This window comes from Mytilus edulis, chromosome 7, assembly GCF_963676685.1.
Source record: "Mytilus edulis chromosome 7, xbMytEdul2.2, whole genome shotgun sequence".
Classification (NCBI taxonomy): domain Eukaryota; kingdom Metazoa; phylum Mollusca; class Bivalvia; order Mytilida; family Mytilidae; genus Mytilus; species Mytilus edulis.
In genome coordinates this window covers 79,104,274-79,248,452 of record NC_092350.1, presented here as the reverse complement: position 1 = coordinate 79,248,452, position 144,179 = coordinate 79,104,274, and the positions used below count along the sequence as shown (strand labels likewise).

Here is a 144,179-nt window from a genome sequence, read left to right as displayed (position 1 = left end):
GAAAATTAACAATAGGGAACGAAATATCGTCCCTTTTGTCGTAAGTTTTAGTGTGAAGTTTCCCGTGTAAAACCGAAAGTTTATCTCATTGATAATTGTGTTTTTCACTGTTGTTTCGCTGCTGTCTTGTAAACGAATATCTGAAATCTTCGTGTAACAATGATAATATTTAATTTAATAACAGTTTTATATTTTATGCAATTCAAACACTCATTGTTTTGCATAAAAACAAATCTTCGTTAATCTGAGCATTGAACGGATACTTTATATCACGGACTATAAGTGTGAATACAAAATATGAACAACTAAACGAAATTATTTATCACACAATATATGAAAAGTGTGTTGTATTTCAGTTAATAACACGTGCTCTCGGTTGATCGTAAAACATGCATTGTTAACCATTAAGTGGATTGGTCAAAAACGCAGTTAAAAAAGACTTTGCGTCATATGTAAATAAACAATAACATGTACAAAGACATAATTGAGTATGCTAGTTTTTGCACATCCATATCAGGTAGTGTTCTCGACCTGTATAACGGGTCCAAAAATGACTAGTGTACAACAATTTAAACTGGAAAATCAACGATACAATCTAAATAAAAAAGAAGGAACGAGAAACACTTAATCGTTAATTAACTTTAGGTGTTCGTTGTTATTCTGTGGTGAACAAGTCGGAATGTTCTATTATATTATTTATTTGTGTTTTCCTTTGTCCTAAATGTTCTTGCATTTATTTATACTATATTCCTGCCATGTAATGATTTAATTTTAGCGGTATATTAAACATTGCAATGAAGCGCGAGGTTTGGCTAACCACAAAACCAGGTTCAATCCACCGTTTATTTCTTGAAATATCCTTTACCAAGACAGTAATGTGGCAGTTGTTATCTAATAGTTCGTTTCTATGTATGTTAAAGTGTCGTTTGTTTTGTTGCACTTCAGTGTTTTTATGTTGTTTCTTTGTTTTCCTCTTACAGTTAATGTGTTTCCCTCGTTCTTAGTTTGTAGCCCGGATTTGTTTTCTCTTGAACGATTTATGACTTTGGAACAGCGGTGTACTACTTTTGCCTTTATTTATGAACCATACTAAAAACGACAGTCACTGAACACATATTTATGTTAACACAACATTTATACTTAATTTTAATTTTGAAATACTAAGGCTTTTCTGCCTCAGGAATGGATTACCCTAATTAGCAGTATTTGGCAAAACTTTTAAGAATTTTTGGTCCTCAATGTTCTTCAACTTTGTACTTTATTTGGTCTTTCAAACTATTTTTTCCAGCGTCACTGAGAACTCTTTTGTAGACGAATCACGTGTCTTGCGCAAATACAAAATTCAATCCTGGTAGCTTACATCATTGGTAGTTGTCTCAATACTAGTATTGCAAATTAAAAAAAGCTCACAAAAGATACCATAAGTGACGTTGGAATAAAAAAAGCTAAAAGGTCAAAAAAGTACTAAAGAGAAAAAACCATGTCAATTCAGTTGAATGACTTCGTGCGTCAAATTAATGGTTGGAAAGAGTCATTGATGTCATTTCCCGCTATTGCAGTCGGCGTTTTCATTATATCTAAATATTTAAAAGAGTTTGCTAGAAGAAAAATAGAACTATATGGAACAGGGGGATTGTCAATTTTGAAAAGTTTTTTTAACCCCATATATTCCTGTAATGGTTTCATAATGGTCAACAATAAGTCTATGACTCTTCTTATTTTTAGAAATAAAAAAGTTTAAAGAACTGTATGTTTTTAATTCAAATATATGAGTTGCAAAGATATAGATTTATATTCTGGTATCGTTTCTGTCCCGAATATCTATAAATACATATATCTAAAACGTATACACTATTTATTTATTTACATAAATATCTTTTTAATTATTATTGTTTGGTTAAAATATATCGTTATTATAAGTCATATAAACGGAGTAAACTGTCATGTGTTTTGTTTTCTTCTTCTAAGAACGGTCATAGCTGTACAAATTGTATGCTGCATTCAGAGCAGATTCTATCGCGCCTTGAACCCATCCATTTGTGTACGATAGGGCCTCACCAGCTAGGTAAATAGGATGCTTTTGAGTCATCAACGTTTTCATTCCATCAACGTATTGAAAAGGTAACATACAGGCATAGGCACCCTGTGCAGCAGGGTCGTCGAACCAAGCTTGGACCATACCAACTTCAAACTCTTCTTTCATTTCTGGATGAATTTTGGTTACTTCTCTCACAGCGCTGTCAATTGCTTGACTTTTAGTTTGCGAACCAAAGATAAGTGCATCCTGTTCCCATGTATAAGACACTAGTATTCCTCGTTTGTTTGGAGGAGGAGGGTCTTCCGGGCTTGGATAGTGTAATTGACCAATTGGTAAATTTGTTTTTGTGAATCCACCAGTCCCTACTTCTTTTTCCCAAAACCGTGTCCTGCATTGCAGAGCCACCTTCGTAGAAGGTTGATAGTGGATATAACCTAATGCTCTTCGATAATGTCCGGGAAGATCAATATCCATTTGACGAAGAATGGTCAAAGGGACTGTTAAAATAACGGCATCCGCAAAAAAGTATTTGTCCTCGCCTGTTATGATATTTTTTCCTTTGACCTCAACTCCATCTTTCTTGGTTTTTCGCACTTTTGTAATTTGTACACCAAAGATAATTTTTTTGGATAAATCAATTGCCTTAGATTCAAACTGGTGTGGCTTTATGAAATGTTTGGCTATGGTCTCCATACCATCGATTGGAGTCTCAAGCAATTTTGTCCACCATTGACCCAACTCGTCTCGTAAATGTTCAACTAAGCTTGTGTCAAAAGCTGGAGAGTATGTGCCAATCTAAAACAGCAAAGGTGATGAGCAATTTTAAACGTTGTAAGGTTTTCATTTAAAAAGGAAACTAAGGTTTACTGTAAATCGAGATTTTAGGTTATGGATTCAATATTTGTAACGAACACCAATCATCTGTTTTGTCGATTTAATACAAGCATACGTGAATTAACTATGTCTCGGTTAGAAAATCAATACATTATATTATGTTTACGTCATTAAAAATTATTTGATTCGGAATCATTGTATAAAATTTACGTAAATGATAGGGTGTAAGAGCTACCGTAAATTATGATTAATGATATTCAAATGTTCAATAGAATATGATAATTATACTTATTTAAAATGTAAAACCTGTACTTTTTATAACAAGGAAAAATTACAAAAATTTGGAGAGCAAATATATGGCTTAGCTATATCTTCTATCAACCAATGAAATTGACGTCATAGAATTTTACCTGATATCCCCTAATAGCAATTTCTGGCCAAGGCCTGTATATGTTCTCGTCGTCTTCACTTTTAGTTCTCAAGAAATAATTAACAGAAAGCTTGCTCCATTTCTCAACCCATTTTTGCCAACCAGTGTGAGGACCATTTTCTTTACACAAATTCTGAAGATCAGCTTTCACAGGCTCAAAAGTTAGTTTGTACAAATCCACTAAAAAGATATAGTACTTCATTATATAATGTTGTTATCAAAGCAGTTCATATACTTTTAGTTTTGACGAATCATCAAGAAATTTAAAAAAGAAAGGTGTAAAAACTAAAGAAAAGTCATAGTAGTCGTGACGCTCGAATAAAAAAAAGGTTAAAAGTTAATTAAAGTACAAAGTTGAAGAACATTAAAATTAAAAGATACTGTTAACAAACATTTTCTGAATTTTCACATTTGGTTTAAATCCTTCCTTGACGGATAATTCTTAATTGATTCTTGCTAAATTTTAATCTACCCTTAAGCAAGTACCCTATATAATCAAAATTATGAAAAAATACAAAAATCATCTAAATGTAAATCAAAATACTATGACATTGACAGTATTTATGTTACTGTATTGTATTCGCGATCCGGCAATCAACGTCTTTTCAGTCAAGCTCGAACCCAAAATATTAAAAAATACATAAACCGAAAACTTAATTGTGTGTTGATTCACTTCCGTTGGTTATGTGCTTTGGTGTCCAAATTTGAATTGTAGAAAATCAAGCAAAGTGTTAACATAGAAACAATTTGGTATACATATTTTACATACATGTTAAAAGACAATTTCTAGTCCTCCAGATTCAAAATCATTGTAAATCATAGCAGTACAAAAGTATTTGTAATAAGGGTAAATGGAGGGGGGTCGACAATCAAAAACTGTTTCTGACGCTTACAATTTAAAATGTTTTACGTTCATTGTTTTAACGGAAAATAATACAGACAACACAATCAACATAATGGTGGACGAGGAATGAATATACGACAAACAACAATTCATAAACCGCGTAATGAAACAATGATTGAGAAATAGGAATTTCACATGACAACAATGGGGGAAGGGTGTATTTAGTTGCTCTGGTACAGAACGAAGTGTCTAATTTAATAGTATCTCAAATATTAAAAATATCTCATTCCAGGAGTGATTAAACACCTGAAATCATGTATTATTAAAGAATAATTACCTCAAAATATCAACTAAAACAATCGTTGAGCTGTATGTATGATACATATTGTTTTCAAAATAAAAATCCTCGAATTTAAAATAACTATTTTGTACATGATCGTTATTGTATGCATCACCAATGCTTTTCCCTTGTGTGAAATGCTCGAAAATGAATGTAGGGCAAATATCTAAGTTATTCTCGTCTGGAATATGTTTAAAACATTTGCCCTTGTATGTTAAAATATTAATCGATCATTTATATCGGAGAAGATATTGTTACTCTGTGTTATTGCAGTGTAATGTGTTAGCTTACAAAACATAACATAAAATGGAATTTTTTTATCATTTATGTTCATTTCTAAACGTTCGAAGGTTAAAAATTCCCATGAAATCCAATATCACATTTGAAATATGTGCGGGAAAAAAATATCGTTTTCTAATACCACTATAGAAACTTACATATTCCATCTACTTTATCCTTTTTTTCCTTTGGTAGGTTATCATTCCATCCTGGAAAGAATTGGGTAGAATACTTCTTGTTTTTCCTTTCCCATTCTGAAAAAAATTAACAGGGACATATTGTAAAGCCTTCCTCTTTCAGGTCACATTTTGTACAAGACATAATTAACATTTTCAGGAAAGTAATATATAATATATATCTATATAAAATTAACAAATACGACGAAGATGAGGTATATATCTGGTTTATGTTAAAAAAACGACTTTTAATCTAACTGCTAAATTAGTTCAAGTTCCATGGAAAATCGAATCTTCAAACTGTTCGATTGAACAAAGGCAGAATTCTGACAAATTTCGAGATCTTTATTAAAATCTGAAACAATTCTTTAAATAGTGGATCTTTACTTTGTATGATATGTCAGCTTGAGATGCGTTTGAAACGTAGGGTCAGCAACCAACAAATATTACGAATTGCTACAAATCTATCTTTTCCTTTCTTTAGAAGTACATAGACCTTTAAATATAAAGTGGACCTTTTTGGCAATTTGTAAAGAATCAGGATACAATTAAATCATCTATATCTGTATTCATTTTTGTACTCATAAAGTTGAATGCTAGCATTAAACGTTATTCCAGTCTTTAAACGAAATTGAGAGAATGATCGTTTTGACCGTAATCATGCATTCATATATGTAATGATTTTTTTTTACAAAAATCGAAACTGTTTTTAATGAATATGATCCTTCTGAAATAAATATCACAAAATAAGCTTCAGACAGTGACTAAAGAAAGTTTTCTTCATAAATTGTTTGTCAGATCAACTTCTTTCGATATTGACGTTGCTAAATTTTATATTTTATTTACATCTTTTTTATTTCATTGAATTTGTTAGCCTATCAATTTTTATAAAATTTAGATCTTTTATTATTTTGACATCGAGCATCACTGAAGAGATATCCTAGCCAATTAAAATTGGTACCATCTATGTTATTTTTAATGTTTATTAGAAAGCTAGAAAAATAGATAAAATAATATACGATACATTACCCTCAGTTGTTATTTTGTCGAAACCATCCAGGTACAACCATGTTTTGCTGTTGTAATTTACAAAAGTTCTCGTGCCAATTTCAAACTTGTTTATGTATCCGTGTGTGCAGTAATGATTTTTAGGAATTCTCATTGCACCACCTGTATGACAAAAGAAATGGTGTGGTGATTAAATATTGTATAATTTGAAAGTGGTTTGTTGTCAACAAAGGATTTTTTTAAGTTCCTTTAAAGGTAAGCTTCAAAAGTAAACTTTTTCAATTTGTTACTTTTTAAAACTGAAAAAAAAAGTTTACATTAACCTTACACTTGACGTACCGCCAAATAGATAGTGCCGTATCGATGAAAACCATATACCAATAGCTGATAGCAAGTCATTAAAACAACTCTTTATAAAACACAAAGGAAGGTACCAGTAAATAAATAATATCACAAAGAGTGATCATCCTGCCTCCAATATTACCTGATATATAAACATTGACAAAGAGGATTGGCTAACTTAAAACTAAATTTTACACCAAAAGAGAGGCGGAACAAAGGGTACAAAAGGGTATTGAAAATCACATGCCAAAGACAAACAGACAACGCCATGAAAAAAAAACGAAAAACGGTGACATTACAAACAGACTACAAAACTCAACAAAATACAACAAGAGCGACACAAATCAAACAATTTTTTTTAGGTGGTACAGCTTAACACAAATTGGGGGGTGTTAAATTCAAAGACAAGTGCATGGGTCAGTGGTTACATCAATTGGAACATCTACGTCGTCATATGTAAACCAGACATTCAACTTGTGATGGCGCTTTTAAAACCGTAAAATGATGTCTTCTGTTTTGTTTGCCATAGTTTAATAGTTTCCTTGTTAGCAGTAACCATCTATCAGGAAACGCAGACGAGATGGTTAAGTCTGTTGTTTGGCAAGATGACAATCATATGTTGTTTGATTTAAAGAATCTTTGTCTGTTATTAGCCTGCTGCAATTGAAGATATTTGCCGCTGTCCAATATACATTCTTTTTCGAGATCCATGTTCTCTATGTCAGCTGATCTTATTTATAGAACTTACCAGTTGGACAAACTGTTATTTTGTTCTTGTCTCAAATGTGTAGCAAACAACCAATCTACAAATTTATTATTACTTTATCACCACCATTTTCATTAAGAATGGGTCGTTTTAAAACATACCTTCCGCATGCAATCCATCAGCGAATCCAGCTCTGAGAGTTTTTGTCCGACCACCAACTCTGTGTTGAAGCTCTACAATTTGTGTCTATATAAAAAAAATATATCAGAAATTAAAACCTGACTCAGATTTGTTTGTGATAAATTGTTGTGTTTTTTCCAGTTATCAATTAATTAAACTAGTATCTTATATCATTTATAAATTTAAGTCAAATTTTTCAAATAATATTTTCGTGCGACAAAGTTTAAATGAGAGATTTAATTTAAATACAAAATATGATTGATACGTTCATTTAAAATATTTTTTTGAATTACTTTACATTTGTGATTTCGGGGCTTTTATAGCTGACTATGCGGTATGGGCCGTATGGTGCCCTATAGCTTTTAATTTTTGTGTCATGATATCTTTTGTGAAGCGTTGTTTATTGGCAATCATACCACATCTAATATTTTAATATTTACTCCTGTAATTCAAACCACTAAGATTTATCCAGCACTGTGTATATATAAACAGCATTGGTCGTATTTTGCACATCTTTTCGGAAGTTTTTAGTTCCAATACGCTTATACATCGTTTTTTATTTTGCCCTTTATAAAATTTTTTAGAGCGTCACTGTTTCGTCGGCAGCCAATCATGCCAAACTATAAGCCTGTTGATACATTGAATGCGTTTTTCTAAAATTTACATTTCCACATTTGTAAGTATAAAGCGTTAAACGTCCGTACGATTAGGACATTTAGTATCCCACACAATTTGTCAGCTAGCTTGTGTGAATTAATCCCACGCAAAACATAAGAGCTGTAAGAGCAATACTGCTGAAGCAATAAATGAAATGTAATTATTTGATGGAAACTTGTTTGATGTTCAATTATTCATGTTCTTATGATTTGTTTTATTGTCCAACACAATTTTCTTTAAAAAAGGGAAGTATAAATAAATGACGAAATATCTTACATCGTATCCTACTTTTTCTAATTCAAAAGCAGCAGCCAACCCAGACACCCCAGCACCGATAATTAATACTGTTTTGTGTTTCCCTAAGCTCTTCTTATTTTTTGGATTTTTTTTATTGAAAGTTGATTTCAGGCTTTCATTGATGATATTGGTATAGAAATCCTTGCAGATATCATCTTGTTGTACTGCATTTTGCTCTTTACAATTTTTCAATGGCAAGCTCCCAATGTAGGGACAACTGTTCAGTATATCTAAAGGTAGAAAAGATATGACTAGAATTGTACTTTGTGTTTCTAGTTTCAGAACAAACTTGCACGAGAAACTTCCATTACTAAATATAATGCAAAATTAAGAAAGCTCCATTCCCAAATCCTGAAAATCAATTTGTGCGCAAATATAAACAAGTTTTTGCTTTTCTAAAAAGCTATCCGTCTTTTTTGCAGTATACGATGCTAAGTGTTTACTAAAAGAATGTAACTATACAGATAAAGATAGTATACCGCTGTTCAAAGTCACAAATCGTTTGTTAGAAAACAAATCCAAAACTACATAGCTCAGACATTTATATAAAACGTTCGCACACAAGTTGATGCTTTTTATAGAGTAAAAAGCTTTCATCAAGTTTTGTCTTTTAACTTAAAACTTATTTGAATTGATGAAAAATATGATAAAGAAAAGGGGGGTAATGTGTAATATGTGAATGGTCTGAATTAGAGCTCCGACAAAAAAAACGTTGTGCGCTTATTATACCATAACGTGACGGTACCCAAATTGCACCTATTTTGATAGTTTTTTCAACTACGTTTTTTTATGATTAAGACACACTTTTCCATTTTGTGTTTATTTTGTAGCCGTGTCCTTCTTTATTATTTAGGTACACCAGTTTGATTTTCAATCCATATGGAATCATAGAAAAATTGGTCTGAACTAACCTCCAAACCATCAATAATTCTGAAAGGAGGAGTACCCAAATTGCATCCATGCTTAAATTCGCATCGTTAAAAGTCGAATAACAGAGCTTTTGTTTAATTTTTTCAAATATTTTGAACATTTGAATATTTGTCCATACTTACTCTTCATTGTTTAAGAAATGGATACTTTCGTTTCGGTACATTTTGCTTTTTCAGTAAACACTTCATCTGTTGATAAATACTGTGAACGTTTTGTGTATATCTAAATAGTTTTACCTATGTTGAAAGACGTACATAGTATCAAATAATAAAAATACAAATTGTTTAGTCTCTAGGAAATATTGTAAGATTTCCGCTGCTATTTTTGCTAAATATGTGCAATTTGGGTACTCGGAGCAATTTGGGTAACGTTACGTTATACGTTTTCTTACACAGAGTTCTCATGATTTGATCCAGATGAAGATAGATTGTGTTGCATATACGTATACCAGCATGTTAATATATTAATATAATGTTGAATTAAACCCTGTTTTGAACTCAAATTTTATAAAAGAAAAAAGAATAAAGCCAAATATTGATTTGTTTTAAAATGTTTATGTTTTTATAACAATTTGTTTTCATTTCAACATGCTAATAAAACAAGTTTTCAAATAAAACATGTCGTTATCATATTTGACATTCAAACACTATGATGTTAGCATAATATTGCAATACAAGAAATTTATTAACCAAGGATCTGACAATTAATTGGTGTTCTACTTGGAAACATTTTTGGAGCTCTGGATGGTGAATTAGAAGGATTAATTTAGGGGACAAAATATTGTAAATGGTTCTTCTACGCGTATTATTTAAAATTCTAGATTTATTTTCTTTTTTAAGATATATGTTTCATTTATCTACGAAAAGTGAAATTGCAATATAATTGGGTTTTTTTTCTAATACATTTTTTTGTTGAACCATAGATAGTACTAAAGTAAGGAGTTCAAACCAAATATCATGCGGGATTGGTTGACATTGACTAGTTTTGTCTCAACCAATTATCATACTTGAATGATTGATAGCTTCCAATCAGGTGGCAGACAGCATTCACTCAAAAGTATCTGCACAGCTAAACTCTTAAAACGGTTTCGCGGTTGAAAAGTGCACCGTATACAAAAAAAATAATTACTAGTTAAATTTTATGCTGAAAATCTAGAGTGTGCAATGTATATTTCTGTCCTTTGGGATATTTGTTTCAACGATTTATTTTGTTTTTCAATTGGAATATTCATTATGTGCTAACTGAGTACTGTAATGATGAATCTTTGTTTAAAAAATGAACTACTTACCCATCACAGTTTTACGTTCTCTTTTAATTTATTTAACTGACTAATTAGATTTCATAGAAATTTCAGATTTCGACCAAACAGCGTATTCTGAAACAAAAAGTGATAATATTAAAAAAAAAGGGGCGATGTTAAATATATAGTTTCAGGTTAGAAATCATAATTATCTTGTATTTATTTATGAAAACAAATATTTCAACACAACCATTATCTTGTGGTTTGTCCGACCCCGATGTCAGAATAGGAAACACGTTTTGAAACAAAGGATAGCCAAGACTAATACTGTTACCGGTAGAAACAAAGCAAACATATATAAAGTAAAAAGCATTGAAAAAAAACACTTCAAAATTAAGCAAGAACAACACAAACATCCTTTAAACAAAACTAGGGTTGATCTAAGTTGCTCCGAAGGAAGGAATCGAATCATTTTCATCGATGGCACTCTTCTTGTTACCATAGTTAATTCGTAATACAAGTGATTGTGGTTACATTTGAAGTATATCCGCTACAGGTAGGTTAATTCAAATTAAATCAAAAATTAAATTGGTTTATAAATACTTATACTTCTACCTCTTTTCAAAGACCAAAGTTGATATGCACGTGTTCTCTCTCCTTTGTTGTTATGTTGTTTTGCAATTACTAGAAAAAAATATCTAAAAATATCAAACTCCAAAGAAAAATCAGACATGGAGAGGTGAATACAACATGACGAAACCAAACGCCCAACTGTTTGTGATATGCAAACAAAGGGGTAAAATGAATTTTAGATAATAAATAATAGTGTCCTACCCTAAATGTCTGTCCATCCTCTATAGATCAAGTATTTGAACTAACTTATATAATGTACCCGCTTAGTTTAAAAGGTGTGGGTTTTTCTAAACATTGTATTGCGCATGTTTTTAAACAATATTTTAGATATGCTATTGTGTTTTGACTTAAACTGGCTTAAACAGTACAAAATCGTATACCATGAAATTCGAGGTAATTCCGTTTTCCAAACCTATCATTTAAGTTTAATTTAATCCTATTATTTGACACAATTTGAACAAAAATCTTTTCCGAGGCGGATAGAAAATAAGATACTGCCCAATAAAATGTAAAAGTAGAAGATTAATAAAACAATCCGTGGGAAATACCCAAAGTATTCTAGCTACAGCTGAAAATAAAAACTTGTATTACGTCGACGAAAAATCATTTTGCCCCGCCTCTCGAAAGTAACATGATCGTTTCCCTTTGGTATAGTGTATAAGGATGCAAATATCATCTTAAAAAACACTTAAAACTTAAATATAAAAATAAGAGGATGTTGTGAAATTGCAAATGACACACCATAATATCTCTTTTATTTTAAAAAAAAAATGTAAAAAAAAAAATTTCATATTTAAGAAAAGTACACAAAAGAAAATAGACACAAAAAATTCTGAAATAAAGTTTTAACACCCAAATTGTTGTTTGTTGGAATATGTTGTACTGAGTAGCGATGGAGGATTATGACAAGTCCAACTATAATGAATAGTAAAATTATTAAAGCATGTCAGATTGATGTATATTATCTTATTCATAAATGAACAAGTTGATAAAGTTAGGAGACGCAAATGAAATGAATAATGTCAATACGACAGCTCAAATATATCGAAATATAAATATTTTATCATCAACTACAATTTTAACATAGATTAAAGTCATCAATAGGTGTTAAACACATCAAAATTTGTCGAAATCCTAACTCGTCATATATTCATTTGGTAAAAAACAGACATGTAATTGACTAACATTTTAAGACTGGTATCTTAGATGATTAAATGAACATGGCCTTCCCAAAATTTCCTGTATAAAAGTTTAGTAACATAAAAAAAAAAACTAACTCCACAGAGAATATAAAACGGAAATTCTCTTAAAATGGCAAAATTAAAAGTTCAAACACATTAAACGAATGGAAAACAACTGTCATATTCCTGCATTGGTACAGGTATTTCCTCATACAGAAACGTTTATAGCTAGCTAACGGTGCCGTCAATGTTTTTTTTAATGTCATCATAAATGACCATTAGTGGTGGTATTGTTGACAATAATAATAACTATTGTATAAAAACGAGATATCACAGGAACTGCACGAATTCAACGTTAGAGCACCGTGTTTAATACCTTTCAATCGTTTATGGGTAGATTTAACATACATTTCATTTATGCTATGTGCTAAGTGCTTTGTCTATATTCTTTTATTGATGTTTTTTCGTTACATATATCATGTATATGACGTGGCTCTGTACATATACTTCCCGTCATTATGTTATTGTACTATGGTAAATTTGTTTAGTCTGGTCTTAAGTTTTTACTTAATATATGCTTGGTTTGTATGCAATTTTGTGCTTCATTGTTACATGTTTGTGTGTTTCTTCTGTGATTAGGATTATAGCACAATGTTGACTGCTGTATTATTGACATTTTTACCTATTATGTCTGTTTGTTTTGTTCACTCATCGTTGTCAATATAATGGAATTTGATGCGACTGTCGTACAAGTCAGAGGTTTAGCTAGTAATAAAAACCAGGTTCAATCCACAATTTTCTACATAAGAAGTCAGGAATATGACAACTGTTATCCATTCGTTTGATGTGTTTGAGCTTTTGATTTTGCCATTTGATAAGGGACTTTCCGTTTTTAATTTTCCTCGGAGTTCATTATTTTTGTGATTTTACTTTTTTCTATACATTTTTACCTGGTCTTTTTAAAATACAATCTCTCTAGTTGGAGGTTAAGTATTATACAATGATAAAATATATGAAAGGAACATAATCAGATAATGACAACAACTGGTTTAATATATTTGTTTATTTCTAATGCAAAGACCTTATGAGTGAATCAATATTAATACTAAAATATGCCATCTTTAAAAACCTGACAACTGTATCGTAACTTCATCCAATTTGAAAAGTCTGTTTAAAGGTTTGGTAAGCTACCGTAACAAGACATATTCCCGAATATGGCTGTTTTGATGAGTCTGAATTCGCATTGCTTTCAGACATGTCAAGTATTTGTTTATACAACATTCATGTATTTAGTTATGATGTTGTATTTGTAATTCTGATCGGATATTGTTAAATGTCTAATCGTTTGTAGATGTTATTCTATTTATTTTTTTCATTTTCAATTCGTATGTAAAGTAAATATAATTAATCACCCAGTTCATTTATAAGATTTTAGTTAAAAGAAACTATATGCACAAGATTTATTTGTTGTACAGGTTGATATAGAAGAAATACCGACATAGCTAGATAATACAATTAATTATCTAATTACTTACAACATTATATATCAATATTCTTGTAATTGTTACAAAATACTTCAAATGACATAGTTACAAACCTGATTTTGAAATGTGTCAAAAAGTTTAGAAATTTACCTATAACCTCACTTTTGTGGCGTTGATCCAGTCGTGTGAAAGACAGTTCATGGTTCTGTTGTACTGTTTTGTGTGCTGTCCTTTGTTGTTTTACGTGTTCCTTTTTATTCTGTGGTTAGCATGTCAATGAACTATTGTATTGTTTATTTGTGTATTTCTCTGTCCTGAATGTTCTTGCATTTATTTGTACTGCATTCCTGTCATGTAATTTTGTCATTTTAGTGTTATATTTAACATTTCCATAAAAGCGCGAGGTTTCAACAAGCACGTTATTTGCATGATTCGAGCGAAAAGCTTCATCTTGAGTCAAAACATCAAAATACGTTGTCTGTATTTAACGACACCTTGTTTTACTATTTATGAATACATATCCACATTTTGAAATTTAGATTTATACAGATTCATGTTTTTATTATAACAACACAAAAGATTTATTACAGCACACATTCACATGATGTTACGTGGCTGGATAAAGACATGTTTGACGATCTGCGAGCATTAAATGGGCACTAGCTACAATATATATATATAAAATTATAAAATATGATTTGTTTTGTTAAATCAATAATGAAAGTGAAATATTGAAATAATATATCGCTTTTAGCACCAAGTGTAGTTCAATTTTGTCAAAATAAGCTTAAAAATATTGATGATGAATTATTCACTTGCAAGCTGAATCCGTATTCATGTGAATTTTAAATTAACCCCTTAGCTAGAGATGGGTAGCGCATGCTTTGTGTGTATTCAATTATGTAAATGAAAAGAATGTCAACATTGAAAGTTAAACAAAGGTTAATCATTTGATTGACTGATTCGTTCCACAAAACAGGTAAAACTATGATTAACATATATTTTAATCTATAGTTTGAAATTAAACAGACATAGAAAAATCTAAATGCACGAGTCTATTATCTATTTATATCTAAATTTATAGAAAAACTAATTGAAGTGTTCGACTAGAGAAAAATATTCAACTAGTGACCGAACAACACATTGATTCACGATAGCGCATAGCGCATGAGTTAATTATCAGTGTTGTTTTGTCACACGTTTAATATTTTTCGATATTGGAATTTTTTGATAAGCTATTCTTTTTATTACATTGGCAAATGCCTATCTTTGATGAATCAAAGTAGAAAATGAAAGGAACTATATCTTATTCTAGGCATTCACAATTTGTTTTGATCCGACGCCATCGACAACGTCTGGAAAACGCCTATTGTTGTTTGACGTCAGAAGAATGAAATATCCCAGTTTATTTCACATGTGAAATAATCGGTTTTACTTCACTGGGAAATCAATGTAATTAAAGGCAACAGTAGTATACCGCTGTTCAAACTCATAAATCCATGGACAAAAAACAAAATCGGGGTAACAAACTAAAACTGAGGGAAACGCATTAAATATAAGAGGAAAACAACGACACAACACTACAACGTAACACACACAGAAACGGACCAAAGCATCCGACAAAATCCCACGAGAAAAACAAATATAACATCAAAACCAAATACATGAATTTTGGATAGACAAGTACCGTGACACGTCTTATCGCAATGTGAATTTACACTCAAAATTAAGAGAAAACAAACGACGCAACGTTAAAATGTAACACACACCGAAACGAACTATAATATAACAATGGCCATATTTCTGACTTGGTACAGGACATTTTTAAAGAAAAAAAATGGCGGGTTGAACCTGGTTTTGTGGCATGCCAAACCTCCCTTTTTATAGCCATGTGAAATATAACATTAAAATAACAACTCAACACCACAGGACTACAATATAAACAAATTGGAGAATACAATTGACAAAGAAACACACGAACAACAGCCAACAAAAGGCAACAAGTTAAAATGTTTAATACGCCAGAAGTGCATTTTATCCACACTAGATCTACTAGTGATGCCCAGATACAAAAGTTTTAAAGCCGAAACAAGCACAAAGTCGAACAGCATCGAGGACCAAAAGATCAAAAAGGTTGTGCCAAAAATGGCCAGGGTTTTCTGTTAGTTACCAGAACATCCTTATTATTTAGAATAATTTATACTTTTGCAAACAGTAAATTTATAAAATTACTAAACAAAAGCTGTACATGATAAAACTGAAATATTAACTAATTACAGGAAACAACTGAAATACATTACATAACCAGACACATCCGAACAAGCCCAAACCCCAACGCTAAGTGACGTCATATTTGAAATTGTAAAAAATGACAAAAAAATGATGACGTCATTTGAATTTGCAAAATAATTCATTGCAACCAATGTTATATTTAGGTCTTTCACCTTTCCGTGGAAAGAACTATTGCTTATGTTCTGATTATTTGTTTTTCTTCCGCCTATGAAATGATTTTTCCTTCGCTGTTTGGTTATTTCTCAAGATGACACTTAGACTTTTGGTATATGCTATCAAACAGTTAATACGCTTTTGAAACTGACACCGCTTAACCGAATACTTGTCCATGTAAAAGTTATCTCTCCTAAAATTGTTTTCTTGATTTTCGAAAACTTCTCAACCGTAAAAGATTACGACAAATTTATTTTTTCAAATTGCTCGTTATATTCTCAGGATGTTCGTTTAATTTTGACCGAAGCCGTATAAAGATTATACATGAGAGATATTTCCCTTTTGTATTTGATATAAGTGAAATGTATTTGTAACTTGAAAACCATCAGTGATAGAGACCTAGGGTCTTTTCATTTGAGGTCCTTGGTCCAAAAAACTGAAAATGAGGTCAAGGTCATGTTTTCAAAATTTCTAGTTTGCCTTGTTGACTGACACTTACTTTTTAAAAATCTTCATTTAATATCGACAAAATATTTTTAAGAAACTGTTAGCTGCGACATGTTGTAATTAGAATTACAGGTATGGGGATATAACTCATTCATAATATATAAAAAAAAAAGTAAAATCACAAAAATACTGAACTTAGAGGCAAATCAACTCGGAAAGTCCATAATCACATGGCAAAATCAAATAACGAAACGCATCAAAACAATTGGACAAGAACTGTCATATTCCTGACTTGGTACAGGCATTTTCAAATGTAGAAAATGGTGGATTAAACCTGGTTTTGTAGCGCTAACCCTCTCACTTTGATGACAGTCTCATCAATTTCCGTTATATTTACATTGATGCGTTAACTAAACAGACACAATAAATAAAATAGTCAGAATATGGGTACATCAGTCATAATTAAGACCGAGGATCTTTGTTTTTAATATGTTTATATCGCTCATATGGCAATCGGAGGTCAACTCGACATCTAATTAGATGGCGTCTAGACAAAAATACACACGAAACGAGGCTACATATTATCGAGCATACGCCCGGTATATTGTTTATTTTAGACTTTTTATAATTTGAATAAATGTTTTACATTGTTATAAATCAAATATGAAAATTTAAGTTAAATCCGTGAACATGAATTTGACAGCTAGTGTTCTTTCAATAGTGATATTCGTAAAGAAAAGGGGAATATGTTGGTTAATTTCCCTTTAGTAGCATTGATAAACAAAAACTATTTTAAGCACAAGGTTACCAGACATTATGACATAGGGTAATTTTGCATATTTATCCTCGTCAGTCAACGGTATACTTTAAAAGCAAGCAATGAAAATTTGATCTGGCGAAATAAATAGATAGATAAAGATCATCTTAAATTATTTTGAAAATTAAAACAAAATATTAGAAAATCCTTCATTTGACATTTTGAAAAAGTGTAGATTTGTAAGATATATTTGCTGATTAAATAGACTGACATTGATATGTCTTTTTTCCGGATTGTAATAAATAAAATGCACGCAAGCATTATTTTTTTTGTGTGTAAAATTACATATTAAAGCACAAATTTTGTCGTATTTTACGCATAAAATTCCCCTTAAAGATCTAGAAAAACCGTGTTCTTTAGAAATCGATTTGATGTAACATAACTAAAGATAATAATCTTGTTTCATTTTATTTTAACGAAAGCTGTTATAACACATAAGGCGTTCACTCAAAATATACATAGCAGTAATTCCATTTGATAATAGATTAAAATACTTCAATTTACAAATTTCCCTTTCAATCTAAAAAAAATTATCTAAAATCGTATCTTTAAAAAGAATGCACGTAAAGACTTATGGAATACAATTGCTTTAATTGACAGTAACATAAATCAGAGGCAAAAAATGAGTTGATCCCGATCATTTGTTAATACAAAACAATGTATATATGCTCTCATTTTATGCTGCTTCATGATACCTTTATAAAAGAGGAACGAAAGATACCAAAGGGACAGTCAAACTCATAAATCGAAAATAAACTGACAATGCCATGGCTAAAATTGAAAAAGACAAACAGACAAACAATAGTACACATGACACAACAAAGAAAACTAAAGAATAAACAACACAAAAACCCACCAAAAACTATAAATTGCTTGTTCAAAAATCTCTAGAGAAAGAAGGGACCTTAATTGAACATATTTATTTAGAGTCCGATTTACGTAAAATAAGTTATATATGTAAAATCCTTGAAAGGAAAGCGCACGGAAAGCACATATTCAATTCATAATTGTCAGATATTGGCCTAAGTAATGCTCCATCACAGATTATCGACAAGATAATATTCAGCTTTTTTTTATGAAGCTCATTTATTTATAAATGACTAAACAATGGTAGTTCATTACTAAAATTTTGAAAAATACTTTCTCTTTTTTTTCTTTCAAATTTCTATATCAGTGAGAGCAAAATGTTTCTCTCTATTAGTGAAATATCTGTTCTCGGCAAATTATTGGTAGGAATTTTATCCTGACGTACATTTTTTTGTTTCTTATAAATTTATTTATGTGACGCCACGATCAAAGGCGACCTTGCCTGATGCCGTCACAAAGAAAGAAAAAAATTTTCTGCAAATATCTAAAAAGGAAGGTAAAATTCATTAGAAAAATAGATTCCATCATTATTACTCGTGTATTACGATATTTCTCAATTGCTAACAGTTAAATTCTAATAATAAAAAAAGCTTGGTAAAACTCGCGCTTTACATATTAGAATTTAACAATTACGACTGAAGAACTATCGTAACACACTTGTTGTAGTGGCATAATCTATTTTTCTATAATTATTTGGTCCATCTGTTATTCTTTTTTTTTTGCTTTGAAAGTAAATCTGCTGAAACCAGGGCCTGGTCTTCAATTTCTCATCGGAACTCCTGACTTTTTATAAAAACAAACCCCTGTCCCAAAAGTGTTTGTCGATTAAAATATCATTTTTACTGAATAATTCCTATTTTTTACGATAACCTCTGTGTTTGAAAAAAATTGATTGTAACCGAAATTACGAGTCTAGAAAAAAGTCAGTTTTAATTAATGTCATCATAAGTCGATTGTCTGAATTTAAAACCCCATTCAATGTGACTGTGCAAGTGCGAAACAAAGGGGGAAAGGGGGGGGGGGGGGATCGGCGGTATAAAGTACTACTGTAAATTCAGAAATTATTGCGTGCATTTATTATTGCGGATTTTGAAGAATGGACTCAAATGCGAGATTGATCATTGCGATTTCATGAAAATCTACATAAAGTTGTATGCATCATATATCAGATTTCAAGTTTTTATTATTACGAGATACTCATTCAGTCGCAATATTCGCATTAATAAATACCTCGCAATAATAAGTGAATGTGCAGTTACTAAACAAAATCCATCTTTGTTTTAAATATATAATAGTAACTTGTTCTTGTCAAGTCATAGCTAGGAAATTGCACACAACACTCATTCATCCATTTATCTTATATTATTGCAGTTTTTAAGGAATTTTCACGGATGCTGTACCGATTCAGTTAACCATAGAGTATATTTGTCTCAGAGTAGCCATATGTTCGCCATAACCTCTGTTTTTTTTGGAAATCACTTCTGTTCCAAATGTTAGTTTTTTAATCGTTAAGCATGTACAATATTCAAGATATTGTACTTTTATTTGTCATTAAAATGTTGCCCAAAAGATGGTGTTTGATTTCATCTCCCGAAGTACGAAAAGAAATTGACAACTATATACTTTGTTGAAATGGGAATCCGATTTCGATAAAATTAATAGCGTCTTTGATAAACACCGCACTCAATGTTTTTTGAAGTTTTGATATGCATCACAATAGTTATGAAAGAGAAATGTTGTGCTTAAAATATTTCCATTTAAACTATTTCGTTTTAAAAGATAGCTGTTTGCTCTCAAACATATACGGAATCATAACATCATATCATTCTTCTTGTGTAAACAATATGTTGATCTTACAATCAAGAAAAGTCAAAAAGAGTATCTTAACATTTATCTACATATTACTGAGAAGAATAAATATACATTAAATATCTGCCTAAACGGTCATACTTACGTAAACAATAATTTGATAGAGATACACATACATATGTATTCATGCAATTCATTCGTATGTGAATGTAATCTTCATTAGGAAAAAAGAGCTATCATGTATATGATGACATTGTAAATAGTATAACATGTTGTAATGTTAGTCACTCAAATGTGACGTCATTTTTGTGTTGTTTCAGAATTTCAAATATGAAGTAATTTTTGTGCCTTTTCACCTCTTCGTATGTGACGTCACTTATTTCACTTTTCGCGTTGAGGCCTTGACTATATCGGGTTTGTCTATTTTTGAGTTTGTCTTCGTAATGTATCCGGTTTTTTTTCTGTAATTAGTTAATACTTCAGTTTTATCATGTATATCTTTTATATTCATTTGATAAAATTTACTGTTTGCAATAGCATAAATTGTTCTAAATAATAAGGATGTTCTTATCCCAAGCAGAAAACCCTAGCCGTATTTGGCACAACCTTTTTTTTTTAACTTTTAATCATCAGTTCTGTATAACTTTGTACTTTTTTGACTTTCGAACTTTTAAATCTGGGCGTCAATGGTGAGTCTTGTGTGGACGAGGCGCGTTTCTGACGTATTGAATTTTAAACCTAATGCCTTTTGTTAGCTATTATTCATGTGTTTCTTTGTTTAATATGTTCTCCTATTTATTTGTATTGTAGTCCCGTAATATTATGTTGTCATTTTAATGTTATATTTAACATTGCCATTAAAGTGCGAGGTTTGGCATGCCACAAAACCAGGGTCAACCCACAATTTTTTTCTTTAAAATGTCCTGTACCAAGTCAGGAATATGGCCATTGTTATATTATAGTTCGTTTCTGTGTGTGTTACATTTTAACGTTGTGTTTCCGTTGTGTCGTTTATTTTCTCTTATTTTTGAGTGTGAATTAACATTACTATAAGACGTGTCACGGTACTTTTCTATCCCAAGTTCATGTATTTGGTTTTGATGTTATATTTGCTATTCTCGTCGGATTTTGTCTAATGCTTAGTCCGTTTCTGTTTGTGTTACATTTTAATGTTGTGTCGTTGTTCTCCTCTTATATTTAATGCGTTTCCCTCAGTTTTAGTTTGTTACCCCGATTTTGATTTTTGTCCATAGATTTACGAGTTTTTAACAGCGGTATACTACTGTTGCCTTTATTTATAGTTCTAATGAATTTTGAATATTTAATAAACTTGTACTGAGACTGATGCTATCAGCAGCTTTCTGATATATAGCTATATACATGAATAAGAAATCTGCATTTACATTTATGGAAGTATTTACAACACATTCCTTTAACATTATATGGCTATATAATTGACCCGTTTGACGATCTGCCAGCATTGACCGAGAAATATCTTAAAGAAAAGGGGAATTTAGTCGGCATTAAAATGCCAATGTATATACTTTTATTAATAGGTATACTCCCTTTCGAAGAATTCATAATCAAAATAGCTATTTTAAGCACAATGTTGCCGTACATTTATGACATAGGTTAACTATGTATATTCTTTCTCTTCTTTCAGCAATAACCGATATAATTCAAAAGTCAGCTATACAATTTTATCTGGTGGAGAAAAATTTATAGGTAAAGGTGTCATCTTAAAATATGTTAAACATTAAAAAAAAATATACGATTATTTCACTTGACATTTTTAAAAGGTGTAGTTTTGTAAGCGATATGGGCTGATCTGATAGGAATTGTAAAAAATGGAATGTAAGCATACGTTCATAATAGAATAACATTATGAGGCTGAAGATGTCGTTTCTGATATTTAAAAAAAAATATTCTAAGATAAATCATGGTTTTTTAAAATTCTATTATGTTTATAACTTTTCTAAAACTATTTGAAAGATTTTAAAAACCGTGTTCTTCAGAAATTGATTTGACCTTACATAACGGAAGATATTAATAATTTTGTTTTAGTTTCATTATAAAAAAGGACAATGTTATAACCCAATGAATGATGAAGTAACACATAAAAGAGGGACGAAAGATACCAGAGGGACAGTCAAATTTATAGATCGAAAATAAACTGACTAAAAATGAAAAAGACAAACAGGCAAATAATAGTACACAAGCCACAACATAGAAAACCAAAGACTAAGCAACACGAACCCCACCAAAAACTGGGGGTGATCGCAGGTGCTCCGGAATGGTAAGCAGATCCTACTCCACATGTGGCAACCGTCGTGTTGCCCATGCTATAACAAACCCGATAAATAGCCTAATTCGGTAGGTCACATGAAACGGGATAGGCATGGACCTAAAAAAAAAAAAACATTAATTCTATTTGATAATAGATAAAAGTTATATGAAACTTTAAAATTAAAAAAAATTAAACATATATTATATATTTTAATGGATATGTTTGATACTTAAAGAAGTGAACGTGAACTTTTTTTCGTAAACAATATCCTTTATGCTATCTAAATCTTCATAAATTACCGACATTGAACTATTGGCTTCCCAGTCATTAATTCGTCGGTACTTTCACGTATGCGGTGACTTCAACTATGCAGCCCTTCGTTATAGCTGCGGCAACCGCACAGCACAAGTATGAGTTGGAAAACCGTGAAAACAAATGATGCAACAACTGTCAAGAATAGTTTATTTAAAAATTGAGAACGCATGGAAAACAAATATCATGGCTCTTTCAATTCACTTATATGTTGCTTCTATCACATTCTCTGTTTTCATTGTTTATCATTATCACGATCCGGTAAACTTCGAAAACAACCTCTACAGTTCAACAACCACTGAATGAAAAATAATTTGTTAATAAGACGTTATAGAAATGTAATAAATTTTAAAAACGTACATTGTTTTCGTTTCTCGTTTTTTATATAGATTAAACCGTTGGTTTTCTTGTTTGGATGGTTTTACACTAGTCATTTTGGGGACCCTTAACTGCTGTTTTGGTGTGAGCTAAGGCTCCGTGTTGAAGACCTATAACGTTTACTTTTATAAATTTAGACTTGGATGGAGAGTTAATTTCGATAACATTAAAATTTTAAAAAACTCCTTTTACATGACTTTAAATATGACTTTAAATAACTAAAATTCGAAACTGTCTCATTCAATTTCAAATCAAGATAATCTTAAATCGGTTGTTCTTTCATAAGTATTGAATGCACAAAAAAGCTTATGACTGAACATTTTATTTTTACTACAAAGTACAGATGATGAAAATCACCTGGTATGGTGGGATATCATTAACTCCAATTCGCTGTCATTTTACCATCGTAGAATATTTGGAAATAAGTTTCGACAAAGATCAGTGGTTAAAGAAAAGAGATTCAACATTGTTTTTTTCAGTACTCAAACTAAAAATGTATTTTCTACAATTGCTTGGTACAGGCAACTGATTTTCTGTTTCTGTTTTGAAAGGACCTCCGGGATGTCATGGCCTATTCTTCATTTTTTTTATCAGAATTCCTGACTATATTCAACAAAACAAACAGCTAATCTATCCACTGCATTTGACAGTATAACATGCTGAAACTAATATTTCATAATAATACTCTAGAGAAACAGGTCAACTCCTACTGTAAGTTAGCTTCTATCGGGTCCGAAGTGTACACGTTTTGCACCCTTAAAACAAAAACCAATGAAAGACATTTTTAAGTGACAAAACATCCTCTAAAGGTTGAGACGCACGTGTTTCTCCTTCAATCTGTACAGAATGTATTTCAGCATTTTAATTTTTTAACAAGACCTACTCGAGACTTTTCTGTTGTGACCAAATTTACAGTTAACAAAAACTAATAGTTGTTCCTGAAGATTCCTTTCTCTTGAGAGTGAAATACTTAGATACTAAATGTCGCTTTCCCTTACAATAATTACAATCAGGTTCATTTGATTAGATCATTCTTTATACAAAATTTATTCTGGACCGTTTTGAAAGAAATTACGACATTATTTTTCGTTTTTGATTTAAATGGAAAAAAAATTGATACTACCGGAACATCTTTAAATTTTGCTTTCGTTTGAGGTATGAGGTAAAACATAATCAGTGGTTGTTGCTATCGATTCGGTAATTGTGTCTGTGGTTTGCTCACCGAGAAGGTTTTATATCCTCAAATTGCAACACTATTTTTAGCTGTCTTTAACTGTCATAATGGGTTTTATAATTTTGCTACGCCACTATCTTTAAAAGCATATTTTGTTGGCAAATTCTTCATGTTGAATTTTTTTTTACTCTCTATATCTTTATATAACTTTAGTGGTACGATAAATTTATCTTGCTTTTCCAGCAAGGACACATTTGTATAAATATGTTTTTCAAAGAAAGAATGACATTTGTCTATTTCTTGTGAGCAGCAAATCAATTTAACATATATTTTCTGACAAAACATGTATGTGGTGTAATGTCATGAAAACCATAATCTGGTTATATGACATTCTTTCGTCACTGGTCTTCTCTTGTACTTGCGCTGTAAGGGAACTTAGTTCTAAGGAGAGGTCGAAGTTAAGATCACTGTATACACGAAAATATCTGCTAATTATTGTATAGAAGGACAATAATTTAATAGCAGTACATGTATGAAGATTTCTTCGATAATATAAATGATTGACTTTTACAAAGGAAGTTGACGTACAAAATTGTTTTATGATAAAACTTAGCCATTCAAGCATATAAAACATATTCAACTGGTTTTTCCATTTGAAGTGTCATATGAATTAAATGTTTTCAAGAATGATCAACGATACTTAAAATACTACAATGCAATGATCAAACTTGTTTGTACTATACAGATTTAATGTTTATGATATTTCCATTATTTTATATTACAAATCTAAAAGGCTCAGTTTATTCCTATTTGTAGAAGATTGAAACGACAGTTACTAAGAAAATGAACCTAAAAATAGTAATTTAACAGTTCCATATGATTGAACATAAACAAGTTCCTGTGTACATCGTACTTTGATTTGGTTTTTAACATCATGAAAAGTGTTTCAAATTTCAAAGACACGCCTTATAAAAAAGAGAAATCCTACTAGTTTAACATAAGAGAAGAACGTCTTATTTCAAAAGGTAAGTTTTTTTTTTAACTTCACTGTGATGTTTTAAAACATAAAGTTAAGGACATTTAAATATATTTGATAAAACATTAAAAAATCAAAGGTGTAAATGACCTAGTATTATCTTTTAGATTGTCTTTCCAAATACAGTAAGATTTAGGTGATGCATTGAAGTTGATGCTAGCTACGTAATAATTTAAGTCGGGGATGCATATCATACGTTTGACCATCTTGATAAAAGAGTTGAAAATTTCGTTCGATATTTTCCATGGCACAAGGACATTTTTACGTAATTTCATAAATAAAATATCGATATGAGAAAATAAGATCAATATCCCCAATCCCTCTATTTTCACCCAAAGATAACTTATCCCCGTAATTTAATTCGTTGAATAAAAGTGAGAATCGTGAAAGAAACCAGTCATATGAAAAGGTACTAAATGTATTCAAAATGCGTTTCGCATATCCATCAGACTTACTATGAGCGCTCAATGAAAGAAATTTTAAGGCGTTTATTTATATGATCACTTTTGGTTACAGAGCTCCTAACGTTTCGAGGATTTCATACATTCCTGTATTTCAAATGTTTTGGTTTGAACTTTTCTGGAGGTTAATCCAGAAAAAAATAAATAGAAAAATAGTTTTTCAATAAGCGAATCTGCTATGGTGGGTTTCCTGTTGTTTTTTTTTTTTGGTTGATAGGCATATTCAACGTACATCTATTTATATGCCTTATGGTCATTGTGGCAATGCCTAGTCTAATGAGTGAAGTATAGAAGATTTAGTCAACACACCGATTTTGTCTTCCGAAAGCCCAAGAACAACAACTTTAGTATTTAATCGAAAACATATTAATTTGATAAAAAAAAAAAAGGATTTCGAAATTTCTATTTTGTCCCAAAAATATTTAAACTTTTGAGGCTGTCATGTCATTAAGATATCAAATGACCAACATATATATTTGTTGTTGTTAAAACATAACGAATTTGGAGTTGATGACGATGATAATCAACCAAATATGATATGTCAGATATCAGTCTTATGATTAACAATTATTATACAGTCAAGACTCTAGAATGCCATTTAAACACAAAAGATCTTTATGCTAATCTAAATTACCGTCATTTTTTAAATGTAGTGATTTGTCTTTTTGCAAGGAGAAATACACTAACGCATCAAAACAGTAATGGCTGCTGCACCAAGTCAACCGACGGTAAGTTTTTATTTTGGGTGTTTGTTTAATGACAAATAATATTGGTTATTCGTCTAACATGTCTAATCATTATTATCTGATTTATATGTTATGTTATAAATGAACACAACAGTTGTTAACCAACATTGACCAATGTACACAACACTTGAAAGAAAAACACAAGACAAAATTACTAAAATCAAACGAAGGTAATTGACAGTCTATGGAAATGTTTTCTAAATTTGTAAATCTATTATTAACAATATCAATGCAAAAAAGCATTTTATTTAAAAAAATACCTTTTTCAACTGCAATAACAGGGTGTGGGTCGATTTTATAAATCAGACCAAGACAGTTATCAGAGTTCTGTTAAAATACAAATATTGCAATACTTATTATCTAAGCATTCTGAGGTAGATAATTAATTTTATGTATTTTATTGTGAAGGTGTATGAGCCTTCCGATGCCCAATATGGTCTATTTTACTGGATACACCTGAGTGGGAAAGCATTGGATAACTGCAATACTGTCCAAAACATAGTTAAGAGTTGCTCACGGATACAACACACAGCACAAAGAGTAGAAGATCCGACTGGTCTAAAAGTTGGTGTTGGGTTTGGAAAAAAGTTTCTGAAAAAAATTACAGAGGTGGGTATTTGTGCTTAAAAGACGGTTCTTTATAATAAACTTATAATACTTAGAAACCGGACAAAACTGTACATTTTCCGTTATCATGTGGCTGCATAACTTCCTTAAATGATTGTGTTGACTATAGATATAGGAAGATGTGGTGTGAGTGCCAATGAGACAACTCTCCATACAAATAACAATTTAAAAAGTAAACCATTATAGGTTAAAGTACGGCCTTCAACACGGAGCCTTAGCTCACACCGAACAACAAGCTACTATGCATTTTTATATAAATAAGGCCGTTAGTTTTCTCGTTTGAATTGTTTTTTTGTCATTTCGGGGCCTTTTATAATTGACTATGTGGTATGACATTTGCTCATTGTTGAAGGCCTACGGTGACCTATAGTTGTTAATTTTTGTGTCATTTTGGTCTCTTGTGGAGAGTTGTCTCATTGGCAATCATACCACATGTTCTTTTTGTTTTTTTATATATATATGAGTTATAAAACTAAGTACTTGTAAATATGAATTTACTGGTTAAAATCCCTGTTAATTCAGTGACTAATTTACAGAGAGACTCTGCCAACTGTTGTATATATAGTAATTTATAGTTACAGCAAAGAAAAGTGCAATTCAGATATTTTAAGAGAAAACAAAAAGCTTGACTAATATTAGTATGTAACAAAAGCCTTTCTTCTATTGATAAATACAAATGACTCTAATAGTATCATATGATATAAAAATAAGGAGTTTTGATATGAGATTACTATCCTACAGAGTTATTATGAAGTGACAAAAAGCAATTATATGCAACCTTACCACCTTCAAACATGCACAAAACATATATATCGAAAAGTCGGCATTAAAAGTCACCGACATAAAAAAATTTAAGAAACCTCAAATGAGAAAACTAAATCCTGATTTATAACAAACAAATACGACAGGCATGCAACACTGACCACCACTTGGATAACATGTTTGTGATCGCTCAACAATCTTAATAACATGGGACAGTGGTGTAACAGCACAGCATATGAACAAAATGTAAAAATCAGTAACAATACGTTCAACCTAAAATATCAATGATAGGCACAAAAATAACTGAAATAAAAAATCAAAAGACACAAACCATCGATATAAGAGTACTCGAAAGTACTGAAAAGCTAATTCAAAGCAAAACACAACTGATGAATAAATTATGTTCTCTAAGACAAAAGAATCAATTAGTATATATCCCACAGATTGAATGAACATACGTCATTAACAGTCTGGTAAACGCATTACTTGTGCAGTTCCAAAATAAAAGTAAACAGTAATGTGCATGTTAAGCAATATATATTTAGTTATTTTTTTAAATCAGGAACAAAATTAATTTTAGTACAAACAAACAAAAGAACGATCAGAAGGCTTAATAAGCCTCAAAATGAACATTCGTTTAAAGTGTAAGATTTCGCCAAACAAAACTGAAGGAGCAAATTATTGAGTATGATTATATATTACATGTCAATTTCAGATTTTGAAAAGAAAACAAGATTTACAGGGTTTACGGGAAAACTTTATGCTACATGCGGGAAAAGTTGAGTATCAAGATTGGAAGATAGGAAAGAAGACTGTTTTACCCAGCAAAGGTAATTTTATGAAAAGAAATGAATTAATCTTTGACAAAAGACTTTGTATTGATAGCTAATAAATAAGATGTAAATGTATTAATCGCTAAGATATAAGACGTTTATGGGACAACTTTTTTGATCTTTTGGTCTTCGATGCTGTTCGACTTTGTGCTTGTTTCGGCTTTCAAACTTTTGTATCTGGGCGTCACTGGTGGATCTTGTGTGGATAAAATGCACTTCTGACGTATTAAAATTGTTGCCTTTTGTTGGCTGTTGTTCGTGTGTTTCTTTGTCAATTGTATTCTCCAATTTATTTATATTGTAGTCCTGTGGTGTTGAGTTGTCCTTTTAATGTTATATTTCACATGGCTATAAAAGGGGAGATTTGGCATGCCACAAAACCAGGTTCAACCCGCCATTTTTTTCTTTAAAAATGTCCTGTACCAAGTCAGAAATATGGCCATTGTTATATTATAGTTCGTTTCTGTATGTGTTACATTTTAACGTTGCGTCGTTTGTTTTCTCTTAATTTTGAGTGTAAATTCACATTGCGATAAGACGTGTCACGGTACTTGTCTATCCCAAATTCATGTATTTGGTTTTGTTGTTATATTTGTTTTTCTCGTGGGATTTTGTCTGATGCTTGGTTTTTGTTACATTGCATTGTTGTGTCGTTGTTCTCCTCTTATATTTAATGCGTTTCCCTCAGTTTTAGTTTGTTACCCCGATTTTGTTTTTTGTCCATGGATTTATGAGTTTGAACAGCGGTATACTACTGTTGCCTTTATTTATGGATTAATCGCTACGATATAAGACGTAAATCAATTTTTTTAATCGCTAAGATATAAGATTTAAATGTATTTGTTGTAAAAACATAAGTTGTAGATGTATTTATCGCGGCGACAAAAGACGTAAGTGTAGTATTCTCTGACATCAGACGTAATCGATATGACATTAGATATAGGACATAGAAGTTCTTTAAATAGCAGTATACACAAGACATTCATAAAACTGAAAAAAAGAGTTTATATCATTCATACATATCACTTAATAGTCCAATTTTGAAATTATGTTTTAACAGTATCATACTAGTTTTGTAATTTAAACAGTGACACAACTATGGTATAAAACAAATATTAGAAGTATAAAAAAATAATAAAAGTTTTTTTTGTGTTTTCAAAGTGCTAAATCTTTTAATTGCATTACTACATTTTGGGAAAAAATGATACTGTCGAAGCTTCTTTACCAGATATATTTCCGTATACTATAGAAGTTCATATATATTTGTATATTTTATTCGTATTGTTTCCCTAATTTTCTTTCATGATTTTCAGATTGTGCTTTTTGTCTATTTGGCAGGATCTGAAACCTAAAAAAAGTAAAATAAAAAAAATACTGAACTTCGAGGAAAATTCAATCGGAAAGTCCCTAATCACATTGCATATAGAAAATGGTGGTATAAACCTGGTTTTATAGCGCTAAACCTCTCGCTTTTACGACAGTAACATTACATTTTTGTGCTGATGTTTTTTGTAGATTTAAATATAGTTTAACAGCATTATATGTCTCTCATTCAATTTAACACTATGTTCTTTATCCTAATTAGGTGGCGACATATTTGTCCATGCAAAAGGAAACAATGTCGGCACTCTATACGAGTTTCAACACGTGTTCTTCAATACCCTTCCACATAAAAGTGTTGATCCCGAAAAATCAAGCATAACACGAGGATTTAAATTTCAGCATCATCGAGATATTTCTGGTTATATGGACGGTGAGTACAAACTCTATAAATAAAATAAATAAATATATAATTTTTCTTTTAAAAGGATAATCCAATTAGTTAAAACTAATCTTTCTGAAAGTCCTCAGTTTAGTTTGTCAGATATGAGATCATGATATGATAAGTAATTATAAGTAAGCCAGTCTTATTATAGCATGAACATTGCTGGTAGGGTTGCATTCACTAAGGTGAACAATATTCAATCTTAAATATTGTGTTCCTTTAAACACTAAATTTCTGTTTTCATACTCCTTTTGTTTTCTTTTTTGATTGTCATGATACATGTTATACGTTTAAAAAGAAAGTAAAATCCAGAAAAGTGTTTAGAACGCACAGAATCATGGAAATTTTGTATCATTATCTTTTCAAACATTTTGGCATGTCTATTTTTCTACCATACGTTTTCTGATTCCTTAGGAATTGCAAATCCTTCTACAATAGACGATCAACGAAATGCGGCTGTTTTGAGTAAAACTGGTGGAAGCTTTGTTGTAAGTACTGATTTATTCCTTATACGTATATAAAATGTGAAGCTTATACAAATGGAGACAAATACGAAATACAATAGAAAACTATATGTCGCCGACATTAGGCAATATCATAGAGATAATACAAAAAGACACAAAAAAAAACTTTGTGCAAAAAATAGTAATATTTTCAGCTAAACCTAGATTGAATTTGGATGCTCAGAAATGGGCTCGGTTCCTTTAGCTAAGTCTGTTTACTGATTGTGTTGCATTGTCGTTCATTTTCTGTTGCACTTCAGTGTTTCCGTTGTTTCGATGTTTTCTTTTTATTGTTGAAGTGTTTACCTCAGTTTTCAGTAACCCAGATTTGTTTTCTTTCGATAGAGTTATGACTTTCAAACAGCGGTAAACTACTGTTGTCTTTATAAGTCAGAGATATATATGTATATATATATATGTAAGCTATCATGACAAAAACGTGTGAATATAAAAAAGAAGATGTGGTAAGATTGCCAATGAAACAACTGTCCACAAGAGACCAAAATGACACAGAAATTAACAACTATAGGTCACCGTACGAACTTCAATAATGAGCAAAGCCCATACCACATAGTCAGCTATAAAAGTCCCCGAAATGACAAAGTAAAACATTTCAAACGAGAAACACTAACGGCCTAATTTATGTACAAAAAAGGAACGAAAAACAAATAGGTAACACTTAAACAAACGACAACCACTGAATTACAGGATCCTGACTTGGGATAGGCACATCCATACAGAATGTGGAGGGGTAAATCATGTTAGTGGGATCACAATCATTCCCTAACCTGGGATAGTGGTATAACAGTACAACATAAGAACTACTGTGGAATCATTTAATTTCGTGGGTACCAATTTTCGTGGATTAAAGAAAACTTACATGTTCGTGGATATTTGATTTCGTGGTTTTGCCGTAGTCTCTATACAAGCCTATAGAAAATTTGTCATTCGTTGAACATTTAATTTCGTGGTTTACCTTGACCCACGAAATCCACGAAAATTGGTATCCAACGAATATTAATGAATCCACAGTAACTATAAAAATCAGTTGAAAAAGGATTAACTCATCAGTTGGATAGAAATACAAGTGGATGTGGCCGGGTATTGGTACATCCCAACAACACAACGACACTAGGTACAGATCCGAGAGAACTCGCAGTTATAAACTGACAGCTAGTTCAAAGCCACTAACAAGTAATAAAAAATCATGCATCTAAAACTAAATTATCAATCCGACAAATCCAACATCCATTTAGTTTAGTGTAACGACGTCATAAACAGTCAGAGGAAAAAACATAAGCGTTTTGATGCTTCGTTGTTAAATATGTTAAAGGGAAAATAACCATCTTATTGCAAAAAAACATCAAAATCAACCATCAACACGTATTACACAATGCCAACCCTCTCATTTTAGTTTACCAAAATTGTCTAGTTAGTTTGTTGATGCGTATTTGAATACATTTACGGAATTTAAGGTTTTTGAAGATTTTGTACGTTGTATTTGATTGTTTTTCCAAGTGTTTTGGAGCGCAACTTGTAAAACTTATGTAGACTTTTGGTGCACCCATTTATAAGCTTAGTATCTTTGGTGAGCGTTTAAAACCACTTGGCCATTGACACGACCAGTGGTAGAGGCTTCATCTTCGCGTGTATCTTCAGTTCAATAGTAGGAACTTCAGGGTAGACATAAAATGAGCGGCAAAAAACACTCAAGTGAGTCCATCAAAACTGGGACAGTGGTGTAACATCACAACATAGCCAAAAGGATCTAAACTCTTCAGATCGGCACAAAGCAGATAAACAAGTAACCAAAACACAGGCAAGACGTGGAGGGGTACTAATAAATGACCCCAAGGAACAAGTTCATATCTCAGAATTACTGACAGCTAGTTAAAAACTTACATCAACTTATTGAAATATTATTGGCTATGACTTAAACTTATTTAGCTAGTTAGATAGTGCAGTAAGTTGACAATTACTTATTCAATTCTATTTTAATATTCTTGTATTGTATTTGTTATAAAATACATCAAATAACATTATTACAAACCTAATTAGTTCTAAGTTTACCTGTGACGTCACTTTTTGTAGCGATGATACATCGGTGGGACACATAGTTTGTAATTTTATAAGGTGTTTTTGTGTACTGTCCTTTTTTAATTATTATTAGTATGCACAGTTATTCTGTGATACTGTAAAAATGTACTGTTATATTATTTATTTATTTATTTCTATGTCCCGAGCGTTTGGCTTTTATTTGTACTGTATTTTTGTCATGTAATGTTGTCATTGTAGCAGTATAGTTAACATTGCCATAAAGCGCGAGGTTTGACAAGTAACAACACCAGGTTTAACCAATCAATTTTCTGAAAATGTCCTATATCAAGTCAGGAATATGGCAGTTGTTATCTAATAGTTCGTTTCTATGTATATATGTTGCAATGTCGTTTGTTTTTTGTTCCACTTCAAAGTTTCTGTTGTTTCGTTGTTTTCCACTTATAGTGCTTCCCTCGGTTTAAGTTTGAAACCGGGTTTTGTTTTCTCTCAATCGGTTTATGACTTTGAAACAGCGATATACTACTGTTGCCTTAATTAAGCAAATTTTCTAGAATAATTTTCTGGTAACAACCTTTTTGAAATTTGAGGTTCTCATTGCTCTTCAACTTTGTAGCCATGGCGTTGTCAGTTTGTTTTAGATTTATGAGTTTGACTGTCCCTTTGGTATGTTTCGTCCCTCTTTTTGTACTTCTTTGGCTGTATAACTTTTTTATCTGAGCGTCACTGATGAGTCTGATGTACACGAAACGCGCGTGTGGCGTATTAAATTAAAATCCTTGTACCTTTGATAGCCTTTTACACAACTGGGTCGATGCTACTGCTTGTGGACGTTTCACCAGCCCAGTAGTCAGCACTTCGGTGTTGACATAAATATCAATTATGTGGTCATTTCTTTTAACTTCCTGTTTACAAAAGTATAAATTTTTCGAAATACTAAGGATTTTCTTATCCCAGGCATAGATTATGGTAGCTGTATTTGGCACAACCTTTTTAAATTTGGATTCTCAATGCTCTTCAACTTTGTACTTGTTTGGCTTCATAACTTTTTTTTTATCTGAGCGTCACTGATGAGTCTTATGTACACGAAACGCGCGTGTGGCGTATTAAATTAGAATCCTTGTACCTTTGATAGCTTTTTACACCACTGGGCCAATGCTACTGCTGGTGGACGTTTTGTCCCCGAGGGTATCACCAGCCCAGTAGTCAGTACTTCGGAGTTGACATGAATATCAATTATATGGTCATTTTTTAAAATTTAACCCGGGCATTTTACCTTAGCTGTATTTGGCACAAATTTTTGAATTTTTAGTTCCCAATGCTCTTCAACTTTGTACTTGTGTGGCTTTATAACTTTTTTTATTTGAGCGTAACTGATGAGTCTTTTGTAGATGAAACGCGCGTCTGGTGTATTAAATTATAAGCCTGGTACCTTTGATAGCCTTTTTCTATTTTTTAGGCTTTTTAACTTTGTTATTGATTTGACCTTCCAACTATGCTAATTCGAACTTCACTAATGACTCTTACCGGGATGAAATGACTACAGACATACCAAATTATTTTTAACTTTTTTATGTTTAGAGGTAGTTTGCTGATACTTGATGTGTAAATGTTTAATGATTGGTTATATCATAAGATTCATTCCTTGCGACCTTCTCGCCGATCCAATTATTGAGATTGTCTTGTCAGTTTTCAATTTTTATTGACAACATTTGTATCAATGATTTTTCTTTACATATTTAATGTGTAACTCTATAATCAGAAGTTTCATATTTTAAATTAGTTTTAATATGGTTAACTTTTTTGACCAAAATATTAAATCTGAATATAAATAGGATGAAAAACCTCAAAAGATTTTAATTGGAAACAAAAAAATAATAAATGACGTTATTGTGCTTTTAATCAGCATTTTCGTCCAATTTTTATAATAATTTGGGCTAATAAATTTAAAATTTACGAAAATGTCATGAGTAAACTTTTTGTTAAAGATCACACAGAAATGGGCTCACAGAATGGATACAGTAAAAGTAGAAAGACCGGATGATACTATCGGTGAGTTTTTGAAATTGTAACTCATTAAGTTTTTTCCGTGTGCATCAAGGAATTAATGTCACACGGCATTTAAAATTTTGATCTAAAAAAAATCACGGCCATTTATTTCAAAAGTAAGTTTATTTAAACCAAAATTTCCTGTTTCGCTGCATTTGTGACTCGTGATGTTTTTGTCGTGAGAAGTTTTATTGACGCTTCCGATTAAACAAATAATTAAAAATCCAACGATAATTCTCTATTCAGAATTTAAGCAACTGAATGTGATCCTCCTTTTCCTCCTCCTTCTTATCCATAAAGATTTTGTAACTTTAGAACATTCTGAAATCGAGGCACCTCTAGCTCTTAGATTAAAATAGATATTGTTTTTTGGATGTGTGTAAGTTGTATTATTCATAGTGATATTTCAATTTATATCATAAATGATAACTTATGTATATCTTTTTAAGTTGATCAACAGAATCAATGGATTGGACGCAAAAGAGAAAATGGAAGGTTGTTAGAGGATATACAACCTAGAGCTCATGTTAACTTAATGAGAAAAGGTAGAAGAATACATTTGCAATATACCGTTTTAAAAAAGAATACGAACTTGTCAAATAGACAGCCTTTCCATTGAGTTGCAGAAAACAAATTCTCGAGGTCACTATTCTGTCATTGTTTCCTAAATATGATTATAACGGCCAGTTAGGTGTACCTATTTTGTTTTACTATTGTATCAAAAGAAAGTGTATACTTTTGGTAAATCATACTTCGTCGAATATTCAAATCGTTATTATATATATTGCATAATTCTGTTCTTCATGCATGATAACTAAAGCTTTAGAACAATTTCCACAGTGCATGAATGTAAGTCTTAAATCGCAATTTTGATCTGATCATTATCTAAAAAGTGAGAATCAAGTTTATTAAATAATGAGATGCAGTACGTCAGCCAATAAAACAGCTATACAAATAAATGACGTAGATGCTAGCAACTAAATGTAACCGTATGCTTCGTGTTGTAGACTTCGTTGTTTCTTTGCTTTTGAGAGTGTGTGTGTGTGTGTGTGTGTGTGTGTGTGTTTTGATGTTGACAAGCGTGTACTGTCATGGATTGATACCACATATCCTTTTTTCTATTATGAAAGTCTTTAAAATGAAAAGAAAAACAAATAAAAAAGAGCCTGTTTGAATTACAATAAAAAACCAATGCAAAACATAGATTTAAAAGCAACAAACGACTACGATTAAACTACAAGCTATTGATTGGGTCAGGCACATACATAATGTAGTGAGATACATAAGATATGATTGACTGCAGTATGAATGCAAATACGACAGCTGTCAAATTCAGACCAAATGAAAAAAAAATTATAAAAAAAAACTGGCCATCGTACAACCTTTAATCATGAGCATGAGGAATTACGAGATATATATTAGGTGCATACAGAATGTGGTATGGTTAAAAGTCTCTTCTCTTTATATCGATACAAAGCACAAAAAACAACTAGCAAAAACATAAAAGACACAAGTTCTTATCTGAGAGTACACGATATATTAATGTGTACAAACTTTTTAACTTTACCTGTAGATTTTATTGCACACACAATTAATATTATGGTGCTTTTATATCTTAGTTCAAGAAGGAGAAGGGAGTGCACAAATAGTGAGGCAATCTCTTCCATTCGCTGAAGAAAACGGTCACTCAGGATTGTTTTTCCTTGCGTACGCAAACAATACAGACGTGTTTGAAAGGATGTTAGCAGAAATGACAAATGGAGAAGGTGATATGCTGTTTGGTCTTTCGGCTAATACAAGTGGAACATATTGGTATTTTCCTGGGATGACAGAACTGGAGAATCTGTATAAGAATATTTGATAAAGCTGTATATTATTATTGTTGTTCATATTCTATATTCTATTTTTGTGCTGATTATATCCAACTTTATGTTATTAATTATGCGGCAATGCTAGTTCTTTTATTGTAGATTTTAATTTTATCGTATGTAATCAAGAGGGGGGATAGGACCTTTATCGGGACTCCGGGATCGGGTGTTTTTAAGCTCGGGATTTCGGGATTGACCCTTTCGGGATCTGGGAATCCTTTTTTTCGGATTTCGGGATGTCGGGATTTGCTTTATTTAAATTCGGGACCTCGGGATTTCGTTTTTTCAAGTCCGGGATTTCGGGATCAAGACCCCTCCTATCCCCCCTCAATCAACTATGCCATACATATACCATAAGCATAGATATGCTATCCTACGTACTATTGTATTCGATCAAATTGTGAAACTAACATTTTTACAGGGTGTGCATGATCTTAATTTCAAAGTCTATATTCAATATAATTTTGATTTTGCTTATTTTTGCTGAATGAGATTTTGAATAAAATAATATAATAAAAGAAATGTGTTTTTAAGACAAAAACTGCAGTTAAATCTACCATTTTCCACATAAGGAAATGCTTGTACCAAGTCAGGAATATTACAGTTGTTCTCCATTAGTTTGATATGTTTTTGCTTTTGATTTCGCTTTTAACAAAGGCAATTTCCGTTTAAAATTTTCATTGGAGTTCGGTATTTGTGTTATTTTATCTTTTATCATTCTTAATGTATGTTCTTATGAGATCAATTTCTCTAATGAGTTCAGCACTTCTTGATTTTGTGTATTATTTAACAACAAAGTTTTATATATATATTGATTTTTTTATATGTTTTACCGTAAAATTGAAGAGCTAATTATAAAAAAAAGACTTATTAGATCAACGAAACATATATTCAAAAGACTCATCAATGACGCTCGAATGAAAAATATTAAAATGGACAAAACAAAGTACGAGTTTGACCAGAAATTCCTAAAAATTTGCCAAATACAGCTAAGAGCTAACAACCCCACCAGAGAGCAAATAACAACCGAAGTCCACAAATGGGTCTTCAACGTAGCGAGAAAATCCTGCATCCGAAGGTGGTTTTCAGCTGGCCCTTAAAAATATGTGTACTAGTCCAGTACAAATGGACGTCACACGTAACTCCAAGACATGTACATTTGAATTATTGAAATATTTTAAGGCTTTTTTTCCTCAGGAAAAGATTACCGCAGCTGTATTAGGCAAAAGTTTTTCGAATTTTGGTCTTCAATGCTCTTCAATTTCGTACTTTATTTGGCCTTTTAAACTTTTTTGGATTCGAGCGTCACTGATGAGTCTTTTGGAGACGAAACGCGCGTCTAGCGTTAATCCAAAATTTAATCCTGGTATCTATGATGAGTTTATCTAGCTAATGTAGAACAACGAAACACAAAGCAGCATGTATAGTTCCATATCATGTAGGCTGGTTGATATAAAATTATTGTAAAACATGAATTATGTGTTGGTTTAAAAGAGGGACGAATATGGCACGCCGTTATTATATTTATTCAATTTCGAGATATCTTATTTAGTTAAATAAGATATCTTATAAACTAATTGAGATATCTTATAAACTTTTATAGATATCTTATATATTAATTGAGATATCTGATTTATTAAATAAGATATCTTATTAAAATGTTTATAAAGATATCTTATTAAATATATAAGATATCTTATTTAAAATATAAGATATCTCTATTAATTTATAAGATATCTTATTTACTTAATAAGATATCTCCATAAGTTAATAAGATATCTCTATTAGTTTACAAGATATCTCTATTAATTAATAAGATATCTCTATTAGTTTATAAGATATCTCTATTAATTAATAAGATATCTTATAAAGTTTGTATTTAAAAGATATCTTTATAAAGAAGTAAGATATCTTATATACTTTATAAGATATCTTATTAATTAATAGAGATATCTTATTAACTTATAGAGATATCTTATAAACTTATAGAGATATCTTATAAACTAATAGAGATATCTTATAAACTTTTAGAGATATCTTATTAACTTATAGAGATATCTTATTAACTTATAGAGATATCTTATAAACTAATAGAGATATATTATAAACTTTTAGAGATATCTTATTAACTTATAGAGATATCTTATTTAATTGGTTATAAAGATATCTCTATTAGTTTATAAGATATCTCTATTAATTAGTAAGATATCTCTATTGATTAATAAGATATCTTATAAAGTATGTATTTAAAAGATATCTTTATAAAGAAGTAAGATATCTTATATACTTTATAAGATATCTTATTAATTAATAGAGATATCTTATTAACTTATAGAGATATCTTATAAACTAATAGAGATATCTTATTTACTTTCAAATTAAATAAGATATCTTATAAAAATTAAAGATATCTTAATACTTAATAAGATATCTTGTTAAATAAATAAGATATCTTCAAATTTGAATAAATATAAAAACGGCGTGCCATAGACGAAAGATACGTAAGGGACAGTCAAACTCTTAAATATAAAATAAACTGACAACGCTATGACTAAAAATGAAAAATACAAACAGACAAACAATAGTACACGTGACACAACATAGAAAACTAAAGAATAAACAACACGAACCCCACCAAAAACTAGGGGTGATCTCAGGTGCTCCGGAAGGGTAAGCAGATCCTGCTCCACATGTTGCACCGGTCGTGTTGCTTATTTGATAACAAATTCGGTAAAGAGTCTAATTTGGTAGATCGTATAAGAATTACGGTTATAAACTGAACAGTTAAGTTTAAGTGAGCTTCAAGGTATAGTGTATAGTAGCTGCGAGTCTCTTAAATCGGTTCCTTTTTAGCTCACCTGGCCCAAAGGGCCAGGTGAGCTTTTCTCATCACTTTGCGTCCGGCGTCCGTCGTCCGGCGTTAGCTTTTACAAAAATCTTCTCCTCTGAAACTACTGGGGCCAAATCAAACCAAACTTGGCCACAATCATCATTTGGGTATCTAGTTTAAAAAATGTGTGGCGTGACCCGGTCAACCAACCAAGATGGCCGCCACGGCTAAACATAGAACATAGGGGTAAAATGCAGTTTTTGGCTTATAACTCAAAAACCAAAGCATTTAGAGCAAATCTGACTGGGGTAAAAATGTTTATCAGGTCAAGTTCTATCTGCCCTGAAATTTTCAGATGAATCGGTCAATCGGTTGTTGGGTTGCTGCCCCTGAATTGGTAATTTTGAGGAAATTTTGCTGTTTTTGGTTATTATCTTGAATATTATTATAGATAGAGATAAACTGTAAACAGCAATAATGTTCAGCAAAGTTAGATTTACAAATAAGTCAACATGACCAAAATAGTCAGTTGACCCGTTTAGGAGTTATTGCCCTTTATAGTCAATTTTTTACCATTTTTCGTAAATTAAAGTAATCTTTTACAAAAATCTTCTCCTCTGAAACTACTGTGCCTAATTAATCCAAACATGGCTACAATCATCTTTGGGGTATCTAGTTTAAAAAAATGTGTGGCGTGACCTGGTCAACCAACAAAGATGGCCGCCACGGCTAAAAATAAAACATAGGGGTAAAATGCAGTTTTTGGCTTATAACTCAAAAACCAAAGCATTTTGAGGAAATCTGACAGGGTTGAAAATGTTTATCAGGTCAAGATCTATCTGCCCTGAAATTTTCAGATGAATCGGTCAATCGGTTGTTGGGTTGCTGCCCCTGAATTGGTAATTTTGAGGAAATTTTGCTGTTTTTGGTTATTATCTTGAATATTATTATAGATAGAGATAAACTGTAAACAGCAATAATGTTCAGCAAAGTAAGATCTACAAATAAGTCAACATGACCAAAATGGTCAGTTGACCCGTTTAGGAGTTATTGCTCTTTATAGTCAATTTTTTACCATTTTTCGTAAATTAAAGTAATCTTTTACAAAAATCTTCTCCTCTGAAACTACTGGGCCAAATTAATCCAAACTTGGCCACAATCATCTTTGGGGTATCTAGTTTAAAAAATGTGTGGCGTGACCTGGTCAACCAACTAAGATGGACGCCACAGCTAAAAATAGAACATAGGGGTAAAATGCAGTTTTTGGCTTATAACTCAAAAACCAAAGCATTTTGAGGAAGTCTGACGGGATAAAAATGTTTATCAGGTCTAGATCTATCTGCCCTGAAATTTTCAGTTGAATCAATCAACCCGTTGTTGGGTTGCTGCCCCTGAATTGGTAATTTTGAGGAAATTTTGCTGTTTTTGGTTATTATCTTGAATATTATTATAGATAGATCTGTAAGTGTTGAGTTTTTTGCATTGTCAAAAGGGGGACGGATCTGATTATTCAAATGATGGTACCAGCTTTGACCACATAACATCCCAACGACAGTCTATACTTCCATACCGATCATATAAAACATAAGTCATAAGGTTTAAGACGGTCCTATCTGTCTTGCGACCTGACATGTCTTTTTTTTTATCGGAATGCAGACATTTACTTGTCTTTTGGTCTTGTTTAGGCATGGCGTTTTCGGTTTATTTCCTACTACTGAGTTTTAATGTCCTTATGATGTCTCTTGTTTACAATGACTTTTCTTGCCCATTATGACTTAGATAATTTGAGTACACTATTGCTGATATTTCCATATTTTATTTAGTTTCCGTCCGATACTGTGGATTCATTTATTTTCGTGGAATGCTTAAAACGTGCATATTCGTGAATATTTAATTTTGTTGTCTTGTCGATCTCTATATACAAAGCATATTGAAATCATGTTATTCGTTGAACGTTTGAATTTGTGTACCTACGAAACCCACGAAAATTAGTATCCAACGAATAATAATAAATAATAGGATAACTATATTTTGTATGTTGGTATCTTTCATGTTACACTTTTTGTTTTGGTGTGTTTTTTCTAATACTGTATGCAACAGGTCACCTATATTTAGTGTATGAAAGTATTTTACGATGTACATCTACGTTTGGCATGATTTCAGATGTCAGGTGCCCCGGAAGGGTAAGCAGATCCTACTCCACATGTGGCATCCGTCATATTGCTCATGTAATAGTAAAAACTGGTAATAACTCTAATACGGTGGGTCATATTCTTATAAAAGGGAACGAGATTGTTGTTACGATATTTGGAACATATCCTCTATCATCTGTGAAACGGAGATAACATAACGGTCAACCAACGCATGATGTAGTCCGTAAACATTTTGAAGGTAAGTTGAAATCATGTATTTTACCGTAAAATCTTGTTTTTAAAAGTCTGGTCTGTCAGTTCAAGTTGTAGATAAAATGTACCTTGGTAATTTTATGTTAGAATTTCAATATCAATATCAAATATAACAGTCAAAATAAGAGTATTGTCAATTATTTGACGGGCTGTAAAGTCAAACTATAAACTTGTATAAAACGATGTATGGTGCAAACGTCATAAGACGGAAAACTCACAACACAAAAAAAAACTAATGAAGACAAAGAGGTTATTTCCACGGTTTACCTCAATGATTAAGCACACATAACATATATCAGGCTCTTAATTGCAATAATTATCCTTGTCTTTGGTCCAGATGGGTTGTAAAATATGCATGCAAACAAATACAGTAATGGAGCACCTCAGATCATCCTCAGTTTTTGGTAAGTTGTGTTTAATGTACTATTGTTTGTCTGTTTGTCCTTTTCTTTTTTAGACATGCTGTTGTCAGTTTATTTTCGATTTATAAGTTTGAATGTCTCTCTGGCATCCTTCGCCTCTCTTTGAGATGCACAAAAAAGATATCAGTTAATACACTAAAGCGAGAAATTTATTTTGGAAATACAACGCCAAACATACTAAGGATGTTATCAAAAGACATTAATAAAATTAAAGTATAATCACACTAATTATGATAAACCATGATCAGGATGGTCTATCATTTATTTTAATTATAGTTTTTAGCTTTATAGAATCTTTGGACTGTCTTTAATGCAATAATTTTTGATATTATGTTGAAAAGGATAAATAATGTTGTCTTTAAAACTTTGAATAAGGACACTGTGTGACTACTTTGATTCGAGTTTAGTAATAAGAAAGTTAAAAAATAATTAAATTTCATACGCATTAATGAAATATAATAATAATCAAACCAAACTCTTATGATTTTAATTTTTATTCCACAGTTACACTATATTAGATCTCTTGATGCAGTGAGTGTGGTACCTATAATGAATCAGAAAATATAATAGTATTTCTGTAGCAAAAAAATAAATGCAAAATAAGTGAAATATAAAAGTTATGGGAAACTTCTAATACACTTAAGAGTTTCTTAGTTTTTAAAGGTCGTGATTATTTTAACCTTTTTTCATTGGTGGAGATATTTACCAAATATTTGTTTATGACGACTATTGCCGACCGTATTTCAAAATGGACAATACAGTAAGATCCACTAAAATAGTAATACGGATAACCTTCAGGAACACCTAATTTCAAATGGATGTTTGGTAAAGTTGGTGTCCTTAATCCTTAATTTTAAATGCTGACTATTGTTCGTCGTTTCGTTCTTTTCCTTTTGACAATGGTGTTGCCTGTGTTTGTCCTAATACTGTTTGATTTCTTTATATCCTCTTTCTAGTACTTTTTTTGTGCACTACATCTGCAGATGTTAAGAAGAAATGTCTCTAAATAATAAAGATATGTTTAAGTATATACTTCATTGTTCTTGTTTAAACTGTAACAATTTATTCATAATGAGATGACGGGTACTTTGCTTTTAGTTGGGTTTTTTCTAAATACAAATGTAGCGATATTGCATAATCTCTTAATGTGTATAAACTTCTCAATTGGTTCTATCGTTTGTATTGATGTTAATGTGATATTCTTCTTAAGATTTCCTTTACAGCAGTAAAACATGTAATACATATGTTAAAACTATTATATTGTTGTGTAACAAACATAGAAACTTATTCAGGTAGTATGATTCTAAAAGCAGGTTTTCAGTTGATAAAATAGTTATTAAAAGTACAATGTATCAGGGTTATAAAAAAGTAAATTTAAAAAAAATACTGAACTCCGGGGAAAACTCAAAACGCAAAGTTCCTAATCAAATAGCAAAATAAAATAATAAAACACATCCAACAAATGGACAACAACTGTCATATTCCTGACTTGGAAAAGGCATTTTCAAATGTAGAAAATGGTGAATTGAACCTGGGTTTATAGCGCTAAACTTTTCAATGGTATAACAGTCACAGACATAATAGGTAAAATTTTCAAAATAGGGGTAAACCGTGTCACAGTTTCAATTAGAACAAAAACTAAAACATATTTAACAAAATGCATCAAAACTCTTATGTTTTTTGCTCTGACTGTTTATGACGTCTTTACACTAAATCCATTGGATGTTGGATGTGTTCGGATTGATAAATTAGTTTAAGATGAATGATTTTTTCATTACTTGTTAGCGGCTTTGACCTAGCTGTCATTTTATAACTGCGAGTTCTCTCAGATCTGTACCTAGCGTCGTTATGTTGTTGGGATGTACAAGTACCCGGCCAGATGCACTTGTATTTCTATCCAACTGATGAGTTAAGCCTATTTCAAAAATTTCTATAGTTCGTTCTTATGTTGTACTGTTATACCACTGTCCCACGTCAGGGAATGCTTGACACTAACATGTTTTACCCCTCCACATTATGTATGTATGTGCCTGTCCAAAGTCAGGCTCCTGTATTTCAGTGGTTATCGTTTGTTTAAGAGTTACATATTTGTTTTTCGTTCATTTTGTACATAAATTAGGCCGTTAGTGTTTCTCGTTTGAATTATTTTACGTTGTCATTTCGAGGCCTTTCATAGCCGACTATGCTATATAGGCTTTGCTCATTGTTGAAGGTCGTACGGTGACCAATAGTTGTTATTTTCTGTGCCATTTTGGTCTCTTGTGGAGAGTTGTCTCATTTGAAATCATACCAAATTTTCTTCTTTTTCATATATATATTATATTAACTTTAGCAACCACATTCACATGATTCATTTGATACGTCAGACGCGCGTTTCGTCTACATAAGACTCATCAGTGACGCTCAGATCAAATGAGTTACAAAGCCAAACATTGATTTAGAATGCTCATAATTATACTGAGAGATGGTTAGTTGACTGCGTTCAGTGTTTTTTTTTTAAATTACTTATTTATACTAGTAGTTGACAAGAAAACATAACATTTCATCAAAGTTTTCCTCTATTAAAATCAAATACAACTTAACGTGGATTTAACACATAATCGTAATTTTTTGCACCTTACATACAGTTAAATGCCCCGTTTTACTATTAATGTTCAACTTCGGCTGCTCGGAAACAATGATCGACTTTGTCAGTGTCAGATATATTTTATTTCGTGACTTGGTGTCTTGGAACGCAATAGACTTGTTTGGTGTTTTACTTCCCTTTCTATAGAATACTAAAGAGAATGGGCTCAATCGAATTACCACCCACACTATGAGATACCATTCCACCACCCACACTATGAAATACTACTAACCACCCACATTATAGGATACTACTAAACACCCACACTATGAGATACTATTCACCACCCACACTATGAGATACGATTTACCACCGACACTATGAGATACTACCTACCACACACATCATGAGATACTACTTACCACACACACTATGAGATACTAATAACCACTCACATTATGAGATACTACCTACCACCCACATCATGAGATACTACGTACCAACCACACTATGAGATACTATTCACCACCCACACTATGAGAAACTACTGACCACTCATACAATGAGATACTCCTAGCCACCCATACTGTAAGATTCTCCTAACCACCCACACTATCGGATACTTATAACCACCCACACTATGAGATAGTAATAACCACCCATACTATAACATACTCCTAACCATCCAAGCTATCGGATACTATTAACAACTCGCACTATGATATAGTACTAACCACCCATACTATGAGATACTATAAACCACCTACACTATGAGATACTACTAACCAGCCACACTATGAGATAATACTAACCACCCACACTATGATATACTACTAACCACCCATACTATGAGATACTCATAACCACCAACACTATGATATACTACTAACCACCCATACCATGATATACTACTTACCACATACACTATGAGATACTACTAACCACCCACACTATTATACACTACTAACCACCCAGACTAAGAGATACTACTAACCACCCATACTATGAGATATTACTACCCCCTACACTATGAGATACTACTACCTCCTACACTATGAGAAACTACTAACCATCCATAATATGAGATACTACTCACCCCCTATACTATGAGATACTACTCAACACCGACACTATGAGATACTACTAACCGCACCCACTATGAGATTCTACTAACCATCCACGCTATGAGATACTACTCACCCCTACATTATGAGATACTACTAACCATCCTTTGTCTTTCATCCCTAGCCTTGGATTGTCACTACAAACAGGGAATACAAAATGTTATTAACCAACAACTAAGTACATTATTGCCAAAAAAAGACTGTTTATTAAAAATTACATATTTCCTGTAATGGCCCTGTTTTTCTGTAATGGCCCTGTATTAATGCCCAGTTTGTCTGTATTAAGCCCAGTTAGGGTTTTTAATAAAGTTAATAAAATTAAGTTGTAAAGAGTATAATACCTTCTAATATTTTATTTAATTTAGTAACCAGCAACCAAAATTGAAGAACCAAATACAGGGATCACTGTTCGTCCTGTTTTTCAACACATATCTTCTTTCAACTTAATATATTGGATATTTGGTATATTTAAAGCTTTATCATGGTGAAGTACAAATTATTTTTTTTCAAACTAAACTGTCATTAAAAGAGAAGGATAGTACATCAAGTTGGCAGCAACGCATACACTTTTGTTCAGTTGGTTAATAAATGTATTAAGAAATGGGTATTTTTATAATGACCCTGTTATATGTCCTCGGTCAGTAATAATGGCCTCGGATGTTTGTAATGGCCCTCGGCGTTGCCTCGGGCCATTACAGACTTCCTCCACCATTATTACAGACCTTGGACATATAACAGGGCCATTATAAAAACACCCATTCATTAATACTATATTATTAGAGCATATTCTTGTTTTACGTTGAGTGGACTCAATCTCTCAATGAATTACTTTGAAAGGTTAATTCCTTTATTGAACCATTTACAAAATTATACTACACATTTCGATTCTACATACCAATCTTTGTTAAATCAAACTTGTTATCTTAAGAAGATCAATCAAAGTGAAGATTAGTTTAGATTTTTTCATTCCAGCCTCACATTTTCTTATTCTCATGTTGTATACACAGCTACTTTTGCATAGGTACTATTTCTGTACCAAAAATCTGTATTACTTGAAATCTACTTTTAATTTTCAGAACTATTTTGTTACATTGAAATTAATGTAATATTTAGGTACCTGTATTTTACAGTGCTTGATTTGTATTTGATATGTATTTACTACAGATTTTAAGGTTGAACCGTTACATTTTCAGGATTTTGAAAGTTTGTCCAGTTCAAATCTATTAAGTTATGATTTTCAAACATGGAATAATGCTATCACTGTTGGTATTATTTATGTACAAAGATTTTTTAGTAAAAATCAAGTACTGTAAAATACAGGTACTTAAATATTACAATACTTTTAAAGTAAAGAAATAGTACTAAATATTAAAAGTAAATTTCCAGTACTACAGATTTTGAGAACAGAAATAGTACCTATGCAAAAGTAGCTGTGTTTGAAAACCTGTTTTTATATACCAATTTGTAATCACCAAGTAATCATATGAATGTAATCTTTAAGTAATCTCAAAGTAATCATTATAACACCTGATTAAATTAATGATTTACTTCTACTTTATTTCAATCAACAACGAACGAAAAGACGATGTCTAAACCTTAACACAAAAAAAAACCATTTCTAATCGAATAAATTTTATACAGATGTATATAATAATAAGACATAACAAGTGTTTAAAAAAAAAGTAGAACAACTATACCTTTCGAAATCATTTGTGCAATGCGTTTTCTGAACGACGGTTTTTTCAATGCACGAAAACTACTTGCTGCGAAACGGAACATTGGTTCATCTTCTATGCACTCGATCTCATTTTGGTTAACATGATTTCCAATAGGAATAGAAAAGATAATAACACCCGATGCGCGTAACTTTCTTGCTGCCACACAAGTGCGTTGTTTGTTGTCAGACCCGCCATCAGTCATAACAAGGGCGATGTTTTGTATTCCTGCTCGATCTCCTGGAAAATGAAAGTTCAGCTTCAGTTACATTTATGCGAAAAAAGAAACTGAAAAAGAAATGATGTAATTTTGAAATGAGAATGTTCTTTGAATGTGAGCATTTAATGTTCATCAAAGTTAAATGGCAACAGCAAACAAGTTGGAGGAAAACAGACATTATCATGTCCTAGAGTAAAAGAAAAACAACCAAAACGTTTACAAGAAACTATACAGAAAACAACAAATCGAAAACTGGAAGCTCAAAAAATGGTGGGGGTACACAATAGCTTAATTATAAAAATGATGATTGATATACTTGCCAAGATACAACTCTTCAATATAGACCAAAATGACACAGGAATAAATATCTATAGGTCACCTTCAATAATAAACATACTGCATAGTAAGCTATAAATGGCCCCGAAATGATAAATGTAAAACATTTCAAATGAGAAAACTAACTGGCTTATTCATATAAAAAATATTGAACGAAAAAAAATACGTTACGCATTAACTAACGACAACCATTGCATTACATGTTCTTGACAAGACAGGCACATGCAGAATGTGGCGGGGTTAAAAATGTAAGAGGAAGCCTGACAACTGTAAACTAGAACAGTGGTGAAACATAAGACCAAAAGTATAAAACTCAGTTGATAAAAAACGTTACTCATCATATGGATGCAAACTGAAATACATCTAACAAAAACACCGATTGGACATGACCGTGTACTTGTACATCACAACAACAAAAAGAAGCTATTAAGTTCGTAAGCATCTGAGAGTTCTCGCAGTAACTTACAGTTAGTTCAAAGCCAATATCTCCTAATAAAAAAATCATGCCGGGATCTCCGTTAAAAGAGAGACGAGATTACCAACGGGACATTCCAACTCGAAGTACAACACACTGTAAAAGTTTCTTTTAAAAAAAAGCGCAGGTTGAATTTTTTTTATTTTCATTTATGTTCTAAAAGAAATGCACTACGAAATAATTGTGGTCTCAGACCTTATGCCATAAAATTCGGGTTTTATCCATTCTAATAGGTGGATTTTCAAGTTAATGAGAAAAATGCTTTGTTCACTAATTCAGCAATGCTTTAACTGTTGTGAATGTGAGCTCCCTTCTGCTTTTATTAGAATCTAGATTTACATCATTCATTTTCAATGTAAGAGTTCTCTTTTCATTCAAAAGGTAGATTTCCATATTTGCTGGTCACTTGACTAGAAACTGTATTCAGTGATATTGTTTGTCTTAATTTACACCTCAATTTCAGATTTTCCCTAATTACCAATCACTAAAATAAATGTCATTTAATACGTAATAAACACATGTAGTATTGTATGTGACTATCATATTCATGTTTTTATTTGACATTATGAAAGTACTATTGAGATCCAGGATTCTGACTTGAATAAACAGTGTTTGTAACACACATGGTTTTATCCGTTTCTTTCCCAAGTTCCCTTTAAAGTATCTTTCAGTTTGAAACTACCAGACAATCATACTGAGTTCACACTTAATTTGAATTGGATTGACATTAACTAATTTGAATTAGTTTAATTCACATTTGAAACGGTTTACATTAACAAACACATAGTTCAAATGCGAATCGAATGCAAGTGAATTGTTTGTCTATCTATGGTCAACATGTTGGGGTATGACTATAAACCACTTTTACTTAGCTCCCTATACGCCAACACGCAGTTTCGTGCACATCAATTCAGCATGCAAAAAAAAAATGTCAAAATAAAAATTTATGGCATTAATTCGGCATGCAAAAAAAAAATGTCAAAATAAAAATTTAAAGGAAACACAAATATGTTGTTTATAATAAACAAATCATTTAAAAATTGTATGTTTTCAAATATCATAAATACAGTTGTGAAAATGAATAATCAGTTCCTTGCTTTAATGAAAATAAAAACTCTTGCTTCAATAGTGCAGAAAATGAATAATTTTTCCTCTTAGATTACAAAAATAAATAACCGATCAAAAACAAATCCTCCTGCCCCCTCCCCCCCCCCCAGAATATCAAATTGGCGACCCCTCAGTCTATATAGGATTTTTTTCTGCGACAAGTGCCTCAAACCATGTATTAAGATTTTGGATAAAGGACCACAATAGGTAAAAGTCCAATTTAAAATTAAATGTTTGAAGTTCTTAGACTACATTCATTCTGTGTCAGAAACCTATTCTGTTTTGACTATTTGATCACAATCCAAATTCAGAGCTGTATCGGGCTTTAATGTTGTGTCCATACTTGCCCCAACTGTTCAGGGTTCGACCTCTGCTGTAGTATCAAGCTGCTGTGGAGCATCTGATTTATTTGAAGGGTAGATGTTCCCGACCTGTTTATTAGTGGAATTGTGAATCAGGCCATTACTCTTCTCAATTGTATTAATGCATACTTTTCATGTTGGGACAGTTTCCATCATTTTTGAAGGCTTTATGGTTGCCTATAATTGCTTTGTCATTTGAACATTTGTGGGTAGTTGTCTTATTGGCAATCTTATTACATATTTTAATTTTTATAGTATCGATCCTTCTGAAAAGTTGTTCCAAATGTAATGAATCCCCTCCAGACTTGCCTTCATCTACTTTTATCTTTATTGGAACAATTTTTTTTTGTGGGGGAGGGTTCCAAACCTGTTGTTTATAAGTTGCAAATCAGGCCATTACTTTTCTTAATTTAATTGGTGCTTACTTAACATGTCTAGACTGTTTTTTTCTCACTTTTTAAGGCTGTATGGTTGGCTATAATTACTTTGTTATTTTAACCTCTGGAAAGCTGTCTCATTGGAAATTATACCACATATATACAGATTTTTATATGGATTGTAGACCTGAAAAAGATGTTCAAAGTTGAATATGCTGCAAACTTCAAACAACCTTCTACTTATTTACCATGCATGTTTATCATGAAACTTTTGATCAGAACTATATATAAGTGATTTTACCATTTCTTCATATGTGTACCACTATCAATCAACAGAACAAATGCGAATATTTTTTTTAATATTTGCATATGGTTTCCTTTAATTTCTCACATCTATTCTATTTGAATTTAGGGAAATAAGTATTATTTATATAAACAAATCTCATGTCGATATATAAAATGTACAGCAAGCAAACATCAACCCACACCAAACTGGCTGTAGTTGAAAAACATCAAAAGGGAAAATACAGTGAAATTTGGAGAATTTATATTATCACATGTACATGCATTTGAAATATTTAAAAAAAGAATTCAAATTTTTTAGTTTTAGGTTCCACCTGGCTACCATATTAGAAAACTGGGATTTAAACGCCAGTCTGTTAGAGGGATATTTCCAGTGGCGAATCTAGAAATTTTTCATAAGTGGGGGCCCACTGACTGCCTAAGAGAGAGCCCAATCCGGTCATGCTCCAGTGGTTCTCTAAATAATCAACCATTTTTTTCCAGACAAAGGGGGGGGGGGCGGGGGGGGGGGGGGGGGTGCCGGCTCTTAATTCGCATTTGATTTCATTGGTTTTAATTTTTGAATTTTGTTGTATCATGAATCAGATTTGAACACAACTTGGGGAATGAAGGTAAAGACCGAATGTCAGTTTTAGTCTTATATATGTACTTTAAAAATTTTAGTCTTACATGTTTATATGTGTACATATATCACTGATTCAGTGGCGATGGTGAATAGCTATATATAGACACTGACAAGTCTTAGATAACATTTTATAGTTTTGAATGTTTCTTCATCGGTCGACTAAAATTAGGTGGAGGCATGTTTTTATTTCCAACAGTGGGGCATTCATGCTCAACCAATATCAATTTGTGCATGAAGCGATTGATAGTTGCCAGACACTGAATGATTATACCACAAATTTGTGAGAGTTTTAACCTATGCGTATATACTTTAAATACAATAAAAATAAAATCATGTCTTTTTCAGGACCTCTGATCCAACCATGTAGTATGACATGTTATTGAGATATGGTTCTGGTTGATGGATGTTCATGAAGGACCTGTAGTACAAAGTATATCACTGGATTGAGCTCTCTGTCTAAGTGTATTATTAAAGTGCTTTGCTTTGAGCTCCGTTCATTGTTATGCAATTCATTCTTTGTGAAATAAAGATTTTACAGACAACTCTCATGTACAGGGATGTCTCAAAGTATTATCATTTTTATGTAAAATGTAAGTAACAGGGAGGGAGATAAAAGCATTTTATTTTTTGTTTGAACCAAACATTATTTGTTCATTGACCAAATTTTAAAAAAACCAAAAGAACAAATTTACACAACAATGCTACTCCCGCTGATACTAGCAAAATGATGCTAAGTTGTATTAATACATCTGTAATGCCTACTGATGACTCGGTCCTGAGTGTAAATGGTCATTCAATTATGTTAAAAATTAGACCAAAATTTATAAGGCCTATCTGGCTTAATTGATTTCTGAAACTATACTTCATTGTACATGTTCAACATTTTTCAATTGTTTGTTTATTTTGTGTGAATTAACATTGTAACAGTAAATGTTAATTACAACAGTAACACTTTCATACCACAACAAATACTGTATTGGTATCACTTACATTTGTATCCACATATTAACAAAAAAAATGAAAAGAGAATAATTTTGCAATACCATTTTCATATTGAATACTATAACTTTTTAGATATTTGGACATATTAAGTAAATGTTTATAATATCCACTTGACATGCTTGAAATTCTTTCAGATAACTTTTGGAGCAGTTATGAGTCTTTGAAGCATGCTCACAAAGGTTCTTTCTGTGATATCATTTTCATATTGGTCAAAACTTTCTTTTGCTTTCACCAGCTTTGAAGGAGATATTATCAAAGAATTGATAGAAAACAGCACAGAAGCTCACTTTCTAGCTCATCAGGCCCAAGCATCATGTTAGGCATTGTCATTACTAAAAACCAATAAATGTCTTCTAATCTGAGGATCAATTCAACATTTTAAAGTGTTTTACTAATGATACTGACAAGCCACCACAAAGATATATAAATAGAACCATACAAATAGTTAGCAAATACATATAAAAAAAGATGTGATATGATTGCCAATGAGACAATCTCCACAACAGACCAAAATGACATAGAAATTAACAATAACAGGTCACCGCACAACCTTCACAATGAACAAAGCTAATACAGCATAGTCAGCTATAAAAGGTCTCGAAATGACAATGTAAAACAATTCAAAGGAGAAAAATAACAGGCTTATTTATGTAAAAAAAAAAAATAAAGAAAAAACGAATATGTAACACATAAACAAACGACAACCACTGAATTACAGTCTCCTTATATCTAGTCCGAGATTACTCTGACGTCCAACGGCTGTTTTGCCAGACAAGCTGGGGCCGTGGGACGTCAGAGCTCGTCTCACATCAAAAAGTGGGTATTTGCCCACCCAAAATAGATGCGCTGCTTCGTCGCTTCTGGTGCCGACTGACGGCCTTGTAATTATATAAATCGGGCATCAATCTGTTCATTTTTCATTTATCTCTTCATTTATGTAAGTTTCACTTACCTGCCAACCTTTATTTTCTCATTATTAGACAGTTTTCACAGTGACCCATCGATTTCGGCATTTTGACTTTCACTTTCAAATGGACGTCAAGTTACGAGAGAGTTCGTGGTCTCAAGACTCAAAATATGCAAATATTTATATTTTTTCACCTCCTTTATAGGAGATCGGTATGAAGCATTTAGTTCCGACCACGTTACAATCGGAAGCTCTCGGACATTTAGATAACTTGCATCGTAAATGAACGAGGTGTTACATTATGGTCATTTGCATAAATCAGCACTGTTTTCTCGTGGTCATGTGATAATCTTTGAAAATGAAAGGCAAAATGCCTAAAATCGATGGGTCACTGTGAAAACAGTCTAATGATGAGAAAATAAAGGTTGGCAGGTAGGTGAAACTTACATCAATGAAGAGATAAATGAAAAATGAACAGATTGATGCCTGATTTATATAATTCCAAGGCCGTCAGTCGGCACCAGAAGCGACGAAGCAGCGCATCTATTTTGGGTGGGCAAATATCCACTTTTTGATATGGGACGAGCTCTGACGTCCCACGGCCCCAGCTTGTCTGGCAAAACAGCCGTTGGACGTCAGAGTAATTTCCGACTACCTTATATCATGTTCTCAGATATCATCTCTCAATTTAAAAAATCACGAAAAATGGAACCTATTATGTGTTGCTCTCCTAGCTATAAAATGTATCCAAAACCACAGATGTGGAACATATTCTATCAATCATTTGGTAACTAATGCAATTAGTGTCTCTTCCATGCCCGTCTTGAACATAAAAACTAAACTAAATATAAAATAAACAACACTCCTAATGCTCAGGTTGGTTGTCATCGTGCAACACAGTTAATAACACCATATAGGAAAATCATAGAACTACATTACTCATAAAACACTGTCAAACATCCAAACATACTATCCACACTCATCTGTGTCCACACTTGTTAAAACTTTGAAAAATATAAATACTGAAAAGAACTCATTCGGCTGAAAACAGAGGTAATATACTCTTTTTGCAGTTATGTTTCTTTGAAGCTGCAGTAAATCTATTTCGAAAGAAAAAGAAGCCTCCTTTTATGAACTTGAATTAGGATACGGTACAGTTTGATTGTAATACTGCACTATATGGTCTTTTATCTTCAGACGTAGCTCTATTTTTCATTATATATTTTTTTAACAGGAGCCATTTTCATTGAGGTTTTCAAATCTTTACTAAACTTTATACTGATTTGATAATTTAGTCTTAGATGCATGATTTTTTAAATTAGTTGTTAGTTGTTTTGAACTAGCTGTCAGTAAACTGCGAGTAGTCTCAGATATACCTAGTGTCTTTTTGTTGTTTGGATGTACAAGTACCCGGCCACGTCCACTTGTATTTAGTATTTGTATTTTTATCCATCGGATGAGTTAAGCCTTTTTCAAGTGATTTTTATAGTTCGTTCTTATGTTGTACTATTATACCACTGTCCCAGGTTAGGGGAGGGTTGGGATCCCGCTAACATGTTTAATATCATAATACTTATGTATCAAGTTACATACTTGATTTAAATTGTAACCATTTTAACTGCAAATAATCCAAATAAATTGTAAATATGAATTGTTTCACCTTTAATCGTAATAATTGAAATTCTATCAAACCTGACATGATTTAGTTTTATGTGCTCAAAAATGGAGGCGTGGTACATTGTGAATTACAATGTTAGAATAAATCTTTTCAAATGTTAAAATTGAGAATGGAAATGGGGAATGTATCAAAGAGACAACAACCCGACTAAAGAGCAGTCGAAGGCGACCAATGAGTCTTCAACGCAGCGATAAAAATCCCGCACCCGAAGGCGGGCTTCGACCATGTTGAAGAATATTGCACATTTCCAAGCGAGATAACTCAAGTTGTTTAAGACTCTTGTATAAAAACAAAAATAGTTTTAAATTGCTCACCGAGATATAATCTTATTATGACACATCACGTATGTGTATTTAAATTAAGTCTTCATAATTTTTGTAAATTGACGTTAAACATGTTTAACCCCACCACATTATTTAAGAATGTGCCTGTCCCAAGTCAGGAGCCTGTAATTCAGTGGTTGTCGTTTTTTATGTGTTAGTACACTTTTTTTTTCGTTCATTCTTTTATATAAATAAGGCCGTTAGTTTTCTCGTTTGAATTGTTTTACATTGTCTTATCGGGGCCTTTTAAAGCTGACTATGCGGTATGGGTTTTCTTCATTGTTGAAGGCCGTACGGTGACCAATAGTTGTTAATGTCTGTGTCATTTTGGTCTCTTGTGAACAGTTGTCTCATTGGCAATCATACCACATCTTCTTTTTTTTTTTTTATATAACCTCGGTTTTGAATGTATCTGTGTTATTCTATTGTTCATTTTTTTACGAAATATTTTTTTTTTTTTTTTTTTTTCAACTTTAAATATTTTATTTTACTACTGGTTGTGAACAATGTCCCTTAGCGCTACAACAATGACGCTAAGGTTCCTCCCTGTGTTGTTAATTGCTAATGAAACCAGGGGATTTGATTAGCAAAATATCTTATAGTTATATCTTGTGTTAGTTGCATTTTACAAAGTATTCATACGAGCACACAATACATATATATTATTCAGTGATCCTATATATAAACAGAGACATATACACATGTGTATATATAAACACTCAGGAAAGTAATAAGAAAAAAAGAACACAAAATAACCGGATTTTTGACCGTCATTTGTTTTGATTATATAAAACTAGTTTAACCGAAAGTAGAATGATCAAGAATGATCAAGCATGGTTGACCTCATGGCTTGACAAATAATTTCATGAAATGGTGAGTAATTTATTACCGTGATCAAGTCACTTATCCAATGTGTAAATTTTTAAACTTATAATAATCGAATATTTCAGGTAAGTAAGAATGAAATATATTGAAGAGATCAAAGAAGGAGCTATTGACCCCTGATCTTGATTGATTTGTCAATTATTAATTGATTGATTCTTTGTTATTTAAATACTGTAGTATTTGTATAAGGTCTAATTCTCATTAAAAAAAAATATATAATCAAAGTTTTGATATTTTCCTCTGTAATTTTCTCAAAAATAGACTATCTGGATGATATAACATTTGTGTTTCAATTTCATTTTTTAGAACTGACAACATGTTCACAAATTTAGTTCTCTTTTCTGATAAATAAAAACATTTATAAATCACAAAACAAATCATTGTTATGACATGATTAATTGGATTATATTCAATATCTTCAATTTTATATCCAAGTACAAGATTTTTAAGACAGAAGACATGTTGATCTATATTAAAATACATAAATATGTCATAAATTATTGACCAATAATTTTTTACCCATTTACATTCAAAGAAAAAATGATTATAGTTATCACATTTGGAACAAATCACACAATTTGGATTATCAGATATTTTCCAACGATACAAATTATGATTAATTGCTGTAATATTATGCAGTAATTTCCATCTAAACATTTTCATTCTACTATCTTTTAAAAAATGGAATGTAAAAGTAAGGTTCTTCTTTATAAAATAAGTAACATTATCAAAAGTGAAATGATTTTTCCATACACAAAATCCTACTGGGAGCTCATTATTAGATTTAATTAAAATATTATATATTTCTTTGAATGAAATTTTGTCCAGATTGTAATACAATCCATGGCTATTCATTTTTATGTCTTGTTGAAAATGAATTTTAGTATTTGTAGATGTTTTACTCTTTAATTTTTCTTTCCAAGATTTGGGTATAGCTTTACGTAAAATACATGTTTCTGCTATCCAATTTTGTTTCCTGTTAAGTTTGTCTAAAATTTTTTGAGAAAGGACTAGGGGCTATAAGGGCCATTTTTGGCCCCACCCCCAAATTCCATTTAATTTGTCATGTTGTAAGTCTATACCATAGACCTTCTGAAAATAATAGAATTTTGGGTCTAGCTCGTTTATTCTGTTGCCTAGCAACCACTAAAATGGCGGAGTTAAACTCATCAAATATGATTATTATACAGCTTAAATATATCTATATTTGAAATTGAACCTGTTTAGCATGTAGTGAACTTTACACTTGTACACTATTTAAATATTACATAATTAATTGCACATTTTTGCCAATTCACTGTTGTTTCTCCATAGCAACATATATGTGCCCATGGCAACCGTGATTTGTTTTCTATTTACAAGATTTAATTTTAAATATATTGAAACAGAAAGGCAATTTAAGATGTAAATTGTAAAAAGAAACAAACTCCAAGGTAAATATTAAGGGGGAAAGCAATATTGAAACACCAACAAACAAAACAAAACACCGGGTATTGCTGATATATATAGATTGTGCATCTGATGCTGGGTGGGGTCTCACTTATCAGCGATAAGAAGAATAATATAAAGACAAGACACATTTAGCGCTAGAAATCTTAATATTGATTATCTTAAATAAATAGATACAGACACATGCATTAAAGGGTGTTTTCAAAAGTCAGTGTATTTCCATGACAGTAGTTATCTTTCCGGAAGGGGTATGGGTTGAAGGGGGGCATTTCTATTTACACCTTTTTAAAGTCATATGAAACGCGTGAGCGGTGAAAAATAATGTTTGTTCAATTCTTGAACCAATGCATGTATACATCATAAACTTAGTCCTCTGTGCACGATTGTATCATTATTTTCGCAAATATATCATATAATCGTCATTTTTTTTTCACTCTGTTTGTTATGATTTAACACATATGGCTGCTCATTAAATGCCGTGTTTTGAAGCCGAGTTTTAACGATTGCCACCTTAAAGTAAACAAATCACAAAAAGCATGGGTATTGAGCACGTGTTTAACATGTATAATCAGATATTTGTTTATTTCAATGACAGATCCATGCGTATTGTGGTCACCGGAATTTTACGAGGAGGGTTACGCTCGGGTCACTATGCATACGGAAAATATGTCGGCGAATTGCTTCCTGGAAGCAAGCATAAAAAATAATTAAACTTTTTCTAAATGTGGACAAATTAAAGAATTTTCCTCAGAAAAAAATTTATATGTACAGAAGTTGTATAATGAAAACTATCCATAAAGTTATAAAAAACATATGCATATTTTTTTTTAATTTGAGGTTTCTTATGACTTTAAGCTTGAATAAGTGAAAAGTTGAGAAAACTATCAGATATATATGATATAACTTTTTTTCCTACGCAATTTATGAAAAGGTATATATTTTTAAAATGTAAAACTGGGTGAGGTGTCAAAACAGCGGCACCCCCTATCAATTAAGTATTGAAGTACACCCCCTCCTAACCCCAACCCCTCTAGACTAATGTAAAGGATCGTTAATAGGGTTGACTTTTCCAAATTCATCTTATTTTTATTATCTATTTCAGTCGTCCAGACACATAACCGTATCATTCTATAGAATTACAAAACTGGAACATGCTACTATATCAAATAAATCTGTATTCTTTGAGATTTTTTCTATATTCAATATATATATATATATATTATTTGTTTTATTGTAGTTTTTGTCAATGTGACTAGTTTACTCAGTTTCGCCTCCACTAATCTTAGCGTCGTATGACTTGGTCTTTGATCATGATGACAATATTCATTATATATTCGTAAAAATTATTGAAAACAAGAATGTGTCTTTAGTACATGGATGCCCAAATCGAAAGACTAACAATGACCAGGAAATCCTAGGTTAGGACAGGCCCAAAAAATCGGCAGATTTAAACATGTTATTGTTGCGATCTCAAACCCCCTCCCCCTCCCTAGGCAAAGTAGAAAAAATTCAAACACACAATACACACAGTAAAATTTACTTAAAAAAAGTCTGATTATAGTTATCAAAAGTACCAGGATTATAATTTTATACGCCAGACGCGCGTTTCGTCTTCATAAGACTCATCAGTGACGCTCAGATCAAAATAGTTGAAAAGCCAAATAAATACAAAGTTGAAGAGCATTGAGGATCCGAAATTCCAAAAAGTTGTGCCAAATACGGCTAAGGTAATCTACTCCGAGTCTGATGTCAAATTCAACTACCTTGACCAAACACTTAAACCTGAAGCGAGACACAAGGACAATCGGACGAACAGACTGACATACGCACAGACGAACAGACGCATAGACCAGAAAACATAATGCCCACAAATGGGGCTTAACAACAAAGCCGGGTCACATTTTAAAATTAACACTTCATTTTTACCCATGATTATAAAACTATTCAAAACATAACCTTTAAAAAGGTAACAACATGTAGTATGCTTACAGACTTCAGGCTCTTGTTTCTATGCATGGAAAGGTCAATTATCCATATATATATATATATACATTTGCAAATTTACAGATCTTACATTGTTGGGTTGATGTTTAGACGAGTTGTATATACATAATGTACACAGCCATGTATCACCATCACTGCTGGTGACCCAATGAATAAATCTGTTGTAGAGTTGTCACAGGCTCAGGCGTACTTATATAATAATATATACATGTTTATACGGATATATGGATAGTCTACCCTTATGCCGTTTCAGTTTTTTTACCATCAAATTTTATAGAACTTGTTCTCTATGCACATTACCCACAAAGACACATCCAATTGAAATATATGTAGTTTCATTTTCGAAATAAATCTCGTGTTTCTCGCCAATTATGGAAATTTAAGTAAAATACACCCCCCCCTCCCCCCCACTTTTCGTTACATACATCATGGATCTGACCCTAATACCAGAGAGAGAAGATTACCCCATTCAAACAACAAATTTTGAATTTATAATTAGCAAAAACATCAGAAATGTGCAGATTTTGTTATATTGAAGGAAGGTCTATCTAAAATTTCATAATTAAAAAAATTGTCCTCAAAGTTGTTATTGACTTCCTTACACATGAAGTCTATTGCTGTCGGATTTTTTAAAGAAATTTAACTAGATAAACTTACAGAAATATAATTAGGAATACACTTTACATTCATAAACAAAAAAATTAAGTTTCTATAGGTATAAGAATGTATAAACTAAACTTTGTCAGATGAAAAAGTCCAATTTGGATTTCAGCTTTTTATTGCTCCTCTTGGCTATGAAATATATAAAATAAACTATCGCACCAACCTTGCACCAAAAAGATTTTTTAACCGAAGTTTGATATGTATAAACTTGTCAAAATGTTAAAATTTCTAATTGGTGCAAGCATGGTGCGGTGGTCAAAATTTAGAAAAACCATCAAATTTTCGGTATTTTTGCTTATTTTCCCAATTATGACGTCATTTGAACCTACCATTGTGACGTCATTGAACCTTTTTTAGTTAAAAAAAACCATTTTTTTAAAATCATTTACTCATATTCTAATAATTTATGGAGAAAAATCTGCTCTGTTAGAATTTTTATTATCTTGTAAATCTGGGGCCATTTTAGGCCATTAAAGCCCCTACTCCTTTCTCCTTTATCGTCGATTATGTCGTTAATAAAAATTATATCTTCTTCTATCCAATGTTTAAAATACAAACTTTTGCCTTGATTTTTAATATATTGATTTCCCCATATAACTTGTTTCCTTATATCTAAAAAGTTCTCAGGGTTTTTTGTCTTCCCGCCACCATTTATAATCCAGCATTTTAAGATTTCTAAGTAAAAATTAGGCAGGTTTTTTATGTTCTTTAATGATTTATGAGAACCCAGATTCATTTTAAATATGAGGTTCTTACCCCCAAACTCACTGAAATAGTAGGTTGGAATTATTTTCCAGTTTGCCCACGTTTCATCTGTAAGCCTTTAACCCAGTTTATTTTCATTGCTTCAATGTAAGAATCTAGATCTGTCATTTTTAACCCCCCTTCTAAATAATTTTTTCTTAGCACTGAGCGTTTAACTTTCTCACTACCACCGTCCCATAAAAAGTTATATATCATCTTCTTAAACTTAGATATAGTTTCTTTGCACAGATTTATTAGTGATGCAATATATGTTATATTAGGTATGACAAGTGTTTTGATGATAGTGATTTTACCAATCATGCTAATTTTCCTTTTTTTCCAATCATTAATTATTTTTTCTGATTTTTCCAACTGTTTTTCTGTATTAAGTTTTTGACATTCTTTCTTGTCAGAGCCAAAATAAATGCCAAGACTTTTTACGTTATGTTTCCAATTAATGTTTTCGAATTTGTCCTTGCAGTGTTTAAGTTTACCTAGCCAAATACCTTCTGTTTTATTTCTATTAAGTTTGAGTCCAGAGAGCGATCCAAAGGTTTCAATTATATTAAGTGCATGCTTTATTTCATTTTTAGATTTTAAAAAAAGAGTTGTGTCATCTGCTAATTGTGAATTTTTTTTAGACTATGAGTTTTTTTATCAATTTTTATTTGTATTCCTTTTATATCATTAGAGTCTCTTATTCTGCAAGCAAGTAATTCAACTGATAAAACAAACAATAAAGCGCTTAAAGGACATCCTTGTCGAATTCCGCGCTCAATGTTGAAGGTTTCTGAAATCCACCCATTATTTAAAATACATCCTTTTATGTCAAAATATAGGGTTTTAACCCACTTCTGAAATGATTCATTAAACCCAAATTTCTTTAATGATTCCAACATAAAATCCCATTCCAGTGAATCAAATGCTTTAGTAAAGTCGATAAATAATATAGCTCCTTCAATATTAAAATTTTCAGAATAATCTATAATGTCTTGAATTTGACGCACATTGAATCCTATATAGCGATTTTTTATGTATCCATTTTGGTCTCTATGGATTATTAATGGTAAGATTTTTTTAAGTCTTTGTGCTAAAGTATATGTTATTAATTTCACATCTATATTTAATAAAGTTATTGGACGGTAATTATCCAGGGACAAAGGGTCATTTTTCTTGTAAATTAATGATATAATCCCAATCTTTTGGGTATTAGATAAAGATTCTTTATCATAACAAGTATTAGAAACTTTCAAAACTATGTTCTTCAGTTTTGGCCAAAATTGTCTGTAAAACTCTACAGTTAAACCGTCTTTCCCAGGTGTTTTATTTAGTTTCATTTTAAAAATGGAGGATGTTAACTCTTCTAGTGTTAATTTACCATCTACCTGTTTACTTTCAGAAGATGTCAAAGAATGATTTATGTTTGTACCCTCAATATATGATTTTAAGATTTCAGTATCAGGGTTAGAGCTTTTGTATAGAACTTTGTAATACTCTTTACTCATATTAAGAATTTCACTTTGATCTACAGTTACCTCCCCATTTTGGGACAATAACTTATTAATAGATTTTTTTGATTGCCTGTGTTTTTCTAAAGATAAAAAGAATTTTGTATTTTTTTCACCTTCCTCTACCCATTTTATTCTTGACCTAATTTGGGCCCCTTTTGCCTTTAATGAGTATATATGGTCTAGTTCATTTTCTAATTGTTTAATTTCATTAGAAAGATTATTATTTGTGTCTGTAGGTAGTGTATCTAACCTTTCGTTTAAAACTTTAATTTCGCTTTCCAAAACCTTGATTTTATTTTTTCTTTCTTTGGCTTTCGATTTACAATATTTAATTGTAGTGTCTCTGGTATCAATTTTAAACAAGTTCCACTGAGTAAGAAGATTTTCATTATTAAATTTATTCTCATACTTATCAATCAATTTATTTATTATTTTTTTACGAAATATATCATTGCCATGGTATATGAAATTCATAAACACAATACGTCATTTTGATACATTTTTCTGTATCAAATCTCTTAAAATTCGATAAAAACTTTCAATAACAATTACCACTTTTCATTTCTAAATAATGAAAGTTTGCAAAGCAGAAACTATCAACCTTTCTATTATGTCAATCCATTTTTATACTGTACATACGACATCTGTCGAACGGAGGTTTGGAGTTTACATTTCAAAATGCAGTTGACATTAGAAAACATTGATTTAAAATACGTTTTTCTTGATAATTAGATTGATTCATCATTTTTCAATCTTAATTGCTGTGGAAAAATTAACTGCGACGAAAATGGATTTTTTTTAATTTTTAAATCAACCCATAGTCAAACATACAATAACCACAATGAAACAATCGGAAAAAATAAAAAAATATGAATGTTATTTTCAAATGGCCATTGAAAACAGTAAACGCTGACTTAAAATTATTTTTTTTGAAGAATCATATTTGGAAATCCTTCTCAAAGTTCACTTGCTATGGACATTTTTTATCACATTTAAGGTGAAAAAGATATATTAAAAATTATAACAGGGTATAAGTGTTTCCCGTTTCCATCAATGATAACTATTTATAAGATTTATCAATGACATAGTAGGTGTTCTGATTAATATTTAAAAGATAAATATCCCTCATTCTTTTGAATTACTGGCCCCTAAACTAAAACGTGTACTAGTTTAGTGAAAATAAACTTCATAGTGATGTCCAGATGCTCCTGAAATGGAATAGGCGCAAAAATTAGACCGGGTTAAACATATTTTGTGTGATATCCACCCTCCTCTATACCTCTATTAAATGTACAAAACACGCACACACAGCAATACAGTTATATTTAGCTTTAAAAATAGTCCGAGTTCGATGGCAGAATAGATAATAAAAGAAACTAAGCAAAATGGCAATGATACATACATTAACAAAGGACTAATAGCAGTTACTGACATGCCAACTCCAGACCTAAAGTCTATTTAAATGAACTTTAATTGAAAACACAAGACTAGCAAATGCTAGGGGTTCAAGACAGGCGCATAGTTTGTGAGATCAGAGATCATTTAGATTAATAAGTCGAAAATAAACCGACAACGTCATGGCTAAAAACAAAACAAGGCAAACAGACAAACAATAGTACTCAAAACAATCATAGCAAACTAAAGACTGAGCAACACGAACTACACCAACATATGAGGGATCTCAGATGCTACGGAAGGGTAAGCAGATTCTGCTCCACATGTTGCACCAGTCGTGTTGCTCATGTTTGTACAAACTAGGTAATGAGTCTAATTCGGTAGATCACATTCGGGAAAAGAAGGTTGGAGTGTAGTTAAAAACGACATAAAAACAATATCCGCAATCATCTGTGAAATGGATATTCCATAACAATCAACCAACTCTGGATTGCGTTCGTAAAATTTACGAAGGGATTATTTTAACTTTATTACTTGGAACTCCTAGTTTAATAGCTTCCTCATGAGTAGCAACATTCTATCTAGGAAATCATGATAGGAAATACTGCTCTGCTGGAATTTTGCTACAAAGAAATGGAAAGTCCACAAATGAGAAGGTATCAACCTTTCCCCTTTACCTATAATGTGGAAAAAATAAACAGCAATACGAACAGTAAAACTCACTCAGTTTAAAAGAAGTCCGAGTCCGATGTTGTTTAAGTCACAAAACCAAAAAATAAGCAAAATGACAATGATACATAAATTAACAAAGGACTACTAGCAGTTGCTGACATGCCAGCTCCAGACATCAATTGAACTGATAGAAATAGTATGTCTTCATCTTATGCTGATTAATCACAATCAATCCTATTAGAGATTTTGTTTCATGTCTCCATAATTGACAAGAGAAGAACATTACACGTATCACTACGACAACTGGTTTTAAAATGATTTGGTTAATTTCCGATGCAAAGACTCATTATTAGTTCAACAATGCCATCTTTAATGACTTGAAAACAGCATCGTAACTGGATTCTTTCTGAAGAAGTTTGTTTAAAGGTTTGGTTAGCTTTTGGTGTGAATGACGACATTTTTGTGATTTGTATAGAATATTATTACCATTGAAGAGGGGATGTGAAATACCTGAATGTATTAGATGTCTGCACGTTGATTTATATTTACGAATGATGTCCTGAAAGTAATTTTATCATCGATACAGTAAAATTTAAAGACTACTTGCCATTCTTCTTTGTAAAACTGCTCTTTCTGGCATGATCTAGTGCATCATAGGTTTTTGTCCCACCACCTACATACGGGATCTGTTTGATAAAATGTCGAAGAAGTTGTATCAAATTCAAACTTTTCAACTTTATTTCTGTTTTAACATTTGTTGAAAATACATCTACGCCGACCTGTGTGTGTTTCTTACTGATCGTGAATTGACCTGCTATATTCGCTGCGGTGTTTTTCACAGTTTGGAAATTATCCTTTCCAACACTACCTGACATGTCCAGAATAAACAAGACATCTGCTTTTGTGTCAACTAGAAAAGAGAGAGAGGAAAATGTTTATCTTAGAGAATGCAGTTCGTGATTATCTATTACATTTTAAGTGTGAGTACATCAATAAAAAAAAATATTTGTTCTGCAAGTGCGACTCAAAGATGTTATCGTAATTATATTGGCTTAGATAAACATTTTAACCATTCAAAATTTGTGATTTGAAAACATAAGTCAATATTTTTATGAATTTTCATTAGTTTTTGGATACATCATTGCGTTGCCATTATCAATGTATAGAGTTTGAGGTGCTAGGTTTGACAATAGACAAAATGAGCATCTTGCAAATGTCTAATAATATAAGTTTTCCCGTCATTGAAAGACATATATATTTGTCATCTCTCAAAATGAGTGTTTTTAAGCTTTAAAAATGATAATCTTAATTATTGTACAATGTCGGTATTAACGTGTTATCATCTAGTCGGCTATGATGACACCGATACTTGAAAAATCCTTGTGGAGAGTTTGTTTCAAAGGTAATCATACCACATACACATTTTTGGTTTTTTTTTACAGTTAAGAGAAACCACAAACGTACAAGAAATCGAAAAGTTAAATTTATTCCGTATTAATGCAGCATATGAATATTTATAAAACTAAAAACGAAGGACATGATAACAACTGTAAAAGAGGGACGAAAGATACCAGAGGGACAGTCAAACTCATAAATCGAAAATAAACTGACAACACCATTGCTAAAAAATGAAATAGACAAACAGACAAACAATAGTACACATGACATAACATAGAAAACTAAAGAATAAACAACACGAAGCCCACCAAAAACTAGGGGTGATATCAGGTGCTCCGGAAGGGTAAGCAGATCCTGCTCCAAGTCTTGAGGTTTGAGAATGTATGTTGGTGATGGGAATCTTTGCATTTGTGGAAAGTTTACCCAAATGTTTGTTAACCCGTCGTGTTGCTAATGTGATTACAAATCCGGTATATAGTCTAATTCGGTAGCTCAAGTTCATGAAAGGGAACGGGTTTGTAGTTAGGACGTAAGGAACATATCCGATATCATTTGTGAAACGGTTATTACATAACGGTCAACCAAATCGTAATGGAGTCCGTAAAACTTCACCATTTGGAACTCTTGGTTTAATAGCTTCCTTGTGAGCAGCAACCCTCTATCAAGGAAATCATGATAGGAAATGCAAGCACGGGAATATCGTATCAATTGGGAGATATATACATCGTATGCATTTGCTGCTGGAATGTTGCTACTTAGAAATGGAAAGTTCACAATTGGAAAGCTGAAATCATCTCTTTTGTCGTAAAGTTTTGTTGTCAACCGACCCTCATTGTCAATTTCTAGATGTAAGGCAAGATATGAGGCCGACTTAACAGTATCTGTAGTATCCTTTATCTCTAGTTCGATGGGAGAGATGCGTTCAACATAGTCACCAAATTTTGAATTATTTAGTGAAAGAACATCATCTATATAGCGGAAAGTTGAGTTAAAGGATATTGCTAACTCCTTATCTTTCTTCCTAAGAAGTTCCTGTATGTAAACCGTTAAGTAAAATCCTTGTTTCAAAAATTCCATTCCAATAGGATACATATATTACATTATTGTAGTGATAAACAAATTTTCAAGACGTTTCAGACATTGACCTTATTCCGTTTCTGTGTTTCTCTTCTAAACTACATGGTAGACAATTTTTCTTTTGCAATTTTTAAGATGTTTTGGTTATCCATCTTTATCTTATTGTTAAGTAAAAGTTAAATGATCTTAATTCTTTCAATGCAAAAGAGAACGTCTACATTTGAACATTGGTGGATATGTCTCTTCGGCAGTCATATACCACATCTCCCTGTTTTTGTAACGACACATTTTTGTCGATAAATGTTCATTGCTAAGGTGGGATATTAATTTTGTTAAACAATACAGAAAGTTTTGTAAAAATCATATGTCACCAAGCTATGCATTTAATAAAACATATGACATCATTAAGAGTATACAGTAATTAATTATTCAAACACCATGATACATCATAAACCAAAAGATAAAAAAAAAATTAAAGTGGCATTAGCTACGAGATATATAAAATATAAAACATGGTATTGTTTTTGTTCAATCATTAATAAAGTGGAATAGTGAAATAATAATTCGCTTTTTGCAGCCAGTATGGTTAAATTTTGTCAAAATAAGCTAATTAAGAAACATTGATAATGAGTTAAAGGAAATATGAATGAATGAATGAATCTTTATTGCAGAAGCATAGACATGTTATGGCAAAATTAACAACATATATTACATAATATAAAACATGAATAGACAGCAGGGAACAATAGTATAATACAATGACATGACATATAAAGTTATGAGACTATATTTGATCGTATATTCCATGCAGCTTTTACATAATTACAGAATTTAATCGTAAGATATTTACTAGAAGCTTGTAGTATATTTAATAGTTTTAGATCATTAGGCCAAGAACAATAATACTTTGGTAAAAATTGGGTTCGTACAGATCTATAAGCTGGACAAACAAGAACAAAATGATATTCATCTTCAATAACAAACATTTTACAACATTCACATAAACGATTTTCTCTAGGAATATTATTATAACGACCTACTTCAATATTTAACTTTAATGTTCCACTACGTAATTTTGTTAACAGACTAACATTATTGATATAAGAAAGATATTTTTCAATATAAAAAGTTAATTTAAATCTACAATAAAATGACAGTTTACTACATTCCTGAATAGTAGTTGACCAATTCTGCAAGTATTGATCTTTGATACGAGTTTTAGTAGTATTTATACATATTGTGGTAGCATCTTGGTTTAAAAGCGAGGCGCGCGTCTGGCGTACAAACTATAATCCTGGTACCTTTGATAACTATTTAGCCATTCATAGTTTAAACCAAGATCATATAATATATCTCGTATATTTGAGGCCCAGTTTACATAACCATTGATAGCATCGTCATACAAGAGTTTATACACATCATATACAACCTTGGGTTTATTTGTAATAATATGTAACCAATATTTCAATATTTTTTGTTTTCTAACAATAAAAAGAGGTAAATGGCCAAGTTCGCCATATAAAAAACATGTTGGTACATTTCGACCCAATTTTAACACAAATCTACAAAAACGATTATGAATAAGTTCGATATCTTTACCACGATGGAAACCCCATATTTCTGATGCATAGCATAAGACGGATCCGACTATACTGTCGAAAAGAAACATCTGTTCTTCTGGATTGATAAAGAATTGTTTTAGAGAGTTCATTAAAGATGACATGGCTCTAGATCCTTGTTGTGCTAGACGTTTTTGAGTATGTAAAAACTTTCCGTTGTAATGTAATAATACACCAAGGTACACATATGAATTAACAACTTGCAGTTCCTTGTTATCATAGTAAAAATTAGTGTCTACTGGTCTAAATCCATTTCTAAATAACACTACTTTGGTTCTATCAGCGTTAACTTCGATATTCCATTTATTGCAGTAAAAAAAAAGTTTATCAAATAAGTGTTGCAGAACAGTCGGTGTTTTTCCAAATAAAACGGTGTCGTCAGCTAAAAGTATTAAATATATAAGAATTCCATTCAAAGATATGACTTCTTCGTTTACATCAGTGGAGATATCTTGAATAATGTCATTTATAAAAAATAAGAAAAGTAAGGGAGATAACTGCTCGCCTTGTTTTACACCAAGATGGTTATCAAAAGTCTCTGATAGTACTCCGCCAGACCACACACGTAAACGCACACAGGACTAAATAGAATTTACCATTGATACGAATTTACTGCTAACTCCAGATTTGAGAAGTTTGTATATCAAAATTCTTCTGTCCACCTTATCAAACGCCCTTCGGAAGTCTACGAAGCCACAGTACAATTTTAATTTATGCTTAAGGCAGCAACCATTTGATTTTCTGGGGGGGGGGGGGGGGGCTATGTTTTTTTTTTTTGGTGACCGGGTCACCGGACACATTTTTTAAACTAGATACCCCAAAGATGATTGTGGCCAAGTTTGGATTAATTTGGCCCAGTAGTTCCAGAGGAGAAGATTTTTGTAAAAGATTACTCAGATTTACGAAAAATGGCTAAAAATTTACCATAAAGGGCAATAACTCGTAAAGAGGTCAACTGACCATTTCGGTCATGTGACTTATTTGTAAATCTTACTTTGCTGAACATTATTGCTGTTTACAGTTTATCTCTATCTATAATAATATTCAAGATAATAACCAACAACAGTAATATTTCCTTTAAATTACCAATTTAGGGGCAGCAACCCAACAACGGATTGTCCAATTCATCTGAAAATATCAGGGCAGATAGATCTTGATCTGATAAACAATATTACCCATGTCAGATTTGCTCTAAATGCTTTGGTTTTTGAGTTATAAGCCAAAAACTGCATTTTACCCTTATGTTCTATTTTTAGCCATGGTGGCCATCTTGGTTGGTTGGCCGGGTCACCGGACACATTTTTTAAACTAGATACCCCAATGATGATTGTTTTCGACTTGTCGCGAAAAAAATAGATTGTTTTTTTTTTGTCCAGAATACGTAATTAGTCAGACCGTACACATACGGTCGGACCGTACGCGTACGGTCTGACTAATATTAAGAAGTTGGTCACGTTTATCAGATACAAATGTATATAACAGATCAATATAGCTTACATCTCAAATTAATGTAAAAAGTTCAATAGTAATTGAAATAAAACAAAACAATGTTATAACTATTTTAAAAAATCACGGTTATTTAATCTGTTAATCTCATGTATTAAGCATGTCAGCAATTCATATATTGAAGCCAAGTATGCTAATTAAAATTGAAGTTATCGGAAGTAAACTTAGAGTGGGAGGACAATCAATCGTTTTAGAATATTAAGGAACTTTACAAAAAAAATGCAAAGCAACGTGCATGAACAAATTATGTTACTGTAAAAAAAAATATGACGTTCTTTGTTGAAGTCAGTGTCACCTTGAGTACCAAAATAGGAATCACGGATATAAAAATAAACACATATTTAATTTCAATTGTTCGCTTAATCATTTTATCCATATACATGTAATAAAATCAATTTGTATAACTAAAAATAATGATTTTGATAAATATTTGTTTAAATTTAACCAATATGATCCCAAAACATCAGCTGGACCGTACGCGTATACTCATACGGTCCGAACGTACGCGTATGGTCGGACCATACGAGTATACGTATACGGTCCGGACCGTACGCGTACGGTCCAAATACTCATATGGTCTGGAACATAAATATAGCGTCAACAGCAGACCGTCCTGGCTGGAATCCAAATTGGTTGTCTATTATATGATTTTCGTCCTGAAACAACGATAACAAACGGACAGTTAGAATACCAGTGAACAACTTTGACAGGATGCTTACTAATATTATAGGTCTATAATTAATCGGACTCGTAAGATCACCACTTTTAGGAACAGGAATAACTAAACATTCAGTCCAATTTTCTGGATATACTCCGATAGCAAATATCGAGTTGAACAAAGTTTTTAAAATAGGTGCGAAAAATGAAGGACATGACGAAAACATCTCACCTACAATTTCGTCGTTACCTGCACTTTTCCAGGATTTAAGTCTCTTTAGTGCTTTAATAATTTCGTCTTCAGAGATGTCTGTATCTAATAAGTCTATATTTACACCATCAAAATAAGTGTTGTTTAAAAGATCTAACACTGTATCAGATAGTTAAGGTGGGTTCATACCAAGAACATTTTAAAAATAACTAAACATTGCTTCGTTGTCCGCTACACACTTTGATTTGTTTTTTGGCTTTAAGGTTGACCAAAATTTCTTTGGATTCGTTTTTGCAATACTACAAAGTTCCAAACCTTTTCTCCTCTTAAAATTGTACTGAGCTTTTCGTTTCACTGTATTGTAAGAATTTCTAGCAATAACGTATTCACTCCTGTTTGCTTCCGTTTGGTGACGTAGAAAAAAGTTTCTTGTGACATGAAGTGTTTTTCGGGCGTTTTTGCAATTTTCATCGAACCATTCATTATTCGGACGATTTTGGCGATCTATGTTTTTATCAATAGAAACTGAGTGTCCAAACACTTTGAAAGCGCTCTCATAAATAATACGAGTTATCTCTCTTACGGCGTTATGTATGTCGACATCTAAAGTGATATCATTTACAACTAACAATAGTTTTTCTCTATGAGGTTGTAACATTTGAGCATATCTTTTTTACTTGTTTCCCATTTAATGTAATTGCGTGTTGTAGTATTTGTTCTTTTTTGACATATAGTGGAAAAGTTAAGTTCAAAAAATAAAGGCATATGATCCGAAAACTCATTCATTTCTAGAACTTCAAAATCACTAATAATACCATAACTGTTCGGAGACAGAACATTTCAGAAGCAGATAATCGTTGACACTCGTCCCTTTACTGTTACAAAACGTGAATTTACCATTCATATCGCTTCCGAGTCTACCGTTAGCTACATACACTATGGTTGATGACACCAGCTGTCAATTAACAAAACTGTCACTGATTAGCCGCCAAATTCATTATATGTGAACTAAATAATTTTACAAATAAACAAAAAACAATTGAAATTGAGGAGCATTTGGGGTCGGGATAAAGTATATTTCTGATACAATAATGATGTCATTAAAGGTCGGTATCATCATGACTATGAGAGTGAGTTGAGTTCTTACAATGTATTTATCAATGTTAACACGTGTATTTGATTAACTGTACTGTCCAGGCGAGCTGATATCCCAAATAGTGTTTGTTTTTTTATTTATAAATATTTTATGTTCGTTTGAGTTGACGAACAAGAACATAATTTAAATTATTTCATTGAGATTTTTTATTTTATCTAGGTAGCAATATTTCAATGCATATTCAGTCTTTATATTTTTTTACATTCAATATACATTTGCAATGCTTATGGTTTAAATTAAACCTCTTTAAGAGAGTTGCCACAATAAGAGGTAACAACTACACTTAAACTTATGTTTTTTTTTATAACCCTTCTCATATTTCCTCTTGTTTTTTGGTGTTGTTTTTTTTTTATAAATTACTGTTCTATGACAAGTATTAAGACTATAAATGACAGAAACTGTTATTAAAAAATGAGATGTTGATAAAAATGTTATAGCACAATGATTATTTCTTTCCGGATCATGGAAGATCATGGAAGAAAGATAAAACAAACCATAATCTTTCAATCTTCTACATGTTTTCTAGACCTTTGAGGTCCAAATTTTGTCGAAGATGTTCTACTTGGTACGTGAAATAGATACTGTGAGTGTGTATATAAAGGGGGAGGGTGTGTGTGTGTGGTTTCTTTTTCGTTAACAGTTCATTTTCACCATAAACCTTTTATTGACGGTAAACGAGATTATAAGTATAAATGCACATGAGCTTTATACAGCTTTGTAGAATATACTTACTTAATTGTAGACTCGGTTTAACCACTAGTAACAAACACATCAAGTTTGCTATCATTATCCTCATGTTCACGAGTTATTCCACTGCAATATAAGAGTTGTTTTCATTATAAACGCAAAAATGCATGTCAAGTATGCATACCCGGCGGAACCATCTCTTATTATTCAGTGTCGCTGTTGTCTTGACTATAAGTAGATTCGTCTCATATAGGACCACATCCATTAAACGGAGAAGAGTATAAATTCACAATATTGGCCAAGTTGTGAGTTTATTAAAAGATGCCATGAGTTGAAAAAAAAGATAGACAAGATAATGATAAAAAAGGGGGAAAAGCTTAAAGTCATAAGAAACCTCAAATTAAAAAAAATAATGCATATGTTTTTTTATAACTCAATGGATAGTTTTCATTATAAAACTTATGTACATATACTTTTATTTTGAAGAAAATTCTTTAATTTATTCATATTTAGAAGAAGTTTACTTTATCTTAATTGCTTGCTCCAGGAAGCAATTCTCCCGACATATTTTCCGTATGCAAAGTGACCTCAGTGTGACCCATCTCGTAAAAATCCGGTGATCACAATACGCATGGATGTCCTTAAAATAAACTATTATCTGAATTTACATGTTAAACACGTGCTCAATTTCAATACTTTTTTGTTGATTTTTTGTCGATTGTTGACAAACAGGTGACAATCGTTAAACTTCGACTTCAAAACACGAATACCTGCCATATTTTCACAACACAGACCGATTGAAAAAAAATGACGATTATACGAAACACAGAAGACTAAGTTTATGATGTTTGTATGCATTATTTCAAGAATTGGAAGAACATTATTTTCCACCGGTCACTCGTTCCTTATGACTTTAATACTTAAGTGTTCAAATATAAGGGTTTCAACCTCGATCGGCAAAATTTACTTTTGACAATGTTATTAGACGAACTTTTATCCACATTTCAATATTTTCAGATTTTACAAACATTTTACGTATTTGTCTTCCTAACATTTACATTTACATCCAATTTGTTCCATTAAATATAAAAATAAGGAGATGTGGTAAGATTGCCAATGAGACATCTATCTACCAAACTTCAAATGGAGTGGATGTAAGAAATTATAGTAAATAGTACGGTCTTCAACAATGAGAAAAATTCAGTCCGTATGGTCAGGTATATAAGTCCCCGACATTTAAAGTACGAAACAATTCAATTGAGAAATAAACGGCATAATTAATAACAAAGCAGTTTACGAAAAACAGATATGACATGCATGAACTATAAACGACAACCACTCAATAATAGGCTCCTATTGTGGCCGGGAGAGGCCACTTCGCGTTTTCGCGTTTTCGCGTTTTCTCCTTTCACTTTCACGCGAAATCGAGAAATCGAGAAATCGGGAAATCGGGAAATCGAGAAAGCGAGAAAGCGAAATCGAGAAATCGAGAAAGCGAAATCGAGAAATCGGGAAATCGGTAAATCGGGTAATCGAGAAATAGAGAAAGCAAAAAACACAAAATCGAGAAATCGGGAAAATGAAAACACGAAATCGATTTCATTTCCCGTTTTCGCTTTCGCGTTATCGCGTTTTTGCTTTCTTGATTTCTCGATTTCCCGTTTTCGCTTTCTCGCTTTTCCGATTTCCCGATTTTCCGATTTCCTGATTTCTCAATTTCCCGATTTCGCCTTCCCGATTTCTCGATTTTCCGATTTCCCGATTTCGCGTTTGCAAAATGAAAGGAGAAAACGCGAAAACGTGAAATGGCTGCATCCGAACACCATAGGCTCCTGACGTGGGACCGGCACATATAGAACGTGGCGAGATTAATTAAGTGTGAAGACGCCAACCATCCCTAACCTAGGACAGTGTTGCAACAGTGCAACATAAGAACAAACTATTGAAATACAGTTGAAAAGGGCTTAACTCATCAGATGGATACAAATATAAATAAATTTAACAAAAATACAAAGTGGATGTGATGCTAACCTGGGTTTTAAAAACACTTGACTCATTTTCGACGAGAATTATGCTCTTGATCATAAAATTTCAAATATTCTAAAGCACACAAAAAGACAATACAAATCTACAGATCTTAGGTTTGATCCGTCTGATATTTCAACCCACGACCTCCACAACACGCGGTTAGCAAGCTGCCACAAGATCACACTGCATTTTGAGTTTTGTTAAATTTTTAATAAAAGTTTGAAGAATTCTTCTATGATTTAATTTTATTTTTTGTATTTAGTTTTGTTTATATCTTAATGATATTTACAGCCAATAAAGATAGAAAAGAATGTTTTTTTTTATATAATTGTAAACATATAATTGATACTGTGATTCAGTTGTAGTGAAATAAAAAAAAATGATTACTCTACCTTCAAATATAGTTTACATATATCGTTCTGTGATTCAGTGTGGTTTTTTTTCAGTTTGATATATTATATATATATATAGCTTGAAAACGTGGTTCTAATTTTACATCACATGCGCACGAAAATAGCAATCGTTTGTGGTTTTTTTAATTGCAAAAAAAGTGTTCCATATGGCAATCATAATATTTTGACTCCGGCAGTAATTTTAAGCTTCTAGCTAAGACGATCAATTAAGATAATATGCATAACTGCAATTTTTTATTTTCAAACTTCTTTATAAGTGCATATGGCATTGAATCAGTTTTAAAGTGCATCTATTATATTCTACTGAAATGCATTATGTCAATAAAACAATCAAATGTTGACATATTTATAGTAAATAATGGTAAGATATACATAAGATTCAATGCATATCAATATATAATGATAAAGAAGTAATATATGATATAATCTAATAACTATATTGTTTCCTGAAAACGTCACTCATTGGTTACATAAAAAGTAAAACTTTCCAAACAAAACAAGGAAATTCATACATAAAATATTAAACAACCTATTCTTAACAGTTTAAAATTAATCTCCACTCAGACAGTTACATTCTTACTTTTATGATGTGTTTGTCAGAATCATAGGATTTATTTCTAAGTGGAGAAGTAGAACAGAAGGGCATATATATAAAGCATTCAACAGTAGAAAATATGCTATGTCGGTAAAGAATACTACTTAAAAGAAAACGGTCAACCACAATTTTTTTTATTGAGGAACAATGGTCCATCCCCTTAGCGCCTGTGGTCCGTTCATGAAAATATTTTATGAACTTCGCATTTATTTAAAAGATGAACAAGATTTTCGTTTTTGTTAATTTTTATTTTGTGCTTTATATAAACTGATATGCAAAGCCCTTTTCAACTGTTTTTTTTTGTAGATGGTTCATATGCCGCTCGTTCACTGACCTAGGTTAAGGGAGGGTTTGGCACCAGCAAACATGTTTATCATTCATGTGCTTGTCTAAAGTTAGTAACCTGTAAATGAGCGGTTGCCATATTTATCTGTTTTTTATATTTGTTTTGTTTATTGTTTTTCTTATGTTGTACCATAACACCACTATCCTAGATTTAATGGGTGACTCCTTTAACCCTGCCACATTATGGGTCCTTCCCCAAGACAGGAACTGTAGTTTCGTGTATGTCGTTCGTTCATTTCTGTCATACTTGAAGATAGTTTTGTTATAGATAAAGGCAACAGTAGTATACCGCTGTTCCAAAGTCATAAATCGATTGAGAAAAAAAAATATCCGGGTTACAAACTAAAACCAAAAGAAACACAACCGTAAGAGTTATTTTTCAATAAAATATTTTCATATTTTTCTTGTTGGAGTTTTTTTTATTGCCGAGTATATGGTATGGGTTTTGCTTATTGTTTGAGGTTGTATGTTGGCCTACTTACATTAACTTCATTTGAACTTATATTTGTGTCATGGGCAATCAAACCCCATGTCATTATTTTTATAGTTTAGGATTATATTTTGCACACATAAGCTTGGTTAGGCTCATGAATACTCACCAGTATTTCATATTGTAACTGGTACCATTGCATACACATTTAGATAATAAGGATATAGTAAAAAAAAACATCAGTCATATATGTGCAACGCATTCAGTTGTTGGCCCCACTCTCCTCAGTACAAGATGAAATATATCTAAATTTCTGAAAATGAATGAGACTTGTTAGTCTTTAGGTTCCAGACTCTACCATAATTTAATCGCCGGTTTAAGGTTTCACATCATGGGCTCAAGCCTTTTGTGTCACAAATCCATATTTGTGTTTCTGATGTAGAAATAAGGCCCAATAAACTCAGCCTTGGAGCTCGAGTTAATATCCCGCTATTCTAGAAGTTGCCCTAAATATGACGTCTGTAAAAAGAGCAACTTGGTTTTTTTTAAATGTCATAGATAACCGTGATTTTGTACTGTTTCAGTACCGAAGTACGTCAAATGGATATAACCAAAAATAGACTAAACAGTATAAATTATGATTTACTAAGGCAATTCAAAGAATACTATAACACGTTATTAAAAAGACAAACAACGTCAGTACCCAGAATCGATACTTCAAGATTATCGTGTATTATAAGTTAAAACGGAATATTTATCAACAATGTTTTGGTATTTTTCGATGAACTATTTCAGAAAGGACGAGACGTTCTTTGACATATTTACCTCCTGCTCAGACAATGGTGGCGTTTTACAATGTCTGAGTAGCAGGTGTTAGCTCTTAATACCGAATGCGTTTGGAAATGTATCAGGTGTTAGCTCTTGAATACCGAATGAGTTTGGAAATGTATATCCCGTATACAGGTAAAGTTTGTATATTACTGCTAAGGTGTAAAAGGGGGGGGGTATTTTTTTCAAAATTAAAATCCTTTCATTTGTTATGCATTCTGGTTCTAAGATGACTGTATATGTCAAATTCGAGGATTAAGCCTAAAATTAGGAAGATTAAGCCGTTTTGAGGTTTGTTGAATTTACTATTGTTGAATACATATTAATTGAGATTATAAAATTTTTATATTTTCAATAATCTGGTTTAATTCAATCAAATATTCGTGTGGGTGCGTGGGCGTTGCAGCCTGTAGCTCAATGCCATATTCGGCATGGCCATAGCGGCGATCGCAGCATGAATCAGAATTTTGGAATTCCCGTATCAGCTAGAATAGAATTTTGGAATTCCCGTATCGGGCACTTGTTAATTTGCTGTCGACAAGAAAGCAAGTGTTACGCAAATAAGTTAAAATATCCAGAAAAAGAAGATGCCTAACAAGAGAAATGCCGTTGGATCGCCACCAAGGGCCATGGGGAAGAAAAGAAGAACGACCAGCAGGACAGGAGGAAAGAAAGTGCAGCCCGAAGAAATTGCCCAAAAGAAAGACGGAGCTGACCGGAGAAGATCTGCCAAGAAAACAAAAGAGATCGAACATGTGGTGGCAGAAGTACCTGAGGAAAATACTGATATCTCATCAGGTAATGAGTCGGAGGAAGATGCACGGGCATTCCCCTCTTTAAGGCACGAAATTGCAAATAATTCAATTGATTTCACTCCGTCACAAGAATCTAGCGTTCATGACACAGTGGGGGAACACGTGTCTTTTAAAATTAAAGAAAAAATTTGGGAGGGAAAATTTATAGAGCTTCATTCTCTTTTGAGAACGCAAAAAGAAATGGAAGAGGTTGACGAGGGCGATTTGAAATTAAAAAGGGGGAAAATTTGCATTGAAAAAAGATCGTCGGGGGTTTATTTGTCAATAAATGAATGGACTTCAGCATTCATGATTTTTATGAGTGTCTACATTGAGAAATACAACACACGGGCACAGGAATTGTTAAAATATATGCGCGATATAAGATTAGCGGCAACTAGGTCAGAAAACTGGGCTACCTATGACGAGCAATTTAGGCTTAAAATAGAAAAGAATCCTAATTTATCTTGGGGAAATATACACGGTGAATATTGGCTACTACACATCACATCTCCCACAGTACACAACAGTGTGTCAGTGCAATCACAGGGTTATAGAACAGATACACAAAATCGTGGTAATTATAACTCAAATGCAGCTACACTTCCAAACAATAGAACACATCAAAAATCACAGGTAACTAGTGGAAGTGTAAATATGTCATGTAAATACTATAATAATTAATAGTTATCCCACAAGGACGCGGTGTGTCAGTGTAAGATCACCCCGATGGCCGGAGTCCGACTGGGATAACTATTTTACATCCCAGCTGTTTTAGATTAGACGAAAAAACATTTACAATTCATAAAATCTAGTTTTGAACGCCACACAACCATAACAATATACTTTATATATTACTATATGATGTATACCCTTTTTGACCCCCAAACACGATGAGTAGATATCAAACAATGTAAACTCGCCCCACTTGCCAATCGGCCCACACTATATCGCCACTTTATAAAAATACCGTCCCACTCTTGTTTACCGACTTGCCCCACTTTGAAAAAGTGTAAAATCAAATTGAACAATCAGTCTGAAAACTAATTAACGAAAAAGGTTAAAACCCCACTGAATAAAGGTCTGACAACTCGCCCCACGTATAAAAAGATCTTGCTTCCTTTAAGTATGTCAAATTACAATTATTACGTATCCAGTCGTCCTGGTGTAGTGGTATGTGTCGTGGCTTGATATGCTAAAGGTCTTGAGTTCGAATCTCAGCAAATACACTGGATTTTTTCTACGTGAATGTTGATAGATAGTCTTTTCCGTATAATTAAATATTAGTTTTATAGTGGATTTGACATTCCCGCCAAAATGTTACAGAACAAAGGAAAGCATGCATAACAAAGAAACTCAAACTGGGGTGATCTGGTAGGGGTGATCCGGCTCAGATCACCCCTGTTAGAACAAAGGAGCTGGGGTGTAATGGTACTGACTGTCCCTACTTCCCTCGTTGTAGGTTTAAACACATATGTGAAATATGCAGTGTCAAACACAGAAAATCCCAATGTAATAACCGGGCGCAAGGAAGAAATAACAAAAAGTATTAATTTTTATTCATTGGGAAATACTCCTATAAAAGTATCAGTCTTGGAAAATCATTTAGAATTCTACCCACTTAACAATGTAGCACATGAAATTAAATCTGGTTTCAAATACGGGTTTTCATTAAAATATTTTGGCTCTAGGGAACCAAGGGAGAGTTCCAATTTAAAAAGTGCATTACAGCTACCCAAAATTTTTAAAGAAAAATTAATGAAGAAGGTTAAACTTGGTCGCATAGCTGGTCCTTTCAGATACCCACCTTTTCCCACACTTCAGGTATCACCAATGGGGCTAGTGCCAAAAAAGGATGGGGATTTCAGACTTATTCAACATTTATCCTATCCTGAGAATAATTCAATAAACGATTTTATTGATAAAGATCATTGTTCAGTGCAGTACAGTTCAGTGGACGAAGCAGCATGTTTGATTAATAGACACAAAACATTTGCCCGATTAAGTCAGTGTGACGTAAAAGCGGCTTTTCGTTTGTTGCCAATTGCCCCGCACGATTTTGACTTGTTGGGGATAAAATTTCAGGGTGAATATTATCTTAATAAAATGCTCCCTATGGGGGCCTCAATAAGTTGTGCCCTGTGGGAGAAATTTGCCAAAGCTTTGCATTGGATAATACAGCTAAAAAGCGGAAATGATGATATCCTCCATTATTTAGATGATTTTCTGTTTGTCGAGTCGAGCCAAACATCAAAAGTTGGCAATACTTTGAAGTTATTCCAAGAGGTATGCAACAAAATAGGTATTCCTCTTGCTAGTGACAAGACTACTTTGCGGACTACATTACTTATGTTTTTGGGTAAAGAATTTGTTACACAGAATTTAATCATGCGACTTCCAAATGAAAAACTTGTCAAACTCTCACAAAAAATCAGAGATACCTTGGACAGTTCTAAAATAACTCTTAAAGATATGCAATCCCTTCTTGGGCTCCTGAATTTTGCTTGTAAGGTAGTTGCTCCAGGCCGCACCTTCTGTCGCAGACTCATAAATTCAACAATTGGGGTAAGAAAATCGTATTTCAAAATTCTAGTAAACAAGCAGATGAAAGCAGATTTAGAAGTTTGGTTAGACTTTTTAAAACAATACAATGGTGTAACTGTAATAACAGACAATGTATGGGTTTCAAATGAAAAATTAGAGTTGTTCACTGATAGTGCAGGGGGGTCCAAAGGCGGTATGGGATCTATTTTGCAGGTCAGTGGGCTCAAGGCACATGGCCAAAACATTGGGTTGAGACTGGAATCACCAGAGATATGACATTGTTAGAGTTGTTTCCAGTTGTAGCTGCTCTTATGTCCTGGGAATCCTATTTTATTAACAAAAAAGTTATTTTTCATGTTGATAATCAGGCGGTTGTTCAAATCATTAATATGAAAACTAGCAAGTCAAGTAGAGTTATGACTTTAGTAAGACAGATGGTTTTAATGAACTTAAAAAATAATACATTAATTAAGGCAATTTATATCCCTTCAAAACAAAACCAAATTGCTGATTGTCTTTCTCGTTCTCAGTGGGGGAAGTTCAGAAGCCTAGCTCCAGAAGCAGACCAGTGGCCAACCAAAATTCCAACACAGATCTGGAACATTTAAGTCAGGTGGCGGATTATATTGTCAATCAAGGTGTGTCCAAAAATACACAAAAATCATACAATTTGGCTCTGTCAAAACTTTGTACTTTTAGATCATCTTATCAATTGAAACAGGATTGGCCGGTGCCAGTCAATGATTTGTTAAATTTTATAGCTTTTTTGTCAGTACAGGGTCTTTCGGGGGGAACCATATCATCTTATATATCAGGAGTTTCATACCATCATAAAATTCAAGGGATACAGGATACTACAAAATTCTTTATAATTGGAAAGGCATTAGAAGGAATAAAAAGAATTCAAGGGGGAAAACGTAATGACATTAGAGCACCAATTACAGTGCAATTGTTATCAGATATGATTAGTTGTTTAGATAAAGTATGTAAGAATAAATATGAAGCTGCTTTTTTTTCAGCAGTTTTTTCTGTTGCCTTCTTTGGTTTGCTAAGAGTACTTCAAAATCCAAGTCTGTTATAAATGGCTCCAACTTAACAATTTCTGATATTTTAGTAAGGAGAAAAGTCCTGGAGCTAAGAGTAAGGTGGTCAAAAACTGAACCAAAAGGGAAAGCCTGTTACTTTGTTGATAGCTGAGAACGGAAAAAACTACTGTCCGGTACGACTCATTAACGAATATTTAAAGGTACGACCTACCTGTAACAATACAGATTTGTTTATCCATTATACTGGTATGCCTTTAACTAGATACCAATTCAGTAGTATACTGGAAAAAGCTTTACATTTTCTTCGTATTAGTAAAGGCCATTTTAGGTCACATAGTTTTAGAATTGGGGGAGCCACGGAACTAGCCAGGCAGGGGGTCTCAGAGGAGGTAATTATGAGATTAGGCAGATGGAAATCGCATGCTTATTCTCGCTATATTAGGTTACAATTTTTCTAGTTGCAAAAAGCTAACAAGCTAAAGGTTTTCACAGGTCCCAAGATTTTATGGATTGTTGGAAGTTCCCTTGTTCATTGGGCCAACGTAGAGGCGAAGAAATATGGTAGGAACAACCTGGGACTGGGGTCAAAAGGTGTAACAACATACTGGATTGGGCAACCTGGTTTACAGATTAAAGATTTGGACTCCCTACTGGACGCAAAAAGAAAAATTTTACCTTCTCCTCATTTTATAATAATTCACTGTGGAGCTAATGATTTGACAGATTTAGAATTGACAGGGAAGGGTTTGATGGAAAATGTAAAATGTTCTATCCTACGTTACAAGGCTTTATTTAAAAATGTTATTATAATATGGTCTTCAATGCTACAGCGCAGATACTGGCATTTTGCCCCCTTGAATGCGGGTGCAATAATCGAACAGAAGAGAAAAAGAGTGAATTCAGTGGTCAAAAACTTTGTTATAGAAAACGGGGGGAAAGCTATATTACATGAGAACATTAGGGCAAGTGAAGTGTCTTTATACAGAACAGATGGAACTCATTTGTCACAAACTGGAAATCAGGTTTTCTTAAATAATATACAAGGGGGGGTTGAGTCTTTCCTACGCACAACAAAATCAACTTTTCCAATGATTCAATAATGAAAATTTTGTGGAGGTGAGAACCCCAGTCAGATTTGGTAGCTGACTGGGGCTCTCATGTGGCGGTCCAGGGAGACTGGTAGTGATTGGGGGATTATTTCACTCGGCCCTTGCTCTGGGCCTGACAAGTTCTCCAATTTACAGGTTTGGAAAATGTGGTTAGTGGTAACGGTGGGGTCTACAGATGGGTAACTCTGGGACCTCCTCCACCTCATCTTATAGAGGGGAGGCCTACACCTGCCAACAGGTGGGGCACTAATAACTGGAGCATTGGTAATACGAGTGTTTTCCCCGGTCACTCCCCATGGTAGATGGTGGTGTAACCGTGTTTAACTACCAGGGGTTTTATGACACTATGTCAACATAGGTCAGCTGATAGCCATTGTGTATAGGTAATCGGTAGTCACCCTGGCGCCTCAACAAAATATTATAAAATACTCTGTAGCCAAAGTAATGCCACAAAGTAAAAATGTATATTCTAGTCATGAAAATTTAAATACAAGTTGGTGTAATAAAATGTATGTTTAATTCAAAGGATTGTTTTTGTATTAGTTGTAAAAGTTATAAATGAAAAACAGAGGATGGAACCTCTACACAAATGAGTATAATATACAGAAAGTCTGTATAATGTTAATTTTGATATTTGTGAATTACGGTAAAACAACAGATAAAGAGAGACAACTCTAGATGAATTTTTAATCACTTTGTGATTAAAGGTAGGACTTCAACATAGTTTAGAAATACGTCAACAACTCTTGATCGTTGTTCTTCATCTCATTGTTATTCATTCAGTATTGATATAGGGTCTTCTTCTATGAGTATTGCAATTAATTGAGATTATAAAAATTTTATATTTTCAATAATCTGGTTTAATTCAATCAAATATTCGTGTGGGTGCGTGGGCGTTGCAGCCTGTAGCTCAATGCCATATTCGGCATGGCCATAGCGGCGATCGCAGCATGAATCAGAATTTTGGAATTCCCGTATCAGCTAGAATAGAATTTTGGAATTCCCGTATCGGGCACTTGTTAATTTGCTGTCGACAAGAAAGCAAGTGTTACGCAAATAAGTTAAAATATCCAAACCCGCCCGCCCTCCCTATGAGAATAGTTGCTGCTGTTTTTGTTTTATATTTTCAGGCACTGGTTTGCTGTATTTGATTGCAATATTATGGTTACCAGTATACAAGCCGGACCTTCATAGTATTGGACCTATACAGGACTATTTCGAATAAACTTGCGTTTCTATGATTTGGACATTTCCGTCATTAAGCACGTTATTAACATATGGACTATTGTGATTTAAGCATCCAGAATTAATTCTAGTTTTAAGTAATTAACAATTTAAACAATTTGAAAGAAAACAAGACATTTTAAAGAAATTAATTATCTTCTACTATCCTTAGGCGCAGAGTCAAATTTGAATGGGGGGAGGTCCAGGGAGACTGGTAGTGATTGGGGGATTATTTCACTCGGCCCTTGCTCTGGGCCTGACAAGTTCTACAATTTGCAGGTTTGGAAAATGTGGTTAGTGGTAACGGTGGGGTCTACAGATGGGTAACTCTGGGACCTCCTCCACCTCATCTTATAGAGGGGAGGCCTACACCTGCCAACAGGTGGGGCACTAATAACTGGAGCATTGGTAATACGAGTGTTTTCCCCGGTCACTCCCCATGGTAGGTGGTGGTGTAACCGTGTTTAACTACCAGGGGTTTTATGACACTATGTCAACATAGGTCAGCTGATAGCCATTGTGTATAGGTAATCGGTAGTCACCCTGGCGCCTCAACAAAATATTATAAAATACTCTGTAGCCAAAGTAATGCCACAAAGTAAAAATGTATATTCTAGTCATGAAAATGTAAATACAAGTTGGTGTAATAAAATGTATGTTTAATTCAAAGGATTGTTTTTGTATTAGTTGTAAAAGTTATAAATGAAAAACAGAGGATGGAACCTCTACACAAATGAGTATAATATACAGAAAGTCTGTGTAATGTTAATTTTGGTATTTGTGAATTACGGTAAAACAACAGATAAAGAGAGACAACTCTAGATGAATTTTTAATCACTTTGTGATTAAAGGTAGGACTTCAACATAGTTTAGAAATACGTCAACAACTCTTGATCGTTGTTCTTCATCTCATTGTTATTCGTTCAGTATTGATATAGGGTCTTCGTCTATGAGTATTGCAATCAATGGAACCATATCAGAAAAGTTTAGATTGTTACTGGAAAGAACATCATCAATATATCTGAATGTGAATTTAAAAGAGCTGGCTTCTTTTGTGTTCTTGTCTTGTCAAATGTCTGACTCTGACTCTCGTGAAAAAATAATTAGAAGTCGGCAAGGAGAGGCGCACAGTTCGTTCCCATACAAATGCTGACAATTGTTTGGAAACGTCTACCTCCAAATTCAACAAATATGGTATCAAAATTAAACTCTAGCAGACCTAACACTTGTTCCTGTCGTTTTACTTTATTACTATTCTATGTTGACAAAGTATCAGTATCCCAAATTGCAAATTTATAGCATCAACTATAATTTTTATATTTGAAAGCATCATGGGTTATTTCTTTTAAACATTTTTTTTTTCAATTTGACATGCAGAATGGTGGTATAAAGGGTTAAAAATCACGGGTTCTGTTAGAAAAGTCAATGTCGTTTACAGTTCCATCATCATTTTGTTAGAATTAATTTCAGTGAAAGAACGAAATCTAAACTTACCAGAAGTTCTTAATAGTTGGTTTTTCAGAATTCACTAATGGTTAATACCTCTTCGAGTGTGTTTTGTATGTGCTACTTTTTGTGTTTCTTTGGTTCATATGACGTGACTCTGTACTGTTAAAGATCTCGCCTATGTGTTATTGTTCTATTGTATGTCATTATGTTATTGTTCTATTATAAATTTTAAAATACTTTGAACAACAAAATTATTTTACTCGCATAGTGGTATTAACCATATGTGGATTCTTAAAAATTCTAAATAACTAAAGAACGTCTAGGTAATGTTAAATCTCGGTCTGTTTCTTAAATTATTTTTCAACCCTTCATACCACCATTCCCCAAGTGAAATAATATTTTTTGGAAAATACTTTGAACGACAAAATTATTTTATATTTCTTCCTATGTGACATTTACATTTTATGACGTCAAACATGCAAAGCAATAAAACAATGATCGGGTTTTGAAATTTGACAGATGCTTTTTTGTGCCTTTTGTGAAATATTTGTTTGTTTTGAGAATGTTATACAGGGATGACTGCTGTATCCATATCTTAATTATTTTATCCTATTATGTCTGTTTTGTTCACGCATCGTTGTAAATATAATAGAATTTGATGCGACTATCATATATACAAGTGAGAGGTTTGGGGCTATAAAATCAGATTCAATTCACCGTTTTCTGCAATTGAAAATGCCTGTACCAAGTCAACAACAGTTGTTGTCCATTCGTTTGATATGGTTTATCATTTGATTTTACCATTTGATTAGGGACTTTTCGTTTTAGATTTTCTTCGGAGTTCAGTATTTTTGTGATTTAACCTTTTTTTTACGGTATTTCTGAAGACGTTTTTGCTGCGGGCAAAATATTTGCCAATTCAATGTACAGTTTATTTGTAGAACATGTAGATAAGCCTACAATGTACCGTTGTTTATATGGAATTTTATGAAGCTTAGATTTCTAACGGAAACAAGGTAAGCCCTCAGATTTTGTGTTCAATGTAAATTAAATGTTCACCGAAGCAATGAGGTCCTTGTGATTCGCAAATCTCTTTCCTTGTGAAGTAATAGGGATTACCCGAGTGCTCATTAAATTATAATTCTTTGACAATAAACTCGAAGAAATGCAATTTATATTAAAAAAATATATTTGAAGCTCTGTCCAAAGGAATTCAATATAATTATCTCGAATAGAGGAAAGACATTTCGTCGCTTCTTTGTCATTGAAATTGTAGCTCGGTCGATTATTTACACAGTATTATAACTTTTGGATTCAACGTTTTGACAGAAACCCGATAGTTTTAACCGATTCTGACAAAGCGTCCAGTTCAAATTATTCTCTAAAATATCATAATGATATTGGAAAGTACTATTACATTTCCGAAATTATTTGTAATTATTGAATGTGTTTATCAGGCATCAGAATGGTTCTATATTGTATTCACTATATTATACTCACAGATTGCTTTAAATGTACGAATTACTAAATTGCACTACGTGATGAATACTAAAATAGTTATTGTACTTGATACATACAAGCTTTATTTGTTTTTGAATAATATATTGTATATACATTCTGAGACCAAAATATTATTTCAATATAAAGAATAAGAAGCTGTTGTATTATTGCCAATGAGACAACCATCCACCTGAGACGACAAGCCGAAGAGGTTAAAGCATCGTAAGGTTAGTGTACGACACACACACGCGCATACACTTTTGTTACGAGTAGCTTAAAAAGAAGTCAACGATATAATATTGTCTGGTCTAGTACTTCATGATTTCTACATTGTAAAGCATAAAAATAAGTCACAGTAAGCGATAAAAAAGACAAATGAAAACCGATTAAACTTTTTAACCCGTCTATCTTATCACTATTGTAACTTAATTGATTATGGCAGTGTTTCAGCAATTCGATCGATTGTATAGGATTATTAGGGTTGGAATCTGTTCTGCTGTGATGTTATTGGTGTTACTAAAACAATTTAAAAATCAGGTAGTAATTCAATTGTGTGACCAAAGGTAAACTTTAATTGTTTCAAGTGCTTGTTATAATTACTTGCATTATCAAGAATTTAATATTCACATTTGTCATTGTTCATATCATTAGTCACGTGCATTGATGCTTGCTTTTCACATAGTAACTCTCTTAGATTTTGGTGAACAGTTATCAACAAAACATCAACTGGTATATACTGTTTTGTCGACGTCAAGGACTATTTGGGTTGTTCTTCTTATACGTCGTTGTTAACCACTTATAACTATCAAGATTAAGACAACGATACGACTGCAGCTTTCTTAAGCTTTTGTTCGTAGTGTCCCCCTTATCAATGTTCCTTACTAGTGTTCACTCAATCAATATCTCTCTCTGTTAGATTGTCAATAAGATTGGTGTATTCTTTTTTCCTGCATTATTGCTGTCTAATCAAAATTCTTTTACTTGAATTTCTATTTCTATAAATTATGTACACAATAATAGCAAAAATGAATAAAGATAGTGTTTTCATTATGACTCCACGCTTGAACCAAACGATATATATAATTTTACCGTCCCAGCTATGCCATGATGACGCTCGGTGATGTACTATATATTCATTGTTATAAGGTAATGCTGATACCGCACATTTGTTTTCGAAACTTTTGAAACGTATATTGAAATAAGCTGTTCCTGTAGTGAGCATATTATTCAAATATGGAAGCAAGTATTTTCTTTTAGCATAAGGTAAACCAACTATGACATGTTCTAGAAGCGGATGATTGGCGGTCGCAGCAAAGAAGTCAATTGCAAACCTATCGAAATTATCGCCACTTTTAAAAACAGCTTGTTGATTTTGATTGTAGACGTTTTGAAGAAGCGACTTTATATTTTGAAGACATTCTATATCATTGTCAGCATATATTCCACCATAATGATGAATGATCGTGAATTTTCCCACGTTGATTTTACTTATCCATGCTGGAAGGTTTGAGTATAATTTGAAAATCCCTGGGTAATATTTTTTTATTAAATCGTCAACCATAGATTGGTTCCAGAGAGTATACTTGAAGTCAGGACACAATTTTGCCCAGGTCTGTTGGGCAAATTGGTATTTCTGTAGATGTGCTTGACCGTCTTTGTTAATGTCAAAATAAATTTGATGAATATGGCGTGGAATCTGTGAAATATCATCTCTCTTTCGTAAGTCTGTTTCTCGGCATTCTTCTTTTAATTGTGTTTGGTCATTATTTCTTAATGAGGGAATCACATGTATGATGCTTAGGATAATTAACACTGTCCCACATGCACAAAGTGCTGACATCTCTTTTGCCGTCACTATCATTTCTGCAACAACTGAAATAAAGATTATAGATGACATTACTATGCAGACATCTATATCGGGTTTCTACATAAACACTAATCTATCCAAATGAGTCTAAGTTTGTTTTTTTATATTAATTTTGAAAGTTTATTATTATGGTATGCCATATTTGCAAACATACCGAAGACCTCTGAATGCGGAATATGTTTGAAATGTATCGAAATTTGATAACAGCCAGGACTCTGTTATTCAGTGGTTGTCGTTTGTTGGTGCTGTTAATTGGTATTTATCAGTTTTCGTATTATTTATAGATGTTACCGTTAGTTTTCCTGTTTAAAATGTTTTACACTTGTCATTTGTGTAGCCCTTATAGCTTGCTAGCGAACACATCGGAACAAGTAATTCCTAAAAGTCAAAGACACCGATAGAGAGAAAAAATTCTAAATATATATAGACATTTTTTGGAAAATACCATTTTTCTCATCCAAACGAATACAGGGCCTTGTCATCGAAAGTGTCCTAGGATTTGTCTTAGGACAGTTATAGGACAATCTGAGGACTGTCTTATGAAATATCTCATTTAAATGAAAAAGTATATCATTTAGATAAAAACAAATATGACATTTAAATGAAGACCATGCCATACTAAATGATGTATACGGTATTTTTCTACCGCTTATTATGTTAACGATACATGCAGTAAACTTCGCGTTTGCCATTTTTTGTTACTATTATATAAAGATATATAAATATTTCTTTATACATGACGTGTTATGTTTTTGATTAAGATCTTATTGATATTATGTGCATTCAAATATCTATACAAGCAACGTGCATTTTAATTATAAAAGGTGTAAAAGAGTTTTATTTGAAAACATATAACAGCTTTATTTCTTAAGAAATATATATAAAAAAAGATCATCGTTTAACAAAATTGTTTGATTGCATTATATCTAAAATTAGGTTCACAAACATACGTGTACTTTTAAAAAGAAAGCCTGACTGCTTCAAGAATATTTAAGCAAAATGCTTGATTTAATTTAAGATGTTATGCATGTTCTTTTATTCTTTTAAACAAGGAAACGATGCACATGGCCTAGGGTGTTTAAAATCCATAAGTCGGACTCCACCATGTTAAAAAAAGGGAATAAAGTCCACAAAAACCTCACAAGGAAACATAGAGTTTATTTTTCCATGACGATTTTAAAATTAACTGATTTTGACGAATCATGGTATATCTTCGCCTATTATAACGGTTACGTTTAAAATAATTGAGACCTCTGACAAATATAACTTGACAAACCACAATATAAATTAGATAGACTACAATTCTTAATTGCTCATTGCAAATAATATTGGTCTAAATAGTATACGACAAAAATTTAAAGAAAAAAGTCAATTCATTTAAATTGAATTCGTCGGATTTTCATTTAAATGTCATTCATAAAATTCATCGATGTAAAAGATATGGTCGATTATTTTATATAATATTTCCTGTCTTCGCTAGAAATCAGTGTATTTATTAACTCAAATAAATAATTATTCAACACATTTCATTTGATCTACAAATGATTTTCTGATCGAAATTCAATGTTTATTGATCCTTATGTATACGCTACTATGGAAGCATTATATTGTCAACACTACTGAAGCTCGTACTGAAGAGATTTAATCATGGCCATCGTTCGTACTTTCACACATGGTAGACAACCATATGAACCATGGGCCATTGACCTTTCTAAACTCAAAGAATTAACGACACAGTGGTTTTATTTTAAAAATTATTTTAAAATTTTGAAAATCATCAATTGAGTTTTCTTTCTTCAGAATGTGTGGTATTAAATAATATAATTTCACGACACCCAGCAGAGTGTCTTTATTTTGCGGGATTTTTTTTCTAAAAAATAAATGTGTCGCCAACTCTTATTAATATCTGAATGAAAATAAATACTCTTCATACTGATATCATGATTTTTCGCCCTGTGTAAGCTTTCATTTTCCACGAGGGTCACTGTCTATTAATATGTGTACGGGGATGTGCCAAATACATGGGTCATGATTTTGCTAGATTTATTTGTAAAAAATATCCTCTTTTTTAAAATATCATATACTAGTATTAAATTGCATTTACGTTTGAACTGTTTATTGTTTTTGGGTATGTATGATCTACATATCACTATATATATATATAATTTAGTACCCATAGCAGTGCCATTTGTCTGTAAATAGTGTTCTTCTTGGAATGTGAAGTTGTTCTTTTTCAAGACCATAGTAAGCATTTCTACTAAGCAGTCAGTAGGTGGAATTTTAAGAGATCGAGAGTCCCAAACTTCTCTACATGCTTAAATGCCATCCGCATGGAGAATATTCGTATAGAGGGAGGTGACATCCATTGTGACACTGCTATGGGTACAAACATGGCTCCATCTTATGCCCATATATTCATGGGTAAAGTTGAAAAGCAACTGATCGAGTGCTCCATCGAAAAAAAGCTTTCCTGGTATCGATTCATTGATGACGTTGACATGAAATAGGACATGGGAGACCAATAATTACAAACTTTTATAACAAATGCTAACAATCAACACCCTACCATCAAATTCACAAATAAAACATCTTATTCCACCATAAACTTCCTTGATACATCTAGCACCTTCTCTGTAGGTATAATAAACACAGATATATACTCTAAACCTACAGATACTCATCAATACTTGTCGCCTGAAAGTTGCCATCCTCCACACTGCACGAAGAGCATTCCATACAGCCAAGCTCTCAGAATAAGGCGAATCTGCTCCTCTGAAGACACTGTTAAAAGCTCAAAGGACATTTGAAAAGAAGGGGATATAAACACAAAAACATCAAAAATAGTTTTCGAAAGCGGAATCTATCCCCAGAAGCAGTCTGTTAACTTACAAAGAAAAACAGAAAAGTAAAAGAATCCCATGTGTGCTCACTTACCATCCATGCCTGAGAAATAGTTTCAAGCCCATTCGTGATCATTGGAGAGCAATCGAGAAACATTTTAAGTTATCAAAAATCTTTCCTGAGCCTCCCATGATAGCCTTTAAACAACCTAACAGCCTGAGAAATATACGTGTCCGTGCTGACCTTTCCAAATCTAACCATATTGTAGGTAATTGCCAGCCTTGTCGGGATAAGTGCTGCAAATGTTGCAACAAATTGCAGCATTCATCAACATTTCATAGTAAGACCACAGAAAAGACATACAAGATCTTTTTCAATGTCAACTGCAAAAGCTCAAACGTAATTTACGTTCTTGAGTGTCCTATATGTGGTCTCCAATATGTCGGTGAATATATTTGAACACATGAAGATCCTTGTGATCGAACAGGATTGTACATGGCAAAAAAGGCAAAGAGAGAATCGGGAGAAGTTTTGGATTAAAGAACTGGGTGTCCTCCATTCAGAGGGAATCAATAGAAAGAAAGAATTAAATTTACAGTCTAATGTTTATATTATGAGATTCAGGATTTTGGATTAAAATCAATCGACCAAAACTTACCTGTATTATTACTGATATATTTTTACACCTTATACATTATCTTTCAGTATAGTTAAAACTTTTCAAACTGATGAAGGCCATTTGTTGAGCCGAAATATTTGCAATTATTGTATAATTTATATCATCTGTTCAGTTTTTCCATCTTTGTGCGATGATATTCAACACTTTTTAGTGATTTGTTTTCCTATCTATCGGTATTGTTACACAATCTTTTAGACTTATATGTTTTTCCTGTTTTGTAGTATTGTCAATTTTAATGATCCAATACCTATTAAGTTTATTGGTTGGTAGATTTTTATAGACTCTATATAGTAAATTATTAATCAATTCATTTGAAAGTTAACCTTTAAAGTAAGTTACTAAATGAACTCTGGAAATTTGTCTCCTGATTTGTATATAAGTAGATGTTATTCGTTCTTAAATATTTATATAACAATAGGTACCGAATTTCAGTTACATGATGTACAAATAGTGTAAAATTGTCCTTCAAGGGCAATAAATCCGTTTTTTTTTTTATATGTTCACTTTTTTGTAGGTCTTACTTTCCGAAACAGTTTTGCTGTGTTACAGTTTATAATTATCTTCAATAATATTTGAGATAATAACCATAAACTGCCCAAAAAACATTAAAATTAACTATTATCTTGTCTGAAAATATAGATTATTAAATAGTACTAACCTTTGTCCCGATAGCAATGAAATCGAATCAATTATATCCTTAGTTTTAAAATGAATTAAATAACATTTTTGTGTTAGCTGTGGAAAAGTCGCCGGTCAAAATGTAGGTCGCTGAATTAATTATGTGAATGAATGATGACGTCATGAAATAGAAGTTCCTTTAAACGTTCCAACAAGGTGAAAGAAATAATTAGCAATACTGTTTCAACGGGATTAGAATACTGTTAGAATACTGATAGAATTTACAGAAGCTATGATTAAAATGTATTCTATTTGATGATTCACTCACAACACATTCTGTTTCAACTTGTCAATATTCTGATTTGTCAAATATGGAGAGTATGCAAGAATCTGCTTAATAACACCTCCTTAAAATTTAGATAACTAAGGTTTCTCCCCATATCTTAGAAAAAATAGACACATGTTGATGCAAATCGTGTCCTTACGTATTTTCAGCTATTTTCTTAGAAGTACACGATTGCAAATGTGCATATACTATTTTGTTAGTCTGAGGATTTCGGTCTCTGTTTGGAAAAAATATATTAGGCACAATGGGTACTTGCTTCCATTTGTGTAATCTGAAGCTTTTATTTAACATGGTCAAAAACAAAATAAATGAGAATATACGTTTTATTCCAACTGTTAAATTGTGACTATTTTTTTAATGAAAATCTGTTTGTCCCAGTTATCTGTATGGATAAAAACTGCATATGTGACACCATAGTCATGACTGAATTCAGTCATCTTGCACTACAACTTTCATCTTAATTTATTTGAATATTCAATTGATAATACATTAAAAAATAGAGATTGGTAGCAGTTGGGTGTGTGCAATATCCTACACAACAAGTAAATGCTCTGAGGGGTATATACAGTTTTTACAGAAGTGCATAAGAAAACTGTTGACTGAATTCAGTCAATTTACAAACATCAAGAATCATCTTCCTTTTTTCAAAACTAGATTATAGTATTATAGAAAAAAATTTCCAAGTTGATTCTAAATATACATATTAATGTTAACAATAACGAAAATCTTGACTGAATTCAGTCACTGGCACCATTAGTCATTGACATTATCAAGTACATCGGTTTGTACAGTAGAAATATCTATACAATATATACAAACACATTTGAAATCTAAGTCTATGACTGAATTCAGTCACATGCTTTTATCGTTCTGTCGTATACATTATGGTATTTTCGCTGTTTTTATCCACATCATAGATGTTTAATAAGTGATCTTGTAGTTTTCAGACATCAAAACAGTTGGTCTATATTCCTATTGACTGTTTATTATTCCTTGAAACTTCTTTAAGCGTAGTAAGGTAATCTTCTGATGTTACTACTAATAGGAGGCGTACTTCTATCAGCAACATATTCTTTTTAGAAACAGTGTTATATAGACAATCCCAATATCATTAGCGTTGATAGCAAAACAGATATATATAGCCACGACTGGGTCAAGATCGATTGGTAGTAATGCTTGTGATAAACTGTCTTTTTCATTATGATTAGTGAGGCTACTATTTATAAAAACAAAACCTGTAACTACGATTAAATATTTTCCTCTCTTATTTATCTTGATCTCTATATCATTTTTATTCTCAATTAATTGTCAATCTTAACTTCTAGGTTGCCTTGGCCGTATTTGGCACAACTGTTTGGAATTTCGGATCCTCAATGTTCATTAACTTTGTGCTTGGTTGGCTTTATGAATGTTTTCGTATGAGATTCACTGATGAGTCTTATGTAGACGAAACGAGCGTCTGGCGTGCTAAATTATAATCCTGATACTTTTGATGACTCTAAGTTGTCCATTGCTGATAAAGCTTCTTCTACCTTCAAAGAAATTTTATCTTTAAATTTGATGTTATTTGTGCATATATTTTACAATTCACGACTATAAAGACACTAGTTATCTTTACATATGAATATCTAGACCTTTATCATGATCATTTATTGAATTCAAGTAAAATCAAGCTTTAAAAATAATTATTAGAATTTGGATAGGTTGTTTTAAGGTGACACACTTTACCATGTTTACATCAAATACAATTGACATTTGGCTTAGAGATAAGAGATGAACCACAATATTCACTGAAGAAGGAACACATACTTACATAAAAAATTGCACCTGAATATGACCAATCAAAGAACTTCATACGTTTTTTTTTTATTTGAGAAATTAAAGGGAAATAATTGATAACTGTTCGGAAAATAACCTTCCATTGCATACGTATATAAATCTTCCATACAACTGGAGATGACAGACATAAAAATCTTCCATGAGGAACGAAATGGTTTTATTATGATTCAAGGCTTCTAGATGTACTCTCGTCAAATGTAAAAATAAATCTTCCCTTCGATTAGATGAAAATTAATTATATTATAATTATGCAGCTACATAAAGTACATCATGATGAAAATGTTGTGTATAAAACAAGTAAATATATGTTTGTGAAACTTAATAAGGCATGTAACAGTTCATTGTCTTCTTGTAAAAATGGCACCAATGAATTTTGACGGGACGTATTATGGTACACAAATGTCCGGCGTACGTCCGTCCGTCTGTCTTTCTGTCTGTCTATCCGGTGTTAACATGTCGCACCGTAACTTGAGAACACTTTTTCCAAATTTCATGAAACTTAATATAGTTGTTTCTTATGATGGTCAAAAGATCTGTATACTTTTTGGTGAAAATTAATCGATTTAAATTTTTTGAGTTACGGGACTTAGTAACTAAAACACGGGTGTGTTTTTCCTGTGTCGCGCTGTATCTTAAAAACGATTTATGATAATTGATTAAAACTTAATACACTTCTTAGTTATATTTATCTAAAGATCTGAATACATTTTAATCATGATTAAAAAAATTATATTTGAATTATTTAGTATTTTGTAAAAAAAAATTTGAAAGGGTTCCGCGGAACCCAGTGTCTCGCCTACTTTTGCTGTAAATCGCAGGCTCAACAAAAATGAGGAAAAAAATCAAAACAAAAAAAATTCCTCTTGATACTATCTATGATTGTAAGAAGCTTCTGTCCAAGTTTGGTAAAAATCTAGGATAGTTAATGAATCTAATAAATGTTTTGAAAACTTTAACTGCAGACTGTATGTCATGTTAAATGGAAGAAAATCTAAGTCCATTTAAAAGTAAAATACAGAAAAAATGGAGTGATCTTTTTACAAAATTTACATCTGGATACTATCTTATGATCATAAATAAGCTTCTGTCTAAGTTTGGTACAAACCCAGGATAGTTTAAGAAAGTTATTAAAATTTTAAAAACTTTAACCACAGAGTGAATGTAATGTTTCCCCGCAGAAAAAACTAAGTCCATTTATAAGTAAAATACGGAAAAAATTGAATTTAATTTTACAAAATTTACTTCTGGATACTATCTTATGATCATATACAGGCTTCTGTCCAAGTTTGGTAGAAATCCAGTATAGTTTAAGAAAGTTATTAAAATTTCAAAAACTTTAACCACAGAGTGAATATTTGTGGACGCCGCCGACGACGACGACACCGACGACGACGGAATGTAGGATCACTTAGTCTCGCTTTTTCGACTAAAGTCAAAGGCTCGACAAAAAGGTGAAGTTTTTTTTTTACATTTCGCATATCTCAAATAACAATTTACGATTATTGCTCAAAACTTAACTCACTTCTAAGTTATATTAATCCAAAGATCTGTATACTCTTTGGTTTTGATTCAAAATATTAATTTAGAGATATTGAGTTTGTTTTTTAAGGGGTGAGGGGGTTCACATGTAGCGCCGTATCTCAAAAAACAATTAATGATTATTGTTTAAAACTTTACCCACTTCTTAGTTATATTAATCTTAAGTTCTGTATTCTTTTTGGTGATCATGATGCTTCAACATTTTAATTATGAGTTATTGAGTTTTTTGTTTTAAAAAAGTATGTTTTCACTTGTCGCGCTGTATCTCAAAAACAATTTATGATTATCGGTTAAAACTTTACTCACTTCTTAGTTATATTGATCGTAAGATCTGTATACTTTATGGTAATAATTCAAAATTTTATTTTGAGAGTTATTGAGTTTTTTGTTAAAAAAAAAGGTGTGTTTTCACATGTCACGCTGTATCTCAGAAACTATTTATGATTATTGCATAAAACGACGGGCGTATCATGAGCTCATGGCGCAGCTGTTTATTTAGTAATGCGTGAAGTACCAAGCAAACTTTAAGATCGATGACTAGGAAGGAAGAAAAATACACAGATCATTTAGGCATATTTTAGATAAATAAAAAAAGAGATGTGGTATGATTAAATAAGTTTTTATTGATTCAATATACTGCATATTTTTATAAGATCAGAAACAGGTAAAATTATAAATTATCTCCCCCCAAAAGTGCCCCCCTTTTATTCTTTAATGGACCCGAGATGTAGACCATAGAACTAGACTCTTTGTTTGCAAATTATCAAAACATGTACCACAAGTTCACAATTGGTTTATGTTTAGACAGTAGGATGCATATCTCAGGTTTTTTGTTTACATAAATCAAAGGCATTTGGTTAAAGTCCGGTTAACATAAAACATAAGGACAACTTTCTATATATTTATTTCATATTAAAGAATCGAAAATTCCGGAAATGAATTTGCATCAACATGATTAATGAAAATTGCAACAATAAATGTTAAATTGTTGTAAACCATGTAAACTGAGGTCACAACTTTCAATCATTCAAATATTTATTAAAATAATGAAATAACAAAAATTTGATTGACAATGATAAAAATATAAAATCAAAATTGTAACTTAATTGCAAACAATATATGTTTGACTTTCGATCCTGCATAGAAGGTGCGGAAATTTAAACCTCGACAAGCGGTAAACCTCTGCAGAAACTGAATTGGCTAACCTATAAGTTTGTATGATTTGTCGTAGCCTCGGGTCCTGGCTCACTGATTGCTATAGCCTGTGATCCTGGGCCACTGTTTAACCATAGATCGAGTATAAGCTAACGCTTACGAAATAGAAGGCTGGATTGAGATGTCAGTGATGCCGGAAGAAATCTCAGTACGACTTATATAATTGATTAATGATTTTTACCTAAGAAAATAGGGTCAATATAGGGCAAAATACTTTATATCGATCGAAAAAAAACAAGGAGATCGAGCATTGATAAAAATTCCTTAATTGTTATTTGATAATTTGAATAACAGTTAACAATACACATATTTTCTAAATACCAGTTAACAAAAGTATGAAAGTACCTAATCAACCTAAGCAAAAAAGACCCCCCCCCCCACATTTTTAATAAAGAATTATCCATATTTTTACATATAGCTTGGCAAGTCCTTTCTGTAATTTTGATATAATTGGGGTCCAGCCATTTTTAAAAGGGCCCGAGTTCAAACCCAGGACGAAAGGGGGGGGCAGCCTTATGTATACCTAATCAGACGCATTTATCGTCAAAAAGGGGGGTTCCACCACCTTATTCAATATTTATTTTTTTCAATATTTTTTTTTTTATTGGAAAGAGCACAATAGAGGCGTGATCCAAATACAGACAATTATAATATTAAAACAACATATAAATGAAATAAAGATTCATGTAACAAGTCATGAGCCAATTCTATGTATACAAATACATTATAGACTGATATTGATACCATAGACTTATATTTCAGTATTATTATAGATTTTCGTATATTTACTTAAAACACACAATACAAGATATTTATATATATATATGTATATGCACAAACTACTGTAAAAGATTATTATCTGATGAAACGGTATGGTGGTCTCTCAAATCAAGAGCTTCTTCAATATACATACAAATAGATTTTAATTCCTTTTCAGACATAGGATTTAACATTTTGGTAAAATTTTCATCCAAATTATTTGAATTAATATCATTTATTTTATATTTAGATCTAATGTTTTTATATTGCGGACATTCAATCAAGAAATGAATCTCATTTTCAATTTTTTCTGTGCAAAATTTACAAAATCTCTCATTAGATGGTATTTTTGGTCTTGCATACCTCCCAGTTTCTATTGCTAATGAGTGTGCACTTATTCTTAATTTAGTGAGTTTTTTTCTAAGGTATTTAGGAATATTAAAATTTAAATATTCTTGTTGTTTAAATTTAGTATAAATTTTACTAAAAAATAAAAGTTTACCACAGTTTCCATCTTTTATCTTAGAAAGTTCAAAAATAATTTTATTTTTGTAAAAATCTTCTAGTTTCTGTTTGAAATTAATATTACAATGCTTGTTAAAGGATATTCCAATATATTTCATTAATTCAGATAGTTTATAAGACCATGAATTTTCTTTATTTGTGAGAGTTTTGTCCACTTCAAAAGCAGCTTTGAGAATTTCATGCGGACCACCAGACCGTTCACCAATATTACTGAGACGCTCATAATATTTAAACATAAGTTGATAACATTTAATGCTAATGGGTAAAGTGCCCAATTCACACCGCACTGCTAGATTGGAAGACTTTCCATGAACCCCAAGTATGTTTTTAAATATGGAGTTTTGTGTTTTTTCTAATTTACTTTTGTCTAATGCTTCAAAATTTGGTTTGAATTCTGATATCCATACTTCTGATTCATAAGTTAAAATAGGAGTTATCATTGAATTAAAAAGCTGGAGCCAAGTCTTAACAGACAAATTTTCACTATATGGTAGTTTTGACTTCAATGCAAAATATGCTTTTTTAGCTTTATCTGAGAGGCTTGACACTGCCTGTATAAATTTTCCAGAGCTATGAAAATCAACTCCTAAGTATTTATAACAATCAACAATTTCAATTGCATTAGAGCTGTAATAAAAGTAAAAGTTTTCTTTATTTACTTTAATTTTAGAGAAAATTATAATTTTTGTTTTCTTAAGGTTCACGTCCAGTTTCCATTCAGTACTATATTTTTGTAAAGAATCAAGAGAGTTCTGGAGACCATCTGCAGATTCTGATATCAACAATAAATCATCTGCATACAATAAATGATTCACTTTTTGACCATTTAAATTAACTGCACTAGTTAAGTTTGTATCTAAGTATTTTCCTATGTCATCAACAAATATATTAAATAAAGTTGGACTTAAACTGTCACCTTGTTTGACACCCTGATTAGCAAGAAAAGGCTTGGTAAACATATTTTGATATTTACATGAATATAAGGTATTAGAGTACATGTCATGCAGTATATTATAAAATTTGCCTTGTATTCCTTTATTTTGTAATTTTAAGAACAGAGCTGATCTCCAGACACTGTCGAAAGCCTTTTTAAAATCTACAAAACACACCTTAGATACGCCGCTTGTCCCAAAAGCAGTATTTTACCGTTCGCTGTGAAAACTTTTTTTGAGCTAGAAAAGGACTAGAGTGATTTTTTAATTTGAATTTATTGTCTGAAAGACCTGCAGAGACAAAATGTTACCCAGAGTTTATAATATAAGTTCACTGACTTGGACTTTCCCGTACTATTTATAGGATATCTGATGAGTTGTTTTTATTATTACATAATCACATATTCTTGCTGATTAGCGACTATGAAAAAGGAAAGAATTAATTTTCTTCGATGCGACTATCCTGTCCGATAAAGGTCTTTGTCAATTTTGGGAAAACGTCCTAGATTTTATCCTTCCTCCGTCAAAGTTTTATCTTTGATTATATCATCATAAATCTGCGCATCTCATTACAGTATAACCACAGTATACGTGAAAGGCTTATAATTTACTGTATTCGATACATACTAACAATATCATTTTCAAAAGTTCAGATTTCATTCCTAAATTTGTCCGTCGAGTATTGATTTGATATTTAAAATTCCTTTTCAGTTTTGAGAGATTTCTTTAATTGTCTTGTCTTGTATTTTAAAATCTCAATATTGGTTGGAGTGTATCATCTGATATATAAATAAAGCGCGCTTTTCAAACAGCGTAAACACATGACAACATTGAGATTTTTAAAAATGAAATATCCTATACTTATTGTGTACATATGGAGAGTTTAATTATATTTTGTAACCAAAAGAAATACAGGGGTCCTGAAATATAATATGTCACAAATAGTCTTTATAGGTGTTTTTCTTTTTAAAGAACCTCTTTGATCTCCAACACGTCGGTTGTCTCGTATAAACTCTTTTCGTGTGCGTGCTACATCACGCCTTAAAAAGTCTACATGTGTTTTATAAATCTAACGTCTCAGAAATTAAAGAAACTCAGTGTCCTTAAAAAAAGTTTTGTGATATAAAAGAAGGATTGTTGAATTCTTACCTATATTTTGTATTTCAGAGAACTAGCGCAAGGACAGGTGTGGTATGTCCCCAACGACGAATACACATCTAACTTTGCTCATTTTGTGTAGAAAAGGAAACTGCAAAATCTCAGAAGATCAACGTCTGTATTTAATTTTTAATTGAACGTCTTCCTGTCAAAATTTTAAGCGCGGAATCTTGTTTACAAATAGGTTACATTTAAATAACCTTAACCTTTGCACCTCAACCTATGATTTATTACAGTTGCGAACATTGGGATGGGTGTTACGGAATTTCGATGAATGACTAAACCTTAATGAGGTCAAGAGCAACTCTACAAGATCCAAGTAAAGATAATAATAAGGTCACTTAAAAATTTCTGATTCAGCATTAAATATTGTAAAATAAAAATGAACGGAGATTCAAACTGAGTTATTACTATACTAAGTTATTTATGATGTTAATGTATCTTTAGCAATATTAACAAAACTATGTCTTATGATAAGTTATATCAAATTATGTGATAAATATCGTTGGTTTTATTGTTATTTAACTAAATACAAGTTTCCCATTTATACTTTGAAACTCTTGAGATTTGTAAACATAACGTTAGCTCATAATTTAAATAGCACGATTTTGAAGAGGATTCCAGTTTCTAAGCTGGCTTATTCTGCAGTTTTTTAAGTAAAAATTCACAGCATTTCAATACCACCACTCTCTCCCCCCCCCCTTTCCCCCCAAAAAAAAAATCAAAGCATCTCAGGTCGTTTCCTTGGATAGGACAAACACATAAATGTCGCTTCAGAAATTGTTCAGAAAATGTCAAATTTAGGACATTTATATTATATATAACGAAATTGAGCTATCATCTGCGAAAAAACTGAGTGACAGATACAATAAACATATTCACAACTTTCTTTTCACTTTTAGTGAATTAAACTTGCGCTTGTGTATTGTCATTATTGGGACTCTGTTCATTGTGTTGTTTGTTGAAAATCGTATCCATATCAACATCGCTTGCGATGACTTTTTTGGTTTTGTGCTGTTGGGTTTCTGGCTGAATTACTTTCACTCTCATATACTTTGACTCACAACAACAATTCTTCTGAAGATCTGCGTTTACCGCAGAATTTACGTTGGACCCGTGTTTATGTTACTCTTTTGTCATTTCCTGAATATTTCATTTGACGGTTGGACTATACTTTATCTATATGACGCAAACATTTACTAGTCTTCTACATTTATAAGAAAACCTGTTTAAAATTTTATGTAAACCGATATAAATTTACAACTTAAATGTTGTGTACAAAATAAGCAAATACATGTTTGTGCATGGAACTGAATCAGGGAAAACAGTTCATTGTCTTCTTTATACAAAAAGATTAAAGTTTATCTTGATGAAATTGTACCCATGATTTTTTTAAGTAATGCATGGAGTACCAAGCAAACTTTAAGATCGGTGACTTGAAAGGAAGAAAAATACACATATCATTTAGGCAAGATAAATAAAAAAAGGGATGTGGTAGGACTGAATTTGTTTTTATTGATTCGATGAACTGTTTTTTTTATAAGATCAGAAACAGGTAAAATTATACCCCCCCCCCCCCCCAAAAAAAAACATAAAAAAGTCCCTCCCCTTTATGCTTTAATGGACTCAAGATGTAGACCGTAGAACTAGACTAGAGATGTGGTATGATTTGATATTTTTTTTATTGATTCGATGTACTGCATGTAAATTATAAATCACCCCCTCCCCCCCACCCCCCGCCCTTTACGACTTTTTAAGGCATGATATAGCACGCACACGAAAAGAATTACGAGACAACCGACGTGTTGAAGATCAAAGAGGTTCCTTAAACCAACATTTTTGTTTTAAAGTTTTAAAGTATAGTCTATACATACATACCTACCTTTTGTCTTTCCATCTTCTATGTTTACCACTGTCTGACTTTGTATTATAGTCTGTATACAAGCATTCTTCTTGAAATCGTATGCAAATCTTTCAGTTTTCGAACGAGCTCCCGTGAATCCAGAAAATTACGATCAGCCATCTATTCGTTTTTTTTTAATATATTGAAAATGTATGTAAAGATCAAGAATAAAGACTTGATGTTGGTTTTAACTGTAACCATGAATTGTTTTATTGATTAAGGGGCAATATTGACAGAAACAAGTGCGTACTATACTCACTTCAACGGGAGTCTAAAGCTACAACCGAATGTAGGTTATAACCTAACACGGTACAGTAACCGGCTATATTCTGGTTTGAATTATTTTACATTTGTGATTTCTAGCTGACTATGCGGTATGGGCGTTTTTCATTGTTGAAGGCCGTTCGGTGACCTATATTTGTTTTATTTTTTTGTGTCATTGGGTCTCTTGTGAAGAGTTGTCTCAATGACTACATCTTCTTTTTAGTATGTATATAAATTACTTAAACGGCATCTAAACAAAAGTCATCCGACCTCGACACAGATTTTATTGCCAGATCCACGAGACAATGGTGAACATATTTCTATAAGCAAGTTGGGTTCGGTAACTATAGGGGTTATTTCACATATGATGAAAAAAATGATAGAATAATACATTTTTTGCAGCCGTATAAAGAGGTTAAATAACAAAAATGAAGATTTCAGTCATTTATATAAATTGCAACTATTGATCTATTGATAATTTCCACTTCGTTCTATATTTATGTCTTGTCAAATTATACGTGTTTAATTGGTAATTATCTATAATCATGGAATTATATCCGCACATTTTTTTTAACAAAGTTCGTAGCCAGGAATTTCTAAGAGGGTTACATCTACTCGTTAATACATTGTAGTCGTTGTTCCAACAAAGGAGTAAGGGCCGATTTTGGCCTCATATTTCAGGTTCATCTGACAAATGATTTTGACCATTTTTTTAAACACTTCAGTGTCTATTTCATTTGAATCAATTAGTTTATGTGAAAGATTTGAACTGATTAAGTCATTAAAACGATCCGATTCAAGCTCAAATATGAAAAATCAACCAAATATGCCGAAAAATGTCACTTTTGGATGGTTTTTGGCAAAAATGAAAGTGGCCGCATCCGTGTTCATCCTCAACCTTTATATATGTTATGTATTATCATAAAATACAACTTCCATTTCAATAGTATGGATGAACACGAATGCGGCCACTTTCGTTTTACACGAAAACCGTCTAAAATTTAACTAAAATGTAGGAATTGTGAAGAATTCCGAGTAATTTAGCACAACTTTAAGGTGCCAGTACCCGATATATGTTCATCGTATATTCAAAAATAGCCCATATTTATGTAGCAGAAGCACTCTACTGTTCAATAAATAACTAAAAGTTTACATTTTATCAATTTTGTAAAACTGCTATATTTTGGGGCCAAAAAAGGCTCTTACTGGACCTACTCCTTTTCAAATTTAACAGTCACAGTTCAAACAGAACGTCCGACTTGAAATGAGCTTATTCGTTTTCAAAGCCTGGGATTCGTAGGAATCCCTGGATCCCTCTTTTTTGGCTACTAGTCTGTTAAATATATACAAGTATGTATGTATCTGTTGGTTCAAGATTTAACCGTCTTAGATTTTGAGTTAAGATAAGTCCTTATCAATATAGAAAATACATTATGAAATCATGATCACTTAAACAAGTTATTTTATTCGGATTATGTGATATTCAAGTTACAAATTTACTAAATAAGTTATTTTGCTATAAGCGTCTGGGGAGGGGAGTGTTTATTTTACGGTACTTTGGTATATTTAAGAATAAAAGAATATGTGAGATCGATGTCGATGACAAATAACCCGAGAAAAAAATAGCAATACATGTAACAACCCGAGGATAACCGAATAAAATAATACTGTGGTATCTGATATATATAAATTAAGAAGACAAGGAGCACAGTAAATACAATACAGACAGCAATACCTGTCCTTTTTCTAGATTTGAATATTTCACTGCACTAACCGACAAAATAGACAATTTTTCGTACCAAACTTTGATTTTCCTTAAGCCCCTTTCTCCTATGTACATGCATATTTCACAACTTGATAACCATGATCGGTACTGTAGTCCCGATAAAGTTTCGATGAATTGTTATTTATGCAATTACTGTCCGATAAATTTGGAAGGCCGTTGGATGTGTATTTTTTTCAATCTTGCACATTCTTAATGTGCATTTGCTATAAGTCAGGTTTTAAAATATGTCTGTCATGTTTTGTTACAAATGAGGCCGTTATTTTTTTTCTTTTGAATTGTTTTACATCTTTCATGTTGGGGACTAATATAACCGACCATATGGTATGGTTTGGTTATTGTTGAAGGCTGTCCGGTTGCCTATAATTGCATACATTCAATTTTTATCTTTAAGAATACACGTGACTGAACTTTTGGCTTTATCTTGATACAGAAATAATCAGGCAGTGATATACGCAGCTCTTTAACTTGAATATATTTTTTTATTGTGAGAATCCTGATGTCGGGGTTAACGGATCTTGATGCGACCTTAGTGGAAAAAGGGAGATATTTTACAAGTGTAAAGCATACTATACACTAATGACATATTTTAATATTAATGCAAATTGAACAAGTTTGTTTGGAATTGAAACGACTGAACGTGAAAATGTATGGACAGCAAAGCTTCAATTGTCTGCCTGTTTATAAAGCTCCTTATTAATGTGCACAAATACACCATAATGTGTAACAACAATAAACCTATCCAATCGGTGAATTGAACATTTGATTCACCATTTAAATGACGATATAAAATTATAAAATATGAATGCCGATATGAAACTACTCGTCCAGAAAACAAATGGCGTATAGCAGTTAGGGAGTAACCATTTGATTTTTATGGGGGGGGGGGGGGGGGGGGCTAGGATGAAAAATGTCCTGCATTTTTTTTTAGTTGTTATCTCTGTCCTGCCTTTTTATTTTTCACTCTATCCGGTCCTTTTTTTTTTTTTAGTTTATCCTGACTTATTTTTTGCAAGTGTCCCATTCTGCCTTTTTTTTTACTCAAAACTCCTGTCCTGCCTATTTTTATTCAAATTTTATCCTAGCCCCTCCCCCCCATAAAAATCAAACGGTAGCTCCCTTAGCAACTTTCATGATATCAACGGCCTTCAAAAATAAGCAAAGCTATACTGCACACCTAGCTACATAAAAGGCCCGATACGACAAATATAAAACAATGCAAACAAGTGAAACCTCTAATCTAATTATTTGTTCTCTCGCAGTTTTCGAGTAATAGGAATTGGTATTCGGCGGCGGTGGTGGTAATGGGGTAAACTATTTTTATGAAACATATATAATTTAGCAGGAAGAAGACATGGATGTTTCATATCTAGTAAACAGGTACATTATGTTACGAAGTCATCTGTCATGTGTCCATACATTGTCCTAGACATATTTTATCATGGTTCAGCAACTACTTAATAAAGTTGTCATGTACATTTCTCATTTACGGTATCATGAGAAAAAGAAGTCATTATAATTGGTATATGGTTTCCTTACAATGTCTATATGTCCGTCGGGTGGGTGTGGGAGCAGGACATATTAGCGAAAAAAAATTGAACTACAAGGAGACAATAGAGCCCATTTTAGCGCGGGATTAATCCGTTCACCTGTATTTTCGATAGTTCATTTTAGCGAAAACTTACTTACCTGATTAAATAATACTCGCTTTAAGCTTTGGCCAGAAGTTGAGTGTAATTCAAAGCGAATTAATAATGGATCTGAGTCGTCCCATGACATTATAATGAGCAACTTTATAGTTATCATTCAGCTATATACTTTTTTTAATATACTTTTATCGAATTGCAAGGAATAGCATATATAAAAATACGAAGTATAGACAATTTATATGCACCACATTAATCTAGACAAGATAAAGAGAAAGAACAGTTCCTAATGCAATTCAACAATTTTGTACATGGGGTATATCCGGAGCCTATTATGTACGTTCTCTAGGATATAAATTCCAGGCTAGAGCGAACTTTTTTAACAATTGATTAAATCTTTAAGACTTTTAGTGCTGTATCTGAAAGACATCATATATATATTCTATAATTTTTCGCTAAAATGGGTTAAAAACCAGGCGCTAAAATGGGTTCTACTTTGGCGCTAACACGTCCGATTTTTCTCTCTCAAATTTCCTTTCAATGCGCTAAAATGTCCTCCGCCGATGTCTGTCAGAGTTCACCTGACCTCGACCTGTATGTGCCGTCTTGTTTGAAATAGAATCTAAAATTTAACTAGTTAGAAGAAGATCAGTCTATTTTTTTAACAGTGGGTAAACCGGTTCAATAGTTATCTACCTTCCAAGTTAATCACACCAGTGTTTGATGCGTTTGTCGTCATGAATACTTTGACTACTGCAGTAAATGCATATACAACATATATTTTGATAAATAGTGAAAGAGGGAAATAACAATGCGATAGAGTTATCAAAAAAGAATATATTTTCCCTCGACATCTCAAACGATCAGATATTATATGCTTTTTTGTAGTTTTGTATAAAATCGTTTAAAAAATTATGACACTAACCAACGGACCACTACCTGTATATTTGTCATAGAAAAAATACTATATATAATAGAGTCGAGTTGTCGTAGAGTTGTCACTGGCTCAGACGTAGCTTATATAACAATATAATTATTTATGTGACTGCATCCTACATTAATTTGCAAGATCCTCTACGATAGATAATTCAGCTGATTTTTGATATTCCATAGTCATGCCTTATATATTATACATATATTTCCCATGCCTCAGGTAGAGATTTGTTCAACAAAGATTAGAATATTCATATTTCACGAGGGCTCATGTTTTTTGTTACGACGCTAGATAAAAACAGACGAGAAAAGGTAACACTCGGCAACCAAAAGCTTGATTTTTGTCGAGCCTAAGTGCTCGAGTGGTCTAGCGCAAGGAGATTTAGTACCACGATATCTCTTTAGCATGTCAGTTCGAATCCCAGCCAGGGAAGAATAAAAATTTGCATTCGCTTTGCAGGTCTTAAATTGTTGGGGTGTTATTTAGACGAATTATAATTTTATATATTGGAATTGATTACGGTTAGTTTTTCCTGACATTTTTTACTATATGAAAAAGAAGATGTGGTATCATTGCCAATGAGACAACTATCCACAAAAGACCAAAATGACACAAACATTAACAACTTTAGGTCACCGATCGGCCTTCAATAATGAGCAAAGCCCATACCGCATAGTCAGCTATAAAAGGCCCCGATAAGACAATGTAAAACAATTCAAACGAGAAAACTAACGGCCTTGTTTATGTAAAAAAATGGACGAAAAACAAATAAGTAACACATAAACAATCGACAACCACTGAATTACAGGCTCATGACTTGGGACAGACACATACATTAATAATGTGGCGGGGTTAAACATGTTAGCGGGATGCATATATTGGTCTTTCTTAACCTTCTCCTATCATTCAGTGAAACCCATGCTTAGATCGTGCTGATCTAATATTTTTGGAAAAGGGAGGTTGGGCGTGTAAAGCCAACATTGGAAGTGATACTTGTAAAAAAGTATATGCATTAATACATATATTAATTTCGAAGCTCAATAAGGGAGGACCCCGGTCCCCTGCTCCCTAAATCCGACGTTAATGCTTAAAGGGAAAGACTTGTAGAGAAATGCTAACGCTTTTAAATTTACATTAATAAAAGGGTATATAACAATTAATGCCATAGGACTGTTATACTAAAAAAAAGTACTAGTGTATTTAACCATTCAAAGGGGAAAACCAACGGCGGATTTAGGAGGGGGCCCAGGGGGCCCGCTCCCCCCTTTTTTGGGAAAAAATGGTTGCTTATATAGGGAATCACTGAAGCGTGACTGGAGCGGGCCCCCTCTTAGGTCAGTGGGCCCCCACTCATGAAAAATTCTGGATCCGCCACTGTTAAATTTATATAAAAAACGAGAAAAGAGAAACAATTATGAACCACATAAACAGACGACAAGTCAACCATTTTATTCCTTACAGTACGGTTTCTGTTTTCTTCGTTGTTGAAGGTTCTTTACATAATAAATTTCAATTGCTGGCTTTCTCATAGGCAATCACATCACATCTTTATTTTTTTTATATTAATGTTAAAAAAAATATTATTTTAAAATCTACAAAACGTGACAAATACGTATAGTATGGTTCACTGTACAAAGAATAATACAGATATAGGAAAGGTATCTTTTCGGAAATGTTTTATCTATATTACTTTCTATTTTTAAACAGTTAAACTGAGGAATCCCTGTAAGATTTTGTTATCAATACATCTGATCTTTGGTATTGTTGCAATTGGTGTGGTCGTAAACTAGTTCAGATTAAAATTGCAGTGCCTTGATTCATCGAGAGTTCAGCCTTGGATAATTAACCCAGCCTGTTTCACTTGATAAAAATCATAAATAATGAAAACAAATGTGTTTTATTTTAAGCGTTGCTTTACTTTTGCGCCTATTCGCATTTTATTTGCTCCAAAATAATCTTTCATTTACGACACAACCTAGATTTCATTTGCGCCAAAATAAAACTTTTTATTTGCGCCAATAATACAAGTAAATTTATATAAAGAGAGACTTTCAATAGTAACTTGAAAACAAAGATTTTGATTAATATCAAAATCAAATAAACTAATACAACGGTTTTCAAATATGTGACATTTTATAGGCAAACATTAAAAAAAAACAATGCCACTGATTAAAGCAGGCTGTGTATTTTTATACTAATTAAAAACCTTCTGTTTATCGTGTCTAATAGTTTTTAAAACATACATTTTTGAAAATTTCATTGTTCAAAAGTACCATACTTATAAAGATCGTGAGTTAAAATGGTATCTAAAAAAACATAAAATACACGTTTTAAAGTGTCTTTATTTTCATTCTGTGTACGGTTCTTCGTCATTACACTTTTTTTATACTACGCTTCGTTGATGCAAGTTTTCAATGAATTTTGCATGTGTTAAAGTAAATGTATGCTTTGAACGTTGGTTTTCCCGTTTGAATTGTTTTACACAAGTAATTTTTTGGCCCTTTATAGCTTGTTTTTCGTTGTGAACCAAGGCTCCGTGTTGAAGGTCGTTCATTGACCTATAATGGTTTACTTTTTAAGATTGTTATTTGGATGGAGAATTGTCTCATTGGCACTCACACCATATCTTCCTATGTCTATTTGATATGATGTTAACTAATATTCTGGTTTAAAAAAATAATTTACAACCATTACATCAACCTATAATATCTGTTGTATTGTTGAAACACTCTTGAGGGTATTTTGTACTTAGCATTTTTTTTAAAACGTCCACTTTACAACAAATAGTCACACTCAATGTACTGTTGCACCACTGTCCCATGCAGGTTCGGGGAGGGTTGGATGCCCGCTAACATGTTCAACATTGTCAAATTATGTATGTGCCTGCGTGTCCGAAGTCAGGAGCGTGTAATTCAGTGGATATGTATATTTGTTTTTCGTTCGTTTTTTTTTTGCATAAATTAGGCCATTAGTTTTCTCTTTTGAATTGACTTACAGTTGTCATTTCGGGTACTTGAATACATGTAGCTGACTTTGTGGTATGGGCTTTGCTCTTTTTACTGTGTGCCGAAATCTAACGGATTTGTCGTTCTGTATATTATAAGCATCTTTTAAAAAGTCTATACCCATCGATATGAATTTCATTCAAATATTGACTTATGTGTTTTATACCGTCTTATCTTCATGAAAAAAAAACCACACACACAAAAATTATCTGAAGAACCAACGATCTGGAATTGTTCTCTAGGAGATGGATATCGAGAACCCCGACAAACTCAGTGGTCTTGATTTTTCGATCCCCGGAATGGTTTAGTCCGATTGAACGATCATTCGAAAAAAAAAGTGTGGAATATGTAGTATTTCTGGTGAAATGCAAAATTCTGTTACCAATGTCAGTATCTACCAGTATTTAGAAACACAAAAACTTTTTGATTTTCTTAACATTTGCCATTTGTAAATTGTCAGCATATATATAAGAATATAATAGCGTTAAAATATTAAGCCCATGCACGTTCCTTCATATTTATACTCAAATTAAGAAATGGGATAGACATAAGAAATGGATTAAATCATGCACGTGTAGTTAGAATGATTGATGTTTTCCTAGCGTCCTATGGTTAATAAAGTATACAAGTACTTTAATAATTGCCAACAAATACAGTTTAAACGTCATATGATCGAATTTGATCGGGATGAGATAGTGGTGTTAGGGGGATTGACTGGCCCTTAAAAGTGCCACTTATTGGGTCCACAAAGAGTTGTTGTAGTGATTCGAATTCTTTAAACATGCAAATGGCAGGGCACTCTCAATGCGGGTCATCGGAGTGAATGTCACAAATCTAAACGAACGTGTTGGCTAATTAAGACATTCATCATAGCCAAACGAACACCCAATTTCAGCACAGGTTGTACTGTCTCGGAAGAAAACCAAGGGGACCATATTTTTATACCCCAGTTACACATGGCGTCGTCGGTATAAATGATACAGTTGGACAAAGCATCAATCATCTACATAAGCTTATATATTTGCGTTGTTGCGTCTTTCATGCATGTCTTTATAATAGTTATCAATAAACAATGAAACGGTTCAAAGTTGGTACTGGTGAAACTGCCCTAAAAATTTTCTGGAGCCCCATGAGTTAATGACACGCGTATTGATAATGCATGATTGTTGTTTGCTTAACGTTCACTTGCAAATAGTTCATGAATGTCCATGATGAACACAAAGTACCAATACTACAGGTTGGTTTTGAGAGGAGGCCGTCCGGAGTAATGTCACGGAAGTTTGGACTGGCACTGGATAAAATCAAGTATATTGGAAAAGGACAAAAATAATGCCTTGCAGCAGACGATTTACGGACCTCTCGTAGAGTTTTTGCAAGGGTTCGTAAAGTGTAGAGAGAGTGGTGCTCTCTCTTTAGAGACATTGCATCTTATATTCCCATTCTGACTGGACGTGGTAGCGTTTACATCCCACACAGCTCAACAGATGTACCACTTCGGAGAGGGTTTACCTCCGGTCGGAAAAATACCAAAGTGCCCATAACAATTCCCCAGTCAGCCTTTTGGATCACAAGAACATACTTGTAATAGGCTTGGGTAAATCATGTTTGCAAGTCCATCATCTACTTAAACTGTGACAATAGTGTAAAACACAAGATGAACCTCGTCATGAAAACCTGAAAATGCATGAAATACTTGTCACTGGATGAAATACATATGACAATCAAGCAATCTCTACTAAATCCGCTCAACCTGTACACACGGGGTTTTTGTTTAGGGTGTTTCTCTAGGCACGTATATATTTACTTTGAAAGTTTTAAAGCGGTTATAAAAAATTGTTCCGCGTATACCCGAATCCCAAACGATAATCACAAGTTAATTGTTTGCATAATATTCTTTCTGATGTTGTTCTACATGTAGCTCCATGTTTCTGACTCTATAAGGGTAACGAGAGGAGAACGACTTGCGCTATCTTTTTTTCTTAAATTGAAAAAAATCCTGAATGAAATCTAATTCCACACTTCGTTGACTGATGGCAATAAATTAAGATGTTGAGCATCATCCTGTGGTCCTATAAAACTACTGCGGGTGAATTTAACGATTTCTATTGTACACAAAAACCTGCGCAGGTATAGAATACCGGTGTGTGGAGTAAAATTATGCCCAAGGCTCCGAGTGTGGTCTGTCATGACATTCATGAAGATTGCTGTCGATTGCCGCTATCGCTGTAAGCATTTTATGCCACCCTCCACGTAGTTGTCACCAATATTCTATTGTCAAATAAAAGGTATTTAGTGCATAGATTTCACAAAGAATCGATAGGATAAGCATATATTTGTGCACTTGCAGCACGTGCAGAAAGTGCAAATACAAATGTGCAGGAATATGTATTTAGAATATCAAACAGGAGATAAAGGAGTCACATGTTACATATATACCAGTACATTAGAGGGAGTACTTTTCTGACTATTTGAAAGGCTGAATGGTCAATCGAGTAAGACAATTTCATACCTCAGGAATTGCAATGCGAATTTGTTTTGAAACTTCACATGACTATGTATAGCTTGACCTACACGTTTGTGTACCATGCACGTTCATGCTGCATTCCTACTACGCTCTCAGCAATAACGTCAATAGCATGCAGGGGCGTAGCTAGGTATTCAGTCAACTGTAGGCACCAATCGGCAGGGGGTCTGAAGGCCCCCAGCAGGTCCAGGGAAAACGGTTTTCAGCGTTTTAGCTGCAAAATTTTATGTACAAAAATATCAAATATACTAGTTATTTAATCATGATAATTATAATATGCAAGATGAAAAGTACGAAGAATTATGAATCATGTACCATAACATCAGACTGGTGAATTAAATAACGCAGTACAATTGGAAATATAAATTTTTTTTTTACAATATTCATTGCCCAGCGTAGATCAGCGTATGGACTAAACCTTTAATTAAGCAGTACACCCTGTTTGGTATTATCATATCTAATTCCGTTCTGATTGATATATACGTTTAACTTAATTTATAGTACATATTGACGATCCTTCTTTAAAAAAAATAGGCACGTAAACACTGATCTTACTATATATAATAAAACTATCCTTTTGCCTAGACATCAACCATCAATCTTTTGAATCTTAGACCTTCACCCTAGCCACATAAACACATACACACAAAGTCGATGCCTAACAAAATTCAAGAAATTCGTATTTCTTTATATCCTCTACTGTAAAATCCCTACCTGCTTAGGAATTTGAATAATTGTGGGCTGGCCATTACACGCAGATCTGAGACTCAGAGTACTCAAAATTACTGGAAGCCAGTTGATTGATTGATTTTTAAACATCCAGTGTCAAATATCTATGCAAGTTCAGGACAAAAAACAATTTTACAATAACTACAACTTGGAGCTAGGACCTGTATTAGGTGTCGTCCAGGACGAAGGTCTGGAAATAAAAAAATGCCATGGATTGGAAAATGAGGGATTTTTTGATAGGAGGCGAAATTTTGCCTTTCAGTAGACCAACTACGAACTCCTCAAAGAGTTGCATTCTCTCTACAACTAGGCATCGGATTTAATGTCCCCATTCTGACCAGACGTAATTGCGAATTTATACATCCTGCACAGCGAAACGGACGACCAACATTGGCAAGTCGGGTGAAGACATAGTGGAAAGCTAGTTGAAAACTAACAGCAACTAATTAAAAAACTCATGTGTCTAAGTTGAGGTTCATTCAGGTTTTTATTGATAGAAGTGAAATGATCTGAACCAAAATTCTAGTTTATAGTTTCTATATAAGGTAAAATAGTAAAAACATGCAATTCTATTCAATATTCCAACTACTAAGGACGAGAGACTAGTGTACACATGACATTCGATAATTAAAGAGTTTTAACAACTTCACTGGCTTTCATCTACAGATAGCGTTGTTTATTATTCTTTTTAACAAAAAAAAAATATTTGTGAAAAAATTATGTGTAGGCACGTGCCTAAAGTGCCTAACGGCAGCTACGCCCCTGTGTACCATACAACTACTGTTGTATTCCTTCTTTTATTTATTTATACGTAGATTTCTCGGAAACAGTAATGCCATCATAATCTACAAGGACTCATGGGCGTGGTAGTAGGAATATAAGTAGAGGCATATGATGACCTCTGGTCTATTCCTGCATGATCCAGTAGACAGATTGACTGACCAATCCAACCTATATTAATTAATTGCTGGTCCGTTAAAATTAAATGATCACTGTGCTTAAACGGCTGTGGGTAACTTAAGTTGGCGGACTCTAAACTCGTTGATATTTAATTCATACAAAATGTACCTTTTGCGACGTTTTTCATGCAGAATGTAAATATTTATAGGATTATTGAATAAAGAAATGACTAACAATTACCATAAATTTGTTAATATAGAGTTCACTAAAGCGCAAGGTCAACTTTAAAAAATGCATAAGATGTCCGTAACTTTTTGATCGAAACTAAGCAGACTGTCCTATCTTTATTTTTAGATGTGGGTAACTTTAGATTTAAAATTTTAAGAATTATAATTTCAACAATTAGAAGACAATTAACATCATATTTGTAACCTTCGCGGCCGTTTATACTACTCATTCACCACCAAATATGAACGTAGTCCGTTCGCAAGAAGAGCGTGATGAGGATGGCATGAGCGTACTATAATCGTTCTATAAGCTTGAACAGCGTGGTATGAACGTGGAACAGTCGAAGTAGAATCGTGGTTGGGTCGCAATGATATCATGATGGTCGTAGTAAGGTAGTAACATAGTCGCTGTGAAATCGTAGCGCAGTCTCTTCGACAATAATCGTGCTTTTGCTACGCGCTACGATAGTTCGATTATTGTTATGATCTTACCACGACCTAACTACGCTCTCCCTATTAGTTCTACCGCGCCCTCATTTCGCCACGACTGCATCACGATTGTTTGTTTGATTGTTAGTTGGTCCTCGCTTAGCACGATCAAAAAGACTTCATGATCACCACAAACATATACCACGACTTTACTTTGATCTACACGATTGCACTATGATCGTCAAAATTTGCATTTGAGATTATAGTGCGACCGTGACCAAGTGTGACGGGGGTATAACCCACACACCCTCCTCTCATGCATAATACAAATTTAACAATTCTATACATATATGTAAAACTTTTATGCGGTTTTGTCACGATTTCAGTCCAAACTATTACAGGTACGTGTCTCCGAGTGTATATATATATATATATAGGGATATATTAATTATTTTTTTCCCAGACACCAATGAAAACCATCAAACCCGACCTTACTTTCAATGTCGGAGGGGGGTCACTGTCTATGTAATTAGTGGTAGGGATGATCCCCTGGAATATGTCACCTTTTCATGCTCCATCGGCATGGTATATGAAAAGGGTGAGAAATTAAATTCAGATTAAATATATCAATAGATTGATATTTTTACTTGCTTGATTATATCATAAGTATCTGAAACTAATCAGATGTCCTTATTTTTTTGTGATGCGGTTAAACCACAGTCGTAAATGCATCAACTATTTGTCAAACCATTTAAACATTTAAACATGTTAAACTCTATTAGACCTATGTGGTATTTCCGCTAATGCTAGATACAGATGCTATAAATCTCATCATTTTGACATTTGCACCTAATAAACATTCAAAGGTTTGTTTACATGAAACATGATAACAATTATTTAAAGAAATTTCATAGTGTCAGCTATGAGATGGAACGGCAATGTACAAAATGTAACTTTTGATCAGTTTTTCATTAATATAAAAACTCAGTGAAAGTGTTTCTCTCGGGAGTGTTACTATATATCTGAACAAAGATCTTATATAATGTTTTTTGAAATTAAAATTTCTTTTTTAATGAAAGATATAAAAAGGGGCAAATAGAGGAAAGTGTTTAAGATGTGACGAATTTATTAAATTAATTGAGATTATTGCAACTGCTTTGCTTCTAAACAAGTACGTGAAGATAAGCGGGACCCAAAAACAAATTATAAATTCCCATGTACCAGAAGATGAAAAATATCCAAATATCTCAAAAGTTTTTTTTTTGTTCGTTGATATATGACAAGGTATATATTTCTAATAATCAAAAGGTTTGGTACTTGATGTATCAGCTGCTCACCCCTACCAAAAATCTTTAAGCCCCCCTCCCGAGCTTTCAATATAGACTTTTTTTCAAGTAAAAATTTTTCCATCTGTTGATGTTATTAAACCACTCCCAAAAGTTGAGGTTACGTTAAATAATACCTTGTAGTTTAAAGTGAAAACTAGTTAATATCATGATATTATTAATTTACGTTTACAATATACATTTTTACTTTCAACATTAACATATTGAAAAGTATAATATTTCGAAAATAAAGACCACCGTATTTTCATAATGGTTATATCCAGTGGGTAATACACATGCTGGTTCTTTTCTTTTTCATATCATATTTTATTGCTAGAGATGTTAATTGGGTGTTATATCCTTCTAATGTTACCTCTTTGATTGACCCAATTCTCGGAAGGAAGTATTATATTGAATACACCGTATGTTAACCGTTATCATGTTTATTCTTACATCAGTAGAACTTTCGCGGTACAATAATAATTTGGGATTATTGTGTGGCCAGTGATGGATTATGTCGCGTGTTTTGTAATACACGCAGTACTGTAAAGTGAAACGAGGTCAATCTGTTGTGTACTTTAGTCAAAGGAAGAGAAAGATGGAGTCCCTTAGAAAAAGAAAATGAGACTGATGGGATTTCGTTTTAAAGGAAGAAGAGTCTGAAGCTAACGTGTATACCTACGAGAGTTCTGGTAAGATATACTTTTTAATTACTTTATTGAAAAGCACTTTACGGCCATATGGGCCAATGGCTTAAAACATTATACATAATATACAGTTTACATAAAACAATGAAAATAAACAATGGAGACACTTTAATCCATAGAAAAGATGAAGAGAAAAAATAACCAAATTGTGTTGATAATTAGAATATGATTTAATATGATTAGGCAGCAACCATTTGATTTTCTGGAGGGGGGTGGTCTATGGATTTTTTTTCTGGACAAACTTTTTTTTCGTCTGCGGGGAAAAACAATCTATTTCTTTCACGACAAGTCGAAAACAATTCTTTTCTTTCAATTTTAGCAGTACATATAGTGGCAGCTGAGGGTGAAACACAAGTGTTTTTTCTCAGAATCAAAAACAATTTTTTTTTTCCTAAATCCATAGCCACGAATAAAGTGTCTGAGGCCTATTTAACATTCAAAAAGGATATTTCTTATTAAACTTTACATTTACTTAGCATGATAACTTAGTACAATAAGTGCCAATTTTAATTAATGTCTAGCAGTTATTAAAACAGTTTGGAATGTTATATATATTTATAAGTGTATCTATCTGCGGAAACATGTTATTTGCATTTGTATTAAGATTTCAGTCAAAACTATAAGAACATATTTGTTAACATGGTTAAGTAATTTATTTACCAAAATAAGGCTCGATCCAGTCGGTAACCATACTTGTACTTAGTTAAAATGTGATAATTTCTAAAGCTTACTGCCATTTATGTGCCAGTTTTTTTGTGCAATTTTATATCTCTATGATGCTCAAATGAGAAGTGGTCAATATGATGAGCACAGATATAATTAGCATAATTGTGGGTGAATTAGTACTTATAACTTTATATATTTCCACTGCCTATCCTTATTGGTTATGTGTACTTCAAAGCAACTTAAATAATATAAATTTTCAATGTTAAGATATTTTGCTAGCTCTTTATATTTTGAATTGTATATGTGTTGTTATGACATTCTATCTCATATAGGGTCGATTCGTTTTTGGAAAGCTTATTGAAAATGCTTCCTATTAATGAACTCTCATTTATAATTAAGAAATAATGTGATGCAGTCTTACGATTTTTTTTCTTTAATTTTCATTTAAAAACATATAAACGGTAAAAATAGATAATACCTGCTTTATATCCTTAGATATGGTCAAAATATGAAATTAGAAGATGTGGTATGATTGCATATTGGCAAAGTCAAATATGTGTGAAAATCCTGTTTTTTTCAATACATTTTTAATGAAAAAAATATATACAATTACTTGTTGTATGCACTGTTTTCACTTTTTATGAAACACTGTTTAAAACTGTGTAATTTGTATTAAAACAGACGAATCACCAAAGAAAAAGAATAACTCAACTTGAGTTCTGGTGGCCTGGGTGCAGTGAATTCAAAATATCAACAGCGACCCTCAAATACAGAATATGAAAGAAAAAGGTGAGGTTACAAAATTTTATATGCAAACTTTACTTTATAACTTCCAGGTGTCACTGCTAGTAGTCAGCGGAATTACTTAAATGATCAAATTTTATTGTAGCTTTATATATATCATACCAGGCGGAAACCCAGTTAAAATCGAAGCTCTGTGTTAGAGAAGGCGATAAATGCTTACTGCAATGTTTACTATAGTAACACAATTTTTAAAAATTAATATAGAAATAAACACAACGACAATTTTCTTCTTTTAAAAACACCATTTGCATAAGTTTTCAATTTATCTACATATCAATGCAGACCCAATGCTGCAGAACAATTCGATATCAAGTCGACGACATAGTAATCTATCAAGTTGGATATAGAAAATGCATAACCTCCATTTTTTTTTAAATTACCACGGACGGAGAACATATCAATCTATTAGTTCAGTAATTTTCGTGTCTGCCTTTCCATTATGTGACTCGAGAAAAAATTCCAAAAAATGGTTTAACAATTGTATCGAAAAGAGAAAATCGAGTGCACCTTTTTAGCTCACATGGCCCACAGGGGCAAGTGAGATTTTCTCATCACTTTGAGTCCGTCGTCCGTCGTCGTCGTCTGTTAACTTTTACAAAAATCTTCTCCTCTGAAACTACTGGGCCAAATTAAACCAAACTTTGCTACAATCATCATTGGGGTATCTTGTTTAAAAAATGTGTTCGGTGACCTGGTCAACTAACCAAGATGGCTACCATGGCTAAAAATATAACATAGGGGTAAAATGCAGTTTTTGACTCATATATTTCTAAAACCAAAGCAAATCTGACATGGGATGAAAAATTTAACCAGGTGAAGATCTATCTGCCCTAAAATGTTGAGATGAAAAGGGCGACTCGTTGTTAGGTTGCTTCCCCTGAATTGGTAATCTTAAGGAAATTTTGCCGTTTCTGGTTATTATCTTGAATATTATTATAGATAGAGATAAACTGTTACAGCAATAATGTACAGGAAAGTAAAACCTAACTAGAGAGCCTTTTTTGGACCGCAGATGAATTATCACGTTGTGATTGGTTAAACGCCGTGTGATTGGTTAAACGCACGTGGTGACCCCCTATGAGGCGTATGGGGTAAGTAAGTTTCATATGGGGTTCATGATGCGTTAATGGCGACGTCATCTATTTTAATGTTGTTGTATTTCATTGTTTATTTTTCAACAAAACGCCGCAGAAAAAGTCCAGCGTCCAATAAATTCATTATACGGTTAACTACTGACCATCTACGGATCCGTAGAGGGTGAATGAAATTCATAGGGGACTAGGCCTCCGGCATCACCCCCTATGGATTTTACTAATTAGTTAACCCTCTATGGATCCGTATGTGGTCAATAGCGAACCATATAACTTATAATGTTGCTATACAATAAAAGGGTTATTGCATGAATATTGGGAAATATTGTCCCTCGTAGAACATATATTGCACTCGCAAGCTTGTGCAATATAAAATTCTACTAAGAACAATATTCCAGAATATTCATGCAATAATCCTATATTATATGCGATATCTCATATAGTTTATAAAGATATCTTATATACTTTATAAGATATAGTTTTAATATAAGAATATCTGTGTACGGCAACGACTGAATGTATGATCGCTATGTCTCGCTTTTTCGACAAAAGTCGTAGGCTCGACAAAAATGCATTTACAAAGAATCATATTATGGTATTATTCTCACTATTTAAATGATCTTTTCTGAAATAGGTCTTTAGCATAAATTATTTTCTCTTTTAGACATTACTATCTATGAGTACCAACATAATCTTTAAGCAGTTCGATGGATTTGGAATCCAGACCAGACAGTCAAGAGAATTTACCGTAAATAGAAAATTAGCAAAAGTGACAACAACACACGTATGTTTCGAATGGTGTGATAGATTTTGGACAGGAGTAGCAGACTGTGGTGCATTGATTCCTAAATCTTGACAAAACAACAACTGAACACCTTTTTGTCTTTTTCAAGTAGGATTGTGCTAAAAAAAAATTAAAATGCCAGAAATTAATATGGGATAGTTTGAAAGAAGAACTTTCAAAATGACACATAAATTATTAGCACAAGGAATCATTGCAATGAGACAATTTCTGATTTTGTGTATTTTCAACTTTTTATTTTTTTATAAACTTTAAATAATTTGATGAACTGCAAGTATTATTTAAATATGAACACGTAAGTCTCAAGTGTGGTTCATGCAGTTTTTAACTGCTTTTTGTTTAAAAAGGGGTTCCCTTAAAAGAAAATTTAATCAAGACATCAAAATAAAATATTGAACTCGATTTCAAATTCATTTTATTTTCCTATTTTTGCCATGTTTTTATCAAATCTTAGCATATTTTTAAGTGAGAAAAGAAGACTTCTTGATGCTTCTAGTGTGCCACACTCAATTTTAAACATTGTCACATTTGATTTTCATATGTTATATTCTGGCTTTCAATGTTTTATGTATTTTTTGTTTGTTGGTGAACGTGCAAATTGTGTTCTGACCAATGTAACTTATTCAGCAGTTTATTGAGTTTGATTTTGTTGTTCTTTAAACAATGAAAAACCATTTTTATTAATTTAAAAACTAGAAGAAATTCATCATCTGTTCTTATATAAGGTTGGTTTCTACTCAATGAGATATTACCATTTTTATAGATAAATAATATTAAATATATCAGTATATTACGTGCAGGTGAAGTCATTTCTTCTAAATGAAACATCATTACTTTCCTCATTTTCATAAAATTATAAATACTATAAAAAATTAAAGTTTTTGGAAAGTTTGGATCTCTTTGGTATGATTACCAATGAGACAGTTATCCACGAATTTTCAGATGAGGTGAATACAAGCAATTAAAGGCAACCATACGACCTTCAACATTATAAGAAACAGCCATACCGTATATTCATCTATAAACGGCACCGGCATAAAAAAAAATATGTTACAATTCAATTGAAAAAGATAACGGCCTAAAGTATTACAATTTACGAAGAAATGTATGGCAGAAATAAACCAACAACAACCACTGAACGACAGGCTCCTGACTTTGGATAGGTACATTGAGAATCTGGAGGAGACAAGTTTGTGAGCGCTCAATCCTCTCCTAGCCTGGGACAGTGGTGTAATAGCACACCATACGAATAAGCATTTAGATAGTCCAGTATCATTTAAATACAAAAGCTTTCAAAATTTCATTTAATTTTGAAATCAAGAATTAGTAACAAAACTAAAATGGAAAATTTAATACAGATTGAATCACCTGGGTGCAATGTTGACAGATATGTATAATACAAATGTTGAAATTTAAATTACAATACTTAAAAATAACTAATTACCCATTTTTATCAGTGTTCTGATATATACAAAAAAAGTCTTGAAAAATCCGAAAATGGATGAAAACGCTAGACAATGCTGCTTTTAAAACTCTTTTTGTGTATTTAATTTTTAATTAAAAATCGACCCTTTGCAAAAGTTTAAAAGTCGATGAATCACATGAATGGGGGAGGAAAAATAATCATCATGCAAAAGCTAGTACATCTTATGTACTTATCGTTAGTGTTAAGCTTTAAACTGACCAAATCACAAACATCGACCTGTAAACTAACTATGTGAATTTATTGCTCTATTGAATATAACTGTGTAAACCTAATATTGTGACTGAATTCAGTCATTCTATTTTTTACTTTTGCAGAATTGGTCTATTTTCAACAATTATTTACTGAATTTGTGTTGACTGAATTCAGTCATCTGTTTTATAGATGTTAATACTATGTAATCTCACTTGGTGTAATTTAAGTCTTATGAAACACTCTTATTTAGTTCAATTTCTTGTAGCTTCTTTCAAATGTTGTGTGACTGAATTCAGTCAACAGTTTGTGAAAATAATGAACAGGATACAGAGTTAATTTCATTTAGCTGTTTCTGTTATATGTTGTTTGTATTTAATCTGAATTATCTGAAATCCGAATTCTGTTTCCGAATTTACAGTTTGGGCTTTATTTAAGAAGAACAAGTACAAATAAGATTTATGTTACCTTCAAATATACTGATTGAATTCTTTGATATAAAGATGAAATCGAGTGACTGAATTCAGTCAGTCACTCAAAATGAAATAATAATAACAATACAATGTTTTTATTTCTTCATATGTTGTAAGTTAACAATACTTATAAAGTATTTATGCAAATATTTCTTTGCCACGTTTGACGTTTTAATACGTTTAAAATAAAAAGGAAATGAAATGATGCACATTGCAAACAATGTTGAATGTTAAATGGTATAATATAATGAATAATATATCTACTAAGTTCAACCCTTGAGATTTGACAAATCAGAATATTGACAAGTTGAAACAGAATGTGTTTCACATGAATTTCGATTTTTTTTAATGATCCTTTTTCGCAATTTTCCGCTGTATATCTTTTCAGAAATATTACTATAACATTATCACTTGTATAATCAAATGTTATAACTTTTCCTTCGATTCTCCTAACATGAGATTTATGATTTTTTTAAACGAAATAAATGAAAATATAAGTTACCTTTACGTGAAGAATTTGTAGAAACTATGATTAAAACGTGTTTACCAATTGAATAAATGTGTGTTCACTCTTCCATTTATATGTGATTTGGTCTATATCATTTAACTTTTTATATTATAATATTTACTATTAAAAGCACCGTGGGTCCTGGTAACCGTAAACAAAACGCAAACATTTTATCTTTGCAATATCATGATATAGAATTCAAAATCACAGCTACCAATAGTTGAAAATTATTCAATTTATACTTAATTCAAAAGCGATTTAACGTTAATCGCTACTATTTGCAAAAAGAACACTAAATGGTTTTAAAAATATCCTTTTCACTTTACTGCGGTCAGTTTAGTTTAAACATATTTATTTATAGTGGATTTGGAAAATTTGTACTATTATTTGTTTTACAAAACAACGTTCTATTTAATGACTTTCCTACATTTTGACCGAGATCGATATAATCAATGGTATTACTTTTTTTAAAAGGCGTAATACTTATTTGTTGACGTGATTCATCAGTACAAATGCATTTATGTAATTAGTGCATTGCGGGACGGCTAATTACGGTACAATATATGTGTATTGTAGTCCACTGACATAATGTGAACTTGATTCGTATACAATAATTAGATAACCATTTATACACCACAGTAGGACAACATTAGAATACTTTAAAACTACATATTGCATTCGTCTTCCTCCTTGTTTTGGATTTCTTTTCGGTTCTTACCAGTAAATCATTCCAAATGAAATCTACTTTATTTTTGCAAAAATCAAAGTTCCATGATTGTGATGTCAAACGTTTTAAGCTTTACTACAATATTTGTTTTCTTCAATATTTGAGTAATCAAAGGCACCAAAGTTAGTATGACTTGACAGTGGGCTAGTTTCACAGGCCGAATATTTTAATGGTGTTTTTTTTTTGTATGTTAACAAAAATCTTTCTTTTGTAATTTAAAAAAAAACCAAGCTTCAGAAAATTTTATTAAAATCTATATAGAAAGCTACCATATCATTCTCAGAGTGTATTGATGAAAACTACACGAAAATCGATTGGAAAATGAGTTCAAATTACATTCCTTTTTTACAGAATGAAATAAGATATATGGTAATATATATGTACCTGAAATAACTTTTGTTCACATTATCGCATCTATAGATTTTATACATGAACATTTGACCAGTAAACTGAATTTTTAAAAGCTAGTGAGCGAAAGGCCTATATCTTACACATAGATAACTGTTGATGCTAGAGAGATTTGGCGGCATAATTACAGTAAAACATATAGTTAAAATGTTCTGCCTTGTAACAGGTGACCTCGGAAGGACTTGTTCAAACCCACCATTAAGGGTGATGGGTCCTCCAACATGGTACAGTGGATCTGCACCTAGTAGTCAACCCGAAAAAACCTTGAACAATAAAATTAAAACACGTGCTACATAATGACTTCCCTACATTTTGACCGAATCAAACGGAGATTAATTGAATTCCCGTTCAACATAAACGTATTGTATACAAAGATTGAGTGTTGTGATGATACGACTAAAAAATTAGATCCCTTGCTTTGAAAAAAATCCACACCAAAAGAATTCTACCCTTGCACACTGACAATGCTACAAAGTGGAAAAACGCTAATTTTTAGCTTGTAACCAGAATAATTATACTCAATTAAGTAAAACTTAGGTTGTCACGGAAACATATTTGTCACGTACCCTGTATTAAGTATCTAGTATGGTTGTCATAGAAACATATGTCATGTACCCTGTTTTACTGAGTCATGATTGGTTGTCATAGAAACATATGTCAAGTACTCTGTATACAGTGGCCGGTATTGGTTGTCATAGAAACATGTCATTTACACTGGTTTTAGAATCTAGCATTGGTTGTTATAGAAACATATGTCACATACCCTGTGTTAAGCATCCAATATTGGTTGTCATAGAGACATATATGTCCCTTATTCTATATTCAGTATCTGGTATTGGTCGCTATAGAAACCTATGCCATGTACCTGCATTCAGTATCGGGTATTTATTTCAAGTATATGTTGTTGAATGAAACTAAACACACATTTTCTTCATAGAACAAAGTATATCATCTAGGTATGACGAGAAATAAAGGAGACATTAAAATAAAACATCAAATCTGATTATTTGACTTATTTGATATTGATATTATACAGACTGCTCGACAACATACTAAACATATTACTAATAAAAGATAACTACAAAATTTAGAAAATGAATTACAATATCTCATTATTTTAGCATCAAAATGTTTTATGGCAATATATGTGGATTTAAATCGGAAAGCTATCAAAACGTTTATAAAGTATGTATATAAGATTAGTCTTCTAAAATTTTTGCTATTTCTACCGTTTGAAACTAAGTAAATATTGTCAAAACTCCTCGAGTTAAATATTGGATGGCAAACAACAGACATCGTGATATATCTTATGAAAAGACTGTATCTTCGCCACCGGAAATTGGATATTATCGAAGTGGAGACAGAAGATACAAAAATAATTTCTATCAATTTTATTGAGTTAATGCATACAAAATGTTTGTATGTATGCTGCTTTATTAAGTTCATGAGAACAAATACCAGCACAAAAGTAGCTGAAAATTTCGAGGCAAATCGTAAACTATCGCCCCGTAATGCGCGCTATAAAACTCTTTCTAAAAAAAACGAAAACAAATCTGTTATTCAGCATCAAACAAGAATCACTGAATTACAGACTCCTGATTTTTGACAGGCACATACAGTTTGTGCTCGGGCACCCAACCTTTCCCAACTTTAAACAGTAACGGTTGTAACAAACTGTCAAACAGTAAAACTGAAGATCAAACGAGATAAATCTGTTGGAAAATAGTTTACTCATAAAAACGACACACACACACACAAAATCTTCGGTTTTGCCTATAACAAACCCTGAATAAATAGATTAAATATTATTATCTTTGCAAGTTTTATGCATCTTGAACTAATCGAAAAAAAGTGTTGAAGTAAGGGATTCCCAGCTTTTCTGAACATCGACAAAAGCCCAACACAAACTCTGATTGAATAAAACAAACAAAAAAGACATACGTACATACAAATATGAAATAGATGTGTGAAACAAATTGAATAAAATTTTCAAATTTCTATCCAGAAGGAAAAACTTTCAATTGACGATCTTAATACATTTAAACAGATTTGTGTTTATATCACCACATTATTTGAATAAAATATATATATATGTATGGTTAGCTATAACTGTTATAGAGGAATTATTGTCATGTTTAAAAATAAATTTGTGTAGGAGACATTTTTTGTCGTTGTATAATAGTATGTATACCCATAAGATTTGTCCATTGAAAAATTTAAAAAATTTAAATTGTTTGTCATTGAATATGGTCTCGGAAATATTAATAAAATTTCTAAATATAGGTCGGTATTTTTTTAGTTACAAATGATGGTGAAATATATAACAATCCTAGAATGAATTGTAGGTCATTATAATGTGGTCATGGCACAAAAGTAAATATTACTTAACACAAATATTTGTACAAGAAGTGAAGGTGGTATAACTATTTACTGTTAAACTCAATCATTCAATGTTATTTCAAAAGAAAGGCAAAATTAATATGGTATCGTTAGTACTTGGAAGTATTATATTTCAATTGACCTCGGTTTTTAAATGATAAATTATATTTAAAAAAAACATTCTTGTCATATTGTCCAATAGATTTTTTTTAATTCAATTTCACACGGTTTGTTTTTATCAAACTTGTGATAAGAAATTTCACAAAAAATAGAAAAGATATATAGCACTATAATTGTGTATGTTTAAAGATCTGACACAAACTTATTGTTCAAAGTTTATATGACAAAAAAATTTGAATTTGAATTTATAATACATTTTATCTGTCAAAAGATAGTACGTGACTTCTTTTGTTAAAGGGTATACTAAAACCGAGGGGCGGTGGGGTGGGGTGGAGGGAGGGGGATGGGATGGGGATTTGATGAATACTTCATAGTTGTGTTTTATATAAAAGATACCTTAAAGAAGTATTCCCCTTTTTAAAGGATGGAAAACAGATAAGAATTTTTTTTATGTACAATGTAGAACCGCAGATATTTTGGTAAATTAGATTATAAGGAAGAGAGGAATTATCGCCCTTTAACCAAGGACAAGTGGTGAATAGCTATGATGAAAAAATCATAAAAAGTGTATAGTTATAAAAGAGTAAGTCATAAAAACAATGTCTAACAATCAAACAATGATACCAGAACAAAAAATGAAAGCAACAAGCAAAATGTAGATGGCAAATAACCAGAAATTTACAAATATCCGTCCGGTGGTAGCGAAAATATTTCGACGCCATATTTCTCCAATGTTGTCAAACATCATAGTGCAAATTATCAGGCCTACAGTGATCGTGAACCAAAGCTTACAGGAGTCAAACCTATCTTCATTAAAGAATCGACTTCTTTGGCAACAAATCTCCACCAAAAGAACTTTGGATAACACTTGTTGAAATCTACAAAGCACTTAGTTACAAGATCAAACCGCAGTTAGTAAGAGGCATACAAACAATAAAACAAATGTGGAGAATATATTTAGACACTATGGGAGACAGAATGCTGTTGCTAACAGAAGGTATTACCCTAAGAAACAAGACGATACCCCTGCATTCTTAAATCCCATACTATCAAAAGGATGAGTGGTTAACAACAACAATAAGAGTTAAAAACATCCCACTATCAGCAGATGACGGTCAAATTGACAAAAAATTAAGACAAAAAACATAGACGTCATCAGTATAAACTGAGAAAGACTCAGAGTTGACAACTTGTTTACCCATTGTTGGACAGGTGACAGAATAGTGTTATACAAAACGTTTGACAAACCACTGTCCAGGTTTCTTACAATAGGTAAATGCACAGCAAGAGTATATCACTTTAGTCAATTGAAAGATACAAACATGTTCTTATGTAACAAATGTCAACTGAAAGGACATACTATACATACTAAACCTAATACTAAATCCCTGTGATGTGTTTTAATTGATTTTAGTCTCTGATGCATGATTTTATTATTATTAATTGTTTTTGGCTTTTAACTAGCTGTCAGTAATTGCGGGTACTCTCAAATCGTATTTACTTGTTAATTCGACCTGTTGATAATGTTTATAATGCTTGTTTGTTATTTTATAATTATATGGATCTTGTCTATATACCAGCTTTGATTATTTGGAATATCACTTCTTCTTACTACATTTGTATAAACTTCAAGATTTACCAGTATTTTTTTTAAACCGTTTTTTTTTCTAAAGTGAATATTTTCGAAGGGTTAAATATTTCGCAGTGGTGTCTTGACATGGCTTTGTTTGTTTGCTTTTGGCCTTGAATGTTTGTCCCTAATATTTTATTAACTGTGCATTTGCATTCAGATATCGCAGATCAATTTTATTCGTTTATAGTGTATTAATGTACATCTTTTTGATTGAGTTAAGCTAGCCAAAACCACAGTCAAACTCATAAATCTAAAACAAACTGACAACTCCATGGTTAAAAATGAAAAAGACAACAAACAACAGCACACATGACACAACATAGAAAACTAAAGAATAAACAACACGAACCCCACCAAAAAACTAGGGGTGATCTCAGGTGCTCCGGAAGGGTAAGCAGATCCTGCTCCACATATGGCACCCGTCGTGTTGCTTATGTGATAACAAATCCGGTAAATAGTCTAATTCGGTAGGTCACATTCATGAAAGGGAAGGGGATTGTAATTACGACGTAAGGAACATATCCGATATCATTTGTGAAACGGTTATTCCATAACGGTCAACTAACTCGTGATGGCGTCCATAAAATTTACGAAGGGATGATTTCAACTTCACCATTCGGAACTCTTGGTATAATAGCTTCCTTGTGAGCAGTAACTCTCTATCAAGAAAATCATGATAGGAAATACAAGCACGGGAATATCGTATCAGTTTGGAGATATATACCCCGTATGCAGGTGCTGCTGGAATTTTGCTACTTAGAAATGGAAAGTTCACAATTGGAAAGCTGAAATCATCTCTTTTGTCGTAAAGTTTTGTTTTCAACCGACCCTCATTGTCAATTTCTAGATGTGAGTCAAGATATGAGGCCGACTAAACTGTATCTGTAGTATCCTTTATCGCTAGCTCGATGGAATAGATGCGTTCCACATAGTCACCAAATTTTGAATTATTTAGTGAAAGAACATCATCTTTATTGCGGAAAGTAGAGTTAAAGAATATTGCTAACTTTTTATCTTTCTTCCTAAGAAGTTCCTGCATGAAGTCAGCCTCATAATAATAAAGGAACAAGTCGGCAAGTAGAAGGGCACAGTTTGTTCCCATTGGAATGCCGACAGTCTGTTAAAAAACACGTCCTCCGAACGTAACAAATACGTTGTCAATCAAGAAATCAAGCATCTTGATAATATCAGTTTCAGAGAATTTTTTGTTTGAATCAGAGTGATATATATCTTCATGTTAATGTTACTATTGACAGAAGTATCTTTGATAATACCAAAAACAAAAAATGATACAGATAAAAACAATTATATTAGAAAAGTTAAACTGTATGAGTTCTATTTAAAACCTTTTAGGATTAGAACTTCTATCTATAGTAGACGTATTCAAAAATATCAAATCAAAAGAAAAGATTTACCTACCATAACATCTCTTCTTAGAACATCTCCACACCATAAATCATATAATGTAACTGAAAATAGAAAAAAGGAAAATATTAAGAAAAATTAAATAAACACTGTCAAAATGTTACGAAAAACAAAACATCAAAAACAAGCAGTACTTTACTAGAGTTTCATAGATTTGAAATTATTTACACATTACTAAGTGAGAAAACTAATCGATAAGCGTTGCTTCTTGTTTATGACATAAACATAGTTTATGGTCCATGTGAGAGTTCCAGTTATTTATTTGATAAATATTTTATGTTTTTTTTTAAGTGAAACGAATTAGAACATAAAGTGAGAAAACTACATAGTAGAGACAGATTATTATTTTTTCACTGTCAAAACCATACATTTGTTTTAGTTTGTAAACAGCAAAACATGTGTCATTTTGTAATTTCAGTTATTATAGTTCTGTATACAATGCGTATTATATATTTCAAGTATGTAGTAATTGTGTAAAAGTATGTATTATATGCTGTTTCAAAATTAACATCTCGATATCGGTCAAAACATAATCGTGAAACAGACTATAACAATATTTTTAAAATCCAATTACAAAAAAGAAAATTGGTTAAAGTAATTATTTTCACAGGTAACTCCCACGTTAAAAATACGATTAAAAGTAGGAGAAATAAAGTTTACCTTAAAAAAGTACCCAAACGTAAAGTACGCTGACTAAGTAAACGTAATAAAAAAGTCGAACAACTTTTAATAAAAATATGCTAAATATCCTACACATTTGTACAGCAAATGTTAAAGGACTTCGAGATAAACAAAAGAGATTGAGACTTTATCAATGGATAAAAAATCAGAAATGTAAAATATCTTTTATTCAAGAAACTCATTTCAATACATCCCTAGAAAACACTATAACGATAGAATCAGATCATTCTTGTTAGTATAGTCACGGAACGACTTTCAGCAGAGGAGTAGCAATGTTAAATAAACAAACTAGACAATAAATTAATAGACGAGTATAAAGATTTAGAAGGTCGAATAATTATAATAAATATTGAATTTGAAAATATAATATATTCTCTTATAAACATATATGCCCCAAATATAGAATCTGAACGAAATAGCTTCTACAAAAAACTAAATGACTTTTTAAACAAAAACGCAATAGGTACAATAATTTTAGGAGGAGATATGAACGACGCCCTTAAAAATGTAGACAGGAAAAGTTAAAATATTCGTAAAAAAGCAAGTAAACCAGTCAATAGCTTAAAAAATTTAATAAAATCAAATGATCATATAGATATATGGAGACACGTTAACCCTCAAACGATCCAATATACATGGAGACGTAAAAATCCAGTTAAGTCTAGTCGAATTGACATGTCCCTAGTTAAAACAGATTTCGTGTTAAACGTAAAGTCATGTGATATTAGACCTATTCTTAATAAAAGTACTGACCACCAAGCAGTATCAATACAATTACAATCTGTATCATCTGAAACAAGATGCCCGGTGTATTGGAAAATTAACAACGGTTTTCTCAACGAGCAAGAATACGAGGACAAAATAAATAAAATTATACAAAAACATAGTAATGAAATGAAAAAAATGAAATAGATCCTAGACTTCTGTGGGACTCTCTCAACTTGGAAATACAGAAATACAGTATTCAGTATAGTAAAAGTAAAGCTAAACTTAGAATAAATGTAACGCGTAATTTAGAACTACAATTAAAAACATTATATGAAAAATCTAATAATGAAGATAATAATTTTATAAAAGAAACAAATATCCACTTTAGAGAAAGAGCTAGAAAATCAATATGAATACAAAGCTAAAGGAGCTCAAATAAGATCAAAACAAGAGTGGGTAGAAAAAGGAGGGGAAAAAAATGCATATTTCCTACGTCTTGAAAAACCTATACAAACGAAAAAGACAAGACTTGAACTAAGAAACAATAAGGGGGTAATAGTAACAGATCAAGATGAAATATTAAAGCTTGAAAGAGATTTTTATGCTAATCTATACGACACTAAACAAAAACCGGATATAAATGTTAAAAAATACATTTCTGAAACAAAACGTAATTATAAACTGTCAAAAGAAGAAAGTAAGTCTTGTGACGGGAACGTAACGCTAGAAGAATTATCCATTGCAGTCAATAATCTATATAAACAAAAGTCCTGGAATGTACGTAATAAGTATAAACTTTTATAAAAAGTTTTGGGAACTTCTTGGACCGCTGCTTGTAAATATTTTTAATTTTAGCTTTGAAAATAAACATCTGCCATTTACGTAAAGACAAAGAGTCTTATTTATAAAAAATAGTGATTACAAAATACTCTCGTACACTCTAGCTTTAAGAATAAAAAAGTCTTTAATTTAATCATTAATGGTGATCAAACAGGATACATAAGGAACAAATTTATAGGTTTTAATTTACGCCAAATACAAGATGTAATAGATTACGCAGATAAGTTTAATATAGAAGGAGCAATTTTATTCATAGATTTTTCGAAAGCTTTAGACACATTAGAATGGAATTTTATATATCATACTTTAGAATATTTTGGTTTTGATAAACCCTTCATAAATTGGATCAAAACCTTGTATATAAATATAAATAGTTCTATATTTAATAACGGTTGGATAACTGTCCCTTTTAGACCCCTAAGTGGTATTCGGCAGGGATGCCCGTGCTCTTTAGTTTTCGTAATGTCAGTAGAAATAATGGCTAACCAACTAAGGCAAAACAAAAAGATAAGAGGCATAGAACTAAAAATTGATAGTAAAACACTTGCTTAAAAATCACGCAAGTGGCTGATGATACAACTCTATTCCTAAAATCTAAAGAAGAAATCCGAACAGCATTAAATATAATCGAAATTTTTGGAACTTTTTCTGGATTACAACTTAACAAAAATAAAACGGAAGGAATTTGGATTGGTAAACTAAAACATTGTAGAGATAAAGTAGATGAAATTAATTTCACGGACAGACCTGTAAAAGTGCTAGGTATATATTTCGTCATTAATAAAAAAGATTGTAAAAAAATAAATTGGGATACTAGATTTGAGTCGAAATCTGATTACATCGTGGAAAAAAAGAAACTTAACCATTTTAGGTAAAATTCTAATAGTTAAAACTCTCATTATACCACAATTTACTTATTTAGCAAATGTTAAGTAACTCAAAAATACTTGATATAGAAAGAGAAATCTTTAGTTTCATGTGGAATAGTAAGAAAGACAAAGTTAAAAGACATACTTTGGTAGCAGATTACAACTAGGGAGGGCTCAAAATTACCGGCATAAAAAGCTACTTCTCCTCTCTTAAAATAAAATGGGTCTCTAGTTTGCTACAGGCAAAACAAGAAAATTGGACATTGATACCAAAGCTATTTTTAAATAAATTAGGAGAAAATTTTCTCATTTTAAGAATGAGTTCAAACAACCAAACTTTAAAAAGACTAGATTACATAACTAAGGACATTCCAGAATTTTACTTAGAAGTAATAAAAAGTTTTATTTTATTTTATGAAACGAACAACACAGAATTGAAAAACTTTGTCGAAATAAGAAAGTAAGTTATCTGGGGTAATAAATTTATAAAATTTCAAAACAAGCCGCTTATTATGCATAACTGGATACACAGTGATTTTCTTTATATTAACGATATTATTGACGATGATGGAAAAGTTGCCCTAGATGAAATATTAAAAAAACTGCGAAACACTAAAAAATTGATAGCAGACATTTCAAAAGTCAAAAGCTCAATTCCAACATCATGTCTAAAAATGAAACACTCTTAAGATATTTATAGGACACTCTAACTAATATAATCGCAAAACTCCATGTCAAGTATGCATGTCGACAGCAAGACCCGGCGGAACCATCTCTTAATATTCAGTGTCGCTGTTGTCTTGTCTATTAGTAGATTCGTCTCATATAGGACCACCTCCATGCATTAAACGGTATAAATTCACAATATTGGCCAAGTTGTGGGTTTATTAAAAGATGCAATGAGTTGAAAAATGATAGACAAGATAATGATAAAAAAAATGGAAAAAGCTTACTCAAGTGTTCAAATATAAGGGTTTCAACCTCGATCGGCAAAATTTACTTTTGACAGTGTTATTAGACGAACTTTTATCCACATATCAATATTTTTAAATCTTACAAACATTTAACGTATTTGACTTCCTAACATTTACATTTACATCCAATCTGTTCCATTAAATATAAAAATAAGGAGAAGTGGTAAGATTGCCAATGAGACATCTATCTACCAAACTTCAAATGTAGTGAATGTAAGAAATTATAGTAAATAGTACGGTCTTCAACAATGAGAAAAAAATTCAGTCAGTATGGTCAGGTATATAAGTCCCCGACATTTAAAGTACGAAACCATTCAATTGAGAAAACAAACGGCATAATTAATAACAAAGCAGTTTACGAAAAACAAATATGACAGGCATGAACTAACGACAACCACTGAACTGCAAGTTCCTGTCGTGGGACCGGCACATATAGAATGTGGCGGGATTAATTAAGTGTGAAGATGCCAACCATCCCTAACCTGGAACAGTGTTGCAGCAGTGCAAAATAAGAACAAACTATAGAAAAACAGTTGAAAAGGCTGTAACTCATCAGATGGATACAAATAGAAATAAATGAAACAAAAATACAAAGTCGTTGTAATGCTAATCTGTATTTTAAAAATGATTACCCCACCTTCAAATATAGTTTACATAAATCGTTCTGTGATTCAGTGTAGTTTTTTTTTCTCACTATGATATATTAAATATATATAGCTGGAAAGAGGGACAAAAGATACCAAAGGGACAGTCAAACTCATAAATCTAAAACAAACTGACAACGCCATGGCTAAAAATGAAAAAGACAAACAAACAACAGCACACATGACAAAACATAGAAAACTAAAGAATAAACAACACGAACCCCACCAAAAAACTAGTTTGTACTATTTTGTACTATATCAGTACCCAAGTACGTCGAATGGATATAACCAAAATTGACTAAACAGTAGAAATTATGATTTACTAAGGGAATTCAAAGAATACCATAACACTTTATTAAGAAGATAAACAACGTCAGTACCCAGTAATCAAAACTAAAATCATTTCATTTGTTATGCATTCTGGTTGACCGTATATGTCAAATTCGAGGATTAAGTCTAAAATGAGGAAGATTAAGCAGTTTCTGAGGTTTGTTGAATTTACAATTGTTGAATACATATTAATGAAACCATATCAGAAAAGTTTAGATTGTTACTGGAAAGAACACCATCAATATATCTGAATGTGAATTTAAAAGAGCTGGTTTCTTTTGTCTTCTTGTCTTGGCAAATGTCTGACTCGGACTCTCGTGAAAATAATTAGAAATTGGCAAGAAGAGGCACATAGTTCGTTCCAATACAAATGCTGACAATTGTTTGAAAATGTCTACCTCCAAATTCAACAAATATGGTATCAAAATTAAACTCTAGCAGACTTAACACTTTTTCCTGTCGTTTTAATTTATTGTTCTCTATTAACAAAGCATGTCGTACGATATCCCAAAAGCAAATTTATAGCATTAACTGTATACATTTGAAAGCATTATGTTTTTTTTTTCTTTTTTAACATTTTTTTTTCAATTTGACATGGGGCATGGTGGTATAAAGGGTTAAAATTGTGGGTTCTGTTAGAATCGACCGTAGGAGGGCTGTATAGCTAGTCAAGTTAGTTTACAGTTCCATCAACATTTTGTTAGACTTAATTTCAGGGAAAGATAGAAATTTAAACTTTCCAGAAGTTCTTAATAGTTTGATTTTCAGAATTCACACTTGGTTAACGCCTCTACCAGTGTGCTTTGTATGTGTGACTTTTTGTGTTTCTTTGGTTCATATGACGTGTACTTTTAAAGATCCCGCCATCATGTTATTGTTCTATAATATGTAATTATGGTATTGTTCTATTATAAATTTGAAAATACTTTGAACAACAAAATTATTTTACTCGCGTAGTGGTATTAACCATATGTGGATTCTTAAAAATTCTTAAGAACTTCTTGATAGTTTTAAATCACGGCTGTTTCTTAAATTATTTTTAACATAACTTTTGTCTTTCAATCCTGTATACCACGTACCATTCCTCATGTAAAATTTCAAATATTTTGAAAACATTTTGAACGACAAAATTATTTTATATTTCTTCCTATTTGACGTCAAACACGCAAAGCAATGAATGTGGTTTTTAAATTTGATAGATGCTTTTTGTGCCTTTTTGTAAAAAAATTGTTTGTTTTGAGATTGTGACACAGTGATGACTGCTGTATCCATATTTTGACTAGTTTATCCTATTTTGTCTGGGTTTTTTTCACGCAACGTTGTAAATATAATGGAATTTGGTGCGGCTTTCATACAAGTGAGAGGTTTGGCGCTATTAAGTCAGTTAAATTTACCATTTTCTACATTTTAAAATGCCTGTACCAAGTCCAGAATATGACAGTTGTTGTCAATTCGATTGATGTGTTTTGTCATTTGATTTTGCCATTTGATTGAAACTTTCCGTTTTGAATTATCCTCGGAGTTCAGTTTTTTTGTGATTCTACTTTTCTTTAAGGTATTTCTGAAGACTTTTTTTTTTTTTGCTGCGGGCAGAATATTTGCCAATCCAATGTACAATCTATTTGTAGAATGAGATGCAGATGAGACTACAATGTACCGTTGTTTATATTAAATTTTGTAAAGCTTATATATCTAATGCAAACAAGGTAAACCCTCATAGTTGGTGTTCAATGTAAATTAAATGTTCATTGAGGCCATGAGGTCCTTATGATTCGCCAAACCTTCTTGTGAAGTAACATGCATTTGTATGTGGGATTACCCGAGTGCTCATTTAATTCTTTAACAGTAAATTCGAAGAAATGCAATTTATATTTAAAAAAAAATATACATAATTATCTCGAATAGAGGATATACATTTCGTCGTTTTTATTTTGTCTCTGAAAAAGTACTTTGGTCGATTATTTACACAATATTTTAACTTTTGAAATCGACATTTTGACAGAGACCTGATAGTTTTTACCAGGGGCAGGAAATTTAAGCGAAAATTAAAACTACTAGGGGACATTTGACCGCCGACATTAGAGCCCATTTAAGCGCCGAATTAATCCGCTCACCTGTATTTTCGATAGCCCATTTTAGCGAAAATTTACCTGGTTGAATAATGCTCACCTTACTATATATACCATGAAGAGTAATTTATATTGGGTTGTTTATATTTTCATCATACTATTATAAAATTACAAATAACAACATATATAGAGATACGTATATGTAGTGTAGAGGAATGTTAACCACAATCGAGACAAGATAAAGAAAAAGAACAGTTTCTAATGCAATTCTATGAACAGTATTCAGGCGCGGATCCAGAGGGGGGGTTCCGGGGGTTGGACCCCCCCCTTTTTTTTGGACGATCAATGCATTTGAATGGGGACATAAAATTGGAACCCCCCCCCCCCCCTTTGTCCTGGGTTAGGAACCCCCCCCCTTTTCAAAATGGCTGAATCCGCCCCTGGTATTATACAGGGGGTATATCTAGATCCCATTACGTACGTTCGCTAGGTTATAAATTCCAGGCTTCAACAGACTTTTAACATTTGAGTTACAGCTCTTCTATGAAAGCATGCAAAAACAAAACTTTCATAAACTTGCTTGCTATGTTCGCTTGCATGTTTGCAAACAATACAGCCAGGATTCTACTTCGTCAAAATTATCTCCCCATTACGCCAGTTCATTTACACAATCGTAGAAATGGAAGCCATTGTAGGGATGACGCGCTACCAATTTTGCTCTTGGAAACCGATAAATTTATCCAAATTGTATCATTACGATCCTTATATGTCTGTTGTATTTTAAAAGACAAATGTATCAACTAGCTAAAGAGCATCAGTTAATCATCTTGTCTGCATTGATTCAACTTAAAACTGTTGTCTGATCTGTTGTCAGGTGGAATTTTCGAAAATTCATAAACATTTAAAAAAATTCTAATTAAATATCTCGTGGAAGGGCAGACTAGATTTTTTTAGTGATTGAAGACTATAAACCCTAGTTATCACACACAAAAAATTATAAATTTTCGAAGATATGCATTTTCATCATCCAACTAAAAAGACTGTCGTCAAGTACTTTCAGTAAAAAAAATAGCTATTCGAACACACCTACTCTGTTTTTGTGATTCATTAGATAGGTATTTCACTTGACCCATATATTTCATCTTTTAGTACTGTGATTTTTTTATGTTAAAAAGTCAACCTGTAGCTTTGATATATAAAAATGATAGAATCTGAAGCGTGACGATGTATGAAATATTCTTGCTTTGTACGATATTAAGTCAAAATATTCAACTCAAACACGCCCTAACATAAAAAGGTGCACTCGATTTTCTCTTTTCGATACTATTGTTACCCATTTTTGGGAATTTTTTCTTGAGTCACATAATGGAAGGGCAGACACGAAAATTACTAAACTAATAGATTGATATGTTTTCGTCCGTGGTAAATTCTTTTTTAAATCGGAGGTTATGCATTTTCTACATCCAACTTGAACGATACCCATGTCGTCGACTTGATATCTAATGGTTCTGCTAAACTATGTACTAGATAAATTGAAAACTTAGACAAACGGTGTTTTTAAAATAAAACACTTCGTAATTGAGAAGAAATTTGTAATTTTGTTTGTTTCTATTAACTTTTAAATTGTTTGTCACTATAGTAAACATTACAGTACACATTTATCGCCTTCTCTAACAAAGAGCTTCGATTCTTTTGTTCTATTTCAACCGGGTTTCCGACTGAATAGGTAGGCAGAGTTTCAATATATACTGGTATTTGATTGGACATGAGTTGATGTGAATGTTTATTGCCCAATCAAATTCCAGTATATAGTAAACAAACTACCTACCTGTTGTTTACAAACAGCCAAACAAACATAGCAAGCAAGGTGATCAATAGTTTGATTTACATGCTTTTATAGAAGAGCTGTTAACTTTTAGACTTTAAGTGCTGTATTTTACTTGAAAAGTTTTATATTGTTTTATGTTTTGCTGTCTTGAGTCAGTCTATTAGTGCTGTATTCTAATGGACATGTTTTATATTGTTTTATAATATATGTTTATTTACTAAAAAGGGTTAAAATATTTCGCTAAAATGGGCTTTGACAATTATAATTTTCGCTAAAATGGGTTAAAGATCTGGCGTTCAAATGGGTTCTACTTTGGCACTAAAACGTCCTAATTTTGTTTCGCTAAAATGTCCTATCAATGCGCTCAAATGTCCTCCGCCGTTTAACCCATCCTGACAAAGTGTCCAGTTCAAATTCTCTAAAATAGCATAATAAAATTAGAAAGTACTAATAAATTTCCGAAAAAAATCGTAATTATTGAAGGTGTATATCATGCCTCGGTATGTTTTTACGTTTTAATTATTATTTTACACTCAAAGATTCCTTCTTAATGTATGCATTACTAAATTGTACTACGTGATAAATACCAAAATATTTATTGATACATGTAAACTTTATTGGTTTTCAAATAAATAACATATCGTATAAACAATGTCAGAAAAATATATAAAGTAACGATGAAAAATAAGCAGATGGTGTATGATTGCCAATGAGACAACTATCCAGCTGTGACGACTTGCCGTAAGTAAAACAACTATAAGCTAGTGTACGAAACATAAGCATAAACACTTATAGCTCAATAATACGTTTACGAGATATTATTGTTTAGTTCTATCCCTTCGAAACCTATTCATGGTAAAACATAAAAATAAGTCAAAGTAAGCGATAATAACAGACCAATGAAAACCAATTAAACTTTTTAGCGTTATCTGATCACTTTTGCAAGTAGGTAGCATTTTAGCAATTTGATTGTTTTGAATTATTGTGTTTTGAATCTGTTCTGTTGGAATGGTATTGCTGTTGCTTAAACAATTTCAAAACCAGGTAAAATATCAAATGTATGAACATGTTTAAACTTTAATTGTTCCAAGTGCTTAATATTGTTATTTGCATTTCAAAGCAATGCATATTCACATTTATCATTGTTCATGTATATGGTCTGCCATTGGTGCATAAAGTTCACATAATTACTCTCTCAACATCAGCTGGTGTTTACTGTTCTGTTGATGTCATGGACACTCTTTGGGTTGGTCTTCTTCTTATAAGTCGTTGTTTACCACCTTCAACTATGAAGAATAAGTCAACAATATGACTGCAGCTTTCTTATGATCATAGTGTTCCCCTTATCAATGTTCCTTACTAGTGTTCACTCAATCAATATCCCTCTTTGTTAGAAAAACTGTCAATAAGGTTGGTGTATTTCTCTTTCCTGCATTATTGCTGCCTAATCAAGATTATTTTACTTGAATTTCTGTTCCTATAAAGTATGTACACAATAATAGCAAAAATTAGTAAAGATAGTGTTTTCATTAGGACTCCGCGCTTGAACCAAACAACATATATAATTTTACCGTCCCAGCTATGCCATGATGACGCTCGGTGATGTACTATGTATTCGTTACTATAAGGTAACGCTGATACCTCACATTTGTTTTTGAAACTTTTGAAACGTATATTGAAATAAGCTGTTCCTGTAGTGAGCATATTATTCAAATATGGAAGCAAGTATTTTCTTTTAGCATAAGGTAAACCAGCTATGACATGTTCTAGAAGCGGATGATTGGCGGTCGCAGCAAAGAAGTCAATTGCAAACCTATCGAAATTATCGCCACTTTTAAAAACAGCTTGTTGATTTTGATTGTAGACGTTTTGAAGAAGCGACTTTATATTTTGAAGACATTCTATATCATTGTCAGCATATATTCCACCATAATGATGAATGATCGTGAATTTTCCCACGTTGATTTTACTTATCCATGCTGGAAGGTTTGAGTATAATTTGAAAATCCCTGGGTAATATTTTTTTATTAAATCATCAACCATAGATTGGTTCCAGAGAGTATACTTGAAGTCAGGACACAATTTTGACCAGGTCTGTTGGGCAAATTGGTATTTCTGTAGATGTGCTTGACCGTCTTTGTTAATGTCAAAATAAATTTGATGAATGTGGCGTGGAATCTGTGAAATATCATCTCTCTTTCGTAAGTCTGTTTCTCGGCATTCTTCTTTTAATTGTGATTGGTCATTATTTCTTAATGAGGGAATCACATGTATGATGCATAGGATAATTAACACTGTCCCACATGCACAAAGTGCTGACATCTCTTTTGCCGTCACTATCATTTCTGCAACAACTGAAATAAAGATAATAGATGACATTACTATGCAGACATCTACTGTATAAACATTAATTTTCGTGGGGTTAAAATTTCGTGGTTTTGTATCCAAAAGTAAGTTCGTGGGGATTAATTTTCGTGGTTTTTAAGTTTAGAAAAAAATTATACAAATGTCACTTTATAATTGACAATACTCAATAAAACTGATGTGAACTTTTGCCGTTGGGAAAAATCAATAATTGCATTTCATAGTAACAGTGAGCACTAATCAAGTGTTGTAACCTGCACACGTTAATTGGCTGTTACACACCTTTGATGTTTTATCCAAGGACAATGATTGTGCAATATATGTATTACAACTTGAGGGCATTACAGACGCATTAGACTGTCAAATGACATTGATTGACAGTTTTTGGTGATTATTAATTACTGTCTAATCAATTAACCTATTTATTTCATTGTCTGCATTGATGTTCATCAATCATATAATGTCAATAAGATTTAGTCAGATCATAAAATAATGTAAATCTACAGTTAAATTTTCGTTGGTGTTTTAATTTCGTGAATAATTCTTATCCACGAAATAAACGAAATTAAATCCCCCACGAAAATTTGTGCTTTTACAGTATATCAGGTTTCTACATAAACACTAATCCATCCAAATGAGTCTAAGTTTGTTTTTTTATATTAATTTTGGAAGTTTATTATTACGGTATGCCATATCTGCACACATACCGAGGACCTCTAAATGCGGAATATGTTTGAAATGTATCGAAATTTGATAACAACCAGGAGTCTGTTATTCAGTGGTTGTCGTTTGTTGGTGCTGTTAATTGGTATTTATCAGTTTTCGTATTATTTATAGATGATACCGTTAGTTTCCTGTTTAAAATGTTTTACAGTAGTCATTTGTGTAGCCCTTATAGCTTGCTAGCGAACACATCGGAACAAGTAATTCATAAAGGTCAAAGACACCGATAGAGAGAAAAAATTCTAAATATATATAGACATTTTTTGGAAAGTACCATTTTTCTCATCCAAACAAATACAGGGCCGTGTCATCGAAAGTGTCCTAGGATTAATCTTAGGACAATTAAAGGACAATCTGAGGACTGTCTTATGAAATATCTCATTTAAATGAAAAAGTATATCATTTAGATAAAAACAAATATGACATTTAAATGAAGAAATATACCAATTAAATAAAAATATTTATACTATGCCATACTAAAATGATGTATACGGTATTTTTCTACCGCTTATTATGTTAACGATACATGTAGTAAACTTCGCGTTTGCCATTTTTTGTTACTATTATATAAAGATATATAAATAAGAAATATATATAAAAAAAGATCATCGTTTAACAAAATTGTTTGATTGCATTATATCCAAAATTAGGTTCACAAACATCCGTTTACTTTTAAAAAGAAAGCCTGACTGCTTCAAGAATATTTAAGCAAATTGCTTGATTTTAATTTAAGATGTAATGCATGTTCTTTTATTCTTTTAAACGAGGAAACGGTGCACATGGCCTAGGGTGTTTAAAATCCATAAGTCGGACTCCACCATGTTAAAAAAAGGGAATAAAGTCCACAAAAACCTCACAAGGAAACATAGAGTTTATTTTTCCATGGCGATTTTAAAATTAACTGATTTTGACGAATCATGGTATATCTTTTCCTATTATAACGGTTACGTTTAAAATAATTGAGACCTCTGACAAATATAACTTGACAAACCACAATATAAATTAGATAGACTACAATTCTTAATTGCTCATTGCAAATAATATTGGTCTAAATAGTATACGAAAAAAATGTTTGATTTAAAGAAAAAAGTCAATTCATTTAAATTGAATTCGTCGGATTTTCATTTAAATGTCATTCATAAAATTCATCGATGTAAAAGATATGGTCGATTATTTTATATAGTATTT

At 32.1% G+C, this 144,179-nt stretch overlaps 6 protein-coding genes and 1 long non-coding RNA gene across 7 annotated transcripts in view; 3 read left to right on the top strand and 4 right to left on the bottom strand.

The window, feature by feature from the left end:
* Nucleotides 1-1,842: 1,842 nt before the first annotated feature.
* LOC139483440 (L-amino-acid oxidase-like) lies at nt 1,843-5,544 on the bottom strand. Its single transcript, XM_071267463.1, has 4 exons — nt 5,523-5,544; nt 4,924-5,019; nt 3,283-3,482; nt 1,843-2,833 (listed from the first exon to the last, which is right to left on the bottom strand). The coding sequence occupies exons 1-4, from the start codon at nt 5,542-5,544 to the stop codon at nt 1,964-1,966; spliced, it is 1,188 nt and encodes a 395-aa protein (XP_071123564.1). The 3' UTR covers nt 1,843-1,963.
* A 20,789-nt stretch (nt 5,545-26,333) lies between these two features.
* Nucleotides 26,334-30,376, top strand: LOC139483439 (uncharacterized). The gene is made up of 4 exons (XM_071267462.1): nt 26,334-26,360; nt 26,787-26,987; nt 28,483-28,597; nt 30,186-30,376. The coding sequence occupies exons 1-4, from the start codon at nt 26,334-26,336 to the stop codon at nt 30,374-30,376; spliced, it is 534 nt and encodes a 177-aa protein (XP_071123563.1).
* Nucleotides 30,377-42,981: 12,605 nt separating this feature from the next.
* Nucleotides 42,982-73,384, bottom strand: LOC139483652 (cartilage matrix protein-like). Its single transcript, XM_071267627.1, has 5 exons — nt 73,297-73,384; nt 65,548-65,850; nt 47,885-48,142; nt 46,264-46,324; nt 42,982-43,041 (listed from the first exon to the last, which is right to left on the bottom strand). Exons 1-4 carry the CDS (start codon nt 73,358-73,360, stop codon nt 46,308-46,310), a joined length of 642 nt encoding a protein of 213 aa, XP_071123728.1. The 5' UTR covers nt 73,361-73,384; the 3' UTR covers nt 42,982-43,041; nt 46,264-46,307.
* A 4,861-nt stretch (nt 73,385-78,245) lies between these two features.
* Nucleotides 78,246-85,276, top strand: LOC139482289 (uncharacterized). The gene is made up of 2 exons (XM_071266086.1): nt 78,246-79,320; nt 82,767-85,276. The coding sequence occupies exons 1-2, from the start codon at nt 78,478-78,480 to the stop codon at nt 82,818-82,820; spliced, it is 897 nt and encodes a 298-aa protein (XP_071122187.1). The 5' UTR covers nt 78,246-78,477; the 3' UTR covers nt 82,821-85,276.
* A 2,834-nt stretch (nt 85,277-88,110) lies between these two features.
* Nucleotides 88,111-124,324, bottom strand: LOC139482287 (uncharacterized). The gene is made up of 2 exons (XM_071266084.1): nt 124,264-124,324; nt 88,111-89,428 (listed from the first exon to the last, which is right to left on the bottom strand). Exon 2 carries the CDS (start codon nt 89,415-89,417, stop codon nt 88,509-88,511), a length of 909 nt encoding a protein of 302 aa, XP_071122185.1. The 5' UTR covers nt 89,418-89,428; nt 124,264-124,324; the 3' UTR covers nt 88,111-88,508.
* On the top strand, nt 117,805-122,247 carry LOC139482288 (uncharacterized). Its single transcript, XR_011654824.1, has 3 exons — nt 117,805-118,235; nt 119,598-119,705; nt 121,476-122,247. It is a non-coding gene; the product is annotated as an uncharacterized lncRNA (long non-coding RNA).
* Nucleotides 124,325-140,969: 16,645 nt separating the features above from the next.
* The window catches only part of LOC139482286 (uncharacterized), a 6,525-nt gene continuing 3,315 nt past the window's right edge, over nt 140,970-144,179 (bottom strand). The window contains exon 2 of the mRNA XM_071266083.1: nt 140,970-142,258. Coding sequence (XP_071122184.1) covers nt 141,339-142,247 — 909 coding nt within the window. The 5' untranslated portion in view covers nt 142,248-142,258 and the 3' untranslated portion in view covers nt 140,970-141,338. The remainder of the gene's footprint in view (nt 142,259-144,179) is intronic.

Bases quoted from the DNA above. Each gene is read 5' to 3' on its own strand.
- LOC139483440 (XM_071267463.1), bottom strand. From the start codon at position 5,544: ATGCTAGCATTCAACTTTATGA. The intron at 5,020-5,522 runs GTACAAAAATGA...AATTTTTTTCAG, and splicing joins GCTAGCATTCAACTTTATGA to AATGGGAAAGGAAAAACAAG. The intron at 2,834-3,282 runs GTAAAATTCTAT...TTGCTGTTTTAG, and splicing joins TTGCTATTAGGGGATATCAG to ATTGGCACATACTCTCCAGC.
- LOC139483439 (XM_071267462.1), top strand. From the start codon at position 26,334: ATGGCTGCTGCACCAAGTCAACCGACG. The intron at 26,361-26,786 runs GTAAGTTTTTAT...TTTATTGTGAAG, and splicing joins CTGCACCAAGTCAACCGACG to GTGTATGAGCCTTCCGATGC. The intron at 28,598-30,185 runs GTAATTTTATGA...TATCCTAATTAG, and splicing joins GACTGTTTTACCCAGCAAAG to GTGGCGACATATTTGTCCAT.
- LOC139483652 (XM_071267627.1), bottom strand. From the start codon at position 73,360: ATGAGGATAATGATAGCAAACTTGATGTGTTTGTTACTAGTGGTTAAA. The intron at 65,851-73,296 runs GTAAGTATATTC...TCTCTTTTCTAG, and splicing joins TAAACCGAGTCTACAATTAA to TTGACACAAAAGCAGATGTC. The intron at 48,143-65,547 runs GCAAGTAGTCTT...TTCATTTTCCAG, and splicing joins CAGTTTTACAAAGAAGAATG to GAGATCGAGCAGGAATACAA.
- LOC139482289 (XM_071266086.1), top strand. From the start codon at position 78,478: ATGCCTAACAAGAGAAATGCCGTTGGATCGCCACCAAGGGCCATGGGG. The intron at 79,321-82,766 runs GTAACTAGTGGA...AGGTTTTCACAG, and splicing joins GAACACATCAAAAATCACAG to GTCCCAAGATTTTATGGATT.
- LOC139482287 (XM_071266084.1), bottom strand. From the start codon at position 89,417: ATGATAGTGACGGCAAAAGAGATGTCAGCACTTTGTGCATGTGGGACA.